The sequence below is a fragment of the Paralichthys olivaceus genome, chromosome 11 (assembly GCF_024713975.1).
Source record: "Paralichthys olivaceus isolate ysfri-2021 chromosome 11, ASM2471397v2, whole genome shotgun sequence".
Lineage (NCBI taxonomy): Eukaryota > Metazoa > Chordata > Actinopteri > Pleuronectiformes > Paralichthyidae > Paralichthys > Paralichthys olivaceus.
In genome coordinates, this window is record NC_091103.1 from 17,592,783 (window position 1) to 17,736,961 (window position 144,179).

Sequence of the window (144,179 nt, forward strand, 5' to 3'; positions counted from 1 at the left end):
AATCATTCCCTACACACAGACATCATTACTGAGATGGATTTTCTGGGTGAGAAAGTTAGGTTAGAGGAGGAGAGGGAAGAGGGGGAGGAAGAAAGAGAAGGAGAGGAAGCCTCTACTCCATCTTTTCATTAATCACAAATCAGTTTATTTCTCTCTGGAGACCGCACCACTCAGTGGGAAGGAGAAGGCCCCTTTCTCCCTTTTTTTTTTTTTTTTATCTCCCTTCTGTTCAATATATTTCCTTCCAATCTTCTTCCCAGGATTTCTCCAGTCTCTAAATGCCAAACCAATAAACCGAGAAACAAAATCCCCATTCTTCTTCTCCTTCTGGAACAGACTGCATGTTCAGTATTTTAATAAAAACCACAGCTTAGATGGTCACATCTGACAGAGCAGACACACACACACACACACACACACACACACACACACACACACACACACACACACACACACACACACACACACACACACACACACACACACACACACACACACACATAACAATCGATGGGCAGCATGCGTGCTGTCTTTTATATTTGCAGAGTGGGTTTAGTGTAGCCTGCAGCTCCACACCTCAGCAGTCACTGTGACTATTAGAGGGATCTCACAGGGCTGAATAAGCATCGGGATTGTTCAAGTTGAATAACAACATGGTGAGTCCTCTCAGAAATACATGCAGGCGGTGAACATCACAGAAGACTTGACAGTTTGAGAAGAAAGAGGAACGTACAACTGAGGAAAAAGAAATACTAAATGAATGAAAAACTAGAGCACAGTGGTGGAATCATCTGGGTTACTTCAATCTGTCTTCACTGATGTTTTCTAAGTGATGATTGTGATGTTGGGACAGTGAGCCACAGGAAAGGCTAATGCTCCGTTTCCTGTTATCCCACAGCGTACATAGACAAATGTGTCCCCTCATGAGCACATATATGTGTGACCTTGTTGTGCAACACAAACAGCTTTCTGTTATGCTCAACAGTGCATATACACATGCATGATAGACGACACAGGGAGAGGCGTATTCCACTGGTAGCACGGTTGAAGCCTTAATCTCATCTTAGATATCTATCTCTCCATCAGCCTTCTGCACAGTGCATACTGATATCAGCATCAACTGTGGCCTTCAAACCACCAAAGTCAGGAGTGAAGACACACATGCACGCACACTAACCTCATTTTGTCATTTTTAAACTGCCACAGGAATACATGTGGAAATAAACAACAGAACTTTGCACCAATCTGCGCCTGTACGCACTCAGCACTTCACTATTTTTAGTTTTTTATTTTGGTTCATGTGTTTGAGACCAGAATAATAATAAGGAATTCTGGGTGAGTGCGAATGAGACGTGTGTGTGTGTTGATGTATTTCGGTGTGCCACCTCGTGTCCCGGCAGAAGCAGCAGTGAGGGAGCGAGGGAAGAGAGGAGAGAGGATAATGATCCTGCTGATCACGGAGGACTGGGATCTGGTAAATGAAGCTGGATATGTGCAGCGCTGCAGGCCGTTCCTTTGCACACACACACACACACACACACACACACATACACACCTTTTAAGATAGAGCATGTGCAAAATCTTGTCTCACAAATGATCGGCATCCTACATCTTCCCTTACCTCTGTCCTTCCTGTATGTGCCTGTGTAGGAATGTGTCTATGCATAAATGTATGTGTTTGTTCGTGTGTGAATACCTGAGTTTATGTTGCTGAGAGCAGGACCTTCCACCTATTAATAAAACATGGTCACCACCAGCACCATATTATAGGAAAGCAGCGCTCGAAGCAGGTTTTACCCTCACCCCTGCTCTTGTGAGATTTTCAGGGTTTTATTGCCCAAACACAAACACACCAGCAAAGTTATTGAGCCACACCAGAGTTTTTGTGATTGCCTTCTGAAATCTGTGTTATAAATATCCACTAAGTGGTGCCCAATGACCACATGACACCAACACTGTAGTTGCAGTTGCAAAATTGCCCAAAAATGTTTTTGCCTACAAATATTTTTCTTATAATTATATTCACTTCCATTCATAAAATGTGAACACATATTCTCTGTTTTAACTGCAGGCAGGCAGCATATGTCTAAATAACTGTGTGCAGTTATTTTAGAATATGTCTATAATAACTAAGATGAGCTTTATCGAACGTGATATCCAGCATGAGTCATACAAACATTTACATATTACCCGATTAAAGTGATGAAAAGCTGAATTAAAAGTTTAAAGTACTTTGGATTTCTCACCCTTACACGGTCCTAAAGTATAAATAATGCTTTTCATTTTTCATTATCAAAGTATGTCCTCCGTCCATGAGTTAAATAATCCCCTTACGTTACACAGACACGGTCTTCAGGGCACAATATGACACTTAGCAGCAAGAGACTAATGTGGTCTTGATTACCTCTGCAGAGACCCAGCCAATAGACTCCACAGCAAAGAGGAATGGTTATTTTATCCAGGTTGCTGATTTTCATATCACTGTTGACCCCAATCAAACTAATGATCAATTATTGCCATGTTGCCAAGTACAGATCAACAAGATGAGAGTATGCTGGTAGTTGTGGGATCACAGAAGACGACATCTTGGCATGAGAGAAAGGGAGAGAGGAGAAAAAAGCAGGAAGAAAAAGCATATAAAACATGCATTTTGATTGATGCGACATGCATCATAGTACAACATATGGTTCTTTGGTTTTCAAACAAGAGTGTGAACATTTTGTCAGATCATACATTAATGAGAAGTCTGTTAAGCAGCTGCTTAGTGTCTGGAAAATGGGTAAAATAAAAACTCATCTAACCAAAAGGTTGGCGGTTCTTGGGCAAGATGCTGAACCTCAAATCACTCCTGTGAGTGATATGTGATAGAGAAAGTGCTGCACATAGATGCACTGTGTGAATGTGTGTGAAGGGTGAATGACTAAACATACTGTAGAGTGCTTTTGGACATCAAGAGCATTTACCATAAACCAGCAGTTTTAACTGAGGTAACTTGCTGTACAAAGACCTAATGTATGAGAGAGCTGTCATTGGAGTACAATACTTGAAGTAAAATCCCACATATTGTCCTACAAGGATTTAAAGCCCCGCAGCACTGTTTACAGAATCTAATCTATCTTCTGTGTATTTTTGCAGCACAAATGTATTTGCACGTCATACTGTACAAAGAAAGACAGATGGAGGGAAATGCATATATCGAGGACAGGTGGGAAAACCCCCAGCAGCTGATGATGTAATCCTGAAACACTTTAATATTTAATTCAAGTGTCATGAAATTAAAAGGCTCGAAGAGAGAGACAGAGAGGCAGCGGAAGAAAGGTGGAGAAATGAGAAAGATAGATGAACCACTGGGACACAAAACAGAAGCGTGGCTCTTGTTTAAGTTTTTTCTTAAAGGCCCTTGATTGCAGAGAAAGAGAGAGAGAGGGCTGGTTCTTGCTGACCGGGCGTCATCTACACAGCATCGTCTGATGATGTCATTGATGTGCAGCCACATGAAAGTAGAGCTTGGATGTTTTTTCCCACAGGGTTTTATTTGACCTGGACAACTCACTGCTACAGTGTTTAGCTGCGGTGTTGGTCCCAGCTAAGCAGAACAGTGACCCCCTGTGGATTGTACCAGGTGATACAAATGCAACATGACATCACTCTGAAGCAGGAGCTGCTGCCACATGGAAACAACTGTCCCACAAACGTCCAGAAATGATGCAGACTCCAAAGCAACAATCTCACAGGTCACAGATTAGTTTCAACTGGCTTTTCAAGGAACTTAATGCACAGTGGAGGAAAAACGCTCCAGAGCTAAGTGTGCATTTAGTACCACTCCCCCCCATCCTCTCCATCACATTCTCACATGCACATATATCACGTCCAGCTTGTCACGGGGCTGTAATGTGTGGAAAGAGTATGACATGACACGTCCCAGGTGTGAAAGGGCCCATGTTTGACTTGACATGCCGCTGGCAGGTGATTAGCAGGGAATGAGACTTTGCTGCCCTCCATCAGACATTATTGCACGGAGGGCTCCGTCTCCGCAATACATAATTATAAGAGTTGCATGAATGTCCTTCACATGTCTGCAGGGCACTTGAAACGTTTGCAAAGAAACCTAGAGCTGGAGAGCACAGAGAGAAAAAGCTGACATTTTTTTGCAGTCTCAAGAGGAATTAGTTTCTGTAGCGTCCACATCTAGAGCCTGATTCTGTTTACATAAGGTGGTGATGGAGCGGTGAGGGTTCACTAACTGTTCTGTCAATCAATACCTCGGCTGGTGTGTCACGGCAGCCCCTGTCACTCTCTCCGCCCGGCCCACCTCAGCCCGCCCCCCCCCAAACGCACCCCCACCTGCACTGCTGCCACATACTGTACATCTTATCTATGGGTGAGCCATTGTGACAAGAGGGATTATGTTAATTAAATATGCAGCCATGAAACGCAAACCCAGCACCGCTCCCAGGGAAAAAGACGGAGCGTAATCCCACGTGTAGGCTGCCTTTTCAATCAATGAATGAAGACAAATCATTAAACGCAGAATTTGCATCCAATAAACTCAAACTAATTCAGGGGGATTCTTAATTGCAAGACCTAGGCTCTTTTTTGTATCGTCCGTGGTATTACAGTAACAGGATTGTAAAATCATTGGCTCCAGTAATACCCATCCTCTAGTGACGATGAGACTGCAGAGAGATGGCATTCATTTCCAAAGCCTTATTTTGCATTTGCATAATTTTCATAAATCATCACAGGGATGTCCAGGTCCACATTAGAGGTGGGAAATGCAATTAGGAAAAAAGAAATTTCTGGGAATAGGGACAGCATGTAATAGATGACTTTATAGCTGGCGCTGTAATGATAATCAGATAATAACAACTCTCGTGTTTCCTTGATACACTTCACAGCAAAGGCCCTTGTGTCTATGGAAACATACATTTTATACAAAGTCTATACTTAATTACTCTTTACTTTATCTGCAGCATCAAAGCACCAATTACTGATCACTCTCATGTTTTTAAACTGCTTTAACAATCTTGATCTGTGCCCTCCTTCTGTTTTACAAGGGTGTTTACTCCACTCAAGAATATTAGATTTGCTTTGAGGTTTCCATTTTACCTCCATAAAAAGGTTTTTGGGAAGTGTTTCCTTATTTATCTGACAAATTAATAAAGAGGATAAACCACTTGAGATGCAGCATCTCGTTTTCAAGAGGGTCCATTCCTTTTCCCAAACAATGATGACAGGATAGGGTCCAGATTGTAGGGCTTTGTGATTTTGGACTACACGACTACACAATTTGACCGATTTGACAGTGACAACGGTTTGGATACATTATTCTAACATGCTCTTTGATGTTCAACTCATCAGTAGCTATCGAATGGTGCTCAGAAGTTTGCTAACCTCCGCAAAGGCCCAGTCCTCTTAAATTCAATCAAGCTGCATCAAATAATATCACTTAATAAAATATGTTTTCCCTCTCAATCCAGACGTTATTCCTTGGTAAATTCATAAAAAAGATTTAAAAAAACACAATGATAAAAAAGTTAAAATGCTAAAAATATGGAAAATGTTGTAATAACATAGAAAATATGTAAAAAATTCCTACATCTGCATCATATTTCCATTTCTAAGTTTTATAGTAATCTGTCTAGTTTTTGTTGAACAGACAGACAAACACTGGTTATGAGAACATAAAGTTCTTTGGTAACTAGGATTCGAGACAAACAGGAGGTGGCATTAAAGCACTTTTTCTTTCCCGTGGTTGACTACTTGAAGATTGGTGCACTGCCTTTTCTACCTGTCTCTGTTCCACCATGATGTTAATGTACAGTAAATACAGCAGAATGAGGGCATGATGAGCCTGAGAAGGAGTCATTCATACGTTAACAATGCTGAGGCTCTGAGTGTATTAATAACCATTGTACTGCCATGATACAATGTGTGACCTTTCACTGTACGAGTCAGCCGGTCATTACTATAGACAGTGAATAGAAAAGACTGTGAGGATTAAAATAATGTGAGTGCAGTGAAGGCAACAATTTGCAACCTGCACTGGATTAAATGAGTGAAAAAGAAGGTGAGGGGTTAAATGCGTCTGTGCAGCCTGTTGGCTCAGTAATCTGCTGAAGTGCTAACGCTTGGTGTAATGGCAAATTTTGAGTCAGCTACAGAAAAGTCATTTCGGGACACTCAGACACAGACCCGCAGCCTGTGGTAGCACACTTTTAATACTATGGAGTCAATTTATACTACTTGTATTACACATTAAAAGTAGACATACAACAACTAGACAAAAATTCCTTTGCATAACCTCAATTTATCTCCCCTGCCAGGCCTCTGTAGCTGCTGCGGCAGCTGCATGACCTGATAAAGTCAAGAGAACAGGAGGTGGGAGAGTAAGTGATAAAGAGACAGAGTGAGAAAGGCATTCAAATATGAAAGAGAAAGGAAAAAAAAAAATAAACTATGACATGTCAGAAAAGAGGAGGAGGAGAGAAATGTTAAGAGAGAGTTGATGGTGAGAGAGAGAGGCAGAGATGGAGAAGTATGACAGCTGGCAGACGGGGGAAGGCTGTGCTGCTCTGCTCGGCCCAGTCTCAGTGCACCTTGGCAGACCAGATGGACGAACCTGCCCTGTGTGCCCTTCACCGGCCAACACGTACATGTACACACACACACACACACACACACACACACACACACACACACACACACACACACACACACATACTGTATATCCACAACAGGTCTGATCATTCCCCAGGAACAGCAAAAAAACTCCACTATGATACAGGATCTCCCTCTAGTGTCAAAACTCAGCAACTACATCATGCTTCAGCACCAGGGCAATGGACAGCTCCCATCCCAAAAAGGTAGACAGCCAGTAAAGCGACAGGAGGCGGGACCATCCTTACAATCCAGAATTGACCCCAATACAAATATCTTACGTTGGTTTTTGTCCCCAGTTCTCGAGGGATTTAGAAAGAAACAACATTCAGCCAGCCCCCTATTGATTGATGTCTGCTTATAAAAAGACATCTGTCATGCAGACAGTCTGAAATTGAGGCTGTGGTGGCTTGTGTGTCCATGTGCCTTTGTGAGTGTGCATGTGTGTGTGTCTTGCAGGTGGTCAGTGGGGTGGGGGGTGGTTGGTGTTGACAGCGTACATTATTATGAAACAATCAAATCCAGACAGCTGATTCATATCTGGGCATAAAAGTCTGAGTTTTGTTAGGTCCCCCTTTAATGAAACCCATAATTTCTGCCTCCCTCTATCGGTGTTGCTACGAAGCGGAGTGATCGATCATAAAAAGAGATATTGAGAGCTGCAGCATTTTTGCAGGATTGCCATGGCGATGACTGACCACACTTACAGTGTGAAAAGATCATTAATGTGGCATGTAAACTCACACACACAGCTTTAAACTCATCCCTCTTGAAATAGGTTGCTTTAGAGAAGAAAGCTAGATTGACATATGAAATACACACACACATGGTGACACACACATACATGTCATACAGCAAGGATTTGTCAAGACTGATGTTATAGGCACAAAGGTTACAAATTCAATCACTTTAGATGACGGACACATCACTGTGTCTCAGGAAATATGACTCCATCCTTGTGTATGTGTGTGTGTGCTTGTGGGTGCATGCATAGAATGTCATGTATGTATAGACTCATATTGAGAATGTATGTCGCTGGGTCAACAGAAATTAAATGGTTAGAAATTCAAACCGGGTTGAGATGTCACATCCAGCAGGAAAAAAAAAAACATTGTAAAGGCAGGACAATCAAATAAAGAGGGAAAAAGGAGTAAGAGAGAGTTGAAACAGTAAAACTGATTTTTGTGGACTGTTGCTATCAATCAAAAAAAGAAGAAGCCATGAAATTATAAGAGAGGAGAAGCTGAGCCTCTGTTTCCCGCAAAGTGGAGCAGATCTACAGAATCAGCAGATTTTACTGGTGAACCAACATCTGTTTTTCATCTTCCTTTCCCCTCTACTGCTCTCCTCTGTCTCCCTTGACCTTAGGGTGTCAACGTACACACACACACACATGCTCTCTGTCTTTCATTGATGATATGCCCTTGTCAGCAGGTCTGAGTCACTGAGCTAAGCATTTCCTGGCATCCCAAAGGATTTCAAACGCAACCAACGTTAACTGCCTGATGATGTAAGATATACCACAGTGTTGTCTTTCAGGAGCACGCTAAACACATACGTGTTCTGTCAGGCCCATAAACCAGCTACTGCCTATACATCTTTCTTACTGTGCGTCCTTGGGTATATATGGGAGTGTGTTGCAGAGATAGATGTGTATTTGTAGTTTAGTTGTATGTGAAGCACGTTTAGATTACTTTGTATAAAATGTGTTGTACAAATACATTTTCACTGATTGATTGATGTGTGTGCGTATGTGTGTACTTGTACTTATATCTTTGCAAGGAACATTTGATCTTAGATTTTACAAAGGGAGGACATTTTGGGAACATGCCATCACTTGTTGGGGTTGAAAAAATAAGAGCTATATTAATTAGTAGGTTCATATTCAATCCAGTGTTTGGACAGGGTACTAGGGGAATACATTATGATGATGAGTGTCCTCTCTAAGGTAGGAGTAAAAGTGTGTGTGTAACTGTGTAGTTCACAGTATATATATATGTGTGTATGAACCATAGACACAATCTACGGGATGAACTGTGTATCCACAAACCTCCCTGCCACTGCTCACATCATGTTACTGTAAACCTCACAGAGCGCTTCATATTTCCTCCAGTTTCTCGACACTCTGGATTCTCCTCACTAATAACTCAATCGACCCCCTCTCATCCACGGGAATCCAAATCAAACAGTCTCCTTCAGTGTAAAAGCTTTTCTCTGAACTGATTGAGTGGACAAGTACCACCTAAGTGTGCTCACACAGGGAACTCTCCCGGCTGTCTCTGAGATTTAACCTGCCTGTTGACTTCAGGCTCAGAGATTAGGAGAGGAGTGTACACACACTTGCTATTCAGTCAGAGGGCTGCGGCCGACGTCAGTACAGAATTACAATGACCGGGAGACGCAGGAGAGAAAATCCCAGGGATTTACTGCGATCTGGTTAAATGAAGGGAAGATGTGCTGAATGAGAAAGGCTGTTCCACCGCTGCTGCTGCTGCTTCGAGAGAGAGAGAGAGTGTATATCAGAACAAATCCTGTTAGATTTACTCTCTGCTCCCAAAGAAGATGCAGGTTGTGAGTGTGAACACTGAGGAAACTAGCTGAGTGATACTGCCCCCTTCTGGCAGGAATGAATATCTCCCATAACCAGCATGTAAAGCAGCACAAAACTCCAAACACACACAGATTTCTTGAAACAGGTGACGCACACATTTTTAAATCACCGCCGAAGCCAACACGTGTCCGTGTCCGCATCCCCCACAACACTGAGAGCCACAGGGTTGTCCGAGGGCTTTGACTTTGTAATGGAAGTGATGTTTGACTTACTGGGGTGCTGCCATCTGACAGAGTCGTCATGCTGATTGACATGCTCATCTTGTCAGAGGAGGAGAGGGAGGGCGGGGACGGGCTCCTTTTCTCCGCTTCCTGTCTCTGGAGGAAGTCGCGCCAGGCCCGCTGGATACTGCAGACGGGCATCATATTACCACAGATACATCAATTCTAAATGCATTGCATGTACTGCTATAACGTCAACATTAACATACAATATGAAATGTCAGCCTCTAGGGGTTTCTCAGTCAAAACAATAACAAAGACTTAGTTTGTTGACATTTTGAAACCCTGTGGGATCATGGGAGTTGTTGTCTTCACCACCATTGCATATATAAAATGTATCCACAATTTATATTTGGATGAAGTACAGTATTTAAGTTTTATTCCCCTTATGCAACCAAAAATAATTGTGATCTAGTGACTAGAACAAATTAACAATCCTAAAATAATTTCATATAATATAAGAGGAAAGCCAAGGTTTGCAAAGAGTCACAAAGAATGAAAATAGTTTTCTCTAAGATGTTTTGCTAATTGTCTTGTGACATGTCAGATTTTTCTTGCAGCTGCACAGTCAACTTGAATATAAAGATGGGAACTACTATGGCAAGAAATACATAAAGTACTCAAAGAGGAAACTTTCTACTTAATTAGATATAGTTTATAAAATGCAAAGAGATAAAAGACATACTCACATGAACACCTTGTTCTCAATGGGCGGCATGTTGCTATTGATGTTGTTAAGGTCCATGGTCAGGTGATTACTGACCCAGGAGAGATAAGGGGGGGGGTGTAGGGGACATTCAGAGGACACACACACACACACACACACACACACACACACACACACACACACACACACACACACACACACACACACAGGTCCAATCTCAGTCAGGGTCATCGGTAATTAAACAGTAGCTTGGAAACATCTGCAGGGAAATCGGCTTCTGCATCAGCCGGCTGCGCATTCTGTCTCTGTGTTATGTGTTTATTGTGTGTGTGCATGTGTGTAAACTCACCTCTGCAGCTGGAAACCTCCATCATTGACATGCTTGAAGCCACTCTGGAGGCCCTCCAGCTGCTCCTGTGAGAGAGAGAGACAGGAGAAGGGACAAACAGAGAAACAAAGGAAGAGAAATAAAAGAAGAGTTGACTCTTTGGAAATGTGGCTTTGGTGCAGATACACAGAGACTGTCACAGAATAAGGAAATCCCTATGTGTGTGTGTGTGTGTGTGTGTGTGTGTGTGTCCAGTGTGAGGGAATCTTTGGCAGATGTGATATCATTGTGCTGAGCTCAGAAACCCCTGCAGCAAGTGGTTTGACAGCACTTTGGCTCAGATGGATGTTTTCTAATGAAGTCAGTGAAGTAAACTTTAGAAGAACTCCACCGAAATGCTGCCTCAGCGTTTTTCTAAGCATTTGGCCCCGGAAGCACGGAGAGAGTGAAAGAGGAAAGTCAAACAGAAAGAGAAAGGGAAGGCAGGGAAGATACAGCAGGACATAATTCATAAACTATGGCACAGGTGTTGTACAGATGTGGCTGACACACTGAAGATTAGAGCAGTGAAACTTTATGCTTTCACTAAAATGACTTTCAGCTCCGCTCTCCCCCTCCTCGCCTGCTGCTCTCCTCCTCCTCCTCCTCCCCTCGGCTCCATCCTTGTGCTTTAATAGTGCTGTGTAATGAGGACAGACCTGCCGCAACATAATTGAGCAAACTAATTCAATTACAAGGAAGCAGCAAAGTTTAAGTGGAGCAGTTCTTCCTGATGAGCCAGGGGGTCACATGAGGGCGCCAAGCAGTTTCACATCAGTTTGCGTGTGTGCGTCGTGTGTTTATGGTAAAACCGGCAAAACTCCACATTTCAATTTGACCTGGTGTGTGATTGTCCCATTACTTCGTGTAGCATTGCATCTTTTATATATCATCTATCCATTATCTATACTGCTTATCTTTTGAGGGTCGCAGAGAGCTGGAGCCAATCCAGGCGAACAATAGACGAGGGGGCTGATACACCTTGGACACATAAACACTCACATTTACTGTCAATTTAGAGTCTCCAATTAACCTAACCCCAATCTGCATGTCTTAGAACTGTGGGAGGAAGTTTCTTTAATATGTAAATAGGGGTGGGCCCTCCCCTCCCTGGTCAGTGGTCGGTCCGTTGGTCTGAAGGCGTGGCCCTTTCTAACCTCCACTGGCTGCTTGTTTCCTGTTCCTGGGGCCCCAGGCGCTGAGACGCCAGGAACCCGAGGAGTATATGAGCCGCAGCTGCACTCAGCTGCCATATAAGAGGGAATTTGACGTATCATTTATTCACCGGGGGAATGGGCCAGACTTCTAATCCAAGTACTTTACATGGTAGGTTTATTTAACATGTGTATTAGTCACACAAGGTTTATAGGTGCTGTTCTCTTTTTATTTTAGGTTTTGAAATAGTTACATAGCGAGAATTTTGTTTCCATTTCTAGTTTTTTTTTTTTGCTCTATATATTTTGACTGTGCCGGGAAGCGTTGATTTTCTCATTGCTCTGCCTCCCAAAAGGAACAAGCAGCTCATTAGACAAAATCAAGGACTTGGACTTGTGATCAATGATCACTGCAAGAAGCTGTTTTTCATCTCTTTACATCTGTTTGTCGTTCCCTCTGAATTTCTCTCAGATTTAAAGAGGATGTGTGAAAGTGTAGATGTGGCTGCACTGTGAAATCTCCCTACACTTTCTTCTGCTTTTCAAGTCAATGTCACCTCAGCTTTTCCAAATCCCTCCCTAATGCTATCCTGGACTGATAGCTGTCTGTCTTTTCTTCAGTCCTCTCACCCACGCACACACATCCAGTCACAGACTCTTGAAGAGACTTTAAAAAGTGTCATTTGGGAGTTTTGAGACAGAGAGGATGAAAAGAAAAAAGCAAAAGTAAGAGGCACAGAGAAAGAAGACGGGACTTAAAAGACACTAAAATAACTAAAAGTCAGAGACGCAGAAGAAAGACTTGGGTATTGAGAGAGAAAACAGACAGAGAGAGAAGTCAGTGACAGTGATGGAGAGATAAGCCGAGTACAAACAAGGAGAGAAGATGTGTGTGTCTGTGTGTTTGATTGTGAGGTTGCAGGTAATGCAGTTGCTGGGAGACTGAATGAGCCGATCATTTCAATTTCCCATCAGAGTTACTGATGACCCTGTCACAGGCCTGGTCAGACAAACTATTAGCCCATCTCAGACACACAAACACACTTCAAGAGCTTTAAAGACGACAGCACCTGCACACATTCATGCAGGTTTGAGCAAAACAATACACACACAAGCAGCTCCACTTGGTGGATCCAATTAGTATTATTTACTTGTTAACCTTAAAAGGTTATTAGTGTTTTATACTGACACGTTAGACTAACAAACATGATGGTGACTTTGTCATGCAATGTTGACAGCATACAAAGACACACAGAAATGACAGAAAAATAAATAATAATACTGTATAATGTCATTTCTGTGTAATAAATATAAGTATTGATTCAGTTACTGTTACTGAAAATCTGAGCCAAACCAACATGTTGCTGCATTGTTCAAAAGAAAACACAGACTGATAAAATCTCCATTTTGGTGAAACTTTCACAGGGGACTGTCAAATTGTATTATAAAATAAAAATTGTATTTTTTTTTATTGGTCAGATTTTACCCACAGATGACTTATTTACTGATTCACAAAATTATACAATATTTCACCTTACCAATCACACATAGTTTTATTTAACATCCAATAATCAACCGTGTGTTTTATGTGTGTTGGTTTTAATGTAATTCACTACTTAAACAAAACCTTGACTTCAGCAGGACATTTAGAACGGTCTTAATACATGGTATTGATTTCAAAATCTATAGCAGCATACAGTTTGTGATTATTGAATACCAGAGCAAGGGGCTGTATTTTTTCTGTCAAGTAAACATATGTGGACCTGTTGAAAAGCCTTTTCTTTAGCCGTCCACACCTGTATCCTTCCGTCCTCACTTCAGAGGAAATCCCCATCCCGAGCATGAAGTAAGAAACCGGAAAAAATACCGGAACATAAACCTGAGGTTTGCATAGTTTAGTGGCGGAGGTGACAGAAAATCTATAGTAATTTTGGGCTTTGGCAGTGCCAAGCGGGCTTGTATTGATTGGTGTATGCACGTGTTTGTGTGTGTGTGTGTGTGTGTGTGTGTGTGTGTTGGTGGATTTATGGTAGAGTCAGGCAGAGCAGAGGTGAGGTGAGGAGAGAGAGAATGAGGTGGTGAGGGGACCTTGAACACACAGGCCACCATACGACAACAGAGGAAATAGAGCCATTGACAACCACACAGACCATGATCCTTCTCCATCCAGCCCTCCTTCACCCGCTCCACCCGTCTCTACGTCTTTCCTCCATCATCCATCATCATCCTCTTCAACTCTACTTTCCCAAAATAATAAATGGAGATAAAAGAGAATGCAGAGAACGAGGGCTGACGGAAAAGATGTAGTTCTGATTTGATCCCACTGTGAGAAATGTATTAGGTTTTGTCTTTTTAGATGACAGGAATAAAAACAGAGATATGATAGAGCACAGTAGATAAATGTTTGTTTGGAAGATCTGCATTAATATCTGAGGAGAAGAAGATTTCACAGGCTTCTGCCCTCGTTCTTACACAACCCCATAGAAGGAATTCATTTAAAAGTTCTCAAGGCAAGCAGCAGCTTCACTTTAGACTTCTGAAATTGAAAAGACATTTTCAGGTAACACGATGATTGGACATATTAAAAACTCATTTTTGTTTAACATTTTAGGGCTGAACATACAATGACACCCCTTCAGCAGCATTTTGTAAAATTAAGTACTAATTAAAGAATATATTCAAGGTCCTCAATGGAATTTAGCGAAACGTCCCAAAAATATTTTTCTATTCATCAAAAAAATTAATAAATACAAAAACTAATCCTCCAGTGCTACAGGGACAACTTTTAATTTCTATTCCACTCTAAAAATATTTTACTTTTTGGAATTATTCAAAATTCATTCATTTTTATTGGATACATGGCTTGTCTATGGATAAACTCTCCTCACAAACAAATCAGAGACTGCAGTGAACTCTCAACCTTCAAAACACTTCTCAAAACCCAGAATTGCTTTTATAGTTTGATTTACATACTGTGTTATTATTTATAGTTTAGACACTTTTATCTACAATCAGTTTTTTAATCCTGCACTAAGTGTTATTGAGCATTTTTAAAAGCGCCATATGAATAAAATGTATTATTATTAATATGCAGCTATACATCACCTGTTCTGCAGACAGAACCCCTCTGTGTATGTATCGCATTGCTCTTGATGCAGTGAACATTGACTAGCTGCCCTCTCTGCCTTTTATTTGCAGCGTTCCTTTACTTTACTACACCATAAACTGCCACACGTTTGATATGATGTCATGGTTTTTATACTGCTTATTGTTTTAATATTGTTTTTTTAACAGTGTTATTGTTTTCAATGCATCAGTTTCTTTTTCTCTCCATTTTTATCGTCGTAGACGTGTGTGCTGTGCGCGGTGGGACGACCCTGCTGTTGTTATCTTGTTAATATAATGTTTTAAAACCTGCCTGCACATCACAGTTTCCATAATGGGACTATAAAGAGTGACCTAACCTGACATGAGTGGAAATATGAGATTCATGGTGTTTTTCTACTTGAAAATGACATTTTGATCCATCGTTATCATTTGTATTTCTGTGAATTTCATTCGAGGCTTACACTATACAAAGGAAAGATATTCGGATCAGAATAAATGCACCGTATATGACATTCAGGTCAAATACTGTACAAATCTGTACTGTACTAATCATTTGCATTATTGGGATGTGACTCATGACTGAGCATATTAGTGATGCAAGGCACAAGTGTTTTTCACTGGAGGATGAGGTCAGGAGGCTTATTCTTGTTGTGAATGAAGGTTAAAGGTTTGTAGAAAGAGAAAAAGAAGCTGCATACAGCGACACAGATAATGAAGGAGAGATGGGCTGAGTGATTGCTGTCGTGAGGGGTTAGGTACCTCAGCTGCAGGGGACAGAGGGCAGGGGGGAGATAAAGATGCGGCACTTGGCAGAGACAGAGAGTGATCCGGTTGTGGGTCTGCAAGAGAGCTAAGGAAGAAGGGAATATGAAAGTAGGTTGTTGGTTGGCAGTGAGAATAAGGGATATGGAGGTGAGAGAACAAGCCTGTGGGCTCTGAAGAAATTAAACTGGACCAATGCCAAGTGACCGGCGAGAGAAACACAGAAAAGAGAGAAATGGCCTGCCTGGGAAATGGCCTTCATCACTCCTGCACATTGGGGTGTAAATCTGTCCCGGGCACCTCCTACTGATCCACACACACGTATTAACACTCACACACTTGATTTACATAACTGCTCCCGCTCTTCTAAACGCCCCCTTAACTCAGCTCAGGGGACAGACTGATAGACAAAGAGGGGAAACGAATGCAAGAACATACACGTATCTCGAGAGCCTATAAAAACCCACTTATTATATTTCCCCTCATTTTTGAGTTATATTTCAAACTCTGTTGCTCTTTTGAGTTCAAAATCTTCTCCTTTTCTCCCCTAAATATATTATTCTGTAGTGTCTTCTTCTCTATTCGTCTCTTCCTGTCTTGTATTCCTTCCACAGTCTCTCAGTCTGAGTTGGTTTTCCTCTTCAATACTTGATGAGCTTCCTGATGTGAAAGTGCCGGCCATAGATTTGTGGTCGTCGCTCTGTCGTCTTCCAGCAGTTAGAACACTGGCCAGATGTGTTTGTTCTCCTGATGAACTCAATTAACTCGAGTACACAGTCTGCAGAAATCTGCACACGCTTTTATATCAGAGCCCACACACACACACACACACACATACACACACACACACACACACACGCACACACACACACACACACACACAAATCCTTTAATCAGAGTAGCACTGCCGCATTATAACAATACTCTGTTACTCAAAGTCCTGTCCTGAAATTCTTACTTAAGTAAAAGTGGGTATACAAGTATTATAATCAAACTACCAAAATGAATGTATTTTTAATTTAATTAATTATATTTTATTGTGGGGAAAGGTCTAATTCTTCATAGATAGTATGTTTTCATCTGCGTTTGTTTGTTAGTTAGTCAACAGGATTATGAAAAAACTACTGAACAGTTTACCAAAAAACTTGGTGGAAGGATGAGGTATGGATCAGGGGAGGAGCCATTCGATTTTGGTACGGATTTGGCTGCGGGGGCGTTTTTCAATATTTTCACATATTTCCCAAAGAATAATTCATGAATCTTAATGACTAAAGTCAGGACTGATATTCATGATTGAATTTAAGGGAAGTTTTGGGCATTGGCAGATGGATGAGCTCTACTGATCTATTTTACACTTACAGTTTTTAATCAATGACAGGTGACTACATGTTTATATGATAAATGGACATTTATGTAATGTTTTTCTGGTCATATTCACCACTGAACGTGCTTTACATTAGAAGCCACACACACATTCATACAGCACCACTATATACTGCTACAGCAGAGCCATCAGAGGCAACACTTTACCATATGGACTGGAGGAGCCGCCGGGGATCAAACCATCGACCCTCTGGTTAATGGACGACACGCCCTACCTCCTGAGCATAGAAACTACAGCTGTCACATAAATGGAGTGGCGTAGTGAGTAAAACCAATGCTTCCCTCTCAATTGTCCAATGAAGGACAAGTACACAGAAGGAAAAACAAAGTAATGTGGAGGTGCCTCATACTGAAATATGATGCATGAGGAGATTCTGTTCATCGCCTTGAATGGACAACAACATGTCAGCCATCATCAAACAAACAGAGAAAATCAGCCAAATAAACATTAGTTTTGTCTCCCTACATGCATGGATTATTTCTTTCTGGCTCATTTGATCAACAGCCAGGTACCAACCTAATAGTGGGATAACCTTGAGACTGAGAGTAATTCATTCCATTCAAATTCCAGCCAAAAACCTGTCATGACCTGGTCCTCAGGTGATGGTGACTTAACTGGTTTAAAAACCATCATACCATCTGCCAGACACCCCCAATCCACCACCACCACCACACACACACACACACACACACACACACACACACACACACACACACACACACACACACACACACACACACACACACACACACACACACACACACACACAGGCTATCCAGTGGACTTGCAGGCAGGCTCTATCAGTCAAACCTCCCTCGGGTCCTTTGGCCCAGCCAGCAGCTGACGCCATCTCTGCCATCACACTCATATCGTCATTGCTCTCCTCTGCCACGGGGACACAGAAGCTGTCAGTGCACCGTGTCTTTGTGTGTGTGTGATAGCAAAAAAACAAAACAAAGACAGGTGCTGTAATCTGTAGCCATTCCTGGCCAGACACTGTGTCTTCTGGCACCTGTGTGTGTGTGTGTGTGTGTGTGTGTGTGTGTGTGTGCGTGTGTGTGTGTGTGTGTGTATTTGATAGTGTCCTTTGGGATTCAGTGTCCAGACACTGGCAATGTTGTCCCTGAGTGACTCTGCAATCAGAGCTGCTGGCACCCTCCCTTTCTGTTACACTCTGTTGTATGTGTACACGTACACACACGTACACACACGTACACACACGTACACACACGTACACACACGTACACACACACACACACACACACACACACACACACACACACACACACACACACACAGGCTAATGACTGACAGTGTCTGACACAGAGAGAGAAGAGCTGCATACTGACAAAGAAGGAATGGAGCAAGGAGAAAACCTGAAGACAGTTACACCAGTTGATGCAGAGGCATGAACCCAACAACACATCTCAATGTGTTTAATTACAGATGAAACTTGGCAACAACAAGTAGCAGAGGGGAGAAAGGTGCTGGGCATTTCAGGGAAAGTTGTTCATTATGCTTATCAACAACAGTATAAGTGGGCAAAGTACAAGACAAGGGACATAGTATGTTTGTGATACAACTGTGACTCACTCACTGACCCCCCACACACACACACACACATACATGCATACATACACCAGAGATCCCTGAAGAATGATCATCTGTGTGCTATCTGGTCAAAGCATAAAGTGTTCCACTGCTTGGTATAGGTCTATGCATAATGTGTGTCTTATTAATTTATAATACGAGGGTCAAGAGTCAAAATATATGTTTCACTCATAATTGTCTGTTGTCTTTGTGTTGTCACCCATCATAAATAACAAGACATTTATTGCACCGGAGTAATAATCAATTTTTGTATTTATAAAGTACATTAGTTTAACAGGAATTTGTATTGGTGAAGAAACAAAGGACACAAGGAAGTACTGCCATCAGAAATAAAAGATATCATCAAGATTAAAGAGATCAGGAGAGAACATAGTAGAATCCTTTGGTAAAGTTGTTGTTTTCCACTGTGAAGGTATGTACTGCATAGTACTATATAATACTTCCTGTCCTTTTTGCCTGCAGCATTTTCCCCTGTGTAGTTAGCGCCCCCCTCTCCCCTGGTGGGCCATAATCACAGCTGTAAAGCCAGCTGTTAACATGCCAGAACAATCACACAGTAAAGCTCCTTTTACAACTCAACTCTATAGTACCTGTCCTCCACGGTGGCCGAGCAGAACACCGCTGTACCAACGACTGCGCCGCTGGTTGGAGAGCAATATATATGCAAAGAGCTGAAGGGAAATGTATGCAACTATAAAGTTTCTTTTATTGGGCATTATGGTCAAATGTAGGGATCGGCATTGTTGCTTAATAAGACTGTAAAGGCGGGTTGTGGAACAAGTGATAAAAGATATGCAGAGTAAGGAACACTAGCTCCCTGGGCGCTTTAGTTAAGGTGGTATGATCCAATTATGTTTTTTTGACATAAGATTTATTGAGCGTAATATCAGCTTGCTACCAAGCACGATAAATTGCAGGCTAGCGACGTTAAACTAATCCATTCTTGCTGCATGATGTGTTGACTGTGTTTATTTTGGTGTTAACTGTTTATGTAGCTGTCAGCAAGAAAGTCAGCAAAGTCAGCATAGCTCAATTCGCTCACGTCTAACATGTTAATTACTTCATATACATACATATTGCATCTAGCATATTTAAAAAAAAAACAACTGTCAAATGTCCTTTTTCTGTAAACTTCAAGAAGACGAGCACAAATACAAACAAAATGAACGCAGAGTATGGACAGTCGGCTTCCTCCATTTCCATGTATGTATCGAAGGTTGAGCACAAATGAGCACTTATACCCTGTAGCCCATGTCTTTAAACAGTCATTTAAACTGGAAGCTGTTAAAAATCTGTTAGATAAACCCAAACTGCAGGTGATCTCAGCTGATTTTTCTAAACTACCAAAAAGCTACAGAACACTTTATTTCTTTACAGGTTTTATTGAACCCTCTGTGACTATTACATTTTCTAACATCTAAAATTGGTGGAGTGAACCTTTAAGATCAACAACAAACAGTGAAGGCCATCATGGTTTGAAGACTGCTTCTTTACACTTGTTTTTCCCTCAGAAACTGGACACAAATAAACAGAAAACCAGTTTTCTACTATACGTGTGCACTCACTCACTGACCCACATACACACACAAACAATTATAGCCTGGGTAGAGCTGTGAGTTAGGGCTGAGACTGTCCATTAGCGGCAGTCCATCGCTGTGTCTGGCTTAATGAAGTAGAAAGCCAGAAGAAAGAGATGGCCTACAGACCTGATTAATGAGAGGGGGAGAGAGAGCAAGAGAGGAATAGTGAAATGAAGACAAAAGGAAAGAATAGGGATCGAAAGGACAGAGAGAGATACAAGAAATGCGTAATTACAGGTAGTGAAGTGGACGGAGGGGGTTGTGCTAGATTTTTAATTCATCCATGCAAATCCTTTACTTAGTCTTAATTCCTCCAACCTCTCAGCTAAACGGTCTCTTCTCAATGCAATCGCTCCATTTCCTTCTTTGAAAGTCTTTTGAAGAATCTTTGCATGTTCGACTGTGGCTTTGCAGAAAGCCTGACTTACCTCTCCTCAACCCAGCAGGAAATGATTAAAGTCACGGTCCAGTTAACGGCTGGCCGCCCTCTGCCCTGTGGGCTTTGGGTGGAACCACCAACCTGTGCTGGGCTTCTTAGAAAGGCTAAGTGCCCACACACACATACATGCATATACGCACACACTCACCGATGAAATCAGTCACCTGTGCAGGGGCATGCAGTGAGCATTAGGCATTGGCTGTGGCAGGCTCCATAGCTAAAGCTTGGCTATGCTCTAAAAAGCAGCAGCAGAAGGATTGGCACGGCAGGATGGAGAGTCAGGCAGTGTGGGTGTTCATTACATCCCAGCACCATTCACAGGGAGAAACAAGGCCATAAAAGCAATTAATCTACCCATAAACACGCCATTCCGCCTGTCCAACGCACCTACAAACACACACGCATGACGGTGGGAGCAGCGAGGAGGGGAGGAGGGTGAGATGTTACTCTCTCTCTGTCTCTCGCACTCATTATCTCTCCCCGTCTGATTCTGTTTCTCTGAACTACTCAGATAAAGAGTAGATCGAGAGATCTTAAGGTTCTTTCAATCTAAAAAGTCTTGCTATCTAAATGCTGCCAGTGCAGATAGCAGAAGGTGGGTAGAAAGGCTCACATCACACTCGCTACAGATCATCACACTGAGCTGAGACGCAGCAGCCAGACCCAGATTTTTATTTTCAGTTTTTAGTGATGTCTCCTCACAGGTCTGGACACTGTTTTGCACCATTCATCTGTCTTCACCACCAACCTACTGGTTTTGATTCCTATCCCCAGTGATGGATGTGCACCAAGTCCATTATACAATATTAACCAGGTTTTATTTTTTCTGATGATGGGATTCAGGATTAAGATTTATCATATTGTCCTGGGAAGTCATAACATTGTATCAACTATTGACTGAAGAACAAAAAATGTAAAATAAATGAAAGAAATCATTCATGTTTCCCAAATGATAAAAAAGACGAATTATTGCCCATTTTGGGAAAAGTGCCTGGTAAGTCATATCTATCTGGGGACCTGTTCAGCTTTTTAAGTGCTGTAAAAAAAAAATGTAAGGTATAATTGGCTTACGACAAAAAATTTAATGTTAATGTAATGCAATGTATCATGCTGGTGCAGTGGTTAGCACTGTGGCCTCTCAGCAACGTCTCCAGGGTCTTTCTGTGTGGAGTTTGCATGTTCTCCACGTGTTTGCAGGGGTTTTCTCTGGGTATTCAGTTTTTTTCCCACAGTCAAGAGACATACAGGTTGGGGGTTAAGTCGGGCTAAATGAATCTGAAACTTTAAATTGTCTGTAGGGGTGAGTGTGAATGGTTGTTGTTCTCTGTATGTTGGTGGCTACCCTTAAAGCATAACCGGTATAGAAAGGACAGATGGATAGATGGATAATAAAAAACTGTGTGATTTTGTAATGTAGTTTGTATGTTGCAGCTACTTAAGACCACGGGACGCTCTGAAAATGCTAACTTCATTTCTACCTCAGTTCTTCTATAACTCTATAACACAGAGGATCTGTATCTTTAAGTCCTCCTCACTAATCCCCAGATATTCTCCGTCACAGCAGATGATTATTAGAGCACAATGAGAGTATCAGTCAGAGTATCTCATTTTCCTCTTCTGAGTGTAATGAAGGAGCTTAATCAGCACTGATACTGGTGTACAGTTAGTTCTGAAAAACGTCCTGCTCTCCTCTCCTCTCCTCTCCTCTCCTCTCCTGCTTATAACAGTAAAAAAAAACAAAAAACCCCAGATATAATAGAAGATAATAATAAATTGAGCTGGGGTGCGTGTATGTGTGTGTATAAACTCTTAGAGAGCGTATTTCTAGCTGGAGGCTGTGCAGATGATGAGAGATGATGAGCTGCATGCCTCTGCCCTATTCAGTAATAATGAGAGTGCGATGATTGCCTGAGCTAAGAATAGTAGGTTGCTAGTAGCTTTAATAGTGGGACTGTCTCGCTGATATCTGACCCTAAGGCTGCACTGAGCTGGATTTACCACTTTAGAGGACAAGCAGTAACAGCGTTGGATCAGCCACACACACCCACATATGAGTGAACATGCAAACACATACATATACATGCATGCACACACATCCAGATCATGCTCTGTAGCTGTCAGGGGCAATAGTAATAGAGGACATATGGAAAACAGAGAGGGAAAGGCACTGAAGGACAGGTGGAGTCCAAACTAGGCAGCTATACTGTACATGTAGTCGGAGCATAAAATGTTTTTTCCTCCACCAAAGGTCAACTCCAGAGATTAGAGAGAAAGCCGGAGCTCTCATACCTCCACTCTCCAAGCATCCAATTATCCTCTCTCCGTATCCTCTCCTCAGCTTTCCTTGAAATTCACTCCCCTGTTCACTTTCTTTGACACTTTGTCATTCTCCCCCATTTCTTCAGAAGTCCATGATATTCTTGACGTTTTTTTTAACCTTTTTCTCAAAAATGAACATGTTATTCTGTCCTTGACGGACAAAAACTGAGCATTTAATGCACATTAATACTGAGGCAAGATGTAAGAGTTGATAAAACAGATAACGTCCTCTACAAAAGAGGGCAGAAATATACATATAGGCTCCTATTGTAAACCATCAGCTTATTCTGTCCCTCAGTGACTGAGAAATGGTAATGTTGAACACAAACATATAGTCTCTTTCCTGTCTCCCGCTCTCTTCTTCTAACGAGTGGCCCTCGCCCAAAGCCAATCTTGTGGAAAATGAAAACTATCTGAATATTCCTTGGGAGCTCATGGAGAATTGTGTGTTCTCCGAGCATCATTTCACCTGCTGTGTTTACGGCTCCACACTGAGCTGTTGCATGACTTGTCTTTACTCTCCCGGTCGCAGAGGGAGAAGTTGAAATTATTTCCGCAGGATATATGCGAGCGAAGGAGGATACATTCCAAGTGCAGAGACGCAGTAACACAGCAGTACACACACACACAGGTTCAATTACTGTCCAATCCGAGGGAAACTCAGGCGAGGGATAAGTCATTTTTAGAGCACCCATCTCTCCTACAGGACTTGAGCTAGAATTAAAGTTTGGGAGGTCTGCCGCTAGAGCATCAACTGGAGGTCGTAAACACAGAGAGGAGACAAGCTGCATGGGTCTTTTCTGCTTACATGATGAGTCTAAGGGACAGATGCAATAAATAAATCCGTACACCGCCCACCCTCAAGCAAACAGGCTGCATTAACATGAACTCTTCTGTAAACATGAATGCATAGTGGATAAAAACAAAAGTTAGTTTTTACAAATATCCCAATGCAGAGGCAGTGTACAGTAAACACAGCAGCATCTTTCCAGGCAGGGATGGATGTGTGTGTGTGTGTGTGTGTGTGTGTGTGTGTGAGTGTTTGTTTGTGTTTTTGTGTGTGTTTTTGTGTGTGTTTGTGTGTGTGTGTGTGTGTGTGTGTGTGTGTGTGTATGTAGCATTCACTAAACAGTACCCACCTGAGACTCTGAGCGACAGTTACATGGGTAACTGTCACTGGTACACAGCTAATGAATATTCACGCTGTTATACTCACTGCATTATTCACACCAGCAAATCACACCCACACAATGTTCATTCTTTGAACATGCATATCTGCAAGCTTGCACTTTAACCAAAACATTTGGATACACAAGCAAATAAAATAAAGAAAGACATACATGGAGGAAGACAGACGGACAAATTTCCATTTCTGCTGCTCGCAACTTAATGTGTGCATGTGAGCTGACAACAGGGAGAAAAATGCAGCCTGCTGGAATTACCTTGAGTTGAAAATCACACATAACAATTAACCGCACAACAGAAGTTACCATTATTCTTCCTTGTGCCTTTGACTTTGTCAGTTGCATGCATCCCTGTCACTCTGTCCATCTGCTTCAGTCAGTCTTTCTCTCCTAGTCCACATTTCTAAATGTATAAGAGGAAACGTCATTGTCAGCCTGTAAATCATCCTTTTAGGCTGTGTGCATGCATGTGCATGTGCTTGTATTATGTGTTTTAAAGCGAGGCTGATGGAGAGCGGTGGAGAAGGAAGCGACTTCCTCTCACCACTGAATAAAACATCCCATTTAGAGCCAACAGCCATACACCATAAATCACCTCTCCATCACCACTGGGTCACTACTCAAAGAGAGAAGGAGAGTTAGAGGAAGGAAGACGGGATGTGTATATGAGAGAGAGAGGGGGGAGGGGGAGAGAGCGAGAGAGAGAGAGAGAGAGAGAGAGAGAAAAGGTAAAAGAAAAGTAAGAGATAATATAGAGAAGCAGTGAGGTAAAGTTTTGAAAGATAAGGATGGTTGAAAAAAGGGTGTGAATAGAATCTAAAGCAGCAGAAGAGAAAAGCTAAAGTAAAAGCTGGTGAGGCACACGATCGTTGCTCACAAACACATCCATTAAAAAATAAAATACAATGCTGTCACATTGAACAGACTAGAAGTTTGGAATTTAATTCAAGTAAAAACCAAAAGGGTGCACTAACTTGAATGCTGTGAAACTTAAAGGAATAGTAAGACATTTTGGGAAATACAGTATTTTGCTTTCTTGCAGATAGTTACATAGGAGGAATGATACAACTCTCATATTAGGTTAATATGAAGCTAGTGTATCCAAGAGCCAGCTAACTAAAACACTGGAAACAGAGGGGAACTGACATGAGAGTGGTATCTTTCCTTCAAACCTCAGCCAGAAAGATAATACAAGTACTTCCTAAAATGTCCAACTAACACTCCATTAAAACAAAAAGACATTTTGGGAAAGATTGGAATCAGACAAAAAAAATAATAGGATAATACAAAAAAAACCACTTTACTTATTAGCATAGATTTGATGCTCTGGGGAAGCAAATGTATTATCCACATTGTTCTTGTTGCAATGCGAAAAACTGTCTTTCTAATGTTTCATCTTTATGTTTCACGATATAACTGGTATATATAGTTTCATCTCACGTCAACAGTGTCAGGGCTTTTATACTAGCTCCTTTATTTATAAAAATAACAAGTAACATTTCAAACTGATTACTGGGGTAATTTAACAATACAGTGTGTAATTATTACCCGCTATGTGTATAATTACTCAACATCATTGTGAACCTTGTAAATGTATGTTTTTCTCCTGATTGTTCTCGACGTGTGTTTACATTTGAGCACATTATCGAGTTTGTACAGGTGAAGGTCAACTTTAATTTCCCTTTACAGAAGGAGCAGAGTTGAAATAAATGGGAAAACAGAATGATGTAGGAGGCAGCAATCATGCAGAGTAAGTGCTTTCTTTTTTAACATGTTTTTTTAAGAGTGATTTAAATACAATACTGGGAAGAGGTAATCACACCACAGTACCAATCATTTCTGCATTATAGGGGGGGAAAGTCAGTTCACACAATAGGCCAACTATTAGGAGGGGGGTGTCTGAATGCACTATCACACCAAATCTGCTCTCTCCTGGGTGAAAGAATAATGTTTAACAGCTTGTGTCTCCTCATCTGACCATCTGTCTATGTACCTGTGAGCGTGAATGGACAGGATCAAGGTGGTTCTTGTGAAAGTCCACGTGCCTGTGCCTGCAGTGCATTTCGCCAGCTAAAGCTGTCCAACCTTTTCTAATAGCTTGCCAGTTATTTACAGCCAACACACGCTGCTGCATTTAGCCGGTGTGCCATATATCAGGCTGTGTGTGTCAAGAATGGGCACATGACCATGCGCACAAACACCCACCAACACAATAAAGTAATGCTCTGGATGTGAATACAGGCACCCAACAATAAATCTCACCTCTTAATTCTCTTGCACATACAAACAGTGAAAAATAAAAACTTAAGCTGCACATAATCAGCCAATTTTCAGAAAAAATTTACAAAATGCCAAATCACTATGTGTAATGTGAAAGGTTTTCCTCACAGAGATGTATTACTGTGCTATGCAGTTCCCTTCAAATTTATAATTATAATAACAATTAACTTTTGAAAACAAAAGTCAAGGACGTTACTGTAAACTAGGTGTGGACTTTGAGGGGCAATTTGCTGATATTTAGCTGGCGAAGAATTTAGAACATCCAGACACTTTATGAGATTGATAAAGTTATTTTAATGGTAAATACATTTATGTGTCATATGCATAAAAATGGTACCAGAATTTGTGCTGTTCATGATTTGCCTTAGTGGTAGAATGCAATATATTTAAAGAACAATAAGGGGCCAAGAAGGAAGCCTTGGTTAACAGCATAAATCAGATGTGTCTACAAAAAGGCCTTAAGCATATTTCTGTTTTATTAATAAGATTTACACCAAGCTAGAGCAGTGATCCTGACACCAACCTTATGAGAATGACCCACAGTGCCAAAGGAAGCTCATATTCAGAAGAATTAAAAATGAATAATCACTGGCATCCACTTTACTGTAAGTGAAAAGTTGTAATAAGGAGCATGGTTATGATGTGGATAAAAAACTGATTGAAATTTGTCAAAAAAAACTAGAATTCATCAAAGAAATCAATTATATGAAGAACGTCTCCTCTAAAACCTTTAATAAAAACTGTTATTAGAAATTGGCGTCTTTGTAGTAAAGTCAAGGCTCCATTTCTGGAGAAGTGGGTGCACCATTTGTTTATAGGGAGTAAGACAGCCAGTGAGAGAGGTATTGACAATGATGAAGTGAGACCAACACTGTTAAATCTGACAGGCATAAAAGCTTAAGGACCTGATCAAGGTTTTATTTTAAAGTGCATAGTGAAAAGGGCTTCAAATTATTGGGAAAGGCAGAGGAGTAGAGATTTGGAGAAGGGTCACAGGTGACCTGCTCAGTCTGTAGTGTAATTTCACTCGTCTTGCTTGTGGAAATAAGATGAAAATTGCTTACAGATCATTGGGGTTCAGTTTGTAGACCTTTGAGGATTAAATGGATTTAATTTATGGATTTTTTTTACTGATTTGAGGCAGAATTTAGTTATATGTCAATTAGTCTCCGGCGCCAGATCCAAATCCTGATCACAATGTGTCCCAACTCAGTACAGAGGGAGGCATTAATACACCTGAAGTTGTTTGTTGATAACAATTACAATTTTAATCCACCAAACAAAAGTGAATTAAACTTCATTTTTAATCAAATGTAATTTGCCAACACAAATTCGTAAAAAATGGTCAGCTGGCTTTTTGTCCACTATATCTGGTTTAATTAAAGCTCTTTCTCTCACACATACCACACAAATGCACACGCTCACATGCACACACAGAGAAAAAAAACAAACACATTACGGCATGTTGCAGGGGTAATGGACTTGGTAATTGCTTAGCAACAGGCAATGGCACCACCACCTGTCTACCAAGGCACCCACTGAAGGTCAGTGTGTGTGTGTGTGTGTGTGTGTGTGTGTGTGTGTGTGTGCTGCCATGTGCAGGACGGCACCTTATTGCAGGTAACAAACACCGACAATCGTACACTATCAATGTCTCATTGTTTTTATCTTTTCAAGCCTGGTTAACCCCCCCACTGGGCTAAGCTCTCCTGCAGGGGGCGGTGCTGTAAGAGATATCGCATTACGATACATGACATCACAACTATGTTAAAGTTGGAAAGCCTTATGCAAAACCCGGCTAGTGAGACAGACGTGTGTATTTGAGGGGTTTTTGCATGTTGATGTGTGAATCAGGGAAGCTTCATTGTGTGAGTGTGTGAGAGAGAGAGAGTGTGTGTGTGTGTGTGTGTGTGTGTGTGTATCTGTAAGGGACCTGCTGGGTCGTCGTGCTCTGGGTCTTTCAATTGCCTCACGTAAAGATGGAGTGATTTTTCAACCCCAGGAGAGAAAGTGTGTGACGATGCTCTGCTTTTATGTCCTGTGTTTTCAGTCCAGCCTCTCTCTATCTCAGGCTTTTATCACCCACCTCCATCCCTCCCTCCCTCGCTCACTCTCCTCCTCCCTCCGTCACCAGCTCGTGCTCCTGAGTTATGTCACATGACACGCACGCTGAGACTCCCTCTCTATCACACTCGGACTTACCTCTCCCTATGTAGGATGAGGTGTGTGAAAAGAAAAAGAAACCTTGAGGGTACACTTGATTTTAAGAGTTCACAGATGGACGTGAGAGGGGGAAGATTGCTGACTGCTGCATGCACTGTGTGTGTGTGTGTGTGTGTGTGTGTGTGTGTGTGTGTGTGTGTGTGTCTGCATAATGTATATGAGTAGGTGCCTACAAGCAAAGCAGAGGGGGGGAAAAGACATAGAACCTCCTTAGGACCTCCCTCCGGCAGTGCACAGATGATATTTTTCCAGCAAATGAAAAAGGAGTGGACCTGCCACCCATGTTTTACTGTACAGAGACAGGCTTGAGGTTTCAAATCAAATACAGGACTAGATCACAGTCACAGTGAATAATACATGCATTTCATATTCATGGCTGCATGTGCATTTCATGAATACCCCACGAGATGACAGGACTGGACCATTCAGGGTGATTGCTGCCACTTCTTGTTGCTCAAAAACACAAAGAACACAGAGGAAAACGCTCACCATTAGTACACCTGCTCATTCTGTACCATTGCTGCTGTTATAATGAGAGAACACTGACAGCACACTGTGCACTGGCACTTACAAAGGTGGTTAGTATGGACAAGCTGAGCGGACGTAAGCATGTCATTATGCACATGTCCTGCACAGTAAATGTACTTTCACTTAGCTGCGATTAATGATTCTTTCCGTCATGTTTTGACTGACTGATTATTGTTCTTATAAATCAGTTGATCTAAAAATTGTCCATCAAATGTTTCTACCGTCCAAGATGACGTCGTCAAAATGTGTCTTTGGGCTGACTAATGCAAATCCAGCAGATTCTCACTTTATAATGATACGGAACAGGAACAGGAAATAATCTTTCTATTCGCTTTGGATTTTTAATAATTTTCTAAAATGGGCAGTATGTAATTTCAGCCACTAGGGGTCTCTTAATCAAGACTGTTACTTGCCGTGTTTTGGTTCGCTCTCTCTCCCTCTCCTCCAGGTGTGTGCTGCTCATGCAGCACCTCCACTGGCACAACTGCAGCCACTCCGAACTCAGAGAGATGGATATAAAAACCCTGAGCAGAGCTTCAGATGTGGCCAGTGGGCAAAGCAGCTGAGTGAATCATACTGAGAGTGGATCATGTAGTAGTGTTTATTAGTTATTGGTGTTTCTTGTGAAGTGTTAGATCTTATGGTCATTAATAAAAAATACTTGTTTTTCCTATAAAGCATCTGGCTGGTCAATTGTTTTTCGCCGGTTTATTCTTAATTGTTTATCCCTCATCCCCTAGACATCTTAGGGACGCAACAAATACAAAAGGAAAAACATCTAGTTTCATGACATTGTGACACAACTTGGCATTATGGGAGTTGTTGTCTTCACAAGCAGGTCTAGTTGACCTGACTTAAGAAGGAAACATGTTCAGGTATGAGGTAATGTATTCAGGTTATATTCAAGTTACACAGCGAATGGAAATTAATAATCATGATCCATTACAAGTCACTGATACAAAGAACTGAAGACTGGCTAGCCTGCTAACAGTTTTCCCTTCCTCAAAACAATGAGCAAAACCTTGTGAAATGCAGATGCAACCATGAAAAAGTGAGTTAAATGAAATTTCCTGTCACCTTGAATAACATAATGGACTTCTTTGATTATCGCTGAAAATAATTTAAATAATGTAAATACACTTAAGTTAATACAATATATAACAAAGGTCACGTCTTGGTTTGGGAGCGTTAGGTCCATGTGTCCTGGCTGAAGCCTTTAGGGAGCATGGAGAATGAAAAGAACAAAAACCCTTCAACCTTATCATGCCCGGTTGAATGGATCTATTTTATCATACATGAATAAAACAGAAACCACACGTTACCAAAAGAAAAAGGATGCGCTCAGTGGACTGCATCTGCTCTCACCAAGGTGCACCATTTAAAAGCAAAAAAGCTCAGTCTGATGCCGTTGCTCCTCTCATAACTAACCTACACACATGTCTGAAAGACCCATTTCACTTTTTCAGCTGTTACACATGTGACATATTAAAACTTTAAATAACAAAATGATATTTAAACTTTGTCAAGAAATATCCCTGTTTTTAATAATAACTTTTGTTATCACATTTCCATGACTACAATAATTCAAAAGAAGGCACACAGGGTCTCCACACATACTAACACTGCACATCCACTTTGATGAGCAGGATCACTGTGATGCACACAATCACAGCCCACCTCACCGGGGCCTTTTTTATTGGGAGCAGAGAGAATGAGCAGTTATTCATTCTACATTCGCAATCGGTACGTGTCTTGTTTGTCTTGTTGGCTCCTCCAATACAAAACCTTTTTTTGTTCTCCTCTTTGTGTCCTTAATCCTCAAACACTTCTTTCTGTCACATGCGGCGACACCTCCAGGTTTCTCCAGAAATGTTAGTTTTTCATTGTTTGCCTTTTGGTGAGATGACACACGCAACATTGTGGAGTCTGGCCACCCCGGGGCGATTAATAGAAGAGAGGCACGAGTCAGTGAGTCAGGGAAACTGAGGGACACCAAGGCTTTAGTACAGGGAGATGGAGACAGAATGAGACAAAGACGGGGAAGTGCAAAACCGAGATAGTCATCAAAAGACGTAAAATGAAAGGGAGTCTGAGCAAGACAGAGAGAACAAAGTATGATGAAAATCTAAATTAAAGAAAGGGGGTGAAAAAGTATATAAAGCAGTGGACTATAGAGAGAGGGAGAACAAAATAGAAACTGAAGGGTTCAGATAGAGAAAAGTACAAAGGGAGGATATAAAAGAATATGTGAAAAGGAGAAAGCGAAGACAGGGATGGAGTGAGGATTTAAGAGATGGGCAGCGGAGGAGGAAAGGACATGAAAAAATGTTGTGTTTAGTCAAACTGAAAGGGCAGTGGAGACAGAGAGGAGGAATGGGGCGGAGAAGGATGAAAGAGTTCTGCTGCCCAGATGAATAATTCAATCGCAAAACAAGGGAATCAGCAGAATAATGCTTTACCTTCTATATCCACTAACTCATGGTCATACAGTTCCATGTATAGACAAATATGCAAATACTGTATAAACCACATCGATACATAAAGGTGATGTGTATGGTGTTTGCTTTAAGTTCCATGTGGAGCAATTTTAGATTCCCATGGTTTGCAAAATATTTGTATGCTACATTGTGTGTGTAAAGCTTGGGTACCTTCATGTGGCTCTTCCAGCAGGTCCTCACCTGACTTTCGGTTAAAGCTCTCTGTCTTGGAGCCCCCTGCCGATCACCCCAGCAGCCCCCTTCTCTAAGATCAGTAGCTATAGCAACACTCCAAAGCAGACCGAGGACAAGTGAACAGCGAGGCGAGATATAGAGGATGACAGGGGGAAACTGGGGAGATGAGGAGCTAAAAGCAAAGTTAACTGAGGAAAGTAGAGAAAAGCCCAAGATATGGGAAAGGCAAAGAGGAAGGACAACGTGATTCGAGCTAAGTGAGGCAGAGTTTATTAAGAACATGCTTTTAAAGGTGGGGTGAACGATTTTAATGCAATATCTCCTCATGGTCAGTTATGTTCTGTGTGTCCACTGGCAAAGGAATCTGGTTTGAATCCACTGCCCTGGCTCAGTATTTAGGAAACAGAGAAGTCAGGATAACAAAAACAGTACAACAATGTTCCAGCCAATCAGGAACAAGGGTATCTATTCTAGATACTACAACTGATGTTTGATAAAAACTTATGGAAACATCAGATTTAAGATGATGTTATCATTCTTTTGTCTTCTACTATCGAGGGATGGCAGGACTTCCTGAAAAATTGTCCTCAGATTCTCTTAGTAGCAGTCCAAATGCTAAGTGCTGAAGCACCACAGACTATAGTCAGAGAAGATAATGAAATAACAAAAGTGCGACGACTTGTGTCTCGCTGGAGAGACCACAGAAAGTTGAAAAGGGATGAAAAGATGTGAAGAGGTTGCTCTGTTCCTGCTTTTCGACCTTTGTGAGATCAATGATTCGACTTTCTAATACATGAATGTGGGAGATGGAGCTTCTGAAGGACCAGTGAAGAGACGCGTGTATCTGTTTTGGTCGTGACTACAAATATTAACAGTCATTTCCCAGAATCGCTTACCCTACCTTCAACTGGTTGTATCCCATTACACCCCAAAAGAAAGGATAAAAACAATGAGTATCCCCCTGATTTTGCACATGGCTCTTTTGCTGAGTTGTGGCAAGATCGCAGCCAATAACCTCACACGTAAATATGTACCCACACGTCACTGATTTGCTAAGTAAAGCAAAAACAACACTGATGGCAATGAGCCATGCCGGGGGTGAGTGGTAATAAGACAGATTTCTCTGCTGATCTGTTTCTTTCTCTCAGCATAAGTGTATCGGAAGCTGGCACAGATTGAAATCTACATTTGTTTATACTCAGCTCTATTGACATCGGGTGGCCAGTACACACACAATAAATATTGAGTTTTTGGTGGTGTTTGAAAGTGCACTGCAGCGTGATTACTGACCATTTCGTTTTACTGTTTCCTCTCTCCATCATCTACACCCCCCCACACACACACACACACACTTACACACGTGTTTATCTCTTAATATAAATCCTGTTATGGGGCCTCATAAACTGGTCAAATCTCACCCAAGCAGAACTCGAACATGCACCTGAGCACTTACACTGTATTTTAAGCAGGATAAATCAAGAGCTGCAGATCCTTTAAGGTATAATATGGAACAATTCTTCATTAAAATGTTTCAAAATTATTAGACCGTGGTTAAATATTGGGCACTTGGAGAGGGACGGTACCGATGGAGGCATGATCAGGTCCTGAAGACCATCGCTGAAGCCATCAGCATAGGACGAGGCAGTGTCGACCCTCCAAGAAGTCCATCGCCTTTGTCAGAGCCTACCAAGAGGTCATCATCTGCAAGTATCCTGACCTCGGCAAGGGACCGGCAATCGACCTTGGGCGGCAGCTGAAGTTCCCAAGCCACATCGCAGTCACCACCCTGCGACCAGATATTGTCCTTGTGTCTGAGTCGACCAAACAAGCTGTGCTGCTGGAGCTGACAGTCCCATGGGAAGATCGGTTAGAAGAAGCCTTTGAAAGGAAGCTCTCTAAATACGCAGGAATGGTCAGCAACTGGAAAACAAGGTGTCTCCCAGTGGAAGTTGGGTGCAGGGGTTTCGCAGCCCGTTCACTAGTAAGAGCCTTAAGCAGATTGGGCATTGAAGGAGAGAGGAAGAGGAGAGCCATCCGCAGTACCACAGAAGCATCAGAGAGAGCCTCAAGATGGCTGTGACTCAAAAGAGGAGAGCCATGCAGTCAGAGTAGCTAGTCATCTGGACATAAGCTGGGATCTGATGAGCTCTGGCTGGGTCACCTGGAGGAGGGTTTATAATGTTGAAAGACCTGAAACACCCGATGATTCCAGGAACATCACTGAAGATGTGTCCAGTGGCATCAGAAGATGTATGTTCACAGCTGCACTTATATTATCCAGAATGTTTCCAACAATGATAAAAACCCAGAGAAATTCATTATTTTATTCAAAGAAACAGGATCTTTGGTTGCTTTTGCATCATACCAAGGTCTGATGAAGGAAAAACCCACTGCTAGCCAGTTAATGTGAACAAAACTTTAAGATGTCAACTAATCCTTGAACATGATTTGTGGCTGAGTCAGATCAGATGGATTTTCATTAACATTGCTGGCAAAGTCAACAACTCCCATGATCCCACACTGCTTCAGGACTTCAAACTAGGTCTTTTGTTATTGTTTGAATGAGAGACCCCTAGTGGCATTTAAATATTGTACAGTACATATATGCTTTACCTGTGGCTTTGTCTGTGTTTTAATGGATCAAGGTTATTATTTGCAGCTTCCTTCATGTTCTGTTACTGAAGCTCTAACAGTAAAGGGCAAAGGCACAGGGCAACCAAGTGACCCAATAAGATTATGGGACAAGAAATGATACAGGAGATCAATACTCCCATGATCCCACACTGTTTCACAACATCATCGAAAAAGGCATTTTGCTATTGTTTTTACAGAGAGACACCCATTGGCTGAAATTGTCCATTTAGTCAGAAAACACACTTTGCAGTTTGATTAGTATCACAATGCTTTTGACAGGTGTATGTGCACAGAACAAAAGATGGGGCCTCTAATAACCTGAGGAATGGTTTTATGGTGTATACTATCTTATTTGTCTCTTTAGGTGACATTTAATTGATCAGTACTTTCTCCATCCTACGCTGTGGATGTTACCACCAGCAAACATCCTCATCCATCAGATGCAGCTAAAACAAACCCTGATAAACTTTTACAGCCTCTCTACACTCACATTTTCTCTTTTGTTTCTCAGCTGTGACTTCCCCATCATCACTCCATCTCTCACACACTCTATCTTAGAGCTAATCTCCTTACAACAGCAATCTCTTTTCTCCCCTCCTCATCCCTCTCCCTTTGTCTCTCCCATCTCTGTTTCTTCCCACAGATTGCCCTCTGCCCATCACCAGACCTCTCCGTCTTCCCACCTGTCCGCACGCCCTCCTTCCCTCATTTCTCTTCCTTCACATCTCCACCCATCATTCTTTGCACCCCAAACAACTCGCCGACTGTTTCCCTCCATCGTTCCATGATGGATAGTGTTTTTATTTTTTGCTGTCTACACCCTTCTTACACTCCACATAACATTAGCCTCATTTCAAGGTCAAGTTCATAGGAAATAGAGAATTTTTCAATCATTCAGCTAATTCAAACTATTAAAAATGTATTATGGATGAAGCAGTCAGCAGCAGTGGCCACCTCTTTGCTCATTGTTGATCCTTTAACCAATCAGAAAGGAGGGTTCGGTAAAGGTCAAACAAATTACCGCAACACCAATAAGCTACTTAAAGCACCGCCCCTACTCATCCACACACGTACATTTTCATTAACAAAAGGGGACAGACGGAAGAGAGGAGATGGGAAATGTTTGCCTTCCTGTAACACTCAAAATGAATGTGAGTAAGAAATAGAAAATTTGGGAAATAGGACAGTAGAGACAATGCAGCGACAGAATGGGAGTACAGGGATAAGAGATGCGAGCAGAGATGGAGGACCAGCTGAGGGGAAAGTGTTACGTGGTGCAGGGAGGGGAATGGAGACAGGTGGCAGGTTGGGCCGCAGGTGATTGACTGATGTTCAGGGCCGGAGGAGATTAAAGCAGAGCCACAAGGCCATGATACACAACACCCTAATGGACAAAGTGTGGGGAGGGTGGGATACAGAAGAAAGCAGCAGAGGGAAATGTGGAAGTTGACAGGCAGTGGACGTGTTTTCTGCTTTGTTCCAATTATTCATTCATATTGGGAAATTAAAAGTTTGGTAAAGTAAATCAAGTAATTGATTGACAGATAATAAATTGCCAATTAAACATTTAAGAACAATTTCTGGGGATTTATTTTCAGTATTTTCTTGACATTTTATAGATTAGATGAATACGTGATTAAACAAATCAGTATTCACAGCATAATTTGATACACTAAATCATTCGTTAGTGGTATTAAACACTGTGTGCAAACCTGATCATCTGCAGCAGTTCACCTTACAGTACTTGAGTATAACCACAAGGGACAAAATATAGACCATAAATTAAAATGGACCATATGACAGTTCAAAAGTGAAGCCAAAGCATCTCTGTTGCCACCTGGTGGCTGGCTGCAGTATAGGCCATAATTACTGCCTCATCCATGAAAGCACATGTGACATGGACCAAAACAAAAAAGTGCATGTTAATAAATATTTGTCAAAGATGGTTGTTGTGATTATAGATAGATCTTATCACACTAATGTTTGTTTTCAGTAAGTTTGGGTTTAATTAGTTATTTGATGCTATTAAAACTGGCTGAGATGTCATGATTGACAGCTAAGACTGACTCAAGCTCAAAATGCACAAGGTGCAGCCATTGTATTTAAGTTATTTTAAATTCATTTCTGGATATGGGGATGAAGGGGAGACGCAAAGTCCATCTTTCACAGTATACGGAGCATAATGTTTGGGACATTACCTGGCTGCTGTTTTTCTACCTGTGTCAAACTGTTTACGACAAATACCATTTCAGGTACTGTACAAAACACGTTATTAAAACTTGTCTCTGTCTTTAAATGCCTCCTACAAATAAAAATGCCTCACCCATATTTGACATCTGTGATAAGAGTCATAGTTATTCATGTCAACAAGCAAAACACATAAACACGCCTGAATGAAATGTAGCACTCAATGTTTACTGATTACTCCTGTGGGTTTGAGGTGAAAAAGCAGTGACATTTAGGAGCAAACACACAACTCCCTGAGCTGTCATCACTCTTTTGGTTGTTGTCAAACTGAAAAACTCATGACAGCTGTTATGAAATTGTATTTTTGCCTTTCATCCTAGGTGAGATTAAGTTGCACAGCTCAAGAGTTATGTTTCATTTCACACATGCATCTCCTTCAAGTTATTAGTTGTTAAGAAGGTTCAGGAGTTGAGAGACGGGATGAGTCACATTACTGTTTGGTCTTGTATATATCTAAGCTGAAGAAGGTTGAAAAGAGAATATTTTTCATATATCATATGACACTGTCCTTTTATGGAGGCACGTTGCAGTAATGTGTTATTCAGCTGGGTCGACATCTAGGATATATTCCTACAGGTGAGGATGGAGACAGACGAAGGATGAGGAGACAAATGGTTACAGATAAGGGACAAAACTGAATGTAAAACAGCACAGTGTAAATAAGAAAAAGTGTTATATACACCACAGAAAACAAGCAGAGAGAGAGAGCAGCTCAAAGAAAGAGTTGCAGCATGGGAGAAAAGGAGAAGAAAGGGAGTGGAAATACTAAGATAGGACTGGAGAGAACAACATAATAGAAGTGAACTATCAGAAAGATGGAAGAGAGGATAGACATATCATAGAGGTATGGCAGGATGGCAGGAGACGAAGGGTAAATTGAAGAAGGTGAAACAAAAAAAAGGATGGATGGAGGGAGATGGGATGAGCTGGCCGGGTGAAGAGAGGATGCTCAATGGGCCACAACATAGCCACTGAAAAGTCCATCTCACTCCCAGTGTGACTTCTTTCCACTGAACAGCTCACAGGTGGAACACACACACACACACACACACACACACACACACACACACACACACACACACACACACACACACACACACACACACACACACACACACACACACACACACACACACACACACACCAGTAGAGCCTATCCCGTGTTTCAGCGACACTTTTCCACGTGTGTGTCTCTTATTGCTCTGGATAACAGTCCCCTGAGACTACGCCAGCTAAAAGAGCTCGATGTGATGTTGAGCATACATAAGCGTGTTCGTCCATGTGTTATGCAACAACACAGCAGCATGTGCACAACTGCAAAGTCCTGCATCCAATTACTGTGAAGTTGCCATTAATAAACAATAAGTGTCTGTGTGTTGATTTGACCTGCGGAGTTTAATGTGACTGCTTACGTTGGATTCGGAAAGACGTTTTAAGGCTAATCTAATACTAACTGTTTGCTCTGCACGCTATGATATAATTATTTTTTGGTGATGGAACAAATAGATGGAACTACAGTTTATAGTTTATTTCATATGAAAGACAGGAGTGTGTTTGCGAAGGATGGATTAACTCACCCTCTGGTCCGGCGTCTGGACGAATTGATATGCTCTGCTGCATATATGACCACATATGACCTGACATTTATATTAATCATAAAAGTTTTGCATGAGGTTTTCATTTATTGGTAAGTTCAGAAAATAATTTAGGTGCATGCCGGCCCCTCAAATTGATCCCTGACACTTGGAGGTGCTGCCGGTAGCATTAAAATGTATGTATGTAGGTCTAAAGGTAGAAGTACCATACTCACAGATTCACAAGGAATTATTTCTAGGGCATGAAACAGGGGAAGCCTGCAATAGCCCTTTAATTCTGAACTCAGCATAACCCAGCTCACCCTTACAGCCTCTCCTCATTATGATTGTGAACGCCACCTGCAATCTATAAGTGACTCACACTCAGCTGCCTCACAGTAAAGAACATAATCTCTGTAATTGCTGCATTGGCGAATGTCAATATTTCAACATTGGGTTATTGAGGAGCGCTGAAGCCACTAGAAGCCATTCTTGGAACATGTGCTTCTCTAATTTGGATAAATCCATGACAAGGATACAAAACTGGATTCTAAATGTACAGTGGTGTCCAAAACTCTGAGCCGACTTTGAATGGGTCATTATTTAAATACAGTGGACATGTGTGTCCATACCGTATCTGCTTCATTGTGTTCGTGGTGGAGCGACACACACATCCGCATGTTTATTTGTGCTCTGTGAATGTCATTATTGTTTCCTCGCAGGCAGGCAGGTTACTTGGCTGCCGTGTCTCGGCCTGTGCTCCTTAATGATAAGCTCTATAATGCTTATCTCCATGAATGATTGAGCAGTGAGTGTGTATGTGGGAGTAAGCGAGAGGGATGTACCACCACTATAAACAATACACAATGGCGATTATGTGTGAGCATTATATAATGATATAGTGAGCATGATTATAATATTTTCCGTTCAGGTGTCCAAGTATTACCACAGTATATTTCCATTTTACATAATTAATTTTGTGAGGACAATTTTCAGCATAGAATTTATAAGGAGTGAGGACATTTTGTCCAAGCATCGCTTTTCCAAGAGTTGTTTGAGGAATAACACTTGGTTTTAGATTTTGGATTAGAATTAGGTTTAGGTTAAGGCTGGGGTTAGGGGCTGGGAATGCATTATGCCAATGAATGTCACCACAAAGTACAATATTGTAAGATTGTTTCTGCTTGTCAGAATATTTTCTTCCAACCATAACTTAAAAGCTACTGTAGTCCCTTTTATTTTAATCATCAATTGATCAATTTGTAATGCTGACAGGGTCCCTTGTAATAATGAAGTCATATAGATGTGTCACCTAATTCTGCTGTTTCCTCTCAGGCCCACAGAGCATTCAATTGTACTTATTTAATTGTTTAATTTTGATGGCACACATTTTATAGTTTTGGCTCCAACCATACACATCTACCTTGTTTTCAGCCTCAGAAGACAGCTTTAATGGTTTACCAGGTTTTATTTTTCCCAAATGTGTGAACAGTATTCTGTCCTTCACATCTCTTGTGCCTTTGTAATGTCATTACTGTAAGTCAATTACTCATTTGAGAGAGGAAACCCAATTAAAAAGTCTTTAAAGTTTTCTAACAATTTATTTTATTTTCATGCAGACACTGAGATTGAGACATTGGATATGTGGCCCAGTGACAGCTGCCAGACGTGTCGCAGAAAATATTTCTGACATCCACCAGGAATGAAAACCATGTGACCTGACATTTGTTGCTGTAATGACTAAATTTAGCCGTGTTCAGGTTTCCTTGCTTCTTATCAGTTCATGAGAGATGGGCTAATACGGATGGAAATTGCCTCATACAATTACCACCACAAACAGGATTGTTATCAGTGTAATATTAGTCTATTAGTCATGCAGCTTGATGCTGGAGTTAATAAGGCAGCGGCTGTGACGGTGCAATAGAACCGCCTCAGACTCAGACTCAGGGCGATAGGTGAGTAAAGAAGTTGCAAAGCAAAACTATTGCTGCAACTACATTAATCGAGAATATAAATTAAAATGTCTATGTCTGAATCATAGATCTCACTCTCCATCTTTGACCAATCTCACTGTGAGGCACATAAGAGCACAGAGAGAAGGACGATGGTGGCATCTCTAATCCTGTAAAAGCAGCAGCAGGAGGGGGGAAGCCTTGTGACAGATAGAGAAAGCTTGCCTACGGCGATGTCTCAGCTTTCGGATACACTCCGCTGGAAGAATATTATGCAGCTACACAATACATGCACATGCACACATATGCTGGAGAAAAAACACACGCACAACACACAGACACAATATTCTCTGTCTATACTGTCCCACCTGGATGCTCATGCAGCCTGAGGAGCATGGAGAACAAAGGCAGCGAGCAGTGAAAAGGATTTCGCCTCACTGTGGGAGTGGGTGACAGGGCTCAGTTAGCACAAACTGGGGCCCTGTCAGGTACACAATTTCACACACACAGACACGCACACGCACGCACACACACGCGCACACACGCGCACACACGCGCACACACACATACACACACACACACACACACACACCAGGAAGGTTGCATTTTATAATTCAGGATACAGGGCAATGAACCTGTCTGCAACCTGAACTTAAATGGCAATTAATTAGTAGTCATGCATGGGATTATGCACAAATTAAAACGTGTAGTAAACACAGGAAACATCAGCCTGTAGATTAAATTGCTGACAGGTGTTAGTTGGTAATAAAGTTTCTACTGATGTTTTCATTGTAACTCCATGTCTCTCAGTACTTTCTGAATGCAGCCTAAACATGTTTGTAGTGGTGTCTACTCATCTTTTCACACTTCCTTACTACTATACATGACGGCAGTTATGCACTGCAACGTGTGAATGTCTCTTTGGACGTCTGAGTCTGCTGCTAGAGAGAGCAAGTTTGGCATCAAGATACTCAATAGCCGTATTCAGACATGACCTCTAGAGAGTGTCCTCAGATTGGGTACGGACTCTGCAGAGGTTGCCTTTGACAACGCAGCAGGAGATTCTCTATTCAGACGCAATCACAACAACACAGAACTCTCCAGAGCGTTCACATGACGAGTAGAGCAGCAGGCAGAGACATATTTGTTTTCATTTTTTTCCCCTCATCAACACACCCACTCCCATGGGCTCCTGACATCGGACATTCTTCAGAGTTTTTAACAAGGGGGCAGCTAGAGAGAATGACAAGAATTTGGACATGCAGCCCCCTCGGAGAATGCCCGGAGGTCCTCCTGAGAAGTATATCCTTATTCAACATGATAACTGTTAAGTCAGGAACTCTGCTGTGTCAAACTCAATGACAGATGTCTGCATTTTGCATGAAAATGATAACTCCATTCAGTGCCATTTTATTTTTCACCCCCAAAAGAAGAGAGAGTTAACTAAATTTGTGTCATTCTCTCAGTGCTGAAGGAAACAGTTTCCCAGGTAACCGCAGGAAAAGCTAGTGAGAGAAGGAAGAGGAGGGAGAGTGAGGAGTCATAAGCAGAACAGAAGAACAGAGGGCAGATAAGGAGAACAGTCGGCATTTAGAAATGAGTAAATTAATAGGAGGACATTCGACAAAAGAAAGCCGATATGATTTTAGTTAATTCAACAAGCTAAGTCATTCTAACCTTGGTATCAGCGGGGACAGTCTCATTTCTTACAGTATATGGGACCAAATACTACAGAACAATAAAACTCAATCTTGTCTTTCTATCAGCTGGGTGATGAAAACCATGTTCCCATCTGAAGCCTTGAGATATTCAGCTTTTGCCGTCTCATCCATTCACACTCTCACTATTTCTCTCTTTCACCGTCTCCCCTGATCTCACACTGAAGCGAAAAAAAGGAGGTGAGCTCGAAAGGAGGCAAAGTGTTCCTTCCTCTATCTCATTTCATACCTTTCTTCACTGCAGTGTCCCAAATGGATCCTGCACAAGTTAAAGAAAGCTCCTTCAGAGCTACTTACCAAGGAAACTAATTTTTTGTGTGGCTGCGTGTGTATTTGAGAGAGACTTGTGTGCACCTATGTACTTGCAAGTTCATATTTATGATATAGAGACAGAAGAGGAGGCTGTGCTCAGGTTCCACATGATAAAATTCACCTCAATTACAAGTGCAAACTGATGTTCGACGTAATGTTTATGATGATTATATTGTGAAATCAGTTGTGACATTAAAGCAGATTCGAAACCCTCCTTTAAATCTCAGTATAATCTCTTTGCGTCACTCCCGTCCACCTCCTTCCATTTTCTCCCACTTCACCTCATACTTCCCCTCCCCGAGGCTCATCTCCTCCCGTCTCCTGCACCATTACCACTAATAAAAGTGCCATAATGCTGGTTAAATTAAGAGAATGATTTTGTTCTGTGGCTTGATATAATTCTAATGGGCTCGTAAATGTTGGAGTAAATACTTGTCAGGAACAAAGTGGCTCCTCACTGGGCCGTCGGGAGAATTTATTCCAAGACAAGATTTGTTTCACTAACTCAACATTAAAACTGGCTCATTAGTGCTGTTCAGTGGTTATTTCTGTAATATCCAATATTGTGCATATTGCACGTAACATTTGCATATGCCAAATAAATGTTATTTGGGAATGTTTTTCATATTCATGCGCTTTCATGTGCTTATAATAGAAGAGTTAATTTAATGTTGCAGCAAATAAGCTGTTCGTCATTAAATTCAGAATATAGTATTATTAATTTAATACCAACAATATAACAATCATTATGAAACAGTGAAATTGTACTTCTAATGACAACTGCAAAAAAGGCATCAGAGCACATTTTAAAAAGAACTGGCAACATTTACAGAAACCATCTTTGAGAAGCATTAATTTGATGTGCAAGTTGGTCGATGTCCCATAAAAGCCATAAACATGTCATAAGGAGGTGATCATGTGACGTGGATTTTTACTTGAAGCACTTACGCGCCAAACTCCAAATTAAAGAGGAAATTAATTGTCTTAACAACAAATCTGCCAGTTTTTAATAGGCTGTTCTCATCTTTTGCACAAGAGCCAACAAATCGAGGGCCGTCTACTCGATAATGCAGTGGATCCCTTCTGCAGGCACACTTCTGAGTGTGTATGCTGCTGTATCACATGGCAGTGCAGCCTTTCAAAGCATTTTTAAAATGGGAGAAGAGGGCACGGCAAAACACCTGGAGCGTGTTTGGCTCTTTAACAGCCCAAGAACATCTACATAAAACTCCAATTACACATCCTCATAAAAACTCACACACGCTCCAATATATCACCGCCTCTAAACGAGATTGATGAGGAACGGAAAGGTGGGCATATTTCAAAAGAGCAAGGAGTGCCCTGGAATGGAAGGCATCAAACTTTGCCCAGCAGCAATTCTTGGCTTCTTGTAATTAGAAGGCAACATTAATGCCATATTAATGAGGGTCGGCTCACAAACTGAGGGCGAGCAAGCGAGTGAGAGAGCGAGAGAGGAACTAAATCATGACGTCAAATTTATGTTCCGGCCATATTTACTGCTTTAATAAGAGTTGGGTAAGCAAAGAGAACTGCTAGAGGGCACAGAGCCTATGTCAGCAGATACACACACACACACACACACACACACACACACACACACACACACACACACACGTCCTAGTTGACGTGACCTGTTTTACATATCACTCTTTAACCACCCTGCCAACCTTTAAATTGGCCACTTTTATGCAGCTGCCATATTTACACCTTACAGGCACATGAGAGTGTGTGTGCATGTTCATGCTGTGCTGCAGCCGGACTGTGTGTGCATGCATCATATGGTGAATGACTGCCAGAGAGATAAGAGATGGAGAGATGGCAAAGGAAAGAAAATGTAGAGGGTGGTGTGGAGGGCAAGTGAGAAAATTGGCCCGATCTAATTAAATTCCCCTCAGCCATGAGCAGCCTGCAGAGAAGCGCTCACTGATAAACCCTTCCTGACTCGTTCTCTGTTGTACACAAAGCCTCCACAACATCGCTCTCATCCGCCCTTTTAACTCATCACCTGAACATTCACACCTGCCTGCACACAAGGACGAGAGCGCACATAAGGACACGTTGTAGCTTCTGCCCTGTCTGACCACGTAACTCATCCGATGACACAAGTGGAGGTGGCGATGGTGTTTGTGGTGGTGTGGGGGAACTGGAGTGAGCAGCTGGCCACCCCGGCAGCATGCAGGGCTCAGGGGCAGCCAGTGCTATCTGACTGCTGGGTGGAGGTGGCAGGGTGGAGGTTGAGGAAAGCAGGGGGGGGTAAAAGTCCACTGATAAAAGCAATGAGTGTAAAGCTGGGCACAGAATCTTAATCAGCTCGTAATACAACCCCAGAGAGAAAGGGGGAGGGCAACATGATGTGTTTGCATCTGTATGTGTGTGTGTGTGTGTGTTGCACTAAATGTGATGTAGATGGGAGGTTTTACCATCTGCTGGTCTGAGATCAGTGCTGGGGTTAACCTTTGAGAACATGAGCGATCATTGTGTCATCATAGCACGAGAAAGCCCTGTGACACAAACTTAAAGATACAGATGACAACTACATTTCTCCAGTAACGCAAATATAATCACATATGAAGACCACCCACTTGGTTTCTTCCAGTCTCAGAGGGGATCAGGTCAAATAATCAAAAGGTCCTGGACGCTGCTACAGACGACAAATGATTAAATCGCATCTAGAGAGAATCTTTTCGATATCAGACCTGTTTGAATTTAAGAGTCTTCGAAGAAGCTGACACATGATATGAAACAACAACCAATTAAAGTTGTTCAGTTTTGTTTTCATGCTGACACAGTCTCTTTCTCTCGTGCTCTTGTTTCCCTTCATGCTTAGCGAAGAGGTGAAACAATTAGTTAATTAACGGAATCAGCATTTAGCAATTAGATGGCAACAGTTTTAGTCAATCTAGGTCAATTGATCATTAAGTCAGTTATGATGGCTGTGATTATTTTTGTCGATTTCCATGTCAAAAATGTGATTTTATTGTTATCTTTAAGCTAAATAGATGTGCAGCCCCAAACATGCTATGAATAACGGCATTACATATTTTCCAGCATCTCAAAACTTTACCTGGAGAAAATTTGTTTGGGAATAAGGTGCAATTTGCTTCGTTATGTTAAAGCTAAAACATGTAATAATGATCTGTGACAGATTTCAGGTTTCACAATGAATTTACTCAATAATAATATATATCAAGCAGCATGACTTGAATTAGCTTTGTTCCTGATGGAGTAAGGGTCAGTTCAATTAAATTATAAATTACACACATGACCTTGAGATGTGTGTGTGTGTGTGAGTGTGTGTGTGTGTGTGTATTTTAATATCCTCAGTGTTGATGAGATTTCCACCTTTGAGATTTCTGCCTTTTCAACATCACAGACCTTTTACAGCCTTCTTTGTGTGACACTTCAGACTCTGAAAAATGGTGATGAGATTTTCTCAACGGAGTTTCATTTACTAATACTTTTTCTTTAACATTTTACACACTGTGGCTTTCACCATTAGTGAACAAGGCGCTGAAATGAAACATTCTTCTCAGTGCCAAAAGAGTACATCTTCATTTCTACACACACACATTCACACTGACAAAAAGGCCATTTCCCAGTCTGAAAGCAGACTCTGCACCCATGAAGATAAATGTCAGTCAGCGCCCCTCTGTCCCACTGGACAGGGGAGGCCAGAAAGTTGGACAGAAACAGAGTGGGAGAGGAGGGGGGGGTCTGACCTCTGGCTAGCCGCCCCCATGGGGACCACAGTGACGGGCGGCTGAACAAGGGAATGAGGGTGAGGCAAAGAGATAGATGGGAGACTGATAAGTCATTTCTCCTTGACATTCAGGGAAGTCGGGCTGTGTGACAAGGGAATAGGGAGAGAGTCTTGCAAGAGAAAGACATCACACACCATAATAATCTTCTGTGGATTCCGCAGACCATGTTATGCCTCTGTGTGTGTGTGTGTGTGTGTGTGTGTGTGTGTGTGTGTGTTTTGTAGGGTGAGCATGTGAGCTGTCAAGGTTAGAGATCACCCTAAGCACAAGATAGAGACAGGCCCAGAGCATTCACAGGACAATCGCTGGCATCCACTCGAGCAGACAGGCAATGCTTTCATTTGCTTGTTCGTTTGTGTATGTGGATTGTCTGATCAACAAGTCTTCATTGGAAAATCGAGTGTGTGTGAGCGTGCTCTGCACCAGCAAACTGTGCAGCAACTCTTTCGTCTGCCTCCCCTCTTTATCTCTCTGCGAATCAATGGCCTCCAACAGGTCTGTCAAAGTTGGGGCAGGGAAAATTAAGCCAGAGAGGAATGGAGAGGAGAGCGGTGTCCAAGCCTGGCTGAAGGTTAAGCTGTTGCCCACTTGGACCTCAGTGCGAGCAGGGCAGAGTAACACAAGCAGACACAGACCAGAGTGAGGAGACAGAGAGGCTGATAGATGGAAACACCACAACAATCCACCCATACTCATGACCACAGTCTATATAAGAGATCAGATAAGACAGCTAATTTAATACAGAGGAAACCATTCATAATGACCACGTCTGTCTGCTTAGACGAGGCTGATTATTTAAATGTACTCTTTTTCTCATGCACCATTTAATTGACATTTATTTATTCATTACATTAATGCAGACAACTTCACTATTGCTGATTTTCAGATAAAATAACTTGTCATGGAATCTTTTCCTGCTCCACGTCTGAGTTGGAGTCACAGTGGAAGTAAGACACTCCACTCAGGTAAGATACCTGCTGCTGGGAGAACAGAAATGATAGTTACGCACTGTCAAAGTCCAAAAACAGGAGAAGAGCAGAATACAAGCAAGAAGAAGACATCAAATGTTCCGCCTGAATACTTGCACATATCTAAACACACACAGATACTGGACCTCATTGAAAATAAGCTAAAAAAAGAGAAAGTATAATGGACAGAGGCTTTATGTATATACATGTATAATAATGCACTGTGAAACAGTTGCAGTTGCTGTTGAGACCGTATTTTTATTTTCACCTCATCGGTCAACAAAGTGATTTTGCTCCTCTGCTCTTTTCTATTCACACGCAGCGCTGATATAGTCTCATGTATTTGTATCATAAAGTGTGTTTTGTGTATTCCTCAATAACTAATATGATGATCTACACTCTAAGCAAATTATTAAAAAAAGCACTTGTATGGGAATGATTCTGCCCCAAGGTTTTTGATCCATATAAACGGTTGGTATCTGTAACTATGATCACTGTAAACTGTTTCCACTCTATTCCATTATCCTGCATGTACTGAATCTCCATGGTAGACATGTAGGATGTCCCTCACTGACATTTGCAGTGCAGATATGCTTTAAATAAAGGTTTAGTTTGGAATTCAATTAAGCCAGAATGGAGCCACTACTTGATTGAATCTACTAACTGAGCTGAGATGAAATAATCTATCCACTCAGCAAAGTTTGTTTGAACAAAAGAGTGCAGGAAAAAAATCCCCATCAAATGATTCTTTGTTGAAACAGATGTTGCAGAGCAAAACAGTCCATACTTATAACACTTGATTTACACTGAATCAATATTAGTCAAATGGCTCTGCAGTTTGTTGCATGTATGATCTTGTAAAGTCAGAATATTCTGTTCAGGAATAAACCAAATCAGAAACTGAGGAAGGATGCACAATCATCGTTCCTGACAAAAACAATTTAAAAAATCCAACAATCTGTGTTAACCACTTTCCCATCAACCCTTTTTTTTATCTTTGACAACAGAGGGGTCAAATTGGATGGAAACTAGCTAACGCAAAAAGCTAGTAGCCAATGCACTTATCAATCTCCCAACATGATGTGTATCAAATCACATTGAATTGTTCAGCTAACTTGCCTTATAAACCTTCTGGAAATGGCGTCTGTTGATAGACTTATGAGTCAACTACTTCACTAAGTAATGACTTGCTTGTTCAATAACAGTGATGCCAGTTTAGTATCTGACCTGCATCTTCTGGCCTCTTTTAACTCTCACCATGAATAAAGTTCCAATATTCACTTTGGATTTTTTGGGCGTTTTAACACAGTACACCAGGCTAACATTCCAGGTAACTAAGGGGCACTGTGGCTATTACAGATATGCCATTCCCCCTATTATAAGTTTGTGTACCATCAACATGACTTTGAAAAAATTCTTACATAGGAGTTGTGTGTATGTGTGTGTGTGTGTGTGTGTGTGTGCTTGTAGTCACTTTAGTGTAATCCGCTGGAGGCTAACCAGCAGGAAAGCCTCTAGCTCAGAGGGTGTTGCTTCCACATACACAGGGCAGCATGCATTAAAGATGAGAGCGACTCACACCAAATAGCAGCAGAGAGCCTCCTTACACTTGTGGACATATATGTAAACATGACAGAAAAACCCCACTCTACCCTGACATGCACAGGCTTTGGCTCGTCTCTAGGTGTAAAGAGCCTTCCTGTAACAACTCTCAGAGAGCGAGAGACCAAGGGCAGAAAGAAAGAGAGAGAAAAACTTAATTTAGAAAGCAAACAAGCTGTTCACAGCGTCCTCATCTATAATGCAGAGGAGAAAGCCCCAGTGTTTTAGCAGCAGCAGAATATACTGATGTAATCTTGAGCACTGCACATACCTGTAAGTATGCAAGTGTGAAGCAGCTGTGCGTTCGTGCAGACAGTGTGTGTCACCTGGACCTTGAAGAAAATGTTTTTCTAAATCCAAGTTTTCACACATGGATTCTGGCCTGCATGTGTGCATTTCTCATGTTTATACAGAATGTACGGGAAAATCAATGCCTCAGCTCAACCGTGTTCCTCCCCACACACAAGATACACAATGACAGACGGGCTTTGGAGGCAGGCTGGAGAGTCTGATGTAATGCAGCTTCAAACACTCGGAGGGATCAGAAGGAACATCACACACTGCCACAAAAAAAAAAGAAAATGCAAACCCTCTTTCTAACTCTCACTCTGCCAGACAGATTACAGAGGGAAATAGGCCCTGGGAGAGAATGAAAGACAATACAGGTGACGAGAAAACACACAGGAACTGAGAGAGAGAGAAAACTGAAGGAAAATCTGTATTTGTTACTGCTACAAGTGAGGTCGGGGTAAAATAAAAGTGACAATGCAAAAACATTTTTTGTCCAAGCACAGCATTAGTATCAAGGCCATAGTTTTGTCTGGGCCAGAATGGCATTAAATGTTCCCAGTTTCCACCCCAGAATAGGCTGATGCGCCAGGCAAGTGTGTGCTCAGAGGGCCGTCTGGGAGAAAAGGAGCTAAATATAACCATTACAGAGCCACCACACATGCTACTACAGCCACCAGCCCTCCTGTCGCCGACACAGACAAGAACCTTCCAACAAGCTGCAGAATTACCACAGATACAGATCTATAGTGTGTTTGGCTACACAGCATGCTGATGGAACATTTAGATGTATATGATGCACTTATCTTTAATTAGTCTGATGTCCAGAGTTAGATGAGAAGTTTGATCCCACTCTCACATCTCCACTGTAAATACGACACCGGGACTACACCGCAAGCAGTCATATAGTATTCTGTACAGCATGTGATATGTGCATGAAAGAATTATGTTATTTTTCAAAATGTTAAACTTCACCACCTCTAGAGCAACTGTTCAAATAAAGCTCCTCCCCTTATTTTAGAGCTAATCTTGAAGTATCAGACGTTGTTGGTCATCATGGAGATTCTAAAATATTGAAATAACAATTTGGAGAGCACTCTCTCTCTCTCTCTCTCTCACACACACACACACACACACACACACACACACACACACACACACACACACACACACACACACACACACACACAGTGTGGGGAACGAGAAAAGAAAATGAGGAAGACCAGTCATTTATGTAAAAAAGCCATACTGTCAATGCTGGCTATGTGTCTAAAACAGGTGCTTGCATATAGCATCTGCAAATTATTGCGGTGTAAATGTATCAGTCATCTTTTAAGTGCAGATATCACTTTTTTTGAATAAAATTATATCACATATAGTATTTATACTTTCTGTGATTTTATGTAAGCCAAACGAGGACCAGGAAAAAATCGTGAAGCTAAAAGAATATATTTATATGCCTCACACACCAGAAAGTATTTTGGGGTGACAGACAGGCCAATTAGTAGTCAACACACAGTGTGTATGTGTATGTGTGTGTGTGTGTGTGTGTGTGTGAGTATGTGTGAAAAGTGAGAGGAAGAGATGTAAAAAGATGGAGAGATTGAACAATGAGAGATAGTTAAAACTGAGTTTTTAAGCCTGGTAATTCCTCCCCTGCCGTTTTGTAATTTAAATGGACTTCCCACACTTGTGCAACCATTTTCACTACCGGTGGACATAGTTAACCACTGCACCAATTAAAGAAGAAAAAAAAAATTATAAGGAGAATCTTTTTTACACTGAGAAGTCAATTAACCGTCTTCACTGCAGAGTAAATATAACTTCAGAGGAAAAAATGGATCCCAAAGCCATGGGGGTTAGTAATTAGCAGCTATGCTGTAATGGTGCTACAGTGCCACAGCATTTGATATGGGTGGCCACAAATTGGAAGCAGTGGAATTATTTTACGTTTTTCTTCTCAAAGCTCCGTACTTCAGTTTTTGAGATTCGTCCTCCTCATTCTGAACCTTTGTGTTTTATCTCCTCGCCTGTCTCTCTGCCAATTTATTATAAAACACAAGAAATACACACATATCATGTCCATTTTTTCTGTTGAAACATTAACTGCAGAAAAAGTAGTAAAGCAGATATTCTGTCTCATTCATGCTCTGTCTCACATGCATATAATACAACATGTAGAGTTCAGCTTCAGATCTCAAGGTAGCACTCACAGTGTGAATGATGAGAAAAAGTGCAGTAAGAGGGTGACAGGTTTTGAAGACCCACATACATCAAATCAGCTGACCTAATAGTTGCTATTTTGTGACATTTAAAAGACCAATCTGCTTGAAAAAGCATATTGAACAATGGTAGAAAATAATTAATATGACTTTCCAGGTAGCAGGTGAATTCTGTAGAAAGATGCAAAATGCGATTCTTATTGAAGAAGCAGAAATACACATGTAGAAGACACAGATGAAGATGTCACAAGAGTTTGTGGTGATAAGAGCTGACGATGGTGTCAACTGATCCACGCAGCAGAGTCAATATGTCACTTCCTGCCTCTGTCTGCTCCACCTCTCGGACGCAGAGGAATTGTTGCTGTTGTGAACAATCTGTCGAGAACCTCCTGCTGAGTTGTGCATGTGTGAAAGGCAAACCATGGGTAAATTCTGTAGCCAATTCTTTGGATTTTACCCGGAGGTCATGTCTGAAACCGACTTCAGTGCAGAGATCACTCCAGATTGTTGTGTTCAGATTACAGTTGTTGAACTATTGACCACATTTAACCCTCGAGAAGTCTGTCCTGTCACACTGACACGAGTGCAGCACAGGGTAGATTAGCATGAGGCTGATTTAGAGCAACTGCTTTAGTGTCCCATCTGTCAGTGCTTCTTTTCCCTTCTCTTTCCGCCACTCCCATCACTGTTGTGGTATTTTGAGTTTAACACTCAATCTGCTTTCTCCTCTCTTCCCTCTGTGGCAGGAAATGGAGAGCAGGAGGAGGAACACTAGGAGTCGGTGTATAATTTTTTTCTTCAAACTAAATGTTTTACTTTAAACAGTATCGTAAAACTTTCTCTCCCTCTCACACACCCACAAACAAACACAACATTAGATTTGAAGAGCTAATGCAGAAAAGTAACTTGCAAGTTAGCCCAAAATGTAATGGCATTACACTCATTGTAACATTTACCTTTGACCATGGTGATGGACTATAATGGTGGATCCTTATCGTGGTGGCTGCTGATCGTGGACTATGATTACAACAAGACTGCTTGATATACAATATGTATTTAACTCTGTAGCAGTTTCATTATAGGATTATATGAGTCTTAAGTCTTAAGTATTAATTTAAAGCCATAACCAATATTGATGTTAGATGTAAAATTGCTTCGGAAAGTTTTAGATGCTCAAATTTCTACAAAGGGCCCTTTATAGTGCTTTGGAAAAAGCGGTGCTCCCTGAAGGTTACATAACTTAGAGCTGACACTGATGGTTCTCACCTCTCTGGCTGAATTTTCACAATATGCTCGGGTCTGTGATTGGCAGGTTGGAGGGCAGCAGGACGTCGTTTGAATGAGTGAAGAGGGACATCCCGAGCTAGTTCACTGTTACCATGGTGATGGATAGAAGATTATGAGGAGCTGTTTGAATTAACCTGGGGCCAACCGCAGGTGCTCTGTACAATACGTGGGCACACATGACAAAGGGACGCACACCTCAGAACACTCACACACACGTGCCTTTACATTTCATGTAAATATATATGCAAATACAAGAGCGTTGACAGTGGCTTCAAAGATTCAGCAATCTATAATAGACAAGAGGCACTATTTCAAAGCAAAGGCTCTTGGCTGAGAATATTCCCCAACACGCTAAAAGCACGCAACACGAACACAGTTTTTACTCACTGACATGTACACAGGGACTGCATGAGAGAAAGGCCTGGCATTCTGCCCGCAGCGATCCTCTATCTACTGTTTCAGTCCCTTTAATGTGCTGCAATGTTGTGGTGTCTCTTTTTGTGATGCTGTGAGGAATGGATTCTCATTATGTGCATCAAACTGGAGGACAACACCTCCTCCCTTTATCTCTGACTCATAGATCAAACAGACATGAGAGAGGGCAGACAGAGATCAAATGTGCCTGCAAGAAATCCACCCACAGGACATCTCCACTGCCTCCACTGGCATACTTAACACTTGCACCCAGTAGTACAAATTCATACTCGAATACAACAACAACACAGGCACATAAAAATGTGCATGAGTGGTTAAATCTGCTACAAGGTCAGTATTCAATATAAGATCTCTGAGCGGAAAACATCGACTGAGAATCGGCTGAGCAATGCAGCTACAAGCAAAATCTGGAGATGATAATATCAACAACTCAGTGTCCGAATATTTAACTTTAGAAAAGCAGAAATAAACCCACGCACGACTTTGCAGCTGCATCGCCTAATTCCACTTCTGAATGTATTCGGATAACCAAATTTCGGTCGTGACAGCTTTGACAATAACCACAGAAATCTCACCAAATTCATTTAAAAATGGAAAAAGACAAAGCAGTACCACTGAGCACGACATAAAAGATCAGTGGGTTTGCTACAGCACGAAATCCTGCGGGTGACTGACACAGCACCGCATTGAAACGCTCATTTACATGCTTATTCAGTATAATCACATTCAAGATCTAAGGGAAATTGAACGTTTCTCTGCAGGGGTGACCACCACGACTAAAACAACATATCCTGTAATGGCCAGAAAACATTTCATTAATTGCCCCTTTTATCTTACTGATGCTTAAACTGTCAATAGGCTGTGACGAGTAGCTTTGCTTACTGTACAGTGCGCAGGATAATGAGACTAACAGCAGCTTGCTGACACAGCCTTGACTTTATGATATCAGGGAGGGGCTTCTAATTTAACAGTCACTGATCGGCTCATGACTTAATTCTGCTTATGGTTGAAATACAATTACTCTGTGGGGCCTTTACTGAAGCTAAAAGACACATAACAGATTTTTATTGAAGGAGAACAATCGAACTTTCATTTGCACGTTATTATTATTTACCAAACATGTTTTTATCCAATGCAGCTCCTGCAAGTTCTTGACAACATCACCTCCTGAAGCAGTAGTAGAAGAAGATCAACTTCAACAACCTCCTCCTCTCTCCATCCTGTCTTGAGCCATTGCATTAATTATTTTTGTCTTAAATCTTGTCTCAAATTGTTTGAAGAACGTTTTAAAGTACATCCTGAAGCAGCTAACTCATCAAGTTCTGCTCTCTTTATGGATATTATATTATATAATTTAATCTTTTTCTTAATTGATAAAAGCAGCACCAGATCATCACTTATTTATGTTTATTCCATCTCTCTTTGTCTGAGGTGCAATCTTTTCCAAAACTTTAACGCTAAATTGCAACATGCAATTAATGTAAGGCATGTCGAAATCTGCCTCCACATTAAGCTCCTTTTCCATGTACATCATAGCTTTCGACTGCTGGGTCAAATGATTCTGCAGAGGACAAAGATTTGTTATGATCGACAGTTATAGAAATGTAACACCCAGCTGAACATGCTAACAGCAAGGTGAAAGAAAAAACTCCTTACTAGCAATGGGAAGAGAGTTTGCTGCTAATCAAGGTTTTATTTGCCATCACAAGCCATTTTCTTCTTTAAGAGAAAGTGTCTTTTGCAGAACCTTTTATTAAGCTTCCTCTCTAAGGGTTAACTGACAAGCAAGGTGCCCATGGTCAGATGAAAAGAGAAGAAGTGAATACCTCATGGACCCCACTGCACAGAAAATGATAAAAACATGTAATTTAACAGCCTCGACTTCATTTTCTCTCACCGTCCGCTGCCGTCCCTAGCCTCCTCTTAACACATGCATGCTTTTGATTTTACTCCTCGACTCCCTCTCCTCTCTGAGGGTAGCTCCCAGTTCCTGTCTCCACAACCACCGAGCGCTCTGTACACTCAGCAGGATTGCTGTCAGAGGAGGATTATAATGCCTCTGATCTGGTTAATGGACAGTAATGGTAGATGGCTGATGAACAGAGGAAGAGATGTTGGAGAGAGGGAGGAAGAGGGCCAGTAGTGATAGCGAGAAGGGGGTGAACTATTCCAGAGGTTTTCCTATATCTGAGGCGGGTCGAGTGAGGAGATCAACCCACTCCTCTCCTCCCTCCCCTCTTACTCCTCTCTCCTCCAGGGATCTCATTATGGCAGCCTCACTGTCCATCTGTGTATGAGATCGGCTAAAGATGGGGACAAGCCCTATGTGTAAAAGGATGGGAGTAAGTGGTTGTGTGTGTGTGTCGGGGGGGAAAGCAGGAAGCTGAAAGTGAAGGTAGAAGAAAGGATAAGGGGAGGAAAACTGTGGGCCGCAGAGCAGGGAGAGAGAGAGTAGAGGAGATATTAGAACAGCAGAGCCTATAGCCTGAGGTACCAGATTGTTATTACTGTTGCAGATGGTTGGGAGATGGTTCCAGCAGATTTATGTTTCGTTATAGTCAGTGTATGTGTTTCTACGTGTCACATCCATGCCTGCATGCGGCTGTATGCTTGTTTAGCTTAAGTTATGTCGGCTAAATGGCATGTTTTCGAGATAAATAACCAATTAGAAGCTCAGGGGAGTTTGCAGTGAACTACGGCGTCCAATCAAATCCTCATACACCAGCTGTAAATGCTCTGATCACAATCGGCCTGCTGTAAATATACAATGAAGAGATCCTGTGCTAAAAGACAGAAAACCACAGTAAATTACATAAAGTGAAGAAACTAAAATGAGCTGAAAAGATCTTTCCCTCTCTACTCCATATTCTTTCTGTCCTCCCACTGTGTCCTGATCCAGATTTATCTTACTCTCCGCTCTTCTTCCCATGTCAGTTCTTTTCCATTTGTCTAACTGCTTTCATTGATTTCTCATTTCTCTTTTTTGGAAGGTTGATAAGATGCTTTTAATGTTGCGTGAAGACTGTTAGTGTGTTTACATTTGTGTACATGATTGAATGTAAATGTACTCTATGTATCTTTGCAGGTTCCACAAGTAACAGATGGACAGTGGCGAAGAAGAAATGAGCCACTTGGACACACATACCTCTGCCTGTGTGTTCGATCTCACACCTGCACTAAAGTGAGGTCACAGAGGCCCTAATGCAGAGTTATTATCTTCATAATCTCCAAAATCCACCACATCTCTCTATTTACTCAGCTCTTCTTTTCAGCTCCTTAGCCATTCATCGCTGTCTCTCCAGCTCCCGGAGAAATCAACTTTCAACTCTTCTCATTTTCCCTCTCTACCAAACAGCCATGATAAATCTCCAAGATATGTTCCCAATGGGCTTTCAGAAAATCAATGGCCATTTTGGAGCATCACTTTCTGGGCATAAGCTTGTGTGCTGGGGTAGGTATGATAGCATATCTATGTAAATTCTGAACTGATGAATAATTCTCAAATAAAAGCCATTATGAATTATTTCTGAGTCCAACTATCCTTTATTGACTTCTGTTCATTGTGGACAGCCTCACCAAAACCTAACCGTTAACCGTGACCAATTCATGACTTACCCTTACCTGACCACATTTCGCATCTCACTCTTAACCTTAACCAGGACCTCACATATTACATTTGACCTCATTAGGACAAAGCTTCAGTCCCCATGAGGTCTACTTATCCTGATACGGTCAGTATTTACACCAAAAAGGTCCTAAAGGAATCTATTGCTCCTATTACACTTTATACATAGAGTGTGAGATAACTTTATTTGAATTAGTGCTATAATGTACATTATTGTGAATTTACCAAAACAAAAGGAAAAACATAAAAGAGCTGAGTTTGCAGAAAAACTTAATTTGACAACATACACAAATAAACACATGGGGCTAATTAATTATAGAGGTACAGTATATGTCTACTGTAAGTATGCAGAGTTCAAGTAAACAGAAAAATGAACTTGGAAATTTACAGTATAGTCAATGTGTGTTTATACATATTAGGTGTGTGTACAGTGTGTATGTATGAGGCTGTTTGTGAATACTCCTCCACAGTTTCTATTTTGCACAGACAATCATGCTTTCCTCTCTAACGGATGTAAACACGAGAGTTACTGTCTCTCAGGAGGCCAGCTGAGCCTGTGCCTGTTTGATTGTAAATAAGCTAATAGGCAAATGTCATGGCTATTAAATGAGCTAAGCCCGATCGATGTCAACTCCAGGGCGGAGGTATATAAATTCATTTCAAATGAGACACCAACTGTCAACAGTAAAACAAGTAATATGTTAGCATCTGTCTGCAGAAGCCGGGGACTGGTGTGTGTTTGTGGAAGTGGATGTGCCTGTGTGCATCAAGAGGCGGTGGGAGGGAAAGCGAGGGATGACATGGAGTGAGGGTGGGAAAAAGAGATTAAGGGGGGTTGAGGTGGAGGCATGGATGAAGCCGTCACTTGGCTTTGTGAGATTCTTGGCGGTGAGAGATGAGAGAATGATCTCCCACGCAGGCTGCAGGAATGCTTACACTAACACTTTCCCTCCTCCTGGGCACTGGAAGGGGGAGTGGGGGGGATGTGCAAACGCGCTACAGCTATAGGACAAGATCTATGTCCACAAACACTGAAGGCAAACACAACAACAGACACACAAACTTTGTATTAGCAAAGCCCAGGTGTAGATGATGTAATGTGTTTTTATCTAAATTCACATTCAACTCTACTTTACCTTTTCTTTCTCTCCGTCTTCACCTGACAGCATTTCTCCTAACTATCCATCACTGAAATCATTTCATTTGTGATCAGCCCAGCAGCAGCAGTATTAGTTATGCTGTAATGACAGGCCCGGCATCGAAGCGTTTCATCATCATTCTCATCTCCAACACTTCATCTTTGATCGCTGGTTTGTGTCTCTGAATAAAACTCAGCAAACCGTCCCAGAGGGCCACACTCAGCTGTGAATCACGGGATCCACTCGAGCTACAAAGTCAGCGCATACGAATACTTACATTTACACATTTAAACCCACATTCACATCACGCTATTAAGCAGCAAAACTAAAAGCTTAATACCGTAAACTACATTCATCCTAATCTATGCACCATTAAAAACCACCTTGTGTCCATAACAGTTTGCGGGTCTTTATATTTTGGACCTATGCTCTACTCTATCAAAGATTATATCTGTATTCAAAACTGCAGCCACTCAGTTAGTGGGTATCTTTCACCTGGATAAGTGGACATGCCGAATGTTAAGTTTAGCCTGAAGGGAGGAATATGGACTTGCCCTACAATGAGTACAGCCGTAAGGTTTTTTTGCCCAGAGCATGTTAAGCATTTCGGTGAATGCCAGTATTTTAAGGTGAGTTGGATCAGAAAACTGCTACAAGATAAAACCAGGAGATGGTTAGCAGAGCAGAAATAGTGGAAGTAAAGGCAAACGCCTTTTTTGCCAGGAAATGGAGGGTTTGCGTGTGAGGACTCAAATGTCTGAATTAGCTGCTCCACACTTTTTCTGCCATCCTGAGTGAGAGGGAAATGAGCATTGCTGAGCGAGGGGGCGCGTTGATAGCAACAGACGTAAAACTTGAAGAAATGTATGTCAGGGTGAAAATGAGATGACATAAAAGTATAAAAAGACGACAAAGATTCAACAACTTGAAAAAGCAACGAGATCCGAGAGCTTTTGGTGATAAGGCCCAATGCTAGTGTCGATGTGTCATAAACAAAAACTCTTTCTCTGTCTTTCTGTATTCTTCATATGCAAAACTCCGGCAAATGTCCGGACCCAGTTTTTTTTCTTTTCAGAATTCATGTATGATAACAGCAATTGTGTGGATGTGGGGTTCAGAGCGGAGACTTCAGGAGGTCACTGCACCTGGTCAAGAAATCATCCCATATCTTAACAACAAAACATATAATGTGTTAATTTGTGACTTTTAAAAGATTTGGTTACCTATAGACAGGGCGAGGCTAGCTGTGTCCCCCTTTTTCCTTTCTTTATGCAAAGCTAAACTGAGAATCTGAGTATCATATCAAAAAATCAACCTGCAGGGGATTTTATACAGTTATTGATTATTTCTTTGCAGAGTGCTAAGACGTGGCAGCTTATAAATTCTCTCATACTGGCCTTGTTTTTACTCTACAACCTCACACCTGCCCTCTTACAGAGTCATCCATACAACAACCCCAGCAGGTCAGTCAACACACAGCAGCGGTGTCAGAACAGTCAGACCTATTGATTTACTATCAACTTGGTCAGGAATGACCAATGCAGGACATGGAGGGCCTGCCCCCCCTGTGTATACATAATACATTCAGGTTCTAGGATTACGGAAAGCTTGAACCAGCCATTTCTGGGCGTGCAGTATATGGAAGATTCACACAGACTGACATAGGAGACAAGCCGACATTGATACGAGCAGAGTTGAATTCTGGGAGGTGTTATGAGAGAGAGAGAGAGTTGATTGAGGATGTTTTTCTGTGTTAGAGCAGATGAGGGAGAAAAACCTCAGTGTTTGCTGCAGAGTCTTATCTATTCCTGTGTGTGTGCGCGTAGTGTTCAATATCAGAGGTCTATGAAATATGCATGAACACCCCCCCCCCCCAACACACGCACACACACACACACACACACACACACACACACACACACACACACACACACACACGCACGCACGCACACACACACACACAATGTGGCACCCTGGCCTTACACTGATGAATGTCTGTCCTTCAGAGAACAGCCACAGAGGAGTGATACAGTGTGAGTGAGGACGGACAAAGAGAACAAGACAGAGAGAGACGGCGTGAGAGACAGAGACGGAAAAAGATTTGTGGAAAAAGGAAAATGTTTTTTTTTTTGTGCAGGGCAGAGGTGGAGAACTGATGAAGGGAGTTGGAGAGAAAAACAGCAGCGTCTGTCCAGCAACTGAATACAAGATGGACTGGATGACAGAAAGTGAGCATTTGATCATAAAAGAAACGTGTCCCTTAGATGAGTGGTGGACTGACTTTTGAGTATTTGACAGACTTTCCATATTCAACCACAGAGTGTGATCGAGCATGAACTGTAACTGTGCACATTATATTCAATTTTAGACAAGCAGAGGATAAGGGATGAACATTGTATTAGTTGTGTTGTGGTGTGTACACAGGCCTACAAGTACACAAAGTACGTTTACCCCATTTCAGGGTAGGGGGGGGTTTATATAGCTAACTAAAAGTAGATTGTCTAAATGCCCATCCTGCATCTTCCAAGACAGCAGCCAATCGTGCCGCAGTTTATGATGTAATCATGTGGCGTTTACTGCACACAAGAGACTTTTGTACCCCGACTTCATCCTTTATGTTTGTGCCATAAAACAGCGAGCATGAAGAAAAGTGCCGTCTCAAGAACAAACGCACGGGGTGGAAAAGAAGGAGATGATGAGAGGAGCTGCATGTTAACAGTACTTATTCTTTTTTCTAACCATTATTTATTCAGGGTGGTTGCACTGAGAAGGAACACCCATTTTACACAGACTCTCTGCCGGCCACTGGAGCTCCACAGTGGTGTTGATGAGGATTGGATAAGTGCTGCTCTTTTACTTTTCCCACCACTGCCCCTGTGTGTTGATGGATGGGACGGATTCCGAACTTTAACTGAGGCAAAAGTTGCAATACTGCAGTTTCATCTAATATATATTTCATCTAAAAGTCATACATTTAAAATGTAGAGAAATGCACAAGTGTAATTAACAAAGTGTGCTGAAATTATCTAATGTTAAAGGAGTCATACATGCATATATTAAAGTATTATTAGTATGGATGTATTGATGTATTGATGTGTACGACGCATATTGGTATATAACTGGTTAAGGTGGAGATGAGGAGATGATATATACCAACACCAATACTGATGCTGTCACTGTGATCATACCATATGTGTTTAATCTATAACAGTGCATCAAATTTTACAAGTTGATTATTGCAAATAAAATCTTGTTCTACGAAGTAACTGTGGCTGTCAGATGAATATGGTGCAACAAAATGTACAATATTTCCCTATGAAATATCATGGAGTACGAATTTAATGTAGCATTCATTTTAAATAGTCAAGTAAAGTAGTTACTTACTAAAGTAGTATACTACTATAGGCAGCATATATATACACACATATATATATGTGTGTGTTGATCATGCAACCACTGTATTGGAGGGATTAGATGGGATGGAGATAAATGTCTGAATCCCTCACATTACATCAACATTGTTCATTTATATTTCCAATAAAAGCAATATTGAAAAAGAAAAAAGTAAGAGACAAGAGACAGGGGTGAGGGGGTTTGTGTTTGTAGGGTGGGGGGCTGGGGGGTGGTCTTTGTCATCTTGATTTTTAAGTTACACCAACCATCTAATTAGGAAGACATTTGCTGCTGTGCTAATGAACAACAAACTCCTTCATGCAGAACAAACAACCTAAAAACAAAGTGCACACACACAGCACAGCGCTCACAGTCTCTCACCAGGACACCAGCCCATCTGTTTGCTAAAGAAATCTTGCTTTCCTCTAGCACTTGCTTTCCTCTAGCACACACAGACACACACACACACACACACACACACACACACACACACACAAATGCAGACATGACATCATGCTTTTCGGTGCTGGGTCTGCAAAGAGCGTGGGCAGGGTTGTGCAGACTGAGGCCAGACTGAGGAACTCCGCAGAGCAGAATGTGTGAGTTTGTGTCTTGTCTGTCACTTAGAACTTGAGGTGGTCTACAGACATGTTTTTTTTACATCTCTGCACCCATGTCCTTGTCTCTGCACCCACCCAACATATTCTCTCTGTGTCCCTCTGCTCTCACTGTTTATCTGCTCCTTGTATAGCCGATTGTTTTTTCCTCTCTTTGGCTTTTGACTGGCTGACATGCCCTGTGAGTACTGTTTAATTCTCCCCTGCGCTCCCTTGGGAGAGGGGAAGGGATGGGCGGGATGAGACGAGGGAGGACAAGGGCAGAGGCACTTCATTAATCAATCAACCGGCTTTGAAAATTTACCTAATTAATGGCTAATTACAGATCCGGGCACCGCGCCAGCTGGCATCCCCACCACCTCCACCAGTACGACCCCTGCGGTCCCCCAGATGACACTGGAGGTAAACACCCCTCCCTCACTCCCTCCTCTGCTCTCTTCTTTATTACTCTATCCATCCATGCATCCTCTCACCCATTCTTTTTTGTCTGTGTGCAAACACAACAGATCACGGCTGAGAACTCACACAAGCAGCAAATAACTTAAATATGTCGAGATCTCTCGCCGCCTGCCTCATTCTCATGTTGCACCATACGGTCGTCTGTTTAATTCTGTTAATGCAGTCTTACCGTAGAAATATCGGTGGTCATCACAGGGTCCTGCTGGCTCTCTGAAGTCTCACGCTGACGATGGCTCGTAAGGTCCTCGTCTTGCCCCTGCTGGCTCCCTGCACGGGACATTTTTGCACGCCAGGCACGCTGGATCCTGGAAATAGGGGATACAATGCACAGTGACACCCAGATCTAATAAAAGATGTCATCAACCAGGAGCAATTCCAAAAAAACGTATATAAAAACATTTGGAACAAAAGTCAACTAGAATGGTGCTCTATTCTTTGGATCTGCACCAAATAGCACACATTCATAAATAACAATAATTAGTTTTTATCAAGATCCATGAACTATTTTCAGAGAAACCTCACCGACAAACAAACACCATCGTAAACATAACATGCAAGGCTGTCACGACTGCAACTCCCAAGCTGTATTTCTATTACAAATGTCCAATCAATGACCTTCAAATTTCCTTCAAGCACCACTAATGGTGAGTTAACACAGACAACTATGATTTGTAGGAACTTATTCATAAATTCAATAAATGCTGCAGTTTGCAAACTTTGGTTGAATTCAGAAAATATAATATAGACATGACTATTCTATGCTGATAAAAACTGGGAATATTAATAAAAGGAAACCTTCAAGTGAGAATTTACTTTTCTATATTTATGTCTTGGCTCAAATCAAAGAAATCTGCAGTATTTTGGGAAACTTTGCTATTTTCTTTTTCCATTTAAATCTTTCTCAAACTTTTTCTCGACATCTCACCCCTGTTCTCAACCTGCACAGTCTCTTTTCTGTCTCTAACTCTCCACCTTCTTTCATCCCTGTAGTCGCCCCAAAGCCCGGGTCCAGGATGGAGTGTGGGATCAATTACCCGATGGAGAAACACATTCACCTCCAGTGGAGCAGAGAGACAGCTGAGCCAAATGGAACAAATTGAATTAAGCCATAACTCCTCGCTCCAAAACCAATACCCTTTCCCCCCTTCCTTCCTCCATCCCCATTTTCACCACTTCTATTCTCTCTTTGCTTCTTCTATCTCTCCGTTCCTGTGCCTCTCTGCCTCTTCTGTGAGTCCACCCTGACATTTATTCCTATCCATCTCACCTTCCCACACCCCAATCATGTTACCTCTACACGTAAACATTGGCTTTCTCTTCTCTGTCCTCAACTTTCACAGAAGTCAGAGCCTGAGGCGAGAGCTGTCCTTCCTTGTTACACCTTTAAAACCGCTACTCTGTGTTTAAGTAAAATGGTATTAAATGGCAGTTTGTGCACTCATAAGTGCACTTTGCCCTGCCTCCAAAATCCAATCAGAGGTAAGATTGAATTAAAGCCGCAAGAGAATCGATGACCTGCCACACAACAAATAAAATGCACTTTTAAGTCATATCCCTGAAAATCAGAAATTAAACATGGAAAATAAACCATCACACAGCTTTAAGAAATAAGCCACAGGTGACACTCACACAATAGCCTTGCTCTCCAGGCGCTGTCGTTGCTCCCGGCGATGTGGGCTATTTTCCTCTTCCTCCTCACTCCTACAAGGACGGCTTCTGTGACATCATACACAACAAAAGAACGCACAGTGTTCATCCCATGTGTTACAAATAAATGTATTTATATTTGGAGCACTGTGAACACTACAGTGCAGTGGCTTACCTCTCCACCTTGGGAAGCGCTGGCCCTCCGCTGTGGTTGCAGTAGCGATGGCACCTCCTGACTTCTTCCTGTGCGGTGAATAGTAACAATACGGTTTTTAATTCTGATGAGATACAGGATGGTCTCTTTTTCCACACAATCCACACAATAACAAATCTGCAGCATTTTGAATAACTGCTCCGCCCACGCTCACTGTCTGTCTGGCATTGCTGCATAACTGAGCTATAACTGCTCTTTTTATCATTTGTTTATCTGTTTATTAACCTATGAGCGACAGCATGTTAAGGTGCATTAACAAGGGCATGAATAAACAACAACAACTGAGGAGCAGGGAAAATAAACTGGTATGGTATCACTGATGGATAACAGCATGTGTGTGCACTCAGCAGGTGCCAAACAGCCAGAGAGCGGCTGCAGGCCAGGGGGTGAGGCCCTTCTTTGAGGCAGCTCTGGGGCCGCTGCCATCAAGCTCAACAGAAGTAAGCAGATGGATGAGCTCCCAAAGCAGCGACGCAGCTCCACTCCATCTCTAGTATTCACCCATCTCCCTGTTAGTCAGCAGGGTGCATGCTGTGAGTATTTGTTCATGTGTGCGTCCGTGTTCTAGTGACTGCATCAAGAATGCAAGTATACATCCTGCTCACAGCTCAGTGTGATGTCAAAGGTAATGACTATATTACTGTAATGAGAAAGCTGACCTTTGCCGAACAAGTTTATTTTTTGTTCCTCAGCTTTATGGAGCATTTTGGCTCTTTTCATGTCCCAATTTTCCAACTGCTCCAGTCCATTAAAAAACCCTTAATTCAAACATCAACACTGACACATTTTGTAAACTATGAGCTTGATCTCTAAAAGTTCACAGTATCTAACAGGGACATTTGGTTGCACCCTCTAAAATGATTATCAAAAATCATAATCACATTTATCGTTTATGTGTGTGAATCTATGAGCTTCTATTGTGTGTTTGGCTGCCGTACTGTACACTAAGCCATAAAGCTACATTAATTTGACAGTTCTCAATGTTCTCGCTGTTTCGCTCAGCGAAGCCAGAACAGATTAAGTGAGCAGGATGCCAGGAAAAAAGACAAATAAGGGTTTAAAACATAATTGTATCAACAAGTTTTGTGCTGTATTAACTGCGGACTCCGTCCTGATACCCTACAAATGGAAACCATGACAAATGACAGTAAATGTTTTATGGAAAAACATCTTTTATATGCTGAAATGCAGCGTGCCTGACTTGTGATTGGTCGAGTGTATATGCAGGCCCTTACAGTGACATTATCCCTGTGTTTACTACTGATCAAGAGTCTGACTCCAAATTACGTCATCGACACCAGCAGTGTTGGAATTTGGGATGTTTTGGCTTCATTCCTATCTGAAGAAGTGGAGACGTGTCGTTGAATGTTAAGATCCTGCTTGATACGTTATGCTAATGATATCGATTGTACTCCCCTCTTTCTTTTCTTATTCACCAGCAAGTGGTTTCACTAAGCATGATTACATTTTTAGTTGTGATACATTTTAATGACATAATAATCAGTTGTTGATCATAAAGAGCATTACCACTATAAATACAACTCACAGTATACGTTTTATTTTGAAAATATAACCATTCACTTAAGTTTTAAAAGATCGTAGCACCTGCTTGACACACAGCATCTTGTGCTGGTCACTTTTAATGCTACTATCTTTTGTGTGTTTAGAGCCAAGTGTAATGTCATGGCTCTCTGGACTGAATAAAATGCACTAAAGTTATATGAGAGCAATAGAACTACCAAGGTAGCAATACAACTGCAGCGGATGACAGGAGAAACACATTACTTGAGGGTTACTATGGGTTAGATGAGAATCTACTAAATCAATGGCTGACTACATGATTGCATAAAAACAGGCATGTTAACATTAACCTCTTCTACTGTGCGTGTAAGCAGCTAAATTGTATTATTTTCAATATAAAAACAGGGGCAATCAATAAAGTGTAATGCAAGCGGGGTGTGAGGGTGGACAGTAATACGATTTATGTCATTGAAAAATGAGAGAAAAAGAGGAAGGAAAATGAGAAAAAAGAAAGTGGGCTTTCCTAATTGATGAGTTATTAAAATCCTAATCTCTAAGAGACCTTGTTCTATCACATAGACTGATGGCAGGCGTAGCTGAGTGTCCATGCCAAAAGACACACACACACACACACACACACACACCGACACACACACACACACACCGACACACACACACACACACACACACACACACACACACACACACACACAAAGACACAAAGACACAAAGACACAAAGATAAAAGCTTATTCCCTCCAGTGTGAGAGAGACTGTCAACTTCAACCTTCAGACTCACCGTTTCATAAAACTAAGTGCCACATACTCATACACTCACTCAAAGGTTTATGCAGTCATCCTTGTTAGGACACTACATTGACATCATTTCATTGTGGACAGTCGATCCCTAACCGTAACCAGGACCTCAGAAGAAACATTTGGCCTCATTAGGACTGGGCTTTGCTCCCCATGAGGTCTACTGGTCCTGAAAAGGTCAGTGTTTATAGTGGAGATGGTCTCAAGAGGTAGAAAAATGTGTACACAGTCAGATCTCAGAGGATGTGATTAAGTATGTGCATTGAGAGGGCTGCATCAGACTATTGGCTGTTTATCTGCAGCCCCACTTGCCGACCAGCCCGGGGAAATGTCCAATCAGGAGAAGGGATGTACCAGTGGAGATGCTTGTTAATCGCAACATCGGGAATCAATTTACATGCACGGTGCGTGCAAGGAGTAATATGGAAGTCAACATTTACTCTTTGGCCTGAGTCCCTGAGAACTAAAAAAACACCCACTGAGAGAGGAGGGTGTTACTGATGTGGTCATGTGATTACATGATTTGGAATGCTATTACGTCAATTTGTAAAATTGACAGAGGCAAAATGATAAACTTGCATTGATTGAGAGAGCAGTTTCATACTGATCAGATAACAGTGCTCAGAGATCCACACATTCACAGAGTAAATGGTCGGCATTTATATAGCACTTTTCTGATTTGATTTTTTTTTGCCATTTACCCATTCACACACACATTCATGCAGGGCATCTATGGTTCAGTATCTTGCTCAAGGACACTCGGCATGCAGATGGGGAAGATTGGGATTGAATCACCAACCTTCTGGTTAGATGATGATATGGCCACACAGTCATCAGTACTAGGCTGGAGCAGCACTGTAAATTGACCAGGCTTATGTAGAGGAGCAGCAACACCAAGAAGGCTTACATCATGCACGCATACAGATGTGAGGTTAATTTATTATCTATAATTCAGCAGTTCATTAAATATAGACAGAACATTTTATTTTAGAGCCATACACAGAGTTTATAGGTATGACTAAAACGTTATTCATTCATTTTTAATTACTACCTTTTTGTCAAACTAATCGTAGACTAAAATGGAACTCCGCCTCCATCAAGGCCCATAGTGCACTCTTCCTACACTTTATGTTTGATAAAAATGAATTCCCCAAATTATTATTTAGTATTAATAGTAAATACATTTTCTGTTAATTTTTAATATTGATCACAGCAACACTAATTAATACAGACATACAATCAAAAAAAAGTTAACAAAAAATCAATGTAGTACTACAATGTAGTACATGTAGCTAAGAGCTAAGAGTACATTGAACCTTAAGAGAGCTTGGAGAAAGCAAATCTGCAATGATGGACTTTGGAGCTTATCAATCAGGAGGAACAGGAAGGGAACACAGTTATTCTAAATGGCAAAGGAGAGGAAGACATCCCTAGGTGTTGAGATGGGCGAGGTGTGACAACCAGAGATGAGGGAGGTGCGAGAGTGAGAAAATGATCATATGGTCTATCAAAATGCAAAATGGAGCACTTGGGACTAGTCCCCCTGCTACTATTAACCAGTAGAGAGCTGCTCTGATTAACATATGGTGAGGAAGGGAGCGAGAGCATGTTCGCGCACACACACACACACACACACACACACACACACACACACACACACACACACACACACACACACACACACACACACACACACACACACACATCCAATATGACCAACATCGGCAAGGCGGCTTCTCTCAGTGATCAAAGACTAGGCTCATTCATTTGGATCAAACCAGTGTTCCAAGACATGGTAAAGGGAATGAATGGTGATGACTATAAAACTCATAGGAGAGTGTGCACTGTATGTGGGGCTGCACTAGTGTGTGTTAATCTATCACTGTATGCATTTTGTAGGAGTTATCATACATTATAATCAATTAAAAAGAAAGATACATATTTAATGATATGAACCAGAGCACACATGCACACACAGAGGGTGCACTGTGTATTTCTGCCGTGGTGGCTCGAGAGACAGCTATCTGTCAGGGTGCAGGCTCATCTCGCCCATGCGAAGGTTATTATGACTCAATCGCAGAGCGTTTGAGTGAGCTAGCCCAAACAGCACTCAGCAGAGCTCCTACCTAACTGGGGGAGAGACGATAATGCACTTCTGAAATATGACACCCGTCCCTGGCACCACTACACTCCCACCATATGCACATCCTTCTATATATTAGACAACACTGCATCTACATCTGACTGCCACAATCTGTGCTGGTGCACTGATGTTGCCCTGGCTGAATGACACCAGTGTAACATTATTTTGGATTTCTTCTCCCATTGAAGCACAAAGAAGAAGATGTTCATTTACCTAGGAGCAACAAGGGGCCTCATGCATGATATTGATGAATGATTTTAAGATTCCAGCTGCATGTTCTGTGTCAACAATGTCACCTGTGCTGTATATTTCATGCTTAATCCCATTAAAGGTGACCCCCTCCCTCTCCTTTGGCCTGCTGTTTGAATAAGCTCTGTGAGGCCATAAACATTCTGCTGTCCCATTGATTACAGGGTAATAGTTGAATAGATTAATGTGTTTCTTAGGGGGATGATGCCTTGGCAATGAATCTGAATCACTTACACCGACACAGCAAGTGCAGCAGCCTCCAAACCAATACCCTGCATTTTCTATCTCCACTCATATTTCACACACCAATTACTGGTTAGTCCTTCATAAAGCTTCTTCTCATCTTTTCCTCACCAGACTTACACAGACCTCCTCTGGCTTGGCGAGTTAATCAATTTGGAAATGTCATTGCTGGAAAGTGACAATAAAATTCAGCTATCGGGTGGCACAGAGGGGGAAAAAATTTGAAGTCAGAATGAGAAAGTTTAGGAGAACATGCAATAAAACAGGTTAAGTGTGATTGTGTGTTGGGGGCTGCAGCATTACAATATATACTGTATTGCAGAGTCCAACGCTGATGGAACAGTGCTTTCAGAGCTTGTGTGCTCAATATCCCCCGCTGCCGATAATGCGCAACACTACATCACTGGCATTAAATATTCAGAAGCTCAATTCAACCAGGTGAACTCGTGCACTGACGCTCACCCGAGCACATGAAGGAAACACGTCACACTTCTGTTCAAGATAAGCAAAACTGATTTACACTATACGAAGTCAATTACTACAGTCACTCTCTTCAAAGCTTATTTATTGTCCTTCTCTGGTCTCAAATTGAGGAGGTGGAGGGGGCCGCAGCCCCTCCGTCAGCTGCACAGTTCAGCTGGGCCTTAACCATTCCCTGCTGGAAATGAAGTCATTTACAACAGGAGGAACAATGTGGGGTATTAATGAAACATTTTCAGCTGCTGCCACCACAAAAAAAATTTACACTAAAAAGCAATTTCCCAAACAAAACTGAATTCAACAAATTGTGCCATGTTGAATGGGTAAATGATGAAAACAGAGTTCATGGTTACAATGTGAAGAAAAGCGAATAAAATAATTATGAGAAGAATTAAAGTAATATTAGTTTTACACAGTATGTTTCACTGTCCATGGTGCTGATTGTCTGCTTGAGATCACTGGGGAACACTTGGCTGAAGAAGTCATTACTTTTAAATGATTCTGTATTATTTCATCTGCTCTTTGAATATAGATTTTGTATCAAATCATTTGCTGTCTTTTGATTGAAATGACATTACTTCTTGTCTTTGAGGTTTTGTGTTCCTGTTTTTCCTCTTTGTGAAACACTTTGTAACAGCTGTTTCGAAAGGTTCTATATATATAACGTTATTATTAAAATAGATGTTTTCATGAACTATTTTGTTTCCTCCTGAGAGAGCGCTCACTGTATGAGCCTCAACTTCCTGCTCCAAAAAAAGAAAGTGAATTACATCATTGCTGAGAATGCACCCGAGAGGGTACCGTGATCTTCTCGCAGTATTTCCCCCCAGAGACAAGAATCTATACAAACCAGTTGATACTCATGACCTCATGGACTTGTCTATTGTGCTGTCTGGTGGAAGCCTCTCACCTGGTTATTAATGCGTAGAGCAAGGTGCTTCCTCTCCCGAGCCAGACTCCCGCTGCGCAGCCTCGCCTCCTCTCCCTGGTGCATGCTTCTGGAAGGACACCGCTCAAGTTAAGACACACACAAAAACAAAAACTCTCCAAAACATGAAATCTGCTTTAACCTCCTGAGCCTGCGAACAGCCTGTACTCTCTCCTCCTCTTGCTGCAGCAGAGAGTGGCGTTCTGCAGGATTTCATCACTCATCGGTGCATTTCGAGGAGCAGCATGATGCAGGAGCTCCCCTCGCACCTTTGAACATGCATGCACACGCGTGACTGGGATGAGTCTGCGGAGGTGACACTAACCTGTGCGCGCCGTTCCTCAGCATGACGAGCTCCCTCTCCGCGGTCAGACAGAGATGAAGTGAGCGCACCGGGTCGGGAGTAGCCGGAGAGAGAGAGGAGAGAGAGAGAGAGAGGAGAGTGAGGAGGGGGGGGGGGGGGGGGGGGGGAGAAAGCAGCCAATGGGATGCCGTGCGTGTGACTGCGCGCGTGTGCGAGGTGTCATTTAACTTGGCAATCGCAGCATTAATTATGTCTCTCTGGGGAGAGCACAATCGCATGCTACAGTATCTCAGCCTATTATGTCAGGCTTTTTCAAACGCTCCACTGACAATCTATTTGCTCATGGCCCAGATATGGCGCTGTAATGGTTTTAGATTAGACAGGTGTGTGCTGGGAACAAGAGGGGGGGGGGGGGGGGGGGGGACTCACAAGTTGAACAAACACCTTCATTTGGTATTAGCACACGTCACACACATTGTAGTAATAGGTGAGGCGCAGGAGAACGTATCCATTTATCAGGGGGACCAAGGTTTGGACTTGTTCTCCAAAAGTATCCCAAGTTGACCTTTTGAATGGAGGACTTCCACATCTGTCCTGTGAGCAGCTACTACAAGAGGATCCTTCTCCCTGCCTCTTACAGTCTGGTGTTCGTGCTGGGTCTGACTCTAAACGGCGCCCTGCTGTGGTGCGTGTGTTGCCGGACGCGTTGCTGGAGCAGCACGGTCATCTACATGACCAACCTGGCCGTGGCGGACCTCCTCTACGTGCTGTCCTTGCCCCTTCTCATCATCAGCAACGCCCGCGGGGACCTGTGGCCCTTCGGCGACGTCATCTGCAAGTCGGTCCGCTTCTTCTTTTTCGTCAACCTCCACTGCAGCATGATGTTCCTCGCCTGCGTCAGCGTGCACCGGTTCATCGGCGTGTGCTTCCCCATCGCCGCCGTGCGCCTCAGGACCAAGCGGCTCGCTCTCTTTACGTCTGGCGCGGTTTGGGTCCTGGCCACGGCGGAGATCTTACCCACGCTTGTCTTTGCGCACACGGGAGTGATCAACAACATGACCGTGTGCTTTGAAATGACCAACCCGAAGCAATTTGGCGTGTACTTCCCCTATGGACTGTTCTTAGCCATAGTGGGGTTTCTCGTTCCATTCCTGCTCGTTGTCACATGTTACTGCTCCATGATGAAGGTGCTTTACTGCAGGGCCGCTGGCACCATCTCCAACACCACGACGGCTCTTGTGCGCAACAAGTCACTGTCCACCGTCTTGCTCGTGTGCCTCGTGTTTGTGGTGTGTTTTGTGCCATACCACGTTACGCGCACTGTGTACCTGTTCGTGAGGGTGTACATGCCCGCGGACTGTCAACTGGTAAACGTGGTAATGATCTCCTATAAAGTCTGGAAACCGGTGGTGAGTTTCAACTGCTGCGCAAACCCCCTCCTTTACTTCTGGGGCTCCTATCGGCGCAGACAGAAGCTGCGGGCCTGGCTGTGCAGGAGGAAGAAGAGGGTGCAGCCCAGTGTGTGTGTAGTGGATGTGGGCAGCAGAAACAGGTCCGGAGGGTAGACAGCATCTATCACAAGACTCAGTCCATACTGTGACTTTTATCACGTGTAGTGGACAGTGATGATAATGAGGATAATGCCAACACTTGTTTTTAATAACTACATTTATTATGTTAAGCATAAAAATATGTATTTGGAAACATTCAACAGGTGAAAGAAGTCACTGACTTGTGAGGCATCCCTTTTTTGGACACTATACTCTATTATAGTAATTTAATGTAACCTATAAAACCTGGAAGAACAGCAAACCTAAGGACATCACAGTAAATGCTGAGATTGCTAAATGTGGTTATTTAAAAGCAGGGACACTGTAGCCTGGAGGGATATTAAAGCATTTGTGGGAATTACTGCCCTCTGTCGTTTGAAGAGTCTCTAAAACAGACCCTAAAAAACAGCATCCATTGCACCATAAAGCCACAGCATCATTCCACGGCAAAAAAAACAACTGCAGAGTGAAATAGGTTCAAAAAGATAATAATTAAAGGAAAAAGAACAAACACCTTTCTTCATACCCCGAATAACAGAACAACTTTTAACTTTATGGTAAGTGCTACAACATTAAAAAAAGGACATGTTTTTTTTAGTGCGTACTTGTCTTGAGCCACAGAGCTACAGCGCAGGTGGAGCAGGCAGATGAATGAAGGGCATCATTTCAGAACACTCCTGTGGGCCAGTGATGACAGATGGGTAGAGCAGTGATCTGGGAGCTGCAAGCAAAAGACAAACAACAGTTTGACTAAAGAGGAAAAGGAGACCTTGGTTTTAGAGTTACTCCTGTTTAATTTGTGGTGCTGCAGCAGAAGCAGACTCTGTGGCTTCTCAGAAAAAAACAAATGTATTGCCAGTAAGAAGATTAGAGGCAGAATCACAGAATAAATGGATTTGTGTTTGAATTGTGTCCTAAGTGTAGTGTGTGTGTCAATGTGGGCATACCTGAGCTCCCAGTCTGGATAGGTAGCGGTTGCGTAGGCCAAAAGCAGACATGGGTGCAAATCTAGCAAGCTCTCTTTCTGTCAGTTTACTGGGCCATCTTTTAATCCTGCAGCAATAATAATGTGGCCATCTTTATCATCTCCGCACCCAACACCAACAGGAGCACAATTATGTACAGTAAATATTGCCCATAGCATTAATCACCCACTGGCTACCGCTAAAGGGCGAGAACACAAGTTATTACAGCATATGGGGAGGTAAAAATAAAGTAGTGCAGAGACAAAGTTGTACAAAAACAAAGAAATCTTTCAAAATTTGTCTTTAATGAAATGCAATTTTTCCATGAATGATGTTTTATCAAATGGGATTTTTTTTTTTTGTTTTGTTTTGTTTTTTTTTACAAAAAACACTTATTTTAAGTCAATGTCATCCTTGATTGTACAATATATCTTCTTTCATTTATCATATAACCTCTTGTACATAGATCAGCAACAGTTTACACTTATTTTCTCCATTAAACAAAGAATGTTATCATAACTCCATAGTGCAAAGAGATCAGGATGGTTTCGGCACAGTCCTCATTTCAGGTGCAAACACGTTTTAATTCTATGCTACTGTCTTGACTGTTTGTTCAGAATTTGACTGGGACTCATTTGCCCGACTGAGGTAGTGAATGTTAATCATCCACAGTGCGACTCTGATGATGACACATGCAGACAAATGTCATTCTATCACACTGACAGAGTGATAGTTCAGCAGAGTGCACGAGTGCTCTGGTGCACTGTTCAGAGCAACGATTTGGGAAAGTGCTTACAACAAAATGAATTACCTGAGCTTGATAAATGAGCAGAACATATTCTATGAAACATTAGTTATACGCCGAACTGTAACTTTATCAGATCGCATTAATAAAACGGTTGAAATTTTGCAAATTATTACACGAGTAGCTGAAAAGTTTGTCTTTTTTTATCATACCTTGCTCATCATTACAGCTGATATGACAGAACTTCTAAAACCAGAACAGAGCAGATAAAGGAATTGAGAAATAAAAACAAGTGAGAAAAAAAAAACATGTAAAGACGAAAGATTTATGCTCTTTTTGAGATTATCCACCATAAAAAGTCAATGAAGCATATGATTAAAACCGAATATGAACTCAGACTCCAGTAAGAAAAACTTTGTTTGGGTTACTGTTAATAAAGCAAGTAACAGAGTTCTGCTCAAAACCACTTGAAAAAAGAACTATAAAAACATTTTAAAAAAACATTGCACCTATACACATATAAAAGCATTGAATTAATATTGGAACCCTATATTATAAGTGGTATTAGCATGTAATAAAGTTAGGCGCACAGGAGTCTCATCTTCCACTGATAAATTAAAATGTTTTTAAAAAAACATTTCAAGCATCTTAACTCGATCAAACTTCAGGCTGAAGTTTCACACACCCAGGAGTCAGAAGAGAGGTAGACAGAAAGGTGTGAGGAGCCCCTGTCCAAAGGAGGATTTGCAATTGTCCTTATCGGGATAATACCCGCTATTAAAACAGGCTTATGTAATAGCCAGGGTCAGACAGTCAGTTCTGGTGGGAAGAGCCACAGATGACAGCACTGGGCAGAGTCAGTAGCTCAGTCCTGCCCCCGTGGCAGATGATTGACAGCTTTGGGGTGGACAGTGCAGCCTGTTTGCTCCAAAGCCCAGGACCATGTGTGTTCCCCTCATCATCATCATCATCTGGAAAATATCAATTACACCACAGAGTGGAAAATATAAGTCAGTCATATATAGGAGTAGATAAACAGAGAGACGGAAACAGAAGTGCGACCTGTTTATTTGTTCCACAGACTCTATAAACTGACCACAGGCAGTGTGCTGTCGCAGGAAACCAGCCCTTATACATAAATGTGAAAGCTGTGACCTACATAATATGCGCCCACTAGAAGCGTAAACAAATGAGACATTTCCTGCACGTTGCTGTACAGTAAGTTTGGTTTCTCTGACTTTCATAAAAATGCGCTGTATCAGTGCAGCATGGCAATTTTTAGTCACAAAATCAAGCTCTTTTTCAATTTTACAGCAGCACTGATAACACAAGGTGGGTCATCTTTAGGCCACCAGGTTTCCTTTTGATAAAAACTAAATAAAAACAGAAATCAACCAAGATATCAATGCTAACATGACACAACCTGAACGTAGTAAACTTTTAAAACTCCCTAACCTTGTAAACAATTAAAACTAAGAGTTGTTGACACACTAACATGATGCTGCGTGAGTCATGTGGTCAGAGGGAGGTTTAGATGATGGGACCAAAGAACAAATCCATAAAGACATAATCTGATGAAAACATTTACAGCAACTACTACATTGAAAGCCATTTAAAAAAAACTGAAATCATGTATTTCCTCTCACTGTGAACTCGGACTAGTATGGAATAGAATAAATTTATATATCTATATGTGCAAGCACCCTTTAAATGATAGGGTGGTTCATTGTGTCCCTGAGATGCTTGTCTAATTGTTGTGTAAATGGGTGGAAAAGCAGTGGGTGAAGGTAAAGGGTCAAAGTTACTCACTCTGCATCTGAAGTGGCCTCTTTCTGAAGTTTGGCTCTGGCTGCAGCTGATTGGTTCAAATCTCCTCCTGCAGCAAAAAAAAGGGGAGGGGGTATGTGTTTAACAGTGACAAAGGAAAGGGAAGAACAGGGGTGGGCTGATAAAGACAAATCTGAGAGAATATGGCGAAGGATCGAGGGGAGTGAAAAACGTGTCAGAGTCTCTTCTTACCTCTGAGATAATCCACAAAGTACAGCATAACACTTGCCACCAGGGCAACTGAAAGAAAGCGAGGCAGAAAAACAATGTGTAGAATTACTCACAAGGTCACTGTCAAGTGTCCAACAGGAGTTTGAAGACTATTCTCTCACAGACAGACAAGAGAAAAAATACTGACGGCAAATGCAGGTGCAGAAAAACACTTCCAAAACCAGGTATCCTCTGGTGTCCAGGATGGCTCCTGCTGCCATGGCAATGAGGGCGAGTCCCAGGTTCTGGATCGACTGCATGCTGGTCCACGAAGGAAGAAAGGCAGAGGATAAACAAAAACAACAAATATTAAGTGTTTGTGGACCATCCACACAAGCAGAATAAACTGTGTAGTATGTGAGTCAAACAAGGGTACATACAAGCCGTAGGCCGTCCCCAGCTGATGCTCAGGCACCACAAAGGCCACCATGGGCCACAGTGCACAGGCCAGTAAAGAGTAGGAGACACCCAGCAGGGACTGGAACACAAGCACAAACACACACGCCCTCACATTACTTTACATGGCTCTCCACAGTCCCCTTGCTGAGATGTAACACAACTTTATATATTGTATGAGAAAATGCTGTGTGGAACTAAAGAAATATCTGATAATGTCCTGCTACTGATTTGAAGAGACAGAATTTTTCTGGTGTCTATTGATATATTTCTTTATCATTATATTTTCAACAGATTTGGTTATTCAGCATTTGAGATTTCTTGTCACTGGTTTGACGTTTAATCAGAAAAAGAGGTTATGACACATACTTCTATGCAGTAATCGGGTTAAGCTTAAGCTAAAATATCTGATCAAACCACACACAGAGCTTAGATGAAGCAGATTAACTGAGCTTTTAACTGTTAATAAATCATAGATAAAACTTTGTAGCTTTTTTAGTTGTGAAGATTAAAAGAGAAACACTAATGTTTGTTCAGTTTTCAGGGGCTTGCAGCAAAAAATGAATCTGTGTTTAAACTTCTACATGTGCAACCTTCTACTATCCAACTAAGACTGGAGGTCACACTTAGGTTTCAGAGAAAATAATCAAAGCATTTGTAACTACAAGGCCAAAAATTCTGCAACAATCCTCAAGGAACTTAAACTAGACTCAATATCTGCGACTCATCATTCCTCCATCTACCCTGCACACCATAAACCTTACATACCCTGAATCTCAGTACATACGAGTATTTGCTAACAATGAATTCCTTTAATTCATTAAACCATTACATGAATATACAAAATAAATGTTTCAATTCCAGGGGCATTACCATGGCGATCCATGGGTTCCAGAAGGTGAAGGCCAGCATCATGTGAGCGGCGAGTGTGGCGACCACGGCAGTTATTACCCAAATCACATTCTTCCCCGTCCTATCAACCATGAAGCCCAGAATTGGAGATGCAGGGGCTGAGATGATGTACACAATACTGAGAAAGACAAAGAAAGGAAATGAAAGGAAATGAAAGGAGAAATGAACAATACATTCACTGCACTGATACCGAAGATGTATATACACAGCTACATGAGAGACTGAACTCATACTGACTATTGATCTTTGTACTCAATAACCACCTGCGTGTGATTCTGTAAGTTTGAGTTTAATGAGAGTAACCTGGAAACAACCCCTCTGTCTTTACAAACATGATGCAGAGCCATTTATTTTATTTTGTTCCCAGATTCAGGCGATTGAAAATTTCTCAGCTCTCAAATTCTTATATGGAACTGGAAATGTAATTTGCTCCACTGGTATAATCAAAATGTACCCCATAGAGGAAATTCAGAATACGTCAGCAAGAGCAGACTATAATAGTGTTAGTGCCTTAAGGTCTCATGGGCCTATTAAACCTGATCTGATTTACCTGTTGACAGCTCTGGCTTCAGCTGGGGAGAAGTTGAATTTTTCAATGAAGAACACCCTGTAAACAAAGAAAATAAGATGGTGGGCAAACAGTGCAGTGGGATGTTTAGCCTTTATGTTGATGTGACCACAAAGGGACCAGAACTCAAACGAGTGCACCGCTAGCTCTCGCGCTCTCTCTCTCTCTCTCTCTCTCGCTCTGTCTCTCACATACAAAGTTTTCTGCCACATTTGCATAACAACTATTTGCTCTGTAAGCACTGACCCTCTGTGGAAGAACAACATGTCAGTTGCTAAGTGATTTGAGTGTGCCTTTCAGTAGAGGAAATACAGCCTGTGAAAATTTCAATTTGTTCCTTTCACTGTAAACCCATTTGTCAAACCTCTTTTCATGTCGGACTCCCTCTCTCTCTCCCTCTGTGGGCTGATGACAACGCAACATTGAGAGGTGAACTGTTAAATATTTCCTCAGGCATTGTACTAATCAAACTGAGGTGCCCTATTTAATTAATTTCACACAATCTAAAAACAATACCATCTTGTTTAGGAGCTGATAATCATGATGTAATTGTTATAGCGCCTTTCAAGGGACCCAAGGGCACTTTACATAATTAAGGGACAAGGATACTTTAGGGGACAAAGACAGATTGCATTAGGTCATGTAATGTGCAGTATTACAAAAGTCGTTTTTTGAATGTCCACATGGATGTGGCATTGTGAATATATACATCGGCAAAATATACAGGCACAAAAGCAAATTTTTAGTTGCTGAATTTAATTAAGCATATATATAATAGTAGCATAGTATCTCTTACTTTAATCTGATAGATTAAAATTCTGTTTGGAATAAATAAGTAAATCCTGTTGGTAATTAGTGTCAATGGACACAACCATAGATCCAATGATTTGTCAGTTTTATCTTTTTGACTGTTTAGTCCTCATAAGTACATCCATCCCAAGTGGTCCAATTACAAGTGGACAGCTCTCACTACAGATGCATTAAGGACACAATAAAATTGATCCTTCCTTAATCTCTCCTCAACAGAATGAAAAGGTTAAACCATAACTTAGAATGCATTTTCAAAAGCATTACAAAGTTTAAACTGAAATATGTCGACATAATTGTTCAGACACTTGACTTTTGAATGAACCACACCTTGATCAGAGTTCAGCTCTGGAAAATTCAACTGATTAGATGTGATTTGCACTGTGATTAGACCTGTCTAAGACTACAGTCTGTGTTAGAGAGAGACGGCACTAATACAGTACTCACTGTCCAAGACCAATAAAGGGGAAAATAGCGACGTAGTAGCCAACACAAATGATGAAGATGAGCCACAGGGGGAGGGGGAAATCTTTCACATCTGTCAGCTGGATCACCTCACCTGATGTTCAAGACAGACGGATTAGCTTGAGACTATTATTTGACTTCAACAACTGTAAACTGAAAACAGTGGCTTGTCTCACAAAGACATTCTAGGTTTTAAAAAGGTTAAAGACAAGGTAAAAAAAATGGGTAAGGGTTAGGTGGACAATCAAAGAGCACGTTACCTGTTTTGCCTTGTTCCTTGTTGAGTATCCTCTCTGCTCTTTTATCGAGGAGCCCCAACACCAAGGCACAGGTCAGTGAAAACAGGCAGGTTACAGCAGCTAAGGACAAAGAAAAATAAATATATAAAAGACATAAATACAAATTTAGGTTTCAGTCATATCTTGGTGAAAAGGATATCCAGAATTCAAACTGGATAACTAGATTACATTTAAATTAACGGTAGAAGTGGAGAGAGATTTTAAAGGAAAACCCATGACTACACGGTGGAAGCACTTTTAGCTGAGCTCAGAAGCAAACATAGAAAATTACTGACTTCCCCTAACCCTGTGACTCATTTGGAGCATTTACTTCTTCATTCTCTCTGCCTCTGTTGGTTGCATAATCTGAGATTATTATTAACAGAAAGGATCTAATATCTTCAGCACAGATGGAGCAAAAGCTGAGTCTCAATGTTCAACACTCCCAGTTCAAGCATACTAATATTTACCTATCATGAGTGAAACGCCCAGTGCAGTGTATCCAGGAGATCCAACAAGGTCTGCGACTTTGCTGTACACCCAGCCCATAATGTTCATGTTCACTGTGCTGCCCTTAAGACGAGTGGAGAGTGAAGTCAATGGACTTAAATTGACTTTATCAATAACATGTACTGCATGTTGTAGAGCAGGTTAATTCACCATGGTTACAGTCTAGAAAAAGCATTAACTATTTTTGTCAGCACGTTCCACTGGCAGCGTCCTTACCAGTCGGGCCATGCTCAGCTGAAGGCCGAACACCAGGTTAAGCTCCTTTCCTTTGAACCAGTTGACTGCATATGTGTTCTGGGCCACAGCCAAGGACTCTCCTCCGATACTACCAGGCAAAAGAAACAAGGGAGGGAGAGCGTGTCAGTTATGTGAGAGCACAAGTGCAACATGAGCCTCAGACTTACAGTGTTGAAAGTCTGTGGAAGCAAGAGTGGAAACACACTGCGCTCAGATTTAAACAGTCAGTGCAGGGTCAGGTTAACTAAGGAGTTTTGGGAGATTGTGTGGCAAGACCAGAAAAAACATATTTATTTTTTTACCCAAATACAAAACGTCCAAATTCCATCAACCAGAAACGGTTCAGCAAAGCTCCAGCAGCAAATATTATCTTTGTAGAAGTGGGAAAAGAAAACAATTAATTGTCATCAAATGTATGTATTTTTTCATCCCTACACAAATAGATGGTTTTAAATGAATAAATATTGGTTATTATATTTTCTCTCTAGATCTCAAGAGTAAACATACTTGTCCAACACAGACAAAGACGGAAAAGATGACAGTTCCCAGCCTGTAAAAAAAGACAAAAAACAAAGATGAAACTGACCAAGGTGAGAAACATAAAAAATACTTCCTCGTTTCACTTTCACCTATGGTGGTTATACCTCCTGAACTCAAAACAGATGCAACACCTGTGTGTACCTGATGCCAAAGACCCTGTCGAGCAGGAAGCCCCCGAAGAAGCAGAGGACCACGTTGGGCCAGGAGTACCAGGCGTAGAGCTGCATGAACTCTGCAGTGTTGAGCTTCAGATCCTGGCACAGTCAGGGAGGAAACATGTCAGAGTCTCAGTGATGACTTCAGCTGTTTTTACCAGCGAATGTAGATGTGAAACTCAAGTTACAGTTTATGGACTGAAATCCTGGAGTTGAGTGGGGTGTCACGGCTGCTGTGGTTCGTGTATGAGACAAATCGTAATGATACTTTAATCCAGTGGTTGCCAACCCGTCGATCGAGATCTACCGGTCGATCTCGACAGTCTTCACCGTCGATCTCTGTAACTCTCTGCACTCACAGTCAGCGGTTGCGCGGCAGATCAGCTGTGGGTCGGTTGTCTGTTGTTCACACTCACTGTGTGTCTGCTACTGGCGGCGGAGCAGCAGGTTTTTCTCCTGCATTTCCTTCAATACAAGTCGGATTATGCACTGAACTAGATGTCAGCACTCTACGGTATGAAGTCCTGCATCTTCTGGTCTGTCGACAACAATCAAAGCCCTGTTAGAGCAAATGAATGGATTCAGAAGTGAAACGCTGGAGTGCTTTTACTTTGAAACGGGTTCAAGAAGTGTTGTAAATACGTTTGTGACATAGACAGATCAGCTTTGTGTTTCACTGCAGAATAAAAATGATCTTTCACCTGAGTTTGAATGTTTATCTGTTGAATTTATGTCACAAACACAAAAGAAAAGCACTCCAGCGTTTCTGTTGACCAAATCCATTCTTTTGTTTAAAAAGCTTTTTATTGTAAAATATTTGCAGGAGCTGAAGATGCATGAATTCATACTAAAATAATAAATATGACCCTCCTAAGTGGGTTTTTGCAAGACATCGGGGTGGTAGATCTCGTCTTACGTTTTGAATTAAAAAGTGATCTTGTGCTTTAAAAGGTTGGTGACCACTGCTTTAATAATTACAGATGATCTAATCTAGTGCTGGGCAATATGGCCAACAACAACAACAATATCTTTTTTACTAGAGAAAAGAATAGTGCGCTATTATTCTAGCCTATATATTACTATTGTTTATTGTCTGATTTGTGTTTCGTGTAAAATGAAAGAACTACATGGTCACTTTGTGTCAACCAGGCATTACTATGAACCTTGATGTTAGTGGTCACGTCCTGGTGTAAATGAAATGGACGGTTTACCTGAAGGACTTGAGTTTGAAGAGCAGCAGGGTTGTCATAACAGAAGTAGCTTCCTGCAACACAATGACATGACACATCAACATGTCTAGAACTTGACGTTGAGCCATTTGTGACTTATTGAATTAAACCTGCGCGATAAAGGGGGAGCTGAGGGGAAGTCAGGGCTGAAAGCTGCTCTCACCGAATCCCAGGAAGCACATGAACACCAGGACGACCACCCGGTGCAGGAGGTGAGCGGGGTCACAGATGGCGGGCATCGCTCTGCCGGGGCCCCCGTCGGCTTGTCCGCCGGAGAGAGAGCCCTCGTCCCCTTCCTCTCCCAGCAGGCCCCGCCGCTCCTCGAAGTCCGCCATATTCGCTTGTTTGGGAGCAGTGGAGAAATGAGAAGTTTAGACGAAGGGGATCGATCATGTGACCCGCCAGACGTGTCACGTGGTGCTGTGCTGCGTTCAGGCGACGCTGACAGAATGGGAGATTTAAGTTCATTAAAGGTCCAGTGTGTAAGATTTAGGGGAAAGGGATCTATTGGCAGAAATTGAATGTAGAATAATCGTCATGATGTTTTCACTAGTTCATTTTATCTAAATTGTATTGAATTGTCAAAGTTCCTGTGACCTCACAAAACATGGTTTGGGCTGTAACCCGGTAACTGATATGCTTATATTAATAATAAGAATATTTTGCACCGTTATCTTATAGGATAAAATGATGTGATGGCATTTTATACCCCAAATTCAACTACATTTCAACATTTCAAAGAATAACTTTACACATCTTATTGAATTCCTTTAAGGTCACGACTGCATATATAACGTGAGTCTCAACTGATATGGATGTAAGCTGCAACGTGACTGGTTGGTGGAGGCATAGAAGCGCTACATGCTTATACTAGTTTGACTCTGTGAAAGATTGAACATTTAAACTATTGTCAATATGACTCTTTTGACTTAGAGCTTAAGTCTACAGCTCTAATAAGCTTCCCAAAAGCCACCTCTCTGCGGCGTCTCTGCATAAAACAGTTCATAAACCTCTGCAGATTGGCATCACTGACATGTAGACTTGACAGGCTTCTCTGACACGTAAGCTGTACTACTGTGTTTCATCAAGTCCTCCACACGCATCCAACGTGAAACTGTCAGCCCCTACCTTCTACCTGTACCCTATTAATCTGCCTCTGCTGTGTCCCCAACCTGTGTCCATGCATACTGCTAAGCAACGCTATCTCCTCGGTATATTTAATTTTCATAAATGTCATTTAGAATTTCTCATAATTCAATACTGCAGGGTCATCTGTCCGGGGATTTAATCTGAGGGTGACGGACGGTCCCTCCCCTGGCTGCAGTCCCTGCTCCAACTGCTCTGTAGCTCATTAATTTCCTGCCCAAACATCAGCCTCTGTTGTATCTGACAGTGGGTGGGTTGGAGGAAGATTGTATTTCATTATTACATTAATCAGAGCCACATGCAGACATGATTGTAAATCTGGTGGGAGGTGACATTAATCCTGCAGAACCAATTTGTGAATGGCCTGAAACCCATCTTCAGGTGTTGCCGTGTTGGAAAAATTTCTATATATTATGTCTTGTCTTATTTAATTCAGGAATTTATCAGACACTACAGAAATATTGTCAAATGCTTTAACAATGTACTACTTATTTTTTTGTGGGGGTGTTTTTTGTATGGCCGTTTGCAGAAATCAGCATACAATCATTTTTCTGCCAAACAAAATAACATTTCACCATCGGTTTAAATATTGTAATTGGGGCTATATTTTTTGTGGCCCACTCTTTGCTTTGACCTGTTACTCTGTTATTACCAATATTGAGATTTTCAATATTAAGACATGAAATTGTAAAATGGAAACAATTTTTTTATTATTATTTCTGTTGTTATATATGTATGTATTGCAGGTAAGGCAAGGTAAGCCCACAGCTGTAAGCATACATCTATTGCAGTCTTTTCTGCTCATCTTGTTATCATTCAGTCCCTGGTCACACTTTTCTTGCTGTATAATTACTGGAGAATATGAGCTGTCAACATGTTCACCCTTTGGCCAAAGAGCTGTGGGAAAGTGCAGTTTGAGCAAGATTAGGGAGAAGGAAGTAGAAAATGACAATAAGCACAACTAAGGAAATGACTTTGCAAACAAGTGGCAGAAATGCTTGGCTAGCACACTATTAAAAACAGTCATTTTTGAAATGAAACATCATCAACTGCCTGACGTAACACAGGGTTTTTTCAACAGATTTCTGTCACCTTCCATTAATTTTAGATTTTGTTCAAGATAAATTGTTATTTACAAGTATAGTAATACATGTGTCTGTGTGATGTTGCCTTGACCATTACAGTTGTGTTCCATTGTCCACTGTCCATTGTTTTACTGTGGCATCCCATTAAGTGCCACTTTATTATTGTTGGCCAGATGTGACATTTCCAGCTGAGTTGATGTTGCTGTTGGAGATTCCGTAGCACCTTGGTTGAACGAGTTACGACAGAGCGCAGTGGTCAGTCTTTTCCTAAACACCTTGCACAGGAACACATAAATAAGTGGATCCAGACATACATTTGTGGCTGATAACCACAGGGTGGTTTCCTTGGCAATGTAGAGTGCGTTCTTTGCATGACAGAGACTCACAATGTCGCGGGTTTGGGTCAGAGTGTAGGGAATGCGGGCGAAGTGGAAGGGGGCGAAGCAGATGAAAAACACAGCCACCACCACAAAGACCTTTGCTTTGGTTCTGCGACTGGCTGCCTGACATTTGCTCTTTGAGGCTTTGTATGACTCATAAACCTTCTTGCTGATGAATGTGTAGCAAAACACCATCAAGGCCAGAGTCCCCCAAAAAACCACCTGCAAATATACATAAAAAAAACATTAGGCAAGGCAGAGACTCTCATGCTTTTTCTCAAAGCTAATTTTCATCTCTTGTGCTTGAGCAATTCAAAGGTCAGTTGTAGTATGAACATTTTAATCGTTTAGTGGTAGATAACAAACTGTAAATTTGAGAACGTTACTGCAAATATACTGAAGCAATAGTTAAACATTTTCATAATATGCTTATTCACTTTCTGGATGAGAGTTAGATGAGAAAATGCACACAACTCTCATGTACTGTACGCACATTAAAAACGTAGGTATTACTTTATAGCATAACTTTGCCTGGTCTGGAAACAGTGAAAAAAAAAAAAAGATCAGCTCCTTGCAATTACCTGACAGAAGTAGTTGAATCCTTCATGCCACATCAACCCTGCTTTGCTCTTCATGGATGTGCACTTCAGTTTGCCGTCAGAGATCCGTGGTGGTTGGTCACTGAGAATAACGTTGGGCAGCGCTAAAGATAACATCACCACCCAGACAGCCGCACTCAGCACCTGACCAACTCGGACACGCCGCAGAGCACATTTCCCAAAGGGCCGGACTATTTTCAGGTAGCGGTCCAGGCTGATCAGGCCCAGCAGGAGGATGCTGATGTACATGGTGATGTAGAAGAGAACCGCAGAGTATCGGCAGTGGAAGGCACGCAGATACCAGAAGCCCACACCCGCGTCACTCAAGACTCTTATTGGGATGGTCAAAGTCATCAGCAAGTCGGCCACCACCTGTTGGTAAAAGATCACACGTTTTTTTTTTTTTTTTTTTCTCACTCTAGAACAACAGCCACATTTCTAAAGCCTTCATGTCTTACCACATTTTTTAGAAAGACCACAAATGTTGAGGTGCTGGGGATGCTGAAGAAGATCCATGCAGCCAGGGAATTCAGTATCAGAGCAACTACGAAGAGGATGCTGTACAAACAGGGGAAAACCACAGCTGTGATGCTGGTGTCTCGGACACACTTGATGGAGGTGTTTGACAGGGTGTTGTTCATCTTGCGATCCTATTAGGCACCTTTGAAGGATAAGACAGACAGAGGAGATTAGAGAGATAAATAATTCTAAAAAAATTAATTATGAAAAGAAGAAGCACTTATGTTATTCTTACAACATACTGCAACAGATTTTTATAGATTGGGACCCTGTGTCTGCTGTAAACATTGTCTGGATCGCCCAGAAATTCCTCAAAAAGATTGTAGCCAAGTCATCAATGTGTTTTCAATCAACAGAATCTTTGAAAACTGCAATCTTGCAAGGTTAATGAAAGTAAAACAAATCTTGAATCCACCCCTAATCCAGATCAGTACCAACATTGATTGGGTTCTTCCCTGACCCACATCACACATGTCCATGAAGTTTTATTGTAATCCATTCCATAGTTTTTGCGTAATCCTGGTTACAAAAAACAAACGCAAATGGAAGCATTACCTCCATGGTGGAGGTAACAATTAAGTCTGAATGATCATGAATCTTTCAGTCAATTCAATTTTATGTAATGTTGAGGAGCATATAATTAAACAATTAAAATATACAAACTTAATATGCTGTGGATGCCTCATTTCACAACATGTAGACCAAAAGTCATTTCAGAATTTACCTTCTTCAAAGCCAGTTCACAGTGGTAAGACTGTCACTTTAGTTCAACTGTCAGAATTCAACTACCTGCTGGATTTGTTCATGATGAATTCTCCTCCTGTCTGACAGTACATATGTCTGCTGTGTTGTCTTAAAATGAAAACCTTAACAACTTAGAATTACACTGAGCCCATGAGCAGGTGCAATGGCAACTAAAACATACAGTACTCTCAGACTTTTGTCTGTTTTACTGTGCATACTGATGTAAATTAGCTCTGTTACAAACATTGTTAGACAAATGATATCGTTTGTGCCCAGTATTTTATCCAGAAAAAGACAATAATTGAGTCTTACCTCCGTATTGTGTCCCTTTCGTCTGTGACTGTGGGGCATGTGGGAAACAATGACTAAAGCGATACAAAATTACACTATTGCCAAAAAAAAGGAAGAAGTGAATGAACTCATTTCCTCTTTTGCACCAGCAGGAAGAAGGTGAAACAAAAGAAAATCCCAATTTTAAAAAGAAACCTGTTGGTGTTGGTTCAGTTCTTTAATCAACCAAGAAACACTCTGAACTAAAGAGGTTTCTGTCCCTCTGTGTCTCCCAGCATTTCTCTCTGTCCTGCCTGCTTTATGCATGTGTGTGTGTTTGATGCTCTTACAATGGCTGGTCTCTGGAGCTACTGTGAGGCTGTCTTGTCACAATCCCAAAGAGTTTGCCAGTCTTCCTCCGGGTGAAAGAGCCTTTCCTTCCTTGCTTCCTGTTCCAATTGTCGGGTGAGAAGCTTGTTCTGCTCCGTGCCAGTGCTCTTGTCTCCGCTGTTGCCTGCGTCACCCCTCAATTGCTGTTGAGAGGCAAACCTGAAAGTCATGGACTCATTTCTTGGCCCACATCTAGATACCTACTGCACCCATTGAGCTCCTCCCTCCATCATACTGCTGTCTATTTACCAACGCTAGCTGTCCATCTTGCAAGAAACTCAGCTGTGGTTTTTGTGGGGTAAGAATGACATGTAGTGGTATCTATGTACTGTGCTGCTTCTCATGAAATGGCTTTGTTTATTTTTTTCCATAAACTTTGCCCCAACTGGGCCAGCAACTTTATGCAAAGGTTTTTCTCATTATTTTTATTTACTGTTTATGCATGCATGTAATTTGCAACACCAAAATGCAACACACAGCACTGTATTAGTGACTGAACATTGCCATTTGTGCTCTCATGATTAAAATAGTGGTGACAAAAAGACAACATGATTTCCTGTGTGATATCTGAGCCAAGCATTATGACAGATGGGAAGAAAAAAAACATTTGAGGGATGACAGGCATGTGTTTACTACAAGTCCCAGAAACATCTACTGTTATTGTTATATAATAAGAACATGTTTTACTGTAAACTAACCAGGACCCAAATGGACTGTAAATTCTATCCTTATTTTACTTTAATTTAGATCACAGTTTATACAAGAAATTAGACAATGGTCGGTTTATTGGTTTGACAAAATATCTATATTTCTATTAATCTATATGAGACAGTTTGATCCGGCCCACAAGTCAATACAAGGGGGGAATTATATTTTGCAATAAAATCAAGTATGAAGTGGTCCAATGAGACAAACGAAATAGACAAACCAATATAGTTTTCTTTGTTGGAATTAAATAAAAGCCAGTGTTGGAACGTGGTCACAGTGATGACTAAGGCCAATTTTGATTTATAGTTGAAAACATGAAGCTAACCTGGATGAGCTATGTTTACATGAACAAAACATAATAATAATTTCACCCTTATAATGTTTATGTCACTCATCCTCATTTTATTTCCTGCATATGGTTTTCAAGCTTTCAAAAGTCACACTGACAAGACACAAAACATCACAGCAAACTTCAACATGGGTTAAAACAGTTATTATGAAGGCAGTAAATAGTAAGTAAACAGAAAAAATGTTAAATAATATGTGAAACAGTATTTGAAGTCTACAAAATATGCAGTGCCACCTGAGCTCAGTCCATTTTCATGACGACACTTTCATGATGTCTGTCAGAATCTAAATTGAAACAGCCTCTCCTTTGCCTGCTGAAGCAACTTTAAATGAGGTGGAAACATTTTTCATCATAGACACAAGCTTGTCCTTGAACTCTCGACACAAAAAGACGTAGATAAGTGGGTCCATGCAGATGTTTGTGTTGGCGAGCCAGAGGGTGAGGTCCTTGGCGAACTTGCTCTTTAAGTAAGAGCAGCTGGTTTTGGACGAATGCTGGTGGACTTGTTGAAAAGTGTAAGGGATCCTGAAAATGTGGTAAGGTGTGAATGAGATAAAAAACACAACAACAACCATGAATACACGAAGTTTGATCTTTTGCTTTCCCTGGCTGTTGTTACTGCCAGAGTTTTTAAAAGACTTGATGACTCTGTGTGTGATGCAAATGTAGCAAACTGCAATGACAACACTGACGAGCCAAAAGAAAACATTCAGGCAGATCACAATCTTCTTATGAACTTCAATTCCAGCTGGTCCTTTCAACATCATGCAAGTGCTGATCTCTGTCAAGTTTGCCACTGACTTGTTGCTCAAAATGATATTTGGTAAAGCTGCGCCTCCAAACAGTATTACCCACACTGAGCCCGATATCACTTTGCTTAAGGTCAGATTCTGAGCTAACTTGTTTTGAGGTATCATGATCTTGAAGAAACGGTCCAGACTGATAAAGCCCAGCAAAGCGATACATGTGTACTCTGTGCTGTAGAAAATGGTGCTGAAATAACGGCATGACGGTACAAATAATAGTTTTGACAGATGCGGCAAGTGACCCGCAGCAATCAACGGGATGATCAACGTCATGATAACGTCAGCAGCGACAAGATTTTTCAGGTACACCACAAAGGTGGTGGTGGACGTAAGGTGCAGAGACACCCAGGCTGCTACACCGTTCAGCAGCAAAGCGATGGGGAGCATGGAGAAGTAGAGAGCGGCAACAATGTTTGGGTTGTAGGTGAAACCGTCGCATGGGGAATCATAATGAGACGTCTGATTAAACGCCATCAATGCACCTGCAGGAAAATTAGAGAATTAAAAACATACAAAACCCACAGTTAGACTACTACATTTTAAACTATTATTTGGACAGTTAAGTATTTTAGCAGGGTCCCATTGATAACAAAAGAAATCATTCATCAACAAAATACTCGTCGTTGTTTAGAATTAAATCAGTTCTGCTGGTTACCATCAAATGTGAGATCTATCCATTAATTCATGATCCAAAGGAATCAAGGGAAGGAGTTTGTTTGTAAAGCAAAAGTTTTATATTTTATAGTTGCATGTACATTTTTTTAATTTACAGTAAATTCAACGGCAGTGTAAATATATTCAAACACAAATTAATTTAGAGGAGCTTAAAGGTTTCCTTGTCCTTTCAAGGTTGTTTTTTTTCCTATCAAACTCTACAAGGCAGAGTTGATTACCTAAGTTACAAACACAACTCTTTCAACCAAAAAAACACTGACAATAACTGCGTTGCACCTATTTTGTTTAAAATGAAGCTAAAACTTTTCTTTTGAAATAAAAAAAAATACTATCCTTGCTCGGTAACACAATGAACAGGATTTTTTTCAGAAGAAGAAATACTGAAAGATTCAAACACTAGGTTGTACTTACGGTTGACGACTCAATTCATTCCTCTCAAACACAAAGATGCGAGATGGACCTGCATGTATGACAAGGGACATGGTAGGTGTTTAAGAAACACTGTTGATTTTCCTAGCAAACAAATCAACAGATCAGCTGCGATGGGAATGGCAATTTATCAGGACATATGCAAAAATAGGAAAAACAGACTGGTCTTTATCCAAAATCAACTCAAACATCATGTTCTCAGCTCAGACTGTAAACACCTCATAGAACTCAGACTTGGATTCAGGGAAACTAGATAATCTGGTCATACATTAAACATCTCTAACTGATTGCAAGAGTCTGCAGCAACTGATGCAGTGACACCCTCTGACCAAAAGATGGACTCATTTGTCAGAGTCAAACAGTCCAACAGGCCTCAGTGAAGTGGATGTTTTCCTTATAGAAAACAAGGTCAGCAGCTGTTTATTCTGCTGATGGTGCTGTAGTTTAAGTTGCAGGATAACCATTAAAATGATTTTGTATATAGTAATAACAGTTCAAAAACCTGCAGTGCAGTCTAGATTACTCTGATGCATTAGTATTTAATTGAATTGTAACCTAGGAGGACATTGTTGGACACACACCATTTGTTTCTTAGAAAGCAACTAAAGATAATGAAGATATTTACAGAAGTAATGAAAAACTGAATACTGAAAGTAAAGAAAAATATTTTTGATTAATGCTTTTTTGCAGGGATAATTATTAAATTTGGACACAGGATTTACAAGAATTTTGTAGAATTTTATTGTTACAATTTAACATCGTCATTGAAATAATAGAAGTACTGTGTATTGTTCTTGAGTGCAGAAAAATACAATATACTCTTAAGTGATATTTTATCAAAGGCAAAACAATTAAAAAAAATCTCTTATATATCTTAAGTACACTGTTAATTTTATTGTCCTTTAAACAAACTCATGGGAGTCGAGGCTTAGTTAAACGACAACAATGTCTCTGATAGGATCCAGACACAGAAATACGACACAAATGTTGAAACATTACCTTCACATTTATTAGTTGAGATTTTTCTTTTGTTTGTTTACCTTGTTACTGTTCTCTTAGTGGATATTCAGTCTCAATAGAAGCAAATCTTATGGCAACATAAGGCAACAATACGACATACAATCTAAAGATTATAAAGTCACCAAACCAACAACCTATTTTCTAACTAGGAATATCTTCTTTATCTCTTCTAACTTATTTTATTTCATTTTAAGATCAATCTCTGACCTTTTTGTCACAGGAAACTTTCTACTTTTTACCTGAGTGCAACCCAACACAGATCCCTCCAGCTTTCAGGATGTTGACCAGTTTGTCTCTGTACTCTCTGCAGAGATAGATGTAGAGAAGAGGGTCCAGACAGGCGTTTGTGGTAGACATCCACAGGACTATGTTATGAGCTACCTCCACCCCCATTTCCATGCAGACATTATCTTCAAAGAGTATATGTAAAGTAAAAGGAATGCGCATCACATGGAGAGGCACAAAACACACAAAAAACACCAGAAGGATCAAAAAGACTCGCAGTTTGGTTTTCTTCTTTCCTTGGCTGTTGTTGCTCCCGGAGTTTCTGAAGGACTGCAGGACCTTCACCGTGATGCGGATGTAGCAAAATACGATCAATACGGTGACGAGCCAGAAAAGAACCTCCATGAATAAAACCACAAATGCATGTAGTCTCTCACCAGCTGGACCTTTCAGGGACATGCAGAAATCTCCTGAGTCATTACCAGGGTTCCTGTTGGTTAGAATGATGGTTGGGATGACCGTGCTGCCAAATATAACCACCCAAACCAGAGTGGACATCCCCAGACTGAACATCACATTTTGTCCCAGCACCTTTCCACACGGTCTTACAATTTTGAAGAATCGGTCCAGGCTGATTAGACCCATTAAAGCGATACCCGTGTACAGGGAGGAGTAGAAGAATACGTTAGAATAACGACAGGCGAACACCTTCAGCTCGACGGCTGCTCCAGGAAGCATACTGGCTGCCATGGGCGGCAGCGTCAAGGTCATGAGCAGGTCAGCAGCCACCAGGTTTTTTAAATACACAATGAAAGTTGAAGTGGAGCGGAGGTGCAAAGACACCCATGCTGCAACGCCATTGAGTAGTAATGCAATAGGGAACTCGAAGAAATAGAGGTATGAGATTGCCACATTTAAGGTACCTCTGGAAGTGACACACTTTGGGGAGAGGTATGATGTGCTGTTGGCCACCATCATGAATTCTGAAATTAGAATAAAAGGAGGATATCAAATAAAGACTAAACTATATTAATTCTGCAGAACTCTATTGGGTTTCTTATCCTGGACTGGTCTGCGATATGTATGATATCTTCAACACTTTGAGTACAAAAACAGTATTTCAGAGGTAGCAAGCTTTTCAGGACATGCAATGAATTGCTGGTGCAACATTTAGCTATGTGAGGAAATACCATTTAATTTTTAGATGGATTCTGCAAAGGCTGAGAGGTTTTAGAGATGAATGGCTGATGTCTGAAGCCTATAGGGGGCGTAGTTATACATGAATTGCTCTTCGCTTGGTCATCATTATGAACTGAGAGCTGCTCTACATTATTCCAGCTCGCCCTGTGGGACATGATTTGCATTTGTCATTAACTTAGATGAAATTTGTTACTATAATTTTGTTTACATTGCTCAACCAAAGCATTTGAATGCATTGTGGTTGCTGAACATGACACTTCCTCTTTTGACACTGAACGAGGGAAGTTATGCAATTGTTGGATTAGTTTCTACCACAGTGAGCACAAAATGACTTGTGTTACTTTATGCTAATTAGACTACATCAAGTCTACCAAATTATACGTTTCTGATGTTGAGGTGCAACCCTGTCTCTCAAAACGTTACTTTAAACCTTTACTTTTTCGTATGTGTAAAATTTCACTTCAGCAGTGTATGGACTCTAGAAGTTTAGATATTAAAGTAAATTATAATTAAATACAAATAATGGACTGTGCCAAAACAATTTAATTGTGGTAAGATTCATATTACAATTGTTATTATCTAATGAAGCTTGATGTAATAGAGCCAATCTATATCTGATACAATTACTATTTCCATAAAATTATACTTTGAGCAAAGCCAGTTCACAGCAATAACAATGACCAAATGAAAAAAAAAAGAAGTCTTAACTCTTATTTCCACTTTCTGTGTTTGATTAATGTATCCTCCCCTTTTCTTCACCTTGATCACCACTTGTTCGTCTCCACTACATTGTGAGAATCCTTCTTCTCAAAAATGTTTAAGCCCGGCAACATTGAAGTTAATCAAACTCATAGGCCATGCTGAGGCAGTATTGATATTGTACATGCTGAGTCTTAGTACGCTTTCTCAATAATCAACCAAATATTTTTAGTTCAACTACCCCCATGACTTGCCATAGTAATCTGAAAAAGCTTTTTTTCCATAGAGTTGTAAGAAATAATATTATGCCACTCACCAAGATGATAATCTCTTTAACTCCACCTTCACAAGAGAAATAACTAATGTTTCAACTCTTCCACCCGACAGATTCAAATCTATGACATTGAGCTGCTTTGGAGAAAAACTATTTAAATTCCCTTCACCGCTGTGAGCCATGTGTTTTTAAACTACAGTGAAAGCATTTCTGACTTTGAATAACAAATTAAGGGTGATTTCTTTCTATAGGTCTCTTCTGACCATGAACTCCACATGCTTTAAACTAAAATGTTCCTTTCATTCGGACCTGCATATGTGACAATCACAATCACTCACTGATAATGTAAACAACTTTCATGCACAACTTTCAGTGTATTGACAGGAGTTCACATGTAAGACTTTTAGTTTAGTGTACAGGCAAGACTGTATAAAAAGGAATAGTGTGATTGTTCTTAAAATGTTATTCTATTTTCAATTTGAAAATTATTTTTTCAAGATTGGAAGCTGTAAAGATTAATTTGTTTAGGGGGAACATCAAAGTCCAGTCTCTTATATCCATTACAATGAGGAAAGTGGAGCATATTGTTATATTATATTTTAGTATAAGTTTCACAAATAACCAAATACTTGTCAAATCAGCACCACAAAACGTCTCTTTTACAGAGGAGGACATGTTTAGCGATAGTCAACTAAAAGGCTGTCGTTGGTTACAGCTTCTTGATCCCAAAAAATATATTTTTCTTTATCTTCTTCTTTCTTTATTTTTTTCTTTATCTCATTATATAAACACTTTTATTACAAAATTACAACTTTAGTCTCATAACCTTATTCCTCAACATGACCCCAACAGTCCTTTGCAGTGTCTCAGTGTTACAAAAAACCTTTGCACACAACAACAAGCTGTTGATAATTGTTAGTTGCAGTGTATTAACTATTAAAGACATTGATATTATGGTGATTTATTGATTTGTTTTCTGTTGTTGGGGAAAGGCTGTGGGACTGAATCACCGTCACATACTGCACATCCTCTATATAGTGACAAAGTTAAATTCTCATTATTATGAAACAGCAACACCTCACTACCACGTTTCAAGTGTCTTTGTGCTGTGCAGTGACTTTACGTGCACAAGGAGGAGTCTCTCAGAGGGGTGCTGCTAGTGTCCGTGTTCGAGCTTCTCCGTGTCAGCCAGCTGCAGGTACCAGAAGGAATATGCAGGGTCTTGAACAGTGTGGTCCTGAAGGACTTGCAGAGGAAGAAGTAGATGAGTGGGTCTAGGAGAGAGTTCAGGGATGAGAGGAACAGTGTACTCTCTTTCAGCTGAAAGAAGAAGAGCTTGAGCTTACAGTCAAAGAGAACCCCTCTGGTCTGGCTCATGGTGTATGGCACACGGGCAAAGTGAAATGGCACAAAGCACACGAAGAACACTGCCAGGACCAGAAACACGTTGGCGTTTATTTTCCTCTTGGGTGGCTGGGACTTGAGGGTTGTTGTCCTGCTTTGTGCTCGACATACAGTCCCTCCAGTGCTGTGGGACTTACTGCGAGAGTAGGACCTGTACAGCTCTTTGGTTATCAGAGTGTAGCAGACTATCACAGTCACTAGGTTGCCCCAGAATATAACTTGACAGACATGATTCACCACCTCATGCCAAAACAGCCCGGCCTCCGTCTTCAGGTCGCTGCACTTGAAGTATTTAGAAGTTGGGGTTTTCCACGTCAGGATCACATTGGGCAGACAGAGGACGAGCAGAAAGGTCCAGATGGAGCCCGAGAGAAGCTTCCGACGAGCTAACCGGGACGCGTTAGTGCCCCTGAAGGGCGTGAGGGTCTTTCTGCAGCGATCGATGCTGATGAGGCCGAAGAAGAGGATGCTGATGTACATGGTGAGGTAGAAGAGCACTGAGGAAACTCGACACACAAACACACGCAGGCCAGTGGACGCCATGTTGGAGTCTGATAACACCTGGGGAAACAAATCACATTCAAGTCACATCTTTGATTTGTATTATAACAGTTTTTTCATAAACCACACTTTGAAGGTTTACAAATTATATTAATAATGTTTTTAGATAATTTACAGCTGCTTTTTGGCTCAATTAGTGGCCAATAATGAGAATAATATTTGGGTTGCCAAGTTGTCTTTATCCTCCAACAGGACACATCTCATTAACATTTATTACTTATTAACAACTAATGGATTATTGTAAAATCAGTTTGACTGATTTATTACCATGTATGCGAATGACTTGCTAAGTGTAGATGATGGCTAATTAATTCTGACTCTATTATCTTGTGTAACTGCTATTTTTTTTATTTCTATGTATTAATTGCTTCTTGGAATAACCTTGATTCATGATTCATCAGAAATATAAATTTCTCCTGGTAACCAAACATTGTTGAATTTGTGCTATAATGAATCTATTAGAAATACTTAAATCAACTAATTATGACTTTTTAACCCTTAATCAAGTGATAGCGGTTTAACCAAACCTTGAAAGGGAATGTGAAGGTCATGATGACGTCTGCAACCACGATATTCTTCAGGTATATGATAAAGTGAGACTGGGAGGGGATACGAAAAAACACCCACACCGCCACGCCATTGAGCAATAACCCCAGCAAGAAGAGGAAGGAGTAGAGAACAGGAAAAACCACAGTCTTCAACACGTTGTCACGGGAACAAGTGATATTGGTTAAGCTTTGATTGCCAGAGAACTGAGGGAAAGCGGTTTGTGTCTCCATGTGGGTTGTCTGAAAAGACAAAGATGTTAACACTCCACTATAATCCACTTTTTTTATTGAATGTGAGTCATTTTTATAACTGCTTACAGGTTACAGGTTTTTGTTCTTCAGGCTCTGTGCTCTGTTAATTTCTAAGTCTCACCTTAAATTTCTGTAGGTTTGTGACAATATAAAAAAATTCGAAAGGTCCCTTTAACGTAAAGTTCTCATATTCATATTATTGAAAACTAATAATATACTTTTATCGACAAATGACCTCACCTCAATCTAGTTGGCAGCTCCACCCACACTGAACCCCATGTCAGTTGAAGCAATGCACAGTTACCCAAAACACATTTAGTGAGTGGGTGTCCAATTTCTTTTAAAAAGTTTAACACTGAGTTGAACAGGCAACAGTTCTTTGGGGATGGACTGAAACCTACTGGAAATGAAGATGATATGTGACACTTTGATAAAGTGTCTATTGTCTTATTTCAAAATGAAAGAGCTGGAGTGCAGAGCTTGAAGAACAAAAATGTAAATAACTCAAAATCCTGTATATAATGTCCTTGCAATTTCGTAAACATATCGTACATATTTTGATTGTTAGGTGTCATGGTATGAAAAAAAAAAACATTGAACAATATATCATTCCTAAAATGACAATTTAAAGCTGATCGATTACTGGTTTTAATGCATTTATGTAAACGTCAACAAGCAAATTTTGCAATAAAGTTTGAAACATTTACAGAATCTGTAAACTCAATACATTCTGCACACTCAGCCTGTTTTAGTGTAATAAATATAAGTTAAGTTTTGTAACTGACCTTTTAATTTTACTGATTAAGTAGAATCCCAGTGCAGTTCCCTTGGAGCCGTTTTGTCCCTTCTGCTACTATATTCTGTACAACTGTGGACTGATACTGACCATCTGTCTGTGTATGTGTGTGAGGATTTGTGATGTAAAAGTACGACTAACACGTTGTCTTTGCCTTCTCCTTTCTGTTTCCTGTCATGTGGAGAGTCTGCTGGCAACATGTCTACATCTATTTGAACAGACATGGAGAAAAACACACAACCACAGTATTAATCAAATATAACATTCAATAGTCATCATCATCTCCTGAGCTACTGTTGCAGCTGTGTATTTATGGTTTAGTCACAAGTATTGATGTAAATGTTGTTTTGATTAACGTGTCTTAAGAATCTTTAAATATGAAACTCTTCATTGTTTTTCAGATAATGTGCTTCCCCATATTTTCATCTTTCACTTTTGTCCACCACTGTCCATAGCTTCTGCAATATTTTTACATAATTTACATTTATGTGAGTTACCAAGAGTCAGGGTTATCTAGGGCAGAACGTCACATCTGAGTAATTGAATGCATCCGTCTCTTTGGTTTTCTTGAATGCCTTTCTGCCAAGTATTTCATTTATTAACTACAGCTTAGAAGTTTTTTAAGACATTTGGTGTTTTTAAACAAATTGCACTTTGAGCTCAATGCAATTGAACTGCTCTATTTATTGCCCTAAACCAAATTGCCTTTGGAAATAATAAAGTTGCATTGTATCGTATTGTTTTTTATTTTCTATATCCCGCATGTTACTGAACTGCAGCCTATCCTGGAGTATGTCCAGGACAATCTGGTGAGGTATTCATCACTTTAACAGACATTTCACATTTCATTGGTGCATGTATAACTATTTATAATATATCATCAAACACAGTGAAACAGGTTACATGATTAGACTTTAATGCAATATATCGCAGGTCCATCAAAAACAAACAGCTTGGAAGCACATGGCACTAATACCTTCTGTTCTGCCATGGAAAAATATAAAATGGTTGTTGGCCGATTCGTCACCGATATAAAACTTTTTTCCAGTGCTCAAAGTTTCATTCAGATTTTGAACTCACTGTCCTCCCAGGGTCGTTCTGGCTATAATGTCTCACTGCAGGGTCAACAAGTCATCGTCCAGGTTGTAAAACAAACTACTTAAATGTGCCCTCACACTCCAGCCTCTCTCTGTTGGACACAGACCATGAGCAAACTTCTTTCCATTAAAACGTGTCTTTCTTAATGTGTAGCAGACAGAAAGCCCCGACTGAAGTTGAAACACCAGGACAAAAAAAAAACTGCAAAAGTGAATTTTATCCAGGATTCATGTACTGAAATAATTCTCCAGAATGAAGTTTGGAGTGTACTGTAGTGATAGTAATAATGATGACAATGATATTAATACATGTGGCCTCTAAATGTTATAAAGAGTATAAATAACCTGTGAGGTACAATATCATAGGAAGACACATTCACACAAAGTAAAATTAAAGCCCTTTTAGTGGTATTTACATTTAGCATTTTCCATTTATAATGTAATGAATTTAGTGTGAATTTAAATGTAGAATGATAAAAATATTATTTTGTGCATTTAATGTCAATATTCTAACCCTTGTGCCTACAATATGTTTTCAGTGAAATGTAAGTCTACTTAAATGCATCTTACTTTGTTTTATTTGATTCATTTATTAATTTGAAATAAGGCAGAGAAAGTGCCAACTTATTCAGAAGACGATCCAGACTTTGTTTTAAATTATTTCAAAACACTGTACATGTAATAACATCTAATAACTGATCCTTTTCTATTACATCATTGTGACTGTACCATAGTCATTATTAAAGCTTGTACAACCATAAACCTCATTGACAAACACCACTGCACTTTTCTGCACATCTTGGTTCTACTTCTCTCCTGATCACATGACTCTGAAGGCCTTCTGCCCCTCATTCCATGGAAGGCCAGCAGTAAGCATGGCAATGCTGCAACTTCCCGTGTCTGGGGCAAGATTGGTACAGTCAGCAGCATTCGTTTCCTAGATTAATGCTTATCAAAATGTCTGTGAATGTGTGTTCTCCTTTGTCAAGACTGGTCCCAATGAGGCAAAATGTAATTTTCTGAGGTCCTAGTTAAAGACTTGGAGTGAATTGGAGTGAGGGTCAGGCATGAATTGTGTGTATGTGTGTGTGTGTGTTTGTGTTCTTTTCCTTACATCTTTGTGAGGACCATTTTAAGTAGACCATACAGAGTGACAAGATTTTTGGAAAGTGAGGTCATTTTGACCAGTCCTCACTTCTTCAATGTGTTGTTTGAGGGTTAAGACTTCCTTTTTAAGTTAGAAGTCGGTTTAGGTTAGGGTAAAGGTTTAGCAAATGTATTATGTCAATGAGTGACCTCACTAAGACAGAAGTACAAACGTGTGTATGTGTGTGTGTGCGTGTGTTTAAAAACTGTACAGGAGGTCAGTTTCTTAGCCCTTCATTTTTGCAGGCAATCATTTTTCCCAAAGCTGTGATCTATGATGTACATCTGGGTCTGATCAGGGCATCAAACATGCGTTCTCATGGAGAGGGCTGAGCAGCTACACACACTCACACTTGCTGCTTTTCAGTTCAGTCTTTATGTAAGTCACCTTTTCATTTTTCTAATTATTTGCTTCCCTTCTTTTTTGACACGATTGGGTCAAAAGGTTGATCAGTTTTTGAAATTATGTGCTCTGCTTTTATTTTGGTAATCAAACTCCAAAATATAATCCAGTGCAAGGGTCTTTGTCAGATTAATGCAAACACAGAGACAAAAGCAGCACGCAACACATTTCACCTACACAGTAACTCTTGTCAGCTTCCTCTCAGACAGACAGGAAGAGGGAATGAGGAGAGGAAATAAATAGAAGATGATGCAAGACTTGACTGAAATTTCATTTAAACCCCACTGAGCCTTCTAACCCCCCCCAATCCAAAACACACACATGCACACACACACACACAGTCTTTCTTTAACTCAACCGTTGACCTGTGAGTCATCACTCTCTCCCCAGACCACAGGCCTACGGACACATCACTACTGTCTTGACAACAGAGTCAAGATAAACACTGTTCTCTCACCTGATGTTGTTAATAATGCTGGAGAGTGGAGGGAAAAAACTCCCATCTCCTCTCTGCGTCAGGAGAACCAGAGGGTCGTATCGTCGAGTCAAATTCCTGGCGTGAATTATTGTTTCAATCCGCCCCCTGTTTCTGCACACGGTGTGAGGCCCCCAAGCAGAAATAGACCGTTTTTACGTAACCTTTGGAGAGGCTTTTAACGACACGAGGGAGACTGAGGTTAGGGAAAAGGTGATGAAAAGAAACTCTGTGTTTGGGGGCAAACATCAAGCTAATAACAGACACAGGGCCGTAACAGCTGTGGGGCAGGATGAGTCTGAACTGTGACCTCTGACCTTTTCAAATTGTCAACTGTTGATCATCTTGTCACTGCGGCAGGTAGAGGGACGCAAGGAAGGAAATTCTTACTACATAGAGAAAGAGAGATAAAAACACTGAGGGTGGTCTTTGTTGCGTGTTTGTTTGTGACTGTCTTTGTCTTTATGTATGCATGTTTATGTGTGTGTGTGTTTCCTTTGGCTTCACATTAGTTTCTCCTCACAGAGTTGAAATGTGTGGGTCACCGTTTGTTTTGACAGTGTAAGGTTTCTTTAGCTACTGCTGCTGGTGTGCAGCTCAGTGTAGGTTGCCACAGGTCTGTCGTCCATATGGTTATCCAAACTGACAAATCTAAAGCAGCTCCTGAAGAGGTGAAGAGGGACATGGGTATAACTAAAAATAACACTGTTAGCTACAATGGTGCTACATTTTACTGAAGATGAAAACACTTTTCCTGTCAAACATCACTACACTCCTTGTGATTAAAACATTTATTTTACAGAAATGGTCTACGTGTCCCACTGGAGCTGCTTGTTTTATTTCTTTAGGAGCTTCGTGAGGACATAAAAACTCCACACACACACAAAAAAACAAAATCTTATCCTCCTGTTTTAGTAAAGACACTCGTTCTTATTGCCCAAATTAAAGCAAAATATCTTCCATACAAATGACCACAAGCCTTCTGGTTTTCCTTTATAGTTTGACCAATCGTGATTGAGATGGCTTAGGTAGCCTGCAGGTCCACAGTCCACATAGAGAGCAAAAGAGGGGACATTGATCGAAATGCATTGGCTATTGCCTTTTTAATTTTTCTGCATTCATATATATATATATATATTTGAGTCCATGTCCCGTTTATTAACATGGAGTGGCCAGTGTTTATGGACTATACTACAGCCAGCCACAAGGGGGTGATCAAGTTGTTTCACTTTCGGGAAGCTGTTATGTCGTCCATCTTTATTTCCATTCAGTGATCATAACTTAATGCATAGACCCAAACCTTACCTGAACCTATTTCTAACCCTAATCCTAAAAGCAAGCGTTAACCCTCCGACAGCCCTTTTAAAAAGGACAGACTAATATGACCTCACTCCCGTCCACACACACACACGCACACACACACGCACACACACACACACACACACACACACACACACACACACACACACACACACACACACACACACACAAGATCAGTGGCTCCAAGTGGCTCCAGGGCGTCAGTCTCTGCTGGTGAATGTTGTTAATTCCATGCTAAGCTCCAGTGTGTTGCTCACTGAGATGTTTTCCTAGCAACAGCTTTTGTTTGGTTCAGGCTACAAATCATCACTCATCCCTTAGGTCTGGCATATGCATCAGTCAATGACTTACTAAACAGCATGTAAGTAGTAGCATTATATTATAAAGCATCTAGATAATACAAAAAGAAGTTTCAACTGTGACGACAATCAGTAGTATTGGTTTGATACTGGCCGATGCAGAGAACCTCAGGTGGAAAATATTCCATGTGTTGTGTGTTATTTTCTCACGTCTACAAAACCTAAACTGAAGTTCAGCCAAGACATCCCACACCTTGTGTATCAATATATAATATATATCAATAAGTAAGTCAGGGCATTTTTAAAATGCCCCTCGCAAATTGTCTTTCACATCCCTCCTTTAAATTCTCATCCGGTGCTCGTCTGATAATCCCTCGAAGCACGTCTGAGAAAGCAGGATGCAGAGCTGTGACTTGAGAACTGGAAAAAACAGCTTCCTTTGAGAGGCTGGCCACTCTAGGATACCAGGCATATTTGACAGAGTGTGTCTGCTTGCTCACCACCGACCTGTCTGCACACAGAGGGTGGTAGATGGGACAGGGCAGAAAGTCACCTTCAGTTTCAGTTGACATTACACATACCAAAAGGACAAGGTCATGAACAAATGTGTACACGATAGGGTGGAAGTGGTTTAAACCTTAAGCATATTTTTGTGGAAATAAAGCTTCTAACATGAATAATATCTACAAATCCCAAACTAGGAAATTTCAAGGCAGACAGAGAGCACAAGTCAAAACTCTGTTCTGTGTTTCGTCGAGTTGTTGAAACAAAAACATCCCAACAGATTCCCCATCTGCTTTCAACTCTGGATACAAACCATTAAGCAATAAAATGATGTGATAAGCTGCTCCAGGGAAGGTCTACAACAATGTTTATGATCCGAGTAGCAAACATGACTTCATTAGTAGCTGTTGAGCTCAGGGCTATAATGAAGGTCTGTTTTCCCTCATGTCATCGAGGTATCTCAGGTTGCTAGGTGCTATATAGATGTTTATGACATGCTGCAGCAGGTGACCAAATCTTGGGTAGAATGACGCAACTCCCGCCTTTTGTGTAAAACAGTTTACAAGTTTAACACCATATATGCCTGTTTGCTGTACTTCCATTTGTCAAACATCTATTTAGGATTACATAATGAATTGAGTTTAATGATTGGAACTGTTGATAACATTTATCTGTCTTCCTGTTCACCTTCTACTTCTGTTGTTATTTTTATAAGTCTTTAGTTTTTCCTCAGCTCCTCCACATCATCAGCTTTCAAAAGAATATGGGAACAAAGGGCAACATATAGAGGACCTTATTCCCACAGCTGTGGTCAGAGGACAGAGTATCAAATATGAAAATTCCCTTATTTCTCTGAAGACCTCTGAATATATAAGGCACGCAGGCCTCAATAAAATTAAATCCATGACCAATAGTATTGATGGGCGCTACAACTAAACTGCTACTTTAAGCAGTACAACTACTGGAGGGTGAGTAAAGGGAGGTTATATATTTCTACATGACTCTGCCCCCTTCTGGAACTTTTGAAAAGACTTTCAAGGTTCTTTCCTTGAACTTTTTGTGGACCTTTAGCTTTGTGTATCTTTTGTTAGACCTAATGTTGGGTTTATGGACTTTTGGATTAGCATCTCGGTTTTTTTGCATTTTGATTTTATTTCTCCCTGCTTTACTCACCAATCTCATTTCTGAGCACTTCACTTCCTGTCTTTTATTAGATGCATGACCTTGCATTTGGCCTCTTCCCGATCGGACAGCCAATTTTTTCAATTAAAAGTTGTGTAGTGGACATTTCTTTGTGGGAAGTCTGCATTTGGGTCCATATCTATGATAACTCCTAACACCACATTTCTCTGCCAATTATGCCAAGGCCCTTTCAAGGGTCTGGCTGGTAAACACGTCTCTGCCCTTAAGTTTCAACTGACTTAGTTTATCACTTCATCCCTTAACCTAAAAAAGTTTCCTCGAAAAACTAAACCTGTCATGCATCAGCCTCTGCTGTAAAGTTGCAGGGCCAGTTTGTTGATGCTGCCTAATTGGGTGAGCTGGCTTATTTTAAAGAACTGTCCCTCCTATCCCGTTGGGACTCAATAATTAAAGGTACTTTGATGTTTTTAGCTTTTTTGCATGTGTGTGACAGTTAGCTATAGCGCAGTGGGCTCCATTAGTCCACTCTGGAGAATAAAGGACCACATCTGCACCTAATTAGAATGGAGAAACTCCAATAAAGAACTTCCACTGCCCCCACATTACTCTTATAATATACCTCAACCCATGTTTTTAAGTTATTAGGGCCCATTTCCATTTAATGGTTGAGGTATTTAAGGTTTGAAAGTTAATTGATTTATGGTTGCACTTTTGCCACTGTGCCGGGGTTTCATATCTGGCTTATGGTGCTTATGGGTCACTCTTAACAACTGCACACAAAATCCGAAGGCCACAGTAGAGGCGACATCTGATACCTGCATACCTTCCTATGTTAACCATAGGCTCTTGGTAAAACTGAGAAGAAAGGGCTTGAGAACGGCTGTGAACCACCATCACGTCTTGACAGATCCTACCTGGAAAGTAGGTGCAAAGATGGATCTGTCTTACTTGTGGCTGGAGGGTGGAGGTGAGGATTCTGTAAACCTGGTGTGAAATTCCAGCATCACCACAGGTACAGAGAGATGATCTACTGTATGAGCAAATGCATCCACAAATCTGCGTTTAATGGAAATACTCTGAAAAGATTTTTCTCACATACGGATTACAGCAGAAGGGATGCGAGTAATCCACTTCATTCTGCAGGGGACTTAACTCGTTGCCCAGTTTGCAGCTTCAAAGAAATAAGACAGACTCTCTGAGCCCACAGAGATGCACTGTCTGAAACTGCTGTTGGTCCGCTCCCAGCAGCCCACTCCTGAGATCTCATCTCATTTTCCATGTTCAGACTGCTAGCACTCCAGTTAAATTATGGAAATTATACCACAGACCAGAAATATGTCTCACCGTTCCTTTGTTTCTACTCTAGACTTTATCCTTCTTTCCACTTTTTCTCACTTCGCACTAAGCATCCCCCTTTTTTAAACTCTTTGTCTTTACTCACCCCAGGCCTTGCCCACACACAGAAGTGTTCATTCATTCTACTTTTCTTTCTTCTTTCTTCTTTTTTCAATAAATGTCTGTTTTAACCTTTTGATATTATTAAGTGTAATCAATGACATTAATATCTCTTTCAGTTTTGCCCTAATATTGTGCATGATTACTCCCTGGACATTTTTCTTCAGGTACAGCACCTCCTTTTCTTCTGCTACATTTGTATTCTTTTTTGTTCTGTTTTTTTTTTCCAATTTTGCTTTTATTGCATGTTAGAAACATTAGCAATGTGCTCATTCCCTATTTTTGAATTTACCAGGGGGCTGGCTGGAAAAGCCCTGGAGGAAAAGACTCAGAAGTTTGCTTTTCAGGAAAAGGCCCAGACTTCAGTGTATGTCTCACAGCAACCTAAGGAAGTAGGCATGACTCAGCAATTATTCTTTAAAGCTGTGATAATTGATGATTACTCTTTTAGAAATGACGATCCAACAGAAAGCAGCAACTTGTTTCATGACACCTGGAGAATGTAAGTAAATGTCATTTTCCTTAGATGTCTGTTTTTGGTCAGGCTGATATAACCGTTAATATCAGTAACAACAATTTGAAAATGTATGGATAGTTTAGAGATTGTGTCTTAAGATATGGGAGCACAGACAAATTAATTGTCCAACTGAAAATCTGAAAAACAAATCTATTAAAATAGTTTTCCACATATATGAGTTTATTCAATAAATGTTCTATCATATCACTATATATTATCAGATTTGACAAACTCTTGAATTTTTAACAATATGGGCTGAAAACATCTGTCAGGCTTTATTGCACACTCACTGTATTAAGTGTGTAGGATAAAAACCCTGAGTCACTGAACACATTATGCGCTAGACAGAAATAATAAACTCTAGATAAAAACTTTAAGTTGCATTGAGTCACTGAACAGATCTGGAGAAGAGATCAACAGTCCCTCTGACGGATGGAAATATATGAGAATACAAAGGAAGGGATGGCTGATGACTGAACAAAGCATCTATTGTTAAACATGCCCTGCAGTTTGGGCTGAGTTTAGAGACTTTTGCAGCAAAGACTGTTGTAGTGATCTAATATCAAGTGTTAGCAAGACAGCAGCTGAAACCAGTTAAAAGTGAAGAGGCAAATAATTGTGAAAAATCAACAACCTTCTTCCAGGAAATATTACTTATGTCTGCTGCGAATCTGTTGGAGGAGGTGGATTTTGCTGTAACTTCGGGCAATGGAGAATATTCTCAGCAAGATGTCATTTGATTCTGTGCAGATTTCCTCTGTTTTTCCACAGTCTTCACGTTGGCCAAGGAGCAGCGATATTTTACCCACCTCATGAAGTGTAAAAACAGGCTTTGTTTATTTTGTTCTCATGAAATGCTAGAGGCAGTGCTACTCTTCATGTTGGTAAGTCTCACCATCGGTTGAGAACAGAAACTGGGTTCAGTGTTAATGAGACAGGGTAAAAGTGAAATTCACACAGACACAAAAACACACACTGCTCCTTTCAGTAGCTTCTTATAAAACCATATTGCATGCACGCCAAACTTCAACTGTTTTCCTTCAAACACCCATGAGGAAAGGAACAAATGGGAAAATCACATGTTTAAAATCCTCATAAATATCCAATTCACTGGAAGGTAAGTGAACTGAACAAATAAACTCTTCTCCATCCACAGAGGCCACATGAGGTGAATGATGAACTGTCTTTCACACTGAGGGGCCAGACTACTTCAATCTGCATTTGATTGTCACATGGTATACATATGAAAGCACTTTTCCCTCAAATCATGGAGCCAGTTGTCCAAAGTTTATGGAAGACAATTCCATGCCTGGGTCTTATCATTCTGCTGTAGATGGCTGTATGCTTGAAAAAAACTTGTTTTACACTTCTGTTTAAAGCTGTCTTTCAAACTTCCACACCATCTTTATCAGACATAATATATGATGAGGACAAAACAAATAAGGTTTATATATTGCAATATATACTCTGTATATTATTTCTGACTTAACCTATATATTCACTCCATGGGAATAATTGATTTTATGCTCATTTTGTTCAGTGTAAAAATCATACATCATCACGTCGCAGCATTATAATGAGACCTTGCAATTTTTTTTGGAAAGTACTATTTTAAATGTGCATGATTATAGATAATTTACAATTGGTGCAATTTACGGAGAAATTGTTTCCAGTTGTTGCCCTGAAGGAAATGTAAATACTCCTGAAATGATCTGCTGGCAGTCGTGTGGTTAGAGAGTAAACATCACTGCATAGTGGAACATACCACTCTTATATTGCTCAAGGACACTAAAGGACTAACTTAACTCTGTTCCATGTAATATATATATATATATATATATATCTTTAAATATATCTAGAAATAAGAATATTACATTGAATGAATTGCATGCAAATTTGTATTTTAACAATATATTTTGCTGTTTCTCTTTATCCTGGTTTAACTCTTAGTTAAATTTGAGCATAATCACAAGCAAACATTCAAAGACTTCCCTGTGGGTGTTGCACACTGGAGAGCTAGGTGAATAACTATTTTCACAGCTGGAAAGTTAAAACTGCATGTGTCTGGAAGATTTCTCCTGTAGCCACAGGCACCTCCTGCTGTATCATGAAGTATAACTGAATATTTGTGGTGACCTGAATTACAAAATAGTTAGTTTATATAATTTATAGTTTATAATATCACTGAAGAAAAAATGGTACGTCAAATAAAATCAGAACATTTAAAAGGCATGGATCATGTTTTTAATTTCATTTTCATTCATTCGCCCACACTTTGATTAAGTAGATACTACAAATAGATGTATATACTGTATTATTACAGATTAGCATAATGTATAACATTATATAAATTCTTGTGTACAACACAATAGACTGATGTGTTTTTGTATTGTTTGTGCTGCGAATAGAAATTAAAGAATCTGCTTCAAACTCCATCAAAATATGAAAAGAACATATGACAAAATCACATGTTTTTTCTGGTGGTACTATAGTACAGATATCTATCCAGTGTAAAACAAGCAACATAAATGTTTTTGAAAAATAAAAAAGTACCATCTTCTTCCACTGTACAATTCAATTAACTACTAGTACAATCATCTTTGGTACTTAAATAAAGAGTGTTCTTTCTCTATTGCAATCTGCTACACATTTCTTCCCCATTATATACGTTATAATTGTATCCTAAGAAAAGAAATCATTTGACTCTATGCACTGACCCTTTTCCTCTCAAGAGAACCACTCCAATTGAGAACCACGTACAATTTTAAAAAGTTAAAAATAACAACTTTATAATCCAAGGCTGGGGATTCCAGTTAAATGTCTTAAAACGTCTGTTTCTTTTCTCTATTTGTTCTATTTTTTATCTATTTCATTTTTAAATAATATTCCACAAGCTATCATCCTGACAAATCCAGAAGTAAGAATGCTTATACTGTACATCACCAATGCAAATTTCTCTATCTGTTATTATTTACACTCAGATGAACCTCTGTCCTGTTTCAATAGTCTAAAATTGTACATGTACATATGTGACCTTTGAGTCTGTGCCTAGGTGGTTCTTGGCTAGGCACTTGTATGTGCCTGAGTCTGAGACTTTGGGTCTCTGGATAATGAGTGTCCCCTGAGGATGGAGCAGCTCACTACCCATAGGCCGACCCTGTTCTGCCGTTGATAGAACTGAATGATCGGGCAGCTCCCAGGTTATCTCTGGCTTGGGGATTCCATTGGCAGCACAGTTGAGCTGGATAGGTGTCCCAGTTACTGCGCTTACACGTGGAGGAGGCCCTGCTGTGATCCTTGGTGGGTAAGCGAGAATAACAACAGGTACAGTGAGCACTGCCTCCCCGCCATCATTCCAAGCTCTGCATATGTAGTTCCCTCGATCGTGGAGAGTAGTATCATGCAGAATTAAAGTACCATTCTCTAACAACTGGTAGCGCCCAAGGACTTGAGGCTGAGTGAGAGTGTGACCACCAGGAATGGTCCAGTGGATCCTGGGTCTGGGACTCCCATCAGATAGACAGTGAAGGAAGAGAGGTTCCCCAGACACACTGCGTATGATACCTCTAGGCCTGGTCAGGATGTAAGGCTTCTGCCCAACATCCAAAATTATCAGCTTCTCTATGTAGCCCATGAAATTCTTTGCACCACAGCGGTACTTGCCAGCATCCTCTTTGTGCGGGTTGTTGATGATCAAAGTCCCATCATTGACTAGGTGGTGGTGAGAGCCATGATCATGTTCACCAGTGAATCGTGTTCCATTTGGTAAAGTCCAGATTATCTCTGGCGCTGGGTGTCCATCAGCAGAGCAGTTCAGAACTGTGGTTTTCCCAATCCGAGACACAATACGTTCATTGTAAGGATTCTTAAAGATTGGCCTTCTGAGCATTCTGGTCACCTCCAGCTGCACCACCATTACTGCCTCTCCTCCATTATTCCTTGCCATGCATATGAACTCTGCTGTATCAGTTGGCCGCACGTTACGAATCTCTAATGTTCCATTATAGTGGACATTAATTCTGCTGCCAAAGTATGGTGCTGTAAGAAAGATGTTATCAGGCATAATCCAAGTAACGCTAGGAGTGGGATCGCCTTCAGCCTTACAGTCTATTAATTTCCTGGAGTATTTGGCAGCTACATCTTTGACAACAGTTCTGTTCTTGTGGTAGCCATTGATCACTGGTGGATTCCCATCTATATCAAGCTTATAGACTTTTCTATTGTCTCCAGCAGGGTTGCGGGCCATGCAAACATACTCCCCAGCATCGATAAGCTTCACATCCCTGATATCCAGAGAACCATTGACATGCATTAGGTAGCGTTCATTTGATGCTGCAATTACATCGTTGGTTGGCAGCATCCACAAAATCTTGGGTTTGGGTTCGCCAAGTGCTTCGCAGTCAAAGCGCATGTTCCCTCCAGGCCTCACCCTGGCATAAGTCTGGCTGGTTGGTCGTATCCTGGGTGCAGCAGTTACCACAGTTATATGTACATGCATCTCATCCTTGCCCACTTGGTTCTGAGCATAGCAGGTGTAATCTCCTTCCTCTGACATACCAACCTGGAGAAACAAGACAGTGATGTAAATGTTTTTTTATTATGTTTAAATTTTTTGTGGGTGTTCATGGTAAACGAATAGCATACCTGGTTTAGGTAAAGAGTTCCATTGTCAAACAGAGTGTAGCGCCGTGCTCGTCCTCCTCCACTGCTTGCATCAGACTGCAGAGCACTGTTGACCACTGTACCATCTGGTAGACCCCAGGAGATTTCTGGCTTTGGTGCTCCTGAGGCTTTACAGTCAACCTTCAAATCATTACCATAGGGTACCTGTGTCTTGCCATAGGGATTAGGCTCTATCTTGGCTGGCTTCATTGACACACTGACCCTCATGAGTTGGAGATCATCACCACTCTTGCTTCGGGCCACACAGAGATAGTCTCCAGCATCTTTATCACTCACAATGTTAATAATAAGAGTACCATTATCCAGGACCAGGATTCTGCTGCCCATCCTGTAGAAACATTTCATAAAAAATTAAAGTGACTTAGCAAACGTGGCACACTGAATAAAGCCGTTGAAATTCATGCTGTATTAGCACAGAACAAATATACAAATATACATTATATGCACATATAATTATGTCATTGTACAACTGTAGTGTGTGAGTCATAAAAAGACATGAAAGAAATAAACCATTTTTAGCAGGCATTTTAATTACTTAAAACAAACGTATATAAACCTTTTCGTGGAAAGTCTTTATATTTTACGATGTTTGCAGAAAACTGACCCTCTGCCTTCGCACGTGATTCTCTAAGGTGTAATATCTCAATAAATAAATGATAATCAGATATAATGGCCATTGTTGCTTTCATGTCTATCACACTGAATATAATAACTACAGCCTCATGGTGTTCTATTTTCATGAAACCAAAATTTGATTTAAACTATTTATCTGACTTCAAATATTTTCCTCAGCAAAGTATGTTTACCTGTGCCACTGGTCCACCACAGCTTTAGAGGGTAACCTCCACATGATCCTAGGTTTGGGGTCTCCTGTTGCTGAACAGTTCAGTCTTAACTGATCCCCAAAGAACAACTCAGTCATGCGCTGGGATGTCTCCACTATTTGAGGGGTAGACTCTTGCTTCTCGACTGCCAGAGTCACCACTCGTCGCTCTGAACCAGTAGAGCTGGTAGCAATGCATTCATATCTCCCACTGTCTGCAGAAATCACATCGTTAATGTGGAGTGTTCCATTCTCATACACTGATATCCTTTTGTCTCGGGTAGGTCTGTTAGAGTGCACCATTGCCCCATCGTGAAGGACCCAGTGAATTGCAGGTCTAGGGCTGCCTTTACCAGTGCAGGGTAGCCACAGGCTCTCGCTGACACTAACTTTGAGCTGCTGTCGTTTCTCCTCTGTGATGCCTGGTGGAGCTGCCACCACCTGCAGGCGGACTGTAGCGGTATCTGCTCCGGCTGGATTACTCGCAATGCATTTGTAAAGACCTCTGTCATAAACAGACACATGCTCTATGACCAGAGTCCCCTCAGCAGATACTGACGCCCTTTCTGTCTCTGTCTTTTGACCTCTGACTTGGGTCCGGTTGGCCAGGATCCAGGATATCATGGGAGTGGGTCGACCTTCTGCTTTACATTTCATCTCTACAGTATTTCCTGCATGAGATTTCATTTCACGCATTTTTGGCTCCAGTATGCGTGATGGGTAGGCCACCACAAAGAGGGTGACAAGAAGTTTATCTGATCCTTGATCATTCTCAGCTAGACAGAGGTATTGTCCACGATCCTTAATGCTGGCGTTCTTGATGAACAGTGTCCCATTGCTCATAACTTCAAACTTGTCCATTGTCCCCTTAATAGTAAAACTGTTTCCTGAAAGACACATAAAGACAATTTCTTCAAAAAACAATAATCTAAAACACATTGAAAACAATACACTTCAGTCACACAAATACAGACTCTGAATAATGAAAACAATTATTATATCTTATATTTGTCTTCCTTACCTTTTTATTGTTACTATATTAATAAAATGCCATATTGACAAAAACAATAAGCTCCTCACAACAAAAATAAATTATTTAGGAACTCCCTTACAGTTATAGTTGACCCATTTACTCTCATTTACATAGCTGGGATTACCTTGGTATCCTACATAGATATTCATACTGTTTTTTGTTTTTGTACCTGTGGTTGAAGAAAAGCGTTTCCAGGTTGTAGCTGGCTGGGGGTTTCCAACAGCCTCACACGGCAGGAAAGCATCTGAGTTGGACAAAATGGTAAAACTGGCTGCATTCCCACCAACTATCTTTGGTTTTCTTGCCATGACATTTGTAGTGGGTTCAAAACCAGCAATATAGGTACTTGTAGCTTCATTGCCAGTGACATGATTGTAAACAGTAGAAATGGAATTGTGTGTGCCTATGTTGTTGTATGGTGCAGGGGTGTTGATATAACCTTGCTCGGCTGTAAGAATGGTCACTGTGTCAAAAGTAAGTTCCTTTTCTGCACTGCCCCTGGTAGCACTGCTTTGCACGGTAGGTTTGATTCCGCTCATTGGTGGCCTGTGAGTGTTTTGAGCATTGTTCCACTGTGTTGATGGTCTGATGTTGCTGTGGCCTCTAGCCTGAACTGTTGTGTAAGACCTTTTTGTGGTAGCTGGTATTGATGTGGTGGTAGGGTTATTTTTTATAGTCATGAAAGGTGTCTTTGTTGTATAGGTAGGTAAACTGCTCGAGTTCAATTCCTCAAACAAGTCAGTCTCCTTTGACATTTGGTCAGCAGAAACAGCTACTGTGGTTCTGTCCTCTTTCTGCGATAGTGTGTACAGGGGCTTATAGAGCGAATCAGTTCGTTGAGGAGGTGGGGTAGTCTCTATTGTAGTTTCCAAAGATGTAGTTTCTGTAGTTGAATGTTCAGTTGTGGTAGAAGTTACTTTATTTACTCCAGGTTTCTTGAAGTGTCTCCTGCCCCCGAATGGCCTTCTTCTCTGCCCCTGTCGTCCTCTTGTCCCACCAGGCCTCTGTCTAATTACAACCCAGTTATCAGGGAGTCCACCAGACCCAGATGATAAAGATTCATCAGGATTTTTATTGAAAGTTGGCTTGACAGTAGGTGGGGAAGGTAGAGTCTGCGATTCTGGTGGTGTTTCAGCAGTAGTGGAGGACCTGGAGTAATAAGAAGAACTGGTCGTTGTTATATGTTGAAAGCTGGGTCTTCGTGTTGTGAACACAAAGTCTGCAGAGGCTAAATCTCCATAGTCATCATCTAATGAACTCTCTCTGCTCTCTTTGTTTCTTGGTGGAGATAGAGTCTTAGGTTCAACCAGTGAGTTTGCAGTGGTGGTGGGCATAGCAGCAGGGGTTTTAGTTAAGGTCACTAGTGTAGTTTGTGCTGTAGTTGAGGGCTTTTGGGTGATTAATGGCCTTTTCAGTCCGGTTATGTTGCCACTCCCAACATAATCCTCTGCCCTAGACTGTGTGGTGGTAGTTCTTTCTGCACTGTGTAAAGATGAACTTGAGGAAGCTGTTGGTAGGACCATGTGCACATCAGTGGCTACTGTCGTTTTTTTGTCTTCGTTACAGGCTGGAGAAAAAATAATGAGAAAAAGAACAGGAACAGTTACATAAAATATGAGCTCAATAAGCACATATTGATCAATTCTCCAAACAAAAAAACTGTTAAAGTGTGAAAGAATCTGTTGCAAAATAATACCAAACAATATTACTCACCTGTAGTTAACTCAATTCGATATGGCACCGAAGTGTTCCCTTCATTTTTCACTGAAGACTGTTTAAGTTTACTGATGAAGGACTGTATATCAGTGATTTTGTTAGGCTTTATAATCCTCCTGCGGCCTTGGAAAGTCCTCCTGCGGCTCCCACCCCTGCTGTTCTTGTGTGGGATGATGTGGATCTGCTGCCGGGAGATGATGGTGGATCCTGCTGGCAGGTGTGGGGATTTGATTGTTTGTGTGGTGTGGAAGGTGATCTCATCTTTCTGTCTCTCTGTGGTGGTAACAGCTGTGAATGTGGTCTGGCTCTCTGGGTCTGTATGGATGACTAGCCCCACTGTTCCTGGGCCGTCCCTCATTAGAGTAATGTTAGGGTCAGTGGTAATTGAAAGTATTGCTTCTGTTGATGTCTCTGGCTCTGTGAGTTGTTCTCCTGAGAACTGGAGCTGAGTTTCTTGTGAGGTGTCGGTCACAGTTAGTTGGAGAGTGACTGGGTGCATGTTTGAGGGTGGCTTACTGGTTCTCTCAGGGATATAAAACTCGGTCTTGTCAACAAACCTTGGATAGTCAGTGAATGTGGACTTGATTGGTGTAGAGTCTGACTGCATATACGACTCTGTTGTTAGTGTGTTTGTATTTTCTGTTATTGTACTAATATCAAGGTGATCACTTACTGTGGTTTTCATGACAACAGTTTGGTGAGCCCCTGTTGTTGCTGAAATATGATCCTGACCTATCTGTGTTACTTTTGTTGCCTCAGTCTGAATATCTTGCCTAAATATTTTAATATCTTGTGGATTATCTATAGCAGGTTTAATTGTCCTTGGCACAACAAGAAGATGGTCTTCATTATGACCCACACCAGATCCAAGTTCACCATCACCGGAATAACCAGGTTGAGAGTCTTCATATGTCAATCTCTCTTTCTCAGTGTCACTCTTTTTTCTTGATCCATCTTGAGCCTTCTTCATTAATTCAGCAAATTTCTCTAAATTTAGTTTTCTGGAAGCTTTATCGAAGACCTTTCTACTCCAGGTGCGTCTGGTGCTGACTGGCCTCCTCCTTCTCTGTCCCAGTCTACCCCCAGCGCCTCCTCTACCCTGTGACCTGAGTCTGGGGAAAGGTCGATCTGAGGTGACGGTCCTAGATTCCTGACTATTTCTGTCTGTGGTACTGGTAGAAGGGATCTCGTTGAGATTGACTGTCTTTTCTGTAAAATTAGGCTCCACCTTGAAGCCCATTTCTATCCCCGATCCCTCTCTATCTAAAACTATCACCTTTTCAGATGTTTGCTCAGTCACGGTCACCTGAGATACTAGCAGGTCAACTCCCAGGTAATTGGCAACCAAACATCTATAAAACCCTCTGTCCCTCACTGTGAGACCCTGAATCAGCAGTGTCCCGTTCTTATACACCTTTCTAGTTCCTTGAGACTTGTCCAGCACTGAGTGATCAGGGAGGATCCACTGTACCGAGGCCTCAGGGCTCCCAGAGGAGCTGCAGTCGAATACCAGATTTTCACCCAGTGGCCTTGAGAGTTGGACACCATTGACCTCAGTTTCTTCTACATCAGCTGACAGAACTGTCACCCGAAACACAAGGATATCCGCATCCAGGTAGTTTGTGGCAATGCATTGGTAGAGGCCTGTATCTGAGGCATCTGCAGCCTGCAGAGTGAGCTTCCCTTCAGCAGTGATTATGATCCTCCTGTCCTCCCTGGAGTAAGGGGCTCTGACTTTACTTCCATCGGGTAATATCCACTCCAACAAAGGCTTTGGCTCACCTTGGATTTGACAGCTCAATTGTGCCACACCACCTATGTTAGAAAATACAATTAATATATGATTACATTAATTATTGCTTTCATATTTAAAAACATATTTGTCTTTAGAGTTCTGAAACCTTTGCAATGCTCCCTGTCTTTGCTTGATGAAATGTTCAGTCAGTCAGCTATCAGTTATTAACAATTCATATTTAACTCCCACCTGCAAGTACAGTGTGCTCAGTCTTGGTTTGATTATCTCTCTTGATCATGGCCCAGGAGTAGTGGTTCTTCTTAGGTGATGTGTTTTCCACACGTAGGTTGACCACAGACTGGTATTTAATATGCAGTGTGGAGAAAGTGGTAGTAGTGCGGTCAAGCTGGAAGCTCACCTCTCCCTGCATCAGCCATGCAGGGGAGGCTTTAATGTCGGCCTTAATGTTCGTGTGAATCCTTTCCTCTTCCTCTTTTGTTTGTATCTGACTGTATCTGTAAACCATTTCCGGGCTTCTGGCAAGCATCAAACCTCTCTCTAACCTCATGGGAGAGTCACTGTAGGAGGCCAGGATCTGCCACAGTTGCTGGATATGTTCATAGTCAATGTTACACACCAAATAGGTAGTCATACCAGTGGTAAGCACAGTGACATTGTTTCCCCCCTCTTCCTCCAAGGTTTGTGTTAAATTCTCAAAAGAAGAGGGCCTCTGGACAGTGCAGGATAAACTGGCATCGCTGTGAAACTGGTCAGTCAGGTTCATTTGTATGGAGCCTAATGGGGCAATGAAATCCTTGGAGGAAACTGGAGTAAAGTCCCCTTCATCCAGGCTGATGTTTTTCTGCTTTAGCTGAGGTAGGATCCAGGGTTTTGTACAAGTGAAGGCATCCTCTGGGAGAAGAGATAGAGGTCTGCTGTTGTAAGATGAAGAATTTTCACAAACAGGACATAGCTGTCCTCTTGGATATCTCCTGTCCCGCTTGCATTTCAGCACACCTGGAAACATGTAAACCAAGTGGTATAGCATTTAGTTGGTTGCATGTAAGACATGAACACTTACAGATTCAACACTGTAGGCAGAGAAAACCCATCAGTTCAACTTGAATCATAAAAGATCACCATACAATATTGTATATTTATGAGTTGACTATAAATCATGACTAGAAGGAATAACGTCTGTTCCCCCGTTCCTTTAGTGTTTTCTGTAGCCCTTGTGATAAAAACATATGGTCTGTGACTCTACTAATGTTTCTGCAATAATATATTTTTCCTTCAGATATGCCCTCTAAGTTTGTTGCAGAGAAAACACCACTTAAAAAGTCTGAGTAGAATAAACCTTTGAAGGACTAAGGCTACTTGGCAATTCTACCAGATGTGTCTTATTAACGTGTCCTGTTAAAGCTGCTAATATATGTGGGTTCAAACTGTTTTAAGAGTGTTCGTTTAAGACAGAGTTCCTTATTAAGAAAGAAGAGGTCCTCTTCCCTTCTAAACATTATAACCTTACACCTCTATAAATGCTTTTAGACTGTTCCAAAGCCAAACACAGACTGCCCACCTGTGTTTCTCTGTGTCCACACCGGGAACCACTTCATACGGCAGTCACATGTCCAGGGATTACCATGGAGGAAAAGGTTCTCTAACTGGCTGCATCCTGCAAAAATATCTGCAGGCAGTGTGGTGAGGAGGTTGTCTGACAGATGGATGTTTTTCACTGAGGACACCTTGAACACTTGACTGTGTCTCAGTGTGATGAATGTGTCTGGGTGGAGCTGCTGGAGGTGGTTACTCTCCAGATGGACCAACTGCAGATTGGTAAGGCCATAGAAAGCCTCTGGGTTGATGAACTCAATGTGATTGTGGTCCATGTGGAGTCTCTGCAGACTGTCCAGGCCTTTCAATGTCCCTTTGTTGAGTCTTTTGACTTTATTGTAAGACATTTTGAGGACCTGTGAAAAAGATTGAGAAGTTGGAGAGGCTTTTAAAAACAATGTTGATGTCTGTAATCAGTTCAGGACTTACCTGTAATGACTTGAGGTCTTGGAAGGCTCTGTCTTCGATACTCTCAATAGTGTTGCTATGCAGCATCAACAGCTCTAAATTCTCAAGTCCTGAAAGCTCATTTTCTCGTAAGACAGTCAGACTATTGTACCTGAAGGCAGGGAGCAGAAAAAAAGTCTTCAGTGTTTGAAATGTACCACATGTTATTTGTAGAGTGAAGAATGAAAATAGTCTCATTTAAAATCCTGCACACCCACACAGGTGTTTCCAATGTCCAGAATTACTACAATCCATCGAGCAAATAGAAAGTTGTACCAACCAAAATTCTTCAGTTAGTAATGAATTACATTTTTCAGTGTAGCATGTGTGAATAAAAAGGCGTTATAGCTTTGTTGTTGATATTCCTTTACTTCATCAGGCACTTCATCATGAGGTGTGGTGGAATGTAGTAAAACATATCTGCTTACAGGAAGACACAGAAAAGCACAACTGATATTTACCAAAATCCAACTAAGGCCATGCACCCATACAGATGTTTTTACTGACTGTGGCTGATTAAACTTCTCACTGGGTTTAATCTGAGTAAAACTAAATTGGAAATTCCGCAGGGTCATTATAGTTCAGGTATAACTAACAACTGTAAAAGTTTTAAGTGGTACTTTATAACTGATGATGGATGGGAATCAGACACAGACTGTATATGAACACACAAATTCCCAAGCGGGATCTAACCAAAATGTGCTTCCAACTCCTGTGCTGAATTTCATGGCAGCCATTTTAAATAATAACACCATGGAAAACACAGGTGTGACCAATAAGATGGCTCAGTTTGAGTAAATGTCAAAGTAAACCATGCCAGTGAGACCTTATACACAAAACCACAACGTTTGCCTTCGGGTTAATCTCATTCTCACCATAGCTTAACTTCCCACAGTTTAAGGTATAAAGTTACACTGCAAAGTTTCAATGGACAGTAATCACTTCCAATATGTTTTTTATTTCAGTGTTTTTTCAGTATTTCGTGGCACAGTGTTAACTCTGCAAAGGTGGTCGCCAACATGTGTTTCTCTGTTAAAATGTTAGTTCTGCTTATTCAGTCTGTGGTTTCAATCAATCAATAAAATTTTCCCCCCTCCACGTCTCTGAGAAAAAAAAAACAGGAAGGGAAGTGAGTGCTCACCCGAGGTTAATTCTTTCCACAGCTGGCTGGATGTGGTCAGGTACTACGGTCAGGTATCTGAAGGTGCAGTGCACCTCTGTCGGGACGTGACAGGCGCATGATTTGGGGCAGTCACTGCTCGTCGGCCGAACAGCAGCCAAGAACAACAGAGCCTTCAGTAGCCACCTCAGAATGTATGATGTGCCACAGGCACACGCACTCATTGTGCACGGAGATGAGGATTCAGCTAATCATGCAAGAGAAAGGGGGGGGGATACACTTTATCCTGAAACATTAATGAAACCCACCTGGAGAGAGAGGAAGAGTGTATTGAACTATTACAAGGAATAGATAGATAGATAGATGGAATTAAACGAATTAAAAAAGATCAATCAAAAGACAGTATAAAAGTAATGCTAGTCCAACATTTCTCTATACCCAAAGCTAAAACTCATCCCTATCACTCAGTTTTTCCTTTACAAGTTTATTTGTCTATTGATTCTAGTCATTATTTATGAAGGAGACAAAACAGTCATGCAGTTATTAGGAGAATTAAACAGAGAAAATATGTCATGCAGCCTTAAGCATAGATGATAAATATAGACCTTATAAAACTGTATTAAGTTGAACAAAACTGCAATTTAAGACTGAAAAAAGGATTTTGCGTGAAATCAATGTTCCCTCACCACACAGCTGTAAAAAAACGTAACCGCCGTAGGAATGTAACAATCCAGATGAAAGAATAAAAGTTTCGGTGTGATTCCTCAGATGAGTCCACTGTGTCCGAGGTGCAGAGGGACTGGAATAGTGTCTGTGAGCGCCTGCAGCACAGTGCTCACACAGACACACAGCCCCCCCCCCCTCTGAAAAAAATACTCATGAAAGAGGACTGCTGAAAAATACCCAGATTCTGATTGACTGTTAAATGCCAACAAAAACAAAAACCTTCCTCGACTTGAGTTACTGGGGGCTAAAGTGAAATTCTTAATCTGCCAACACAATAATATCTAAGTGATTTACTAGGTCACAAATTGTTTTGTACAGATGTGAGTGTTTAGATATGGCTTCCAAATAACTTTATGATTTTCGCTTGATCTCGAGTACATGATTCAATTTGGGCATTGTATCACAACTGCCTCAAACTACAAACTTTTTATGAAACTCTTTATGTCACATCAAAGCAGCATGCAGTCACGACGACTGAGAACAAATGTGTTACAGATCAGCATTTTACTCTCTTTGCCATCTGAATGCTTTGTTTTGAATCCTGTGTTTTGTTTGTGATAAAAGCCACAAACCAACCATCATGCCACACATTCAGGGGCAATTTCTTTTCTTTTTCTTGTGTTTTTCCAAAGTACAAATTCTTTTGTCAGATTTAATTTCAGGAGTCCCTGTGTGCCCATGAATCCCCATATTTATAAGCAGTCAGAAACGTTCACATTCTGCTGTACATGACCAATCAGTTGTGTTATGTGTCTGCCCTTTTGTGTAAGTGTAAGTTATATTGTTTGAGAAATGTCAATAACCTTTTTTTTTAATGTTGGTGAAGTGGTGTAACTTGGTGAAATTTTCTGACTTTGGGTTAATATCATAGATTGGACATAAAAATGGATGTGGACTATGGTTCCGGAGAGAGAAGCCAATGTTATAGTGCCTGAATGCTGCTGTGTTACCTCGAATGACCAGCAGAGGTAAGTTTCAATAGATGTTTGAAAAAACAACCATTTTATTCACCAGATTTTTAACATAATGTAAACTTTTTCATACAAAGTTTAATGTCTAATTCTCTTTTTCAAGTGTTGATACTAGTGACTGCATTGTGTGAACTATGGTCCCATTTAGAGAAAAAATAGATGATGAACCAATGTATGATTGGGACGTTGATACATTTGATTGACAGCTAGCACCATCCAATGGGTGAAGGTTGCTGGTTGCTCTCCAAATATGGTTACTTCTGGTTTTAAAAAACCAAGATGGCGGTGTCTAAAATACCAAACGTTATAATCTAAAATTGGCATTTTTAAAATGTTTTCCATCTGCTGACAGGAGCTGGAAGATACTAACTCTATTATCTAGAATAGTATCCTTCAGCTCCTATCACCAGATGGAAAAATGGACAGATTTCCAGCTTTAAGTTTGTGTGTCGTGTTTTCTTGGTTGACTCATTGTGACTGTCACAATCCGAAGTTTCCAGTCATTCACTTGTAAACAGTGTTAAAGAAAAGTATACATCAAACCACTGCAGCTCTTTAAATCATACCATGTGTGCTCTGGCCTCCCAAATACTGCTGGTATGCTTCCTGTCTCAGAGCTGCAGTTCACCACATCCTACATCCACAGTGAACACACAGTAGTCACATTTGCAGAGGAGACTGTTTCATCAAATGTCCCCTGCCTTTAGTAACACTGTTAATGACAATGGTATAGCATTCACGCTATAACATCATTACAAGTGTGTTATGGGACAAATCCTCTGTATGGAATGAAGGTTTATAAGAGCTACTTTGATCAGACTCCTCGGGTCACAGGAGAGGTTGGCATGGTCCATTGAATGTGTCACCGGTGTTGTTTACTGCACATCTGGACAACACACCAACACATGTGGAGAGCAACACCTCTCTCTTCTTTTCTCTTCTCCTCTCCTCTCTATCACTTATGACTAAATACAATTTTTTTTCTTCATTATGTCATGTTTCTCACCCAGAAACCAATAACTTAACTTGCTTCGCAAATGAAAGGCAACAGTCTCTGTGTGGTTGCATGCGCTGCACTTGATTTACCAATGGTGATGAGGAGGGACTGTTAATCCTCCTGTATATGTTCAGAGGCATCTCCCAGGCCTGTTGAAAGCCACATACGTGATTTACTTACCAACTTCAGTGACCGTCGGTGTTAGCTCTGCTCTGCTCTTGTCTCTTACAAAGTAATCTTGATACAAACAAGACTTAATTCAATTATGCAGGATTTCATGCCCATTTCTAAACCCCAATCAAAGAGAATTTAATCTGGCAACAGGGCAGAATTTTTTCTTCTGGGAAGACACATAGTGGAGGTAATTACATCTTGATCCAAATCATCATTGCAACTGAAGAATTAAGCCTCATGCCTTAGAGATGGCAAATTGCATTGATAAGAGGCTTAGAGCGTTGAGAAGAGTGGGTGATGGGAGGAGCACAGCTTGGAGCAGGTTTTGTGTGTGTGTGTGTGTGTGTGTGTTTGTGTGTGTGCGTTTTCAAATTTCAGTAAGATTTGTTTGTTTGTGATTCCATTGATCACAAAGTTGAATCTGGTCCATCCTTTTTCTGGCCTCTTAAACAGTTCCCCTTTAGCTTTGATTCACTCCAGATGATGGAGAACTACAAAGGCAGTTGTAATATTCTTTAAGATACAATTCCCCCGAGTGTTCTGAAGTTAAAATGGGTTTTCTGGAGGATTTTTAATGACTTTGATTCTAGACTGAGGGAAATCCTGTTGTGTTTGCATACACAAGTTCATACCCTCACTGATAGCAGGAAATGCTATACTAATATTTCTCTCATCTTCACTGTACACTGAGGGTTCAAAAAGCAGCACGCTGGGACAGTCCGGCTGTTAAAAGTCACAGCTAGCTGGTAGGCTCTGAGGAATTTGTAGACACATACAGCATTGGCCTTGGCTCCTCACACTCACTGCTCCAGTATGAGTGGGGGCCCACCTCTGTGGGAGGTGAATGACAGGAATAGTGCGGATTGGAAAATGTATCGCCTTACATGAAACACTCATTCAACATCCTCAATGTGTTTTTTTCCTCTCGGGTGGAGGAAATTCAACCCATTTAATACAAGACTTTTTCAGTTTTAGTTTAGACACTTATTTGTAATGAATTCCTGTGCATGTCAGCCGGCTGAGGTGGAACAGTCTAAACTGCGTTGTCATTGAAGCTTCTGCGTCTAAACATCTGTAAACAAACAGACAGTATCTCTCACAGTTTGGATGGAGAAGAATAAGCATGAAAGTGACTTATTTCATACAGATAAACAATCCACGACGGGAGACAGAGAAGATTTATTGTCGCGTAAGCCCACATTTGGTTGGTTTGAGAAAGCCAAGACATATTATTTATTTACTTTGAAGGTTGATTCAACTGTTCAGACATTCATTCCAGACCTGCATCGGCTTGGGGGCTATTCATCCAATACTTTATCCAAATCTAGCTTTTTAAAAATTATGTTTATCTGCATTTTTCTGTGCAAACTGCAGCATCAGTTTACTAAGACTAAAGAGAAATCTCAATATGTTATCCATGGCGTGTGTTGCCTTTTACTAATCTATTTTCAGTTTTAACTTATTTATTCTTGTCTTTCCAACTCCCATCACAAACTTTTTAAAGTAACCTGAACTTTATGGACTTTATGAGACACCAACCATGTAGCTTATGTTTCACAAATCAGTAGCGTAGATGCAGATCCCCATGATAGGTAATGACTATTGGTTAATTTACATGGCACTACTGTAAGTGTTTATGTCTGTAAGTGAATAGATGTGGTGTAGTTGTAGTAGTTGTGTGCTTGAGTTCACGTGTGGTTTGTTTTAGAGTAATTCTTATTCCTAGAATTCACTTCAGTGACTTCACTCCTGACTCAGGTTTCGTAGACTCTCTATGACACTGATGAAAAGGAGCCTCGGTCTCTCAACAAGTCTGATCCATTTGACATCAGTCACACATGTCAACAGCTGTCTGTCAAAAGCCTGATGACCTTTGACCCTTAAGGGTCAGGATGTGGTAGTTCAGAGTAAATCTGGCTGAGACACAATGGGTACTTGTTTTTTAATTTTGCCCAATTTGCAAGGTTTTGTGAAACTTCTCACTTAACATTGTTGATGCACTTTTTGCTGTAATGTCAGGAATGACGAGCAGTATCTCAACAGCAGTTTAATGCAAAGAAAAGAAATAACGAGTCATTCTTTAATGACCAATCATTTAAAAAAACATACATGACAAATTATTTCTTGACGAACCAAATTCATTTTATTACCTTTACTTTTGAGATATCCCATTTGTCATTCCATTCATTGATCAAAATATAAGAACTGATTTTACAGCAATTGACGCAGCAATGTGAAAAGTGAAATGATTTATAAATGCATACAGTTTTAATAGTTCGCCTTATATGAAGTACATGTTTTATCTGTATTTCTAAATGTGACTTGTGGTTATTTGTGAGCGTCTCTGCCCCTTGGTCAGCATGCCACCCATACCTCTGTCTGTGCAACACTGACTTTTGGTCAGAGAGCTTAGGTTCCTGCATGCTCTCCGTCAGCCTCAGATGTCATGAACCGAACCATGTGGGAGAATTTTTGTGGATGAGGTATTCTGTCAGTGTGTGAGTGAGTCTATTTAAAGCCTCACTTGCTGGGTGTATGGGGGTCACTACTTCAACAAATGAAGATAAACACCTCATGCCCCGAACAGCAACAGTTTTTTAAAGTACAGTTCCTGTGTATAAATATTATATATACAGTATATAGTTGCAGTAATAATCTAGATTTATAGGAGCCCACTGTCCTTTTATGTTTGTCAAAATCTGTGTCAGTCTATCATGTCCCAGTTGTGTGTTTTGAATTTCAATGGTGGTGCCACAGAATTGCTTATATTTGAATCTAAGGTTGTGCCTTAAGGAAACCACATTACAATTGTACTCAACCTTTATCAACTTCTCGCCTCACTGAATACCAACACTGGTATCAATGGTGTTTGTGCATGAACGTGCCGTGAAACCTCCCAGTCAGAGCTGTGAAAATCATGGCCTCCACTGACATTCACAGTCTGTCCCAGCTAACACCTTCCTGTTCCTATACACACACACACACACACACTGGCACAGGCAGCTGTCTCATCCAGCGGTTCACATGGTGTGTACATGAGACAGCCAGGGGGCAGGAGAAGATGGGGACATCACTGAGTGGTGGACGACGTGGTGGTTTATGGACTTAGTTTCAGTATAGATTTGAAAATGAGTGCAGCTTTTGATTCGCAAGTGGTTATTGGTGGTGAGGGAGCTGCCCCCGCTGAGGAGTTCTCATAGGATGTTAACTTTTACAGTTATATACACATGTAATATATTGCACGGTCCAAGATAACACTAGGTGGCGTTATGAGCCATGTTCAACCGTTAGATGAATGTGTATGAAAGCCATCATTGATGTAATGGAAAGAACAGTTGTGTGTAGTATAGATTTAATAAATACATCACTGCATGATTATTGACAGTTTCTGTTAAATGTATTTTTTATGTTGTTATTTTTTCACCATGTACTCACAGCTCAGCAGTGCATCATGCAGTGTTTTAATACACTTTAGTTTATGTCAAACTAAGTGGCTTCTACTCTAAGTTACAGTTTGGAATTTGCTGATAATGTTTTTTGGACCTCGAAACGCAATTGGCTGCTTGCATTGAATTCGTCATTGCTGATATACAGCTGAGTCATTGAGCAGCATCCATGTCAGTGAGCATGTGGTGATAGTGAAAATAGTTTTAGAGGAGGCTCATTATAGCGAGCAAAGGTTGGAGATCTTTAACGGGCGGATTTACGAGGTTATGATGGATCTTTGTTTAACATCTCTGAGATCAGCATGCTTTTATAATGATTGTGATCTGAGTGGTTTAGGGCGAGTGAGTATTTTTATTTTTTTGAAGACCGCAACAAAAAGTTAAACCAGATGGTTGGATTTTGGCATCGTGAATATACACAAGAACAGAGGTTAGAAAAAAAACTGGAGTGAGAACAATAAAAGTCATTTATTTCCACTCAGTTCCCTCTCGTAATGTTCTCTACAGATTTGGCTAAACACAATTCGAATCAGTCGCTGGCTTCACTTATACTGTTGAAGCAACACCGTGAAAAATAACCTCTCACTGCAAAATTTGAAAAACACAGTTTTAAAAGATTATTATTATCATGCTGAGTTTTTTTTGTTCGGGTAAATGTACATTTTTTGTATTGTCAGTATAAAATAACTTGTGAATTTTGGAGAAAAGGTGTGTGATGACTGGACCAAGAACAGATTCTCACATCCAAGAATCAGGCAACAGTTCAAATGTGTCCGTTTTAATGCAGACAGAGGTCATACACAGGAAGGCAGTCAGGGATTCAAAGGTTACATTGAATTCACAGGCAAAAAGTCAAAAGCAGAAAAAGGTAAGAACACAGGGCGACATGAGGAATGAATGCTGCATATATAAATATATATATATAAATATATATCACCCTGTCTTCTTTCAGGCATCCTTGCTTTATGTCTGCCGCCTGTACATCATGAGTTAGTTTTTCCGATTTCACCTGTTCTTCTTTATCTTTTTTTTTTTTTTTTTTTCATAAAGTCAGTCACATCCTCCGCTTTAACCATTTTCATGTTGTTGTTGGTAAACGCGGCCTGTTTGGTTTGTGCACAGGCATGTTGGTGCATGTGAACGTGTGTGACCTCATCCTGGTATGAATAAACATACCAGGAGTGTCATTTGAGAGACTTGTAAACTCATGTGTTTACTGCTTTGTTCATCCCTCTGATTGCAGTGATCAGGTTTCCACCGCGACACTATTCAAGAGGGGCTGCAAACATTTTTTCTGAGTTCCACCCTCTGCCCCCACAGCAAATCGAACACTCTCACGCAACGTTGCATTCCAGATTGTCTAATTCTTGGTCACACAGGGGAAAAGATGTGGAGTGTTGGTGTGGGGTGCTGGTATAATCATAGTTAATCTAAAAAAGATGTAGCAAATGTAAAACAGCATGTCCTTATTCCAAGTTTGGCTTTATAATTAAACTGTCATAACAGTGTTATAACAATGTCTACCAATAGTATAATCTAACATTATATTACCCTAAAGGTATGGGTAAGTTGTTTCTGAAACCCTTTTTTATCTTATTTGTTGAAATCCTCTTCATGTCCTAATAGCAATCAATAAATAAAATTGTCAAAAAGAAAAAAAAGCCTGCGTCTGTATCCCTCGCAGGACCAAATGAAATGATTGGCTGAACTGTTCGTCACTAAATAACCTGCCTGCCTGTGTGCACCCTCCCCTCACTCTCACTGTCTTCAGCCAGGAGACTTACACCGTCTAAGCAGAGATGGTACTAAGAAGTTACGGGAGAAGTCGGTTTCTAGCTGTTGTGCGTTAATGTGTTTTTAGGTCGTAGCTTTGACGGTCTATGGGAGGATGTAGAATGTATTGGTTACATAATGTTGCCTGCACTTCCAGGCTTGCCAACCCTAGCTTTGACAAAATAATCAATAACTGCGCTAATATGAAATTATGGGTTTTACTATCTGTATTGTGAATATATACTGTTTATACCTTTCACTTTTCTGCAGTCAGTGTGAGGGGAAAAAATAACATTTGGGAAGTAGAGTAAACAACGCACAGGAACACACAATCTTCTGATCTAACTTCTGTAGCACAACGCACCGGTGCACGTTACCTGCCTATTTTTGTTAGGCCTGAGCAAATCTGACATACAGAAGCACCAGACCAACCGTTGAGCCTTTTAGCTGCTGTATCTCCCAGAGGTGAAACCATATGTCACAGTGATAGAACTTGAAGAAAACATCAAGTGAACATTGATATCCCAGAACACAGGATGAGTGTCTCAGGCCTGTGAAAACCACAACGTCCCCTGCTACTTTTTTTTTAACCCACTTTATTGATCTAGTGGTCCTTCAGGCCCCAACGGCTCTAATAAAAACAGTGCATTCGACTGGAGCTACTTGAGGATATAAAGGTCCTGCTGGTAGTGCTGTATGTCCTGCTCTCTGTTTATTATCATTCTTTCATCTGCACACACATAAAAAGAAACTGAACACACATGTGAGTTTATTCCCTGGAGCAGAATGTCATTAATGAAAACCAGAAAGTGAGAGCGTTTTCTCAGTTATAAAATTAAGCCGATGACTAAAGTGTGTCAGAATTTTAAAACCATATATAAGGATCTAAGGAAATAACTGAAATTAAAAGTAAATAACTAATACAGTGTATTCAATTAACATGTTTGGTAACAGCTCTATTGCTGTGATTGTTTTATTGCAATTAGAACTAAGAACTAAGAAGTGCACTTCTTGAGAGCAGCATAAATTGTGGGCTGTAATGACACTAAGTTATGTGACTGATGTCTCCAGCTTAACTCACAGCACTAAACATAGAATAGATCCCAGGAATGAAATCCAGCCCCTTTTGCAGAGCACATGCAAACATGATGTTTGTAAAGTGATGCAGCGAGTCAAAGCAACAACACTTCTTCATATGAAAGACACCATTCTGTTTGGAAGAGTGGTATCATGAGATGAGACGAGATTAGACAAGTCAAGACAACACGACAGGATATGTACGATGCAATGCGATATTAGACTATGATGCTGTTTGTTAAGGTACGAGAGGATATAATATAATATGATACGAAATGATACCATATGTTAGGACACGATACTGTTGTTTAAGATACAATATGTTACAATACAGTTCGTTTCCCGATGTTGTAGGTTATGATATGATAACATATTACACTTTATCATCAGAATGCTCATCAGGAATTTGTCTTGCATCCAAAATTTACATTGTTTTATATAAATGACAGCAATAAACATGCAACCAAACAACAAAACAAATACACATGCACACTTATTGTTATATTTTTTTATGTATTAGTAGCATCTGTTTTATTTTTATATCTTTTTGCATTCATTCACCAGAAAACAAGAAACGTCTGCAGACTCTGAAGAAGGACATGTGCCCAAAACATTACCTGGGAGGAAATTTTAGATCTGTGGGAGGCTCACCCCTGCTGTGTCATGCTTCCATGCTTTCAAACAGGAAACAGTAATAGATGATGAAATAAAATGTCAAATACATGAGAAATTGGCAACAACTAGAAAGTTCTCAAGCGATGTCAACAATATAATAGAAAAAATAGAACAACAGATGCAGAAAAGATTAAAATCTAAAGAAGAGTGAACCACTTCAATTGCATTAACCTTCCATAAGTCACTGATAAAGCATGAAGTGAGCAGAGCAGAGAATACATGCTTTTGATACTGCAGTTCTCCCCACAACTGAGCTGGAGGATTTCGATTTTTGCCAGAATAGTAGGCAGCCTCTCTGGGTCTGGTGTGTGCACATTAGTGTACACATCCACTCCTCCCCTCCAGGGCTCTGGGCTAAATGACTCATGTTTATCGAGCAAATAATTTCATAAAGGTGATTTGTGATTAATGTCTTGAATGACCTAGATAGATTGTGCGTCATTCCCAGGTATGCTACTGCCAGATCGTTCCATAAAAAAAAAAAAAAAGATTAAATAATTAAAGGCTTACACAGTCCCACAGTATTGTGATTAATACACATGACAAAATATATATAGGTCAATAATGATTGATCATAGTTCCCATCCCATAGACATTTCTGTGTGAGGGACGTGTAATGGTTCAGTGTGAAAGGTCCTCTCTAGAGGCCACCATGTTTTTTTTTAACAGTCGTCCAAACATGACAAACTGAACACCTTTGAGTTTTCTGACAATTGAAGTCTACCACAGGTTCTCTTTCATGTTTGGAGGGGGAGGGTGAGGTGAGGGGTGTTCAGCTGCAACATACAACTTCACCAGTAAATTCTACACACTGAACCTTAAAATCATCATTCTACAGTTGATTTAATGTGACAATGTCTTTCGTGTTGCCAAAAAGCCATCAAAATCAGACATGTTGCTCAATGATATCATTCAGACCCAGAGGGAATTTTAGTTTCCCTGTGTTCTCAACGCCGCGCCAAGTATTCTGTCGCAGGAACAAATGTGAGTACTTTACAAGTCTAAGTATCACCCATCCAGAAACTCTGGAGTGGGAAAAGATGAGTCAGCCTGTTTTCCCCTGTGACCTTATATCATACTGAACATTAAAACAATATCGGTGTGTTGGGTTGACGTAATAATCGGAAAAGGTTTCCATTTTCCCACGTACATTTTCTACATCTGCTTGTTATTGTTCAAACAAGCCCTTGGTGACCTTGAAGTTTTGCTGTGGTACATATCTCAGGCAGGAAATACTGAATGAAAAATATAGAGTTACAATAAAAAGCACTGTGCTTTCACTTATTATGTCAAATCTGCAAAATGTCGTATTGAAAGAAAATGAAAACAACTTTATTACAGCAGGAACATTAAGAAGCTAAAGAGATGTTGCCTGATCTGATTAAGTCTCCAGTGTTGTGATTCTGTTTTTTCCATCTGTTCCACTCAGAAAGAACCAGACTGGGAAAGTTCAGCTACTGGACATGAAGCAACATTTAAACCGAACAGTTAAAAGTGTCTCAGAAGTGACACAGGGGGGAAACTACATATTACATTGTATGGTATAGACATTAATGGTGACCTGCCTGTGTGTCAGCACGTTTCCTGCACCCTTCCTCCATTTAACACACTGGGTCTATGTTTTTCTGACTTACTTAGAACCAATGTCTGTTTGACTGCGGCTTTGTTTAATTATTTTTTATTAATTTAACTTAGATTATTATAAATTAAGTTCAAATTTAGTAGAAACTTTGCTTTTCAATAATAATCTACACAATAAATTTAGTTTGTAATAAACTAATTTAAACAATCTACAGTTGTTTCAATGCCTCAGTAAAGCTGAGCATGTGAGCCATACATTGTTACTGCTGGAAGGACATCTCTGACACTCTTTATGTGTGTGTGTGTGTGATGTATTTAATGTGCTGGTAGCACAATGAGATCCAGTAGAAAGCCACAGTATTTTCAGGTGGGTTGACACATTCGTGACCTTTCACTTCCAGCGGTCAGCACAGCACCACATGATGCAACCTCCTGGGCTTTCAGAGGTCACAGAGAAGCTGCAGAACAGGAAGTCCTAATGAGTCAGTCAGTCAAAATTCACTGATGAGTCACTGATCCAGGAAGATGAAGACAGATGGTGGAATTTGAATAATTCATTTAAATTTAGAAAATACTAATTTCAGTCATAAATGTTTCTGTTTGTTAGTTGTGTACATGTGTGTACACTGCTCATGCAGTCAAACTCTGATTTCTCTGTAAGTAACTAATAATACTAACTGAGTACAATCATCAAATAACATTTGTATGTTATTCCTTCCATTTTATTAGCAGAAACTTAATATTAAGGGATTTGATAATCACTGAAGTTAGATATTGGAGGTTTAAAGTAATCTGGTATATCATCATATTACTTGTTCAGCCACTGGGTGGCCTTGTTTACCCAGCATGCATCTGTATGACAGAGCCAGGACAAAGCAGCCTAGACGTTGTGTACTTAGTTTCTAAACATGTTTCATTCAAACATGATGAGTTTAATTGCTAAATAATAATAATAAGTCTACACTGTCTGTGGTTGCCAACAGTGGACATGACGCATACAGACAATGCCAACTACTTATCTCTCCCCAGAGTCAGAATAAAGACACAGTTGAAAGCACAGGAATCAGTCCACATGCTGTTTATTGCTACTGTTTATGATGGTTTGTGGTTTCAATGCTCAAGGCATTTTTTAAAATTCATTTTACAGGCTTATAATTCCCCCTCTGAAACCTCTTTGTTGATTTGATGATCAGTGCTGTGAGCTGCTAAATAGGAGCAAACCTTAACAACTACAACCACAATATGTTGAGAATTGAAAAGTAATGAAGATTTGCAGCATCTAGGCTATAGCACCATCTGCTGGAGAGTCAAGTTCAATAACTGCAGTTGGACTGATCCAATTCAAATAATTTTAACTACATATTTCTGCAGTAATAATTGTACCTTTCTTGTTTATATGACACATTTAAAGAACAGAGCTCAACTTGTTCTTTTGAGAATGTTGATGAATGACTGCGCATATGTTTGTTTTAAAACAATAAAGGAGCTTGAAGAGTGCATTCCTCTGCCAAAGCTGATTTTATCGCCATATTGCATAAACATGTATTGAAGTCAGATACATGTATCATGCACACAGAAATGTCCTACCTAACATTAGACACAGACAAAATATTCATTCTCTGATGTTCAAATAAGATTAGGATGTTACGGTAGTTTACTTTTCTCAAAATGTCAAACAACTAACTTTAACATCAGAAGTAAATATTAAATAAAAAAAAATTAATTGAGACAGGTGGTGCAATTGTTTCAATGGTTCTATAAGTAACGGAATAAAGATCACCTCCCAAAAATACTTATTTTGATTCAGAAAATCCAGACCACTATCTGATTCTCATCAATTTCCACCTGTTCATAGATATTGGCACTGTGCATATAGATTTGTTTTATCCAGAACAAAAAATCTCCCAGATCTTAAACTATAAAGAAAGTAAAAGATTGAATATGCTGAAAAAAACTAATGGGTTCTTTCCTGGCCCATATCCATCCACCAAGTTTTAAGAAAACTGCTTTAGTAGTTTTTGTGTAATCCTGCTAAATTATTGTGGTGGGCAGGATTTAAAACAAGATGAAATGTTAGTGGTATTTAGCGATGTGAATCTATGCATGACAGGGCCGGTCAGCTCCACCATGAGGTTTAAATGTGTGGTCTGGACTGACCCGTCTCTGCAGGGTTTGTATAATTTTGTTATGCAATCCGGTGCAGATACACTAACATAGTTCATTGTGATGATATTAACCTGCTTACTTCAACGTTTAGCTGAAACCGCTGCTTGTGCTTACTGTAAGTACAGAGGTCTAAACATCACAGACCTTCTTATGTTTCTCAAAGTTGAAGCACGAGTCAAATATAGAAAAGGCCTCATAAATTCAATAGGTTTTAGGGTTTGATCCTTTTAAATCATGGATTACCAAGAACAAGTTGTCTTGTCAATGTGTAACCACAGATGCAGATACCCTCTGGTATCCTTGTGTCTGGTGATAACACAGAAGAAATTCATGTGGAATGGGGTGAGAGGCCAACATTCCTTATGACAGAAGTGTTACATAGGTGACTACTGATAAAGAGCTTATCCACTGAAGTTTCCTACAACCAGTCCCATGATCATGAGGCACAGTGTGGAAATAATAAACCTCCAGTTCATTACAGTTGCTTTGGTTACTGGTCACGTAGTGAAGATTTAGTGAAGGAGGGGGAGAGTTTCCATTCAAGAGTGAACGTACGTTGACAGTAAATTGTCCAAACTGCATGACAGTAAAAGGGGCAGGTCTGTAAATCTTCCAGACTTTATGTTTTTATTTATGACTCAGCAGGTGAGAAAACTGCAGGTCAAAGAGACATTTAAAAAAAACAACTGTGCCAAGTTTCACTCTTGTGTCAAATGACAGTGGAGGTTTCTGTGGGATTTTATATTAATTCAAATGATACTGATAATGATACTCGAATTATCATATACTTTTCTTATTGTCAGCAAATCACTTGAACAGACCAAAACCTAAGAGGTTTGTCCCCCAATACTTGAGACTCTCCAGTGGCGCCAAAACACATCTCTGTCTTCTGAGGCCAAATTCTTGACAGTCACGGTCGTAAATTATTTTTTACTAAGATGATTGTACCTTTCTTAAAATCTCTCTTCTTACCTTTTTCTTAAGCAATATTACTAACAAGTAGTACATGTGTTGAGGAATGTTTTCAACTATGGATTAATAGGCTATGCATTGGATGTTTAGCAGCCGGAGGGGGTTTTAAAAAGTTCCCATGTTTAATTGTAATGAAGGAAGATCCCACTGTAGCCTTGTAAATTATACTGTGTGATTTTAGCCGTATGTCATGATTATCGACTAATATGAAAATGTTTACCTTGATATAATATTTGACTGTATCGTCCAGTGCTGTTGTCACTAGATTTCTATAAAACAATCATTTCAACCTTATCATCTAGAGAGCATCTTTAACTTTGTTTTGGAAAAGAAAAAGTTTAGTTTATGTTTAAATTCACAACATTTTTCTGTTTCTTATCTGAAAAAGCAGCATCAGTCTGGCTCCTCGTTACCTTTATAGAATGTGCTGTCCATGCTAATAACATTGGCACATTAATGTGAAAGGTCAATCGCTGATTAAAAATCTTGTTCCACTCCTTTGCCAAACACTGTCAGGTAAATTACACAGACATGCCTGCAGGCTAATTTCTATTGAAATACCAGCACAAACATAAACTGCTTATCTTGCAGGTGTGCACTGTGCAGAATGAAAACCATTGGCCCAAAAGGATAAACAGGGAGCCTTGGGGATTGTGATGGAGGTTGGTGAAAGGAGAACTCAGGCAGCAGCTGGTGTTTTATGCAGAAGGGTTTATTGCAAGCTTGATGTACATCAGAGACCCGGGATGAAACAATAGCAATGTTAACAGAGTAACATGAGAAACTGTCAACCCCAAGTCTGAAGATGTATCACACAGCATCCCAATATATCTCCCTCACCTCGTGTCCCCCACTCCAACAGCACATCCACGAGAGGCTAGGTGTAGGTGTACAGTTAAGTCTAAAGGATGCATTCCTAAATCACGTTGTGTCTTTATGTCTTGCCGCTGGTGTAATGCAGAAAAGAGTTGGAGTTGGTGCCTCTCTGTCTGCAACTGTCTTGGGTATTTGAAGTAGAAAGTCTCTCAACATAGATGCTACAATGTACTGCTGGTATCTATAACCTGACCTTGGGCGCTGCGAAGACAGAGGGGAGTATGTGTGGAAAGAGAAGGGCTCTTTTGTTCCAGCACTTTCTATAATATAACACAAAACAACAAAACACAACTACATTGGTCAAAATTACTGATCAAGGTTGTGTTGGTGTGTAATGATTTTGTGTGGGAATGCATTTAAAAACACAATAGTGCAGTAAGTGTTTCGTAATGACAGATGATTGTCAGAGTCAAACTTTACTTTTATTCATTCAACATATAATTCATTGTTTTTTGTCATTGAGAGCTCAAATTGTAAAAAAAAACAACAAGCTCAGGCTGGACAACATGTGTTTTGCGATGCACCCATGCACAGTGTTTTGGTTTGACGAGTGACAGGAGGTTGGACCAATGATGCGGGGCATCTCGCCAGGCTCAATATTTCACATGGAAAGGATGTGGCTCAGTTTCTGGCCCGCAGCTTAAAATGGGAGCCAGTCGGTTCACACTGTCAACCATGGAGGATTATTTCAAACAAATGCAATGCTCGGCAAGTTGATAGGCATGTTGTTATGTTTTTTAGGAGAAGGTGTGGCAAAGAAAATAATTGTAGCTTGAATAATCTTGCAATGACACTGTAACAGATATTCAGGAAAGTTTCCAAAACTTGATGTATCTGATTCAACAGCTTTCTTGTTCTGTTTTTATAACCTCTTGGTGGATCCACCCAAACACATTGTGATAGAATAAACATGAGTGAGTTTGTTAAACTTATTTTAATGTATTTCCAAGCAAAATGAATAAATGCTTGATTAATAAAGATTTATTTTTGAGATATTGTATTGGCTGTCAGTGCAATGGCATTAATTCTGTGCTGAATTAAACTTAATTTTGTAGAAGAGGATTCTAGTTTTTATAGGAAACTGTTTTTCATACAGCTAAACATTAACGTCTATATGGGGAAATTACAGAGAGGCCAAAAACGGAGCATGTCTTTATGAAAATATACAAGTGTTGATGATAATAATTATAGTTCCCACATTGGCAATGAGGTGTGGGGAGCCAACAAGAGCCTTTAATAATCTATGCTGGCTGCTTGCTGTGTTTAGTTCTTTTAATCTATTCAATGAGAATGTTGAATGTGGAGGTCTCTGGTGGGAAAAAGCTCATTTTTATTCATAGTGTATGTGCATGTTTTTATCTGGTCCTGCTTTATGTGCTGTGAGCAATCACTGCATGTAGCCATATTAGCATGTAGAGATGGATCAAACCCTGCAGAATAATCCAATGTGTTGCTTCACTTTGCATAGTAGATACTCACTGCACCACATATCCAACGTTTCCTTTGTTATAGTGCCGTGCTTGTAATCCTTTTTTTTCCTGTCTTTCTGGTTGGATTAGTGAGCCTGCTGCTGAACTGCTTAAAACTCTTTGGATCTAAAAGAAAACGCTCTGTGCTGCACTGATCTTTCTTCTGTGTTTTTATATTCTCAAGGTCAATGCCTACATGCCAACCATCCACTCTCTCCATACTGTTCATTAATTAATAGTAAATTTGCAGGTCAACGGACAATAAGCTGCTCACTGAGGTTTCGACTCTGTGGGATTTACATTCCACGGAATCATTTCATGCCATCAAAAGAAAATGAAGCATTTAGGATCCTGTCAGTGGAGCATGTGTCAGACTAGTGGCCGTCCAACTAACATATTAACGTTGCTTAATCATTTAAGACACATTTTGGTTTATCTTTGCTGTATTTACTTATTTCAACATAATATATAGATAGAAGTAAAGGATTCGAAACCACGATCCACTCAGAGTAAATGCATGTGATGTGATTAGCAAACTGAATGAAATCATAAATATTCTTGGGTCATGCCTGTTTTCTTTTAGGAGAGTGGACATGACATTTGAAATCAAATTAGGGCGACCGCAAAGAAGGATATGTTCTCTTGAGGATCAGGGTAACTGTAGGCTTCATGTTAAATGTGTCTGTATATTTCTATGTATGGATTGATTCATAAATTCTAAACTCAAAAGATTAAAATAAGACACATCAGGACTGAAGTGTGTTAACAGCTTGCATATGTTGCATGGAAAACAGTGGCATAGGAGAAACACAGTCATTTTCTAAAAAAGATTTCTGCATGCAAAGGGAGCCATATGTTCCTATGTAATTGTCAAGTTCATCAGCTAGTTCACACATGCATTCATAATTTATTGATACATTCTTTACATTAAACTCATGTCCAACCTTATTTGGTTGAAGTTTGCAGAGCAACAACACCTGCCTCTTGATAATTTGATCATAAAAATATGCTTCACTCATTTCAGCTTGAACTCATGCAGCCCGTCCACTTTGCCTCAGAGGGGCCCCTGCAACTCAAAGTTACAGCTCACACTCATCACTGATAGTGAAGGGCTGGACTGAGTTCCTTGATTATTACAATCTGATACGCCTGTGCAGATGTATTAATCCCAAGAATGTGCACACACAACTGAAAGAAACGTGGCCTGGCTGCACAAACGCTCATTTCCATGCACGTTTGTGGGCTTACTCACACAAACACACATGCACATAGCAACACGTTGCATGAACACATACACACACTCACACTTCTGTACTCAAACCCTTTGCTGGAGTCTTTGGAGACATCTACACGTCTGCTTGAGCTACCCCCACATGCAGTAGGGGTTTGGGCAGCCACGTGGCACGGCGCTGCACAGCATGGTTCTTACGTAGATGAAGACAACATCCCCACCCACGCACCCTCTGACACCCATCCTCCCCACTTACGAGACGCAATGAGTGAAGGGAGCTCCATTAAAGATTCACTAACCGACTGAGGTGGTCTCCCTCAGAAGCGGAGAGGCCAGTGGTTGGAGGCGAAAACAGAAGGGAGGGGAATTCCAGAGAGGATCCCAGAGTGTCTGAAGTGTGATTCTGTATTCAGAGAGGAGATTAAGTATTCTACTGCTCAGCAGTGATCAGACTCACAGAGGCTTTCACCAAGCCTCCAACACACGCTGGATCCTGCAGATGGCATCTCACTATAGAGTGGGATGCCTGGTGGAGGGAGACAGTTGCCTGCTGCCAAACACCAGCCAATTACAAGTTCCAACCTGACTGAAAGGAAAGTTTGAAGCACAGAGGTTCAACGGAAGTCACATGGAGGGCATGTGCTTTGTTTTTTTCTGGATGATGGCAGCAGAGTGCTTTAGCCCTTTTACAACACATGATGTTACACTACTTGCTTTCAAAGCAGATAAAGTGAAATAAGACTGAGAGCCCTAACCTTGATCAAAGCTTTGAGCTAAAATCTCTGCATTTTTTTCTTTTCTGACTAAAAGCATGAAGATCGATACGAGATTTCAACCTGTCTTTTGTTTAAGCTGTTTAACTCAAGTGCATCTTTATACTTCTTATTCCTTATTCCTGTTTGTTTCCTCGGTGAAAGTTTACCACAGCAAACCAACTGATTCCATCAACCTGCCATATGAAGATACTGCTCCTGTTTGACTTTGAACAGTCGTTTAATTTGTTACATGACATATGATTTTTCAGTAATTGCTGGTATTACATTTCCCCAGGGAGACTTTCAGGCTTTTAATTGTTGAAATAATGAAATTCTCACGCCTGTGTGGACCTGCCTGGCAGTCCCAACAGGGATGTCAGCTGCTTTGCACCTCGTGCATGACAGAGTGAGCAAAAAAAAAAACTCTTGTAGAACTAAATCAATCCCTCTGTGCAGGACCCTTTCAGAGCCTGAGTGCCTGAAAGAGTCATATTGCGTCGACGGTCGGGTCTGCCAAGAAACGACACTCATCTGGCTCTGTCACCCACTTGTATTATTAGCTCTGGCTGCCTTGCAACTGCAGCTAAGTTGCACTACACACACTTTATTTTGCTGCGTTATGGAGGGTCCTGTCGTCATAAAGCGACTTGGATGTGCAGAAAACATAGGAGAATGATCCTTCACGAACGGCTGACACCACTGCGCACAGAGTGCAAGAATCTGCAGTATCTGAAGAAATCCCAAGTGGTTTAATATTTCTCATCTGGTTCTTACCGCGTTCACACAGAGTTTCCACGCGCATCCTGTTTCAAGCTGCAGTCGTTTGAGAAGCACCTGAGGAATTTAGCGGCGCGGGCCAAGGTGGGACGGTTCTGCCTCGTGAGCGCAGCGCAGCGCGGCGTGCACGCGCTCTCCAGCCTCCATATCACTGACACTGGCAATGACTTCCACGGCTGCACGAGACACGGACACGCATCACGGTACGCGCACGAGCAGCAAAGCAAAGCCAAGAACATGCACGCCGACATTACCATCAAATGACAACCGGACACGTGCTGTCATATTTAGCTGTTGTGGATCCAAAATTGAATTCCGTGCGTAAAAAGCTTTTGTCGCGCAGCAGAGCGACGTGTGAACAAGCTGCGGCTCACAGCCCGTTTGTGTTTCGCACCCTGTAGTCAGACAATTGTAAAATGAGGTTGGGAAGCATCATTTTACTCGTCGCCCTCTGCTCGTTTACCGCTTATTATATTTATGAGCCCATTCCCGAGGAGATAGAGGAGAGATGGAAACTCATGCTGACCAACTGCTTCTTCAGAAGTCTCAGCCACCTGGTAAGAATAATGAATACAAATGGATTATGGCACCACTTGGCTGGACATTAGGTCTGCATGGCTCTGACAGCCACTTCTGAAATGAATTCCTATAGTATAAAATATGTTTTAATCTACCAGCCTACTCTGGCTGTATTTATTTATTCACTTTAATACATATTTGGATAATATAAGCTTCTATTAAATACACAAATACTTACATTTTCTTGGTGTTGTCTGTTCTCAGAGTGAATATAAGGTGCCTTGTTAAATGTTTATTGTGTTTTGCTGATGTAGATATACTGTACACACTGGTTACACCAGATTATATCAGATGCTAATCCATGTGTTGTATAGTCCTGCTCACCTGTTCTAATAATAGACCCTATTAAGGAAACTGTTGATGACCGTTACAAGCCTGTGGTGCACTGAGCTCATTGTGGTGTGTTTAATTCTTTAATTGCTTACTTGGTTGTAACCTTAGTGGCATAATGAGGTTTTATTCTCATACATCTTTGTCACTGTTAAAAAGTCACATTTAATCAATTCAGTGGGTGGAAAGGTCACACAATTTGAGTTATTAGATCACAGTTATGAATGAAGAAATATTTCAGATTCTTTGGAAAATGGGACAGTGCAGGATGCTGCCTCTGAAACAATGGGGCATTGTTATTTCTTTCTGCAGGGAGAGTGCGGGTTAAGTTTGAAAGACTTTAAACCTTTGAAGAATCAATATCATTTTAGCATGAACATGTTATTATAAAGATATTCTGATATTCTATCTTTATTTATTTATTTTAACATCTAACTTATCAATGAATCAAATTTTTTACTTTAGCCATAACCAGAGGTACGCTCAGGCATGCAGGTATCCCGTCGTGGTCATGGTGCTTTAATTAGATGTTAGACTTGGAGAATGTAGACACAAATTGCAAGTGACAGATACACTGATTAGCCGCAATGTCAGTTCTTGAGGCTGATTTACTGTTGCAACATGAAAAATGAGTATGCATGAGATTAGAGCGAGTTTGACAAGAGCTATCTCCAAAAACTGTAGGTGTTATGGGGTGTTCCCGGTATGCAGTGGTCCATAGAAGGGGAATGGGGAAAGGTCATGGATGCATAAGGCTGGGAGGTGTGGTCCCATTCCACAAAAGCACAACAAAACCTTAATCCTTACTGTGATAGAAACACACACCCTGTTGCATGAGGGGCTGCATAGCCAAAAAGTCAGTCAGTGTGCCCTTTGATGACCCCCATCACCAGCAGAACACACCTCCAAAATGCATGACTGACAGTAACTGAGCCACGGCCAACTTGTTTTCTTTAACATCATGTGAATGCCTGGAGTGAGAGGCTGCAGCAGCAGGACGCACTACAGGAAAAGGAAATGCAGAGTGCAGAGGCAGCGTGATGCTCCGGTTAACGTTCTGCTTCTGCAAAACCTTGCGTGCTTGCATGTGCTGGAAAAAAACCAGGCTGATCCATGGAGGTCCCACCTGCAATTTACAGGACTTAAAGGATCCCGGTGCCTGATACCACAGGGCACCTTTAGAGGTCTTGCGGAGTCCATGACTCAACAGTTCAGAGCAGTTTTGGCAGCACCATGGAGACTTATGCAATGTTAGGCATATGGTTGTAATGCTGTGACCGAATCAGTGTATGTTCCAGTACTTTTACAATATGTTTCAGTTTTTCAGTGCAACCTGTTCTATGAGGCTCCTTCTATTTTTACTTCAGCAAATTATCATTTTTATTCTTTTAGGCAGAGACTTGAGTAGTAGAATGCTTCAGTAGTTCTTTTTTCCTTTCACGATATGAATGCCTGATACGCCAGAGTGGATGCTGATATGTGGCCACAGCAGAAGTGCATCAGCTGATTCCCCTCATGCCAGCCACCGACTGCTTACCTCATCTGATGCACCGGGGGTGAAGCTTTTAAAGCCTCATTTATTTTATACCTCATCAAAGACTTATGACGTGGTAAGACAAATAACTCCAGGGGGCTGTTTACGTGTTACCAGACAACATTCACATGACTGTAGCCTCTCCCTCGCTCGCTCTGTGACGTGGCCACATAGTTCAGTATCTTAGGGCTTTCTGTTCAGAATATTATGAGCTTTGGACAAGGTGATCGCTCACATAGAATTACCTGGTTTACAGTAACTTTACTACACATGGTAAATTATGTGATATTCTTCTCTTTCCAGGCAGACCTCAGTGAATTGCTGGGGCTGAAGGACTACATGGGGGTAATGTACTTCATTACTCTGGCTGAAAGGGTGGTGCCCGTGTCCGACCAGCACGTCAAGGTTACAGAGGAAAATTTTGACGGAGTCGAGGTGGTGCTCTACCAGCCAAAGCAACAGGGCGGTGGTGAAGAACTCAGGAGAGCCATCATATACCTGCACGGTGGAGGATGGTGTCTTGGCAGCTCCCGTAAGTTGATGGGTTGGTCTGTTTCTCCTTCATCCTGTATAATTACGACTCTCTGACTAAATAATGCATCAAAGATGGATGAGTGGGCAATACCATATTCTTGTGATGTCTTCATCGCAAAGTAATCACACTTTGACTCGGAGAAAGTATTTACAGTTTGATTGATGTTAGAAATTACTTTACAGGCGCCTGATGACAGCTGTGGTGACAGCTACATAAATAATGAACAAACTGTCAAATGCGAAACGCTTTCTCAGGTTTTCCGGAGGAAATAACGTGCCGTCTGCTGGAGCAGTGGGCGACCTCAGAGGGTGTTTACCCCTGCCTGTCCAAAACCTAAAGACATGGCATGCAGTTTGACACATGGCATGCTGCTCTTGCAATCTGTTGACTGGCTGCAGCTATTACAGTAACATGGCTCTTGCCAAGATGTGCCCCTAGACATGTTAATCTGCAGTGTTAGCTTCATGGAAAGTGATGGATGTCAGTTTCTGTGGATGTCTGAGGTGCTTTGGAATCTCTGTTCTGATCTGTCTGTCTTCTCTGTCTATGCAGGAATGAGTCCATACGATCTCCTGGCCAGAGAATTAGTCACTGAGCTTGATGCAGTTGTTCTTTCTGTGGAGTAAGTATTATTCTATTGTCAGCTATATGCAGATGATATAGTGCAAAACTGCTTGGTAAATAACACTGCAGCTGCAACAATTGCCCCCTGCAACAATCTCCAATTATAATGACACTGACAGAGCACATACCTCTGACAAGGCCCAACAGTCCGATGCAAATTCACTCGATCTTGATTCTTATTGGGATCTTCATTAGATTGCACACACTCATAAATATCAATAGGTTTTTTTTCCATTCAGATCCATGAATAATTCTCTGAGAAATATGCTATATTCTAATTTGTCCCACCACAGTTTGATAGTGAATCAAAACAATTGTACTCTTCTCATAACATTACCGATCTCTAGCTCTGCTCCATTGCTGCATTGTATAGCTGTGTGCAATGCTTTTTGCTTTGTCGTTGGCATTTGCTCTCGCTATCGACCATAAAGTTGTTACCATCCACGCAGGCAGCTGAAGCTCGTAGATTTAGCTGCAGTTGTACCTGCGAGTGGCATGAATGAAGCTCTCTCCTGCGATAATTTTCTTTACTGTCTTCAGAGTCATTTCATTTGTGTAACTGATGAATACAAATTTCCCTTTGCACTTTTTCTCACACATATTTTTGCTTTGTCATATTAGCCTGTCCTCCTTCATTAGCCACAGAATAGATGGAATCGAGGATGCAGTAGAAACAGGTTTTCATTGTTACACTCACTGTTGGTCTTTGACACATCCGCTTCTAACTCTCTCTGCACTGTAACTTTATCCTGCCGATACTCCCTCTGTCCCCTCATTCACCACTCATGGTTTTATCAGTCAACAAATGAGGTGACTCAGTCATTAAGTCACACTTTATTTTGCATATGTGTGTGACTATTTGACAGTGCAAGTCGGAGTGGATCAGTATATGTGTATGCGCTGTGTGAGCACATTTCCTTATCTGCCTCCATCTGAATTCCTGTGTGCAATTTGTTAAAGGTTCAATGGGTAATTCCAGCACTTCAGTCTCAGGGTCAGCCATGTGTAACATTTTAGCTCATAGACGGAAACATCTACAGAGATGACACCAGCAGGCCACGGATAGTAAAACTTTTAAATATAATAATAAACAATGGTTGTGCGCATACTTCGGTGAAGGGCCAATAGTCGGTGTGCGTGTGTGGTGGACAATGAATCTGCACAATGAGTTCTTATGTTAACCCTCTAGGATGTGTGACATCATCATTTTCAAACAGGTCTGTCGATTGAAAAAAAGCAAAGTCATAGTACACACACAAACACACACACACAAATACACAAAAACAAAGATACACACACAAACTTATAAAAGCCCGGAAAGTTTCTTAAATTTAATCATTGCACAAAATTGCACAGACTTACATATCAATCCTTTTTCCATGATGTATTCCCTGGGGAATCAGTGGACATTTTATAAAACACAAACTTAAAAGGTTCAGTGTGCAAGATTTAGGTGGCAAAAATTTTATATAAAATAATCCTAGAGATGATTTCACAAGTGTGCCTCATCTAAATTGTACAATTGTTGTTTTATTAACCCTAGAATGGGCATTTTATTTTAAATACTTTATATTTACATTGAAAGTGGGTCCTCTCTATTGAGACCGTCATGTTTTTTTACAGTAGCCCAGATTGGACAAACTAAACCTTTTGCGTTTCTATGGCAACTGAGGCTTCCACAGGTTCTCTTTCATGTTTGGAAGGAGAGGGTGAAGTAAGGGCTATTCAGCTGCAACATGACACTTCACCACTAGATGTCATTAAATTCTACACACTGAACCTTTAAAATAGAGTGATAAAAATAAAAAATCCTGGATCTCCCCCCTCATCCTGATATGCAAACAAATTAAATGAATTTTTCCTTTACCTACACCGCATCCTTCCACCAAGTTCGGTCATCTTGCTTGAAACGCAAACAAACAAATGGAGAGAAGGGAAAGCATATCCTCCTTGGTGGAGTTATAAATAGTAACTTGTATAAATAAGTGAAATCTAGTTAATTTGTGTTAGCTGTCACTTTCTTGCATGTTTCTTAAGTATAAGCCTTTACAGAAACAGTGTGATCTTATATTTTACTGCCTGTTTTTCACATTCTGCTTCTCCCAAACATGATCAAATTAAATGAGACAACAGAGTACGGTGTTCTGGTGCTTCTGTTTCAAACCAATTTAAGTCTTATAAGTTAAAAAAAAAACTCTGTGACTCTGTTACGTCATCTCTTGCCGTGATCAACATGTTTATTTTTTCGGACTCAAACAGTTTTCTGTCTCGTCCTGTCCTCTCATTTATTTATGTTCCAGTTTTAATCCTGCACCTTTCTATTTTTAAAGGTACCGCCTC

General features: G+C 40.9%; 8 protein-coding genes across 12 annotated transcripts in view; 2 read left to right on the forward strand and 6 right to left on the reverse strand.

Annotated features, from left to right (window-relative positions):
* Window positions 1–71,048: 71,048 nt before the first annotated feature.
* Window positions 71,049–72,272, forward strand: LOC109630070 (P2Y purinoceptor 3-like). The gene has a single exon (XM_020088081.2). It carries the CDS (start codon window positions 71,141–71,143, stop codon window positions 72,131–72,133), a length of 993 nt encoding a protein of 330 aa, XP_019943640.1. The 5' UTR covers window positions 71,049–71,140; the 3' UTR covers window positions 72,134–72,272.
* Window positions 72,273–72,700: 428 nt separating this feature from the next.
* On the reverse strand, window positions 72,701–82,387 carry mfsd1 (major facilitator superfamily domain containing 1). Of its 3 annotated transcripts, XM_020088637.2 has the most exons (17): window positions 82,126–82,387; window positions 81,945–81,997; window positions 80,720–80,832; window positions 80,546–80,588; window positions 80,341–80,408; window positions 80,018–80,126; window positions 79,762–79,864; window positions 79,274–79,372; window positions 78,996–79,107; window positions 77,724–77,780; window positions 77,135–77,291; window positions 76,246–76,343; window positions 76,014–76,126; window positions 75,848–75,895; window positions 75,638–75,704; window positions 73,066–73,171; window positions 72,701–72,839 (listed from the first exon to the last, which is right to left on the reverse strand). In XM_020088637.2, the coding sequence occupies exons 1-17, from the start codon at window positions 82,295–82,297 to the stop codon at window positions 72,780–72,782; spliced, it is 1,578 nt and encodes a 525-aa protein (XP_019944196.2). In that variant the 5' UTR covers window positions 82,298–82,387; the 3' UTR covers window positions 72,701–72,779. The 3 variants fall into 3 exon arrangements, with proteins under 3 accessions (XP_019944196.2, XP_019944198.1, XP_019944197.1); XM_020088639.2 differs by lacking the exon at window positions 73,066–73,171 and having other exon boundaries at window positions 72,785–72,839; window positions 82,126–82,385; XM_020088638.2 differs by lacking the exons at window positions 72,701–72,839; window positions 73,066–73,171 and adding an exon at window positions 73,370–74,799 and having other exon boundaries at window positions 82,126–82,383.
* A 1,409-nt stretch (window positions 82,388–83,796) lies between these two features.
* Window positions 83,797–87,390, reverse strand: LOC109630154 (P2Y purinoceptor 13-like). 2 transcript variants are annotated; one of them, XM_020088178.2, is made up of 4 exons: window positions 87,056–87,390; window positions 85,631–85,833; window positions 85,155–85,544; window positions 83,797–84,795 (listed from the first exon to the last, which is right to left on the reverse strand). In XM_020088178.2, exons 2-4 carry the CDS (start codon window positions 85,811–85,813, stop codon window positions 84,322–84,324), a joined length of 1,047 nt encoding a protein of 348 aa, XP_019943737.1. In that variant the 5' UTR covers window positions 85,814–85,833; window positions 87,056–87,390; the 3' UTR covers window positions 83,797–84,321. The 2 variants fall into 2 exon arrangements, with proteins under 2 accessions (XP_019943737.1, XP_019943736.1); XM_020088177.2 differs by having other exon boundaries at window positions 86,748–87,076.
* A 771-nt stretch (window positions 87,391–88,161) lies between these two features.
* LOC138412077 (P2Y purinoceptor 13-like) lies at window positions 88,162–89,502 on the reverse strand. Its single transcript, XM_069534713.1, has one exon. It carries the CDS (start codon window positions 89,430–89,432, stop codon window positions 88,437–88,439), a length of 996 nt encoding a protein of 331 aa, XP_069390814.1. The 5' UTR covers window positions 89,433–89,502; the 3' UTR covers window positions 88,162–88,436.
* Window positions 89,503–91,175: 1,673 nt separating this feature from the next.
* On the reverse strand, window positions 91,176–92,425 carry LOC109630069 (P2Y purinoceptor 13-like). The gene has a single exon (XM_020088080.2). It carries the CDS (start codon window positions 92,283–92,285, stop codon window positions 91,311–91,313), a length of 975 nt encoding a protein of 324 aa, XP_019943639.2. The 5' UTR covers window positions 92,286–92,425; the 3' UTR covers window positions 91,176–91,310.
* Window positions 92,426–93,837: 1,412 nt separating this feature from the next.
* LOC109630151 (P2Y purinoceptor 12-like) lies at window positions 93,838–97,203 on the reverse strand. The gene is made up of 3 exons (XM_020088173.2): window positions 97,031–97,203; window positions 95,973–96,233; window positions 93,838–95,445 (listed from the first exon to the last, which is right to left on the reverse strand). The coding sequence occupies exons 2-3, from the start codon at window positions 96,222–96,224 to the stop codon at window positions 94,600–94,602; spliced, it is 1,098 nt and encodes a 365-aa protein (XP_019943732.2). The 5' UTR covers window positions 96,225–96,233; window positions 97,031–97,203; the 3' UTR covers window positions 93,838–94,599.
* Window positions 97,204–107,524: 10,321 nt separating this feature from the next.
* Window positions 107,525–119,390, reverse strand: igsf10 (immunoglobulin superfamily, member 10). 2 transcript variants are annotated; one of them, XM_020087932.2, is made up of 10 exons: window positions 119,258–119,390; window positions 118,593–118,818; window positions 117,434–117,563; window positions 116,970–117,360; window positions 115,640–116,407; window positions 113,653–115,470; window positions 112,109–113,506; window positions 110,890–111,793; window positions 110,045–110,411; window positions 107,525–109,961 (listed from the first exon to the last, which is right to left on the reverse strand). In XM_020087932.2, the coding sequence occupies exons 2-10, from the start codon at window positions 118,793–118,795 to the stop codon at window positions 108,408–108,410; spliced, it is 7,533 nt and encodes a 2,510-aa protein (XP_019943491.2). In that variant the 5' UTR covers window positions 118,796–118,818; window positions 119,258–119,390; the 3' UTR covers window positions 107,525–108,407. The 2 variants fall into 2 exon arrangements, with proteins under 2 accessions (XP_019943491.2, XP_069390741.1); XM_069534640.1 differs by having other exon boundaries at window positions 118,593–118,879; window positions 119,258–119,381.
* Window positions 119,391–138,364: 18,974 nt separating this feature from the next.
* aadac (arylacetamide deacetylase) overlaps window positions 138,365–144,179 on the forward strand; it is an 11,031-nt gene continuing 5,216 nt past the window's right edge. Inside the window, exons 1-4 of the mRNA XM_020088000.2 lie at window positions 138,365–138,794; window positions 140,984–141,212; window positions 141,768–141,837; window positions 144,170–144,179. The exon at window positions 144,170–144,179 is cut by the window's right edge and continues 162 nt beyond it. Of these exons, the coding sequence (XP_019943559.2) occupies window positions 138,654–138,794; window positions 140,984–141,212; window positions 141,768–141,837; window positions 144,170–144,179 (450 nt within the window). The 5' untranslated portion in view covers window positions 138,365–138,653. The remainder of the gene's footprint in view (window positions 138,795–140,983; window positions 141,213–141,767; window positions 141,838–144,169) is intronic.

Bases quoted from the DNA above. Each gene is read 5' to 3' on its own strand.
- igsf10 (XM_020087932.2), bottom strand. From the start codon at position 118,795: ATGAGTGCGTGTGCCTGTGGCACATCATACATTCTGAGGTGGCTACTG. The intron at 117,564-118,592 runs GTGAGCACTCAC...CCCTGCCTTCAG, and splicing joins GTGGAAAGAATTAACCTCGG to GTACAATAGTCTGACTGTCT. The intron at 113,507-113,652 runs GTGAGTAATATT...TTTTTTCTCCAG, and splicing joins TCGAATTGAGTTAACTACAG to CCTGTAACGAAGACAAAAAA.
- LOC109630151 (XM_020088173.2), bottom strand. From the start codon at position 96,224: ATGGAGACACAAACCGCTTTCCCTCAGTTCTCTGGCAATCAAAGCTTA. The intron at 95,446-95,972 runs GTTTGGTTAAAC...TTGTTTCCCCAG, and splicing joins CCTTCACATTCCCTTTCAAG to GTGTTATCAGACTCCAACAT.
- LOC109630154 (XM_020088178.2), bottom strand. From the start codon at position 85,813: ATGAACAACACCCTGTCAAACACCTCCATCAAGTGTGTCCGAGACACC. The intron at 85,545-85,630 runs GTAAGACATGAA...TTTTACCAACAG, and splicing joins TGGTCTTTCTAAAAAATGTG to GTGGTGGCCGACTTGCTGAT. The intron at 84,796-85,154 runs GTAATTGCAAGG...GTATATTTGCAG, and splicing joins GATTCAACTACTTCTGTCAG to GTGGTTTTTTGGGGGACTCT.
- LOC138412077 (XM_069534713.1), bottom strand. From the start codon at position 89,432: ATGGCGTTTAATCAGACGTCTCATTATGATTCCCCATGCGACGGTTTC.
- LOC109630069 (XM_020088080.2), bottom strand. From the start codon at position 92,285: ATGATGGTGGCCAACAGCACATCATACCTCTCCCCAAAGTGTGTCACT.
- mfsd1 (XM_020088637.2), bottom strand. From the start codon at position 82,297: ATGGCGGACTTCGAGGAGCGGCGGGGCCTGCTGGGAGAGGAAGGGGAC. The intron at 80,833-81,944 runs GTAAACCGTCCA...TGACTGTGCCAG, and splicing joins TTCAAACTCAAGTCCTTCAG to GATCTGAAGCTCAACACTGC. The intron at 79,373-79,761 runs GTAAATATTAGT...CTTTGTCCTTAG, and splicing joins GGGCGTTTCACTCATGATAG to CTGCTGTAACCTGCCTGTTT.
- LOC109630070 (XM_020088081.2), top strand. From the start codon at position 71,141: ATGGAGGACTTCCACATCTGTCCTGTGAGCAGCTACTACAAGAGGATC.